The sequence below is a fragment of the Malaclemys terrapin genome, chromosome 21 (genome assembly GCF_027887155.1).
Source record: "Malaclemys terrapin pileata isolate rMalTer1 chromosome 21, rMalTer1.hap1, whole genome shotgun sequence".
Classification (NCBI taxonomy): domain Eukaryota; kingdom Metazoa; phylum Chordata; order Testudines; family Emydidae; genus Malaclemys; species Malaclemys terrapin.
This window is the reverse complement of record NC_071525.1, coordinates 7,795,009-7,904,406: the sequence shown is the minus strand read 5'-3', so window position 1 is coordinate 7,904,406 and position 109,398 is coordinate 7,795,009. Positions and strand designations below refer to the sequence as shown.

Below are 109,398 nucleotides of genomic sequence, written 5' to 3'. Positions count from 1 at the left end.
CCTCTGTGGACTTCAACAGAACTGACTCCTGAAGCACACATGCACAAGCACACACACACACACACACTCTGTCACACGTACGTGAGCACACGCATACACTCTCGCACACGCGTGCACAGGAGGCTGTTTGCCCAGTTCTCCAATGGTGTTTAGGCGCCTAGCTCTCTTTGAAGTGCTGGGCCGAAGTACCCAAGTCCCCTTCTGAAAATGGGACTTAGCTCCTAAGTCACTGAGAACCTTTTTTTTTTGACCAAGCTGTCCCCTCAGAGCGATGTCACGCAGCGTCTATGGGGCAATGGCCTGTGAAATCAACGGGGCCAACCATGGCCTTGAAGTTAGGCATGTGCCTGCATGATCTACTGGCTTGATCCAAGGCCGGCTGAGGTCTATGGACGGACTCCCGCCGCGGTGGCTGTACTTCCAAATCCCAGCTGTACAAACCCCCAGCTATTTTCAATCCGAATCCTTTTACTGGGTTACAAAGTTACGGGGGGAGGGATAGCTCAGTGGTTTGAGCATTGTTCTGCTAAACCCAGGGTTGTGAGTTCAATCCTTGAGGGGACCACTTAGGGATGTGGGGCAAAATCAGTACTTGGTCCTGCTAGTGAAAGCAGGGGGCTGGACTCGATGACCTTTCAAGGTCCCTTCCAGTTCTAGGAGATAGGATATCTCCAAAAGCTCTTTTAGAAAAAGGCGATTTTAAACATCACTCCCCTTGTAAACAACCATCAGCTCCCACTCAGTAAAAGCCCCGTACTTAAGAAAATTAGAATCTGTTGCTTTCCAAAAATAGCCTTAACATTAAAAACCAGCCTTTTATTATATTAACTTTATACAGTATCTATATCTATATATATTTTACTATGAGTAAAAACATATTGTTGGGTTTCAAACCCTGAGAATTTCATGGGGATGAGGATTCTTTCCAGCAGGGGGCAGCAGAGTGCAATGCAAACTTTCTGGTCAATTGCTGGATATTATTAATAAGAAATACAAGAGCTTGGGCAGGGGGGGCGGGGGGGGGGGCTGGTCCCCTGGCGCTGCAGAATAGACGTAAAGGCAAACGTTTAAAAATAGATCTCTATGTTATGTACAATTATTATTTTAAAACAGCTTGGTTAAAAAGTCTCCTGCCATAAATCTGTAAGGACACCAAAAAAAAATAAAAATAAAAATAAAAATTGAGGTATTTGAACTACCCGGGCCGGTCACTAGATTCTAGTCACTGGAGTAATATGGTGGGCAGTGTATTTTCCTTGGCCCTGAATATGTTACAGCAAAAGCTAGCGACCTCCTTGATCTCAGCCCCACTGGGGTCTCGGCTTGGGGCGTCTCCCCAGTAATACTTTGTGCCTCGGTAGCACCTGCCAGCTGAGACCCTCAAAGAGCTGCACAAGGTTATTTAAGCATCACCCCACCACCTCCATGGAGTGTGTGGGAGGGGATCTCCCTCCCCTCTGCATTGTAGAGAGAGGAACGAGGCGCAGAGAAAGGGGCAGTGACTTGCTCAGGTTGGTGGCAGAGGCGGGCATGGAACCCAGGAGTCCTGGCTCCCAGCTCTCTGCTCTGATCACTTGCCCGCACCCCCTCCTGCACCGCAGCCCTCTGCTGTGCTGTTTGGGAGGGGATGGGAGGGAGCAGGTTCTAATTTGGTCCACCCCCCTCTCCCCCGCAACCTCCCATCCCGGGGTGGCGGGGGTGACAGACCGGCGCGAGATGGGAGTCGGTCTCTGGGCACCGGCCTCCCGCGGGGATCATTCTGCCACCGCTCCCTGGAGCTCGCACTCGGAGCTGAAGAGCTCTTTGTAGAGCGGGGGGAACACGGCGTGGACGATGATGGGGTACATCTGCCGGAAGGACCGCAGCTTCTCCACGTGCTGGTAACACAGACTGCGCAGCTTCCCTTTGGGCGGCAGCTACAGGGGAGAGAGGCACGTGGTATAAACGCAGATCTCCAGGCCCCCGCCCCTCTGCTGTGCACTCACAGACCAACAAGGCAGTCCGTCGGCAATGGGGCCTCGGGGACCCAAAGCCGCTTGGTGGGATCAGGGCAGTAACTGGTCTGGCAACGCCTGGGGCTTCTGTGAGCTCTTGTGATGTTGCTGAACATGTCTGGGGTGCGTGTGCATGTGCGTGCGTGTGCATGCGAGAGTGTGTGCATGCATGTGTGAAAGTGTGTGTGTGCATGTGTGCATGTGAGTGTGCGAGAGTGTATGCGTGTGGCAATGTGAGCGCATGTGCATGCATGAGTGTGCGCGTGTCTGTGCGCGCATGTGCGTGCGTGCATGTGAAAGTGTGCGTGTGCGCATGCGTGCATGGGTGCATGTGAGTGTGTGAGAGTGCATGTGTGTGACAGTGTGAGCACATGTGCGTGCATGCGAGAGTGGGCGTGCATGTGTGCGTGCAAAGGTGTGTGTGCATTTGAGTGTGCGAGAGTGTGTGCGTGACAGTGTGAGAGCGTATGTGCATGCATGCGCGTGTGCATGTGTGCGCACATGTGTGCATGCATGTGGAAGTTTGTGTTTGTGCATGGTACATGTGAGTGTGCAAGAGCATGTGTGTGTGACAGAATGTGACAGAGTGTGCGTGCGCATGTGCACGTGTGTGCGAGAGTATGCGTGTGCTCACGTACGTGTGACAGAGTGTGTGTGTGTGCTTGTGCGTATGTGCTCTGCTGCTGGTCTGTGAGCATGATCCCATTTTTGGAACCCTCCACCTCTACCGAATATTTACATAATTACCCAGAATCCTCTAGTGAGAGTCCCTAATGTCCAACCTGAGCGTATCGTCTGCTCAGTGTAGACCTCTCCCCTCAGCCACCCAGCCCCCAATCCACATTGGACACGAGTAACCAGCTACAGCTCCAGCAGCCCAAGCCTCCCTCCCCCTCTGGCTCTGAGCGTCTCCTTCCGGCAAGGGAGCGCTGGGGGCCCATTCGCCCCAGAGACGGGGCACAGTAAAGGGACCCAGAAGCAGGCCCTCAAGTCCTTGCTCCTGGGCTTCACAACACCAGCAGCATTCGGCAGGGCGTGTGGCTTGCGACAGAGGACGCAGGTAAGGCCGTGGGGCCCGTGCACCTACCTTGGCCAGGATGCCTTCCCGGTGGGTTTTCCGTAACATGTGTTTAAAGGCCAGTTCCAGGTTATTCTGCAGCCTCTCCACCTTGCCCTTCTCCTGCAGCCACGGCCGATCTGCACGGAGACAGGAGAAGGCACTGAGCAGCATTTCCCATGCCCGACCGGGGCGCGGGGTCTCTCTCGGCCCACGCCCGCCTCTCTTAATGGGCCAATGCTACCTGAACGACGGAGGGAGAGCATTGCCTCCCCAGAGCCCGGTGTTCTGCTGCATGACAGTTTAAAGTGCAGGATGGATGGATCTCAGCCCCCTGTGGTCAGGCCAGGCTGGCTGAGTGCTTGGGGTTATCCATGCGACCGTACACTGGGGCTGAGGATTGCAACAGCGTCTGGCCAGCCACCAACACCCCACCGTGGCAGCACAGAGATTCCCGCAGAACTGTTCTGCAGTTTCAGCCCTGGGGTCCTGGCCAAATGCTAGTCAGTGGCCTCCTAATGGGATTGGAGTGACATCTCGCCCTCTATAATAACCCCGTCTAGCGCCCCTTCAGGATCTGAGCCCTGGTCCCTGAGGACGGTGGCTTGGGGTTGCGTGGCCTGCAGGATGTAGCAGGCTGAGAAGGGGTGACTCTAAAGCCCCATCAGTCTCTCTCTGGTTCCATTCGCATGACCAGATGGGGAAGAAGGGGTGGCATTCTCAGCGCTGACTTGGAAATGGGCACCTCAGGGTGAAACCCAGACGCTTGCCCATCTGTGCTGGCAGGAGAGCAGAGGGCACCGGATTCAGGAAGGAAAAGGTTTGGGGGCAGGGGCTGGTTGAAAATGTGCTGTCGTTTTTTGATGGAAAACGGGGGTTTTGATTGCAGGAATTTTGTCATTAAAATTGTGATATTTCATTGATTAAACCGACCGCTCGAAAACCAAACATTTTTTGGCCAAAAACTGAAATAATTCAATTTACAAGGGTGCCGCGGTTCCTCATGGGAGCGGTGGTTTCGGTGCCTCATCCGCCTCGTCTCCTCTATGGACCGGGTTCTCTGGCTGGACTACATTTCCCATGATGCCTCCCGTCACCAAATGAGGAGAGCGTGGTGCATCATGGGAGATGTAGTCCAGCCAGAGAGTGTAGAGAGGAGAATGGGAGCATGAGGCACTTGAACTACAAATCCCAGGAGGCACCTCAGTCCTAGGGATGTAAAAGGTTAACCAACCTTAACTGTTAACCCAAGCAGCCCTGCACTGGCAGGAGAAACCCCAGCCCTGGCCGCGCCAGCGGGACCCCAGACCTGGCCACACCATACCAGAGGGGCTGGTGGGACTCCAGAGCCGGAGTGAGCCCTAGCCCCAGACCCCACCGTGCCAGGCCCACCGGAGCTACCTCGGTTAATGGTTAACTGGTTAAACGATATAATTTTAATCGTTTCACTAGTGAACTTTTTAAACCGCTCTTTACATCCCTACTCAGTGCCATTATGAAGTGAAATATTTCCGGGGAGGTAAAATGGGGGAGGGGTCAAAAAGTCAACATTTCCCAGGGACCCCCGCCCCCTATTTTCTGACCAGCTCTACTTATGTGGCAGTTTGGCAATTAACATGCGGTATCCCCACTCCCACAATGGGGGCTGCGGCCCTAGGACTGAAGGCCAGCAGCAGCGGAAGACGCTCACTTGAGTTGATGAGCACCAGGGCGGTGAAGAGGGCGATCTCATTCTCGGAGAAGTGCAGCGAGCACAGGCTGTGAGCGAAGTCGAAGATGGAGTTGATGAGCTCGTTGCACCCTGGGAAACGGAGCAGAGCCGTCAGTCACCTGCGGCTTCCTCCCAGGCGGCCCCGCCCCCTCTCCAGCGCCACCCAGTGGCGGGATTAGCCTTCCTTTCTCACCAGCCTCCCACAGGGTCTACAGGCATCGCTGACTACGCATTGTCCCCCCTGGGATCACAGGGCAAGCCTCCACCCGCTGGGGCTGGGAGGGAAGTCTAGTCTCCAGGGCTCATATAATCCTCTGCTTCTCTTCTGAGATTGGCAACAACGGGGGTTTGCTGCGATGTGAACGCCTGGCCACCGGGAACTGGTCAGAGGCCCCCGAAGATATTATTTAATATTCCCAGAGGCTTCAGCCCAGTCAGACCCCATTTCGCTAGGCACTGCCCAGACACACAGTAACTGATGCCCATTGGCCCAAGGAGCCTAAGCGGCCATTGGTTGGGCCTTAGCGCCCCGAGCTAGATTTGAACCAGGGACCTAGAAAGGAAACGGTTCCACGGCTTGTTGCCAACCAGTCCCTCGGATATCGGCTGGGCAAAAATCAAAGCCACCGCTCCGGATCGAACACAGCAGAGCATCATACTGGACATGACCCAGTGCAGGTGTCTTTTGGGCCCATCAGCCCCCCCATCCCTAGATTATCTCTGCAGAGACATTAGTATTGGCTGCTGGCAGAGAGACACACGGGTTTGCCAAGCAGACACATGTACTGGTGGGGCGCTGGGCACGGCCTGCCGTATTTGAATTGCAGTTACTCCTTAGTGCAGCCTCTTTTCCTTGAGAGAAATTTCTCACCCAGGGTTCGAAGAGAAGCAGAACAGTGAAAATCCCTTTACAATGGAGAGGAGGCTTCCCAACAGCTGGGGTAATAGAGTGAGCGAGGGGTCCCACGAGCAAGAGAGCGAGGGCGGCCTTGTGGTTAAGGCACCGGACGGGCACTCAGGGGATGCGGGTTCGAGTCCTGGCTCGGCTGCTGACACCCTGGGCAAGGCGTTTTCAAATACGCTCAGCAACCCAACAAAGGGAGGAGCCGGGCACTGCTGAAAACCTGGCTGGTTCATTTCACTACCTAAATGGAAGCAAGTGCCATCTGAAAATCTTGGTCTGTCTCTCTGGGCCTCGGTTTCCCCATCTGTTAAAAGGAGGACGACCGTGTCGCGTTAGCCTGGGAGCTCTCTGGGGCAGAGACCGTCTCTTGTGCTGTATCTGCACAAAGTGGGGCCTCTGGGCTTTACCGTAATACCGCGGATATCATACCAAGCGATTTGAAGAGCTCGGGGCCTGCATATTTGCCCTCGAAGAAGACCGTCCTGTTCTCCGAATTAAAGGCACGGCACATTCGCACCAGAACCACTTCCATGGCGCCTGCAAAAACAGAGCCGGGGGGCGGGGAGTGAAGAAGTTGCAAATGTAAACGGACTTAGCGGAAGTCCCAACACCTCTGCCTTTATGCACGAGAGCAGGGAGGTCCAGGGAAGTAAGCTAGCCCCAGGCACGCGCCCGTTTGGGGGGCAGGGGCTGAGTGTCACAGCCTTTGAGGTTACATCTACACTGCTATCAAATGGGTGCCCGCTGCTCGGATGGGCATGGCTGAGCTAGCTTCACCCATGCTAGCATGGCTAAAAATTGCAGTGACATGACGTGGCGGCATGGGCCTGGCTGGCAATGGAAGCACATACCCAGGGACCTCTCCCACGCTGCCGTGGCTTCGCTGCTGTTTAGCCCTGCTAGCTAGGTTAAAGCTGGCGCCGGGGTGCAGTCACCCCGTCTCCCCCCGACTGCAGCGCAGATGTGGCCTGAGTCCCACTGTCCCGTCCAGAGCGGCTGGGAAATTCGCAGGGTACGGTCCGCCCCGGAGGCGCGATCGGAGACGGCGGCCGTGCAGGATGTGGGCCGAGCCCACGGCTCCCACCCAAGGACGCTCGTGGTTTGGAGCCCGGCACGGCAGCCCCGGTTGCACGACGGGGTCTTGCAGCCACACAGATCCAGGTGCAAACAGCCCCTGCAGGCCGGGCGCTGTGCCTCCGAATACAGAGCCTGTGGGGTCTGCTTCCCAGGGAGGCTGTTCTCACTGAGAGCTCAAGGGATGGCCTCTTTATTGACCCAGCCGGGGGAAGGGGGCATCCCTGCGGGGGCCTGGCTGCAGCAGTTCCAGCCGCGTACCTGCTTTCAGAAGCACGATCTGGTCATTTTGGCACAGCTCCATGAAGCCGCCCATCCGCTTGGCAAACTCCACCACGTACTGGATGGCTTCCGTGATGCGGCAGGCACAGCGTTCCCACATCTCCTCCATGGACTGGAAGAGAGAAGGCCATGGCTGCACCACAATGTACGGCTGTAGCCCCTTGGCTCCGTCACGCCCCGTAGAGCGCAGCTGCTCCTTACCCCACCCACCAGGCCTAGTGTGGCTGCCCCAAAACCCCACGTGCCCCATGCCACATGGCATGGCTGCCCCATAACCGTGTGCCATGCCTGGTGCGGCCACCCCATGTGCCCCACCCCATGTGGAACAAGCACCCCATAAGCCCACTTGTTGGCGAACAATCAAAGAAATGAATATTTCAATTTGGAAATACAGCCGCTGTGCCTCATGGGAGTTGTAGTCTGGGTGCCTCAGACACCCGTTCTCCTCGAGAGGCCGGACTCCCTGGTTAGACTACATCTCCCATGATGCACCACTGTCTCCCCTCTTGGCCAGGGGAGGTGGTGCATCATGGGTGTCCCTGGCCCTGGTGGAATGTGGGGGATGAAGTCTGGCCGGAGAGCCCAGACCAGAGAACAGAGGCATGAGTCGCCGCGGGGGCATTTCTCAACCAACATTTTCCATTTTGGGGGCATTCGTTTTTTTGACGAAAAACTGAAATTTCCCGTGAGAAGGGGGCATTTTCCTCGCAAAATGTCACTGAGTCGAAACCCCAAGTTTCTGCCCCAAACCATTTAAATGGAATATTTTCAACCAGCCCACCCCAGTTCTTTCTGGGTTTTCATTGCCCCTTTTACTGCACTTTGCACCTCTGACCCCAGGAGTCCTGCCAGGGCAGTTAACCCTTTAGTCTCCTCCACAGAGGACAGAAGCCCAGCGGTTGAGCATACATTATCCATTTTCCTTTCCTCTCCCCACCGGGCCCAAAGCTGGATCTCTATTGATCCCAATGTTCCTATGCCAGGGCCATTATGAATTGCTCCGAAACGACTTGGCCGCGTCTGGAAAGCTGATGAAGCATTTAGCGAACCAGACAGAAGTTCCCATTTAGTTAATGGATCTTAATTAGCTGCTGAATCAAACAAACTCATTTTCTTCCCTCTGACCCATCCCTTGATTTTATTGCAAAGTCCTCATCTGAACCCAACCGAGCGAGCAGTGACTCACCCAAAACCCTGTGCGCTGAATGAAGTCCCGATAAACAATAAAGGGGCAGCATCGGCTCTATGCGGCTGATGTTAAACCCCAAAGTGCCACAAAAGGTCAGAGACACCGCGCGCTGGGTCACTCAGTCGAGTCCCCTCTTGCAGCCAGTGCTGAGCAGACCCTGACCGCAAACTTGCTAGGGCTCCGTGCCAGCTAAGAACTCTTTGCGCTACGCTCTTCCACCGCAGTACAAGAGGAAACACCAGCAGAGGAACTGGTGTCATTTAGGAAGACAATTTACAGGCAGCCCCTATGGAAAAGTCCTCCAAAATTTAGTGAGGTCCCATAGACCTGAACAGAGGAGATTATCCATTTTTAAGCCAACCGTATAGAATTTAATATCCTTGCTAGAAAATCCTGGAGGCTGGTCTAGAACGTCTGGAGAAGAACCATCCCTCCCTTCTCTGTTTAAATCCCCCCGGGCTATTTCCAGGTGGACAGTCTGATTCTGCTCCTGGGAAAACTTGGAACAAGTTGGGCCATAAGGGACTTGCCCAAAAGCCAGAGAGTCAATCAGAGCCAAGAGTAGAACGTTGGTCGTTTCTCTCGGCCAATCCCCTAGAGACGCTGCCTCCTGCCCAGTTGCCGGCCCAGCCTTAACTGGGTCACGTAACGGATCTTGTGGTGGGGAAGCCTTCCTGCTGCTCTGCCTACATTCCCCACTGATCCCTTAGCGAACCCGAAGGGAGGTGTTTATCCTAGCCTCATACCCCGGCAGGCTGGCTTCCCAGGTTATCTGGCTACCAGCTTATCCCATGCCGGGCATCAGTCGAGCATAGAAGTCACTGCACTACTCGTGGCAGGCGTCTCCGCCAGCTCCCAGCCCTGCCCCCCACCTCACCTTCTTCTGGTAGCTCCTGACTTCCTCCCACGAGAACGTCTCCAGCCTCAAGAGCTGCAGGTCTTCCAGGCGCAGCTGGCAGGTCTCCCGGTAGGACTTGAGGACATTTTGGGTCAGGTGCTCTGCGGACGGCAGGCGGCGAGGCTCAGAGGGGGAGCGCGGGGAACAGCGGGGCCTGTCCCTGGGCCGCAGCCCTGATTCTCCCTTCAGTTTTTTCTGTGGTTTCCTGAATCTATCGCCCTGCACTGCCAGCCTTGGCACGCAGGCCCCTGTGTGTAACGATCTGCCCCCTCCCCCCAGCCCGGCACTTAGCAGGGTTTGACTCTGCTGTGTTAAAAGCATGGGGCCTCTCCTGCGTCAGTGGGGGAGTAACTCCACTAGCTGGTAGCTGCAGTAGGCTGTTATCCTCTGATATAGAGCAGGATGTTCCCAAGGACATCCCATGGACTGAAAGGGGGTTCCAAAGAGGATGGATCTAGACTGTTCTCAGTGGTAGCAGATGACAGAACAAGGAGTAATGGTCTCAAGTTGCAGTGGGGGAAGTTTAGGTTGGATATTAGGAAACACTTTTTCACTAGGAGGGTGGTGAAGCACTGGAAGGGGTTCCCTAGGGAGGTGGTGGAATCTCCATCCTGAGAGGTTTTTAAGGCCTGGCTTGACAAAGCCCTGGCTGGGATGATTTAGTTGGGAATTGGTCCTGCTCTGAGCAGGGGGTTGGACTAGATGACCTCCTGAGGTCCCTTCCAACCCGGATATTCTCTGATTCTCTGGAATGATGGGAGCTGAGTGTAAGAACCATCATCTGAGTTGTCACCGGGGCTCGAATCCAAGGCCAAGAGAACAAAGAGCAGCTGAAGCTAAGAGACTGGGCTTGCTGCTGACAGCTGGAGAAGACCTGTAATCCCTGCGTGGATGGTGAACCCCAGCCCCGCCCCCCAGGAATACGGCCTGAGTGGGGATCCCTAGAAGGCCGAGGCTGCCCAGCCGAGCGTTCCTGCCCCAGGAGACTCACCGATCTCAGTCACCGAGGAATTGGGCGACTCCAGGAGGCTGGTGAAGTTGGGACTCGTGTAGAAGTCGACGGTCTCCCCGACGTCGCCCCCGGCCTGGCCCCGCTTGCCCCCGCCGATGTCCAGCCGGGAGAGGTCCGGCGACGCCTGCATCTCCAGGGCGTAGAAGACGCTGGCCCTGCTCTCCATCTTGATCCGCTCGGGGCTGTAGTCCCTGGCGAAGGGGCCGCGCAGGTTGTCGCTCAGCCGGCTGTGGCCCTTGGCCAGTCCGTTGGGGTAGGCCAGAACCGCTGTCTCGTCCGGAGAGTGGCTCAGGCGCGCCTGTCCGTTCAGGAGGGCCGTGGAGCAGGCGGAGGACTCCAGCAGGTCCGGGGAGGAGGCCAGCTTGAGTTGCCCGTTAGCCAGGCCCAGGGAGTAGGCCGGGGCCACCACTTCGCCGCCTTGCTGCTGCTGCTGTTGTTGCTGCTGCAGCTGCTTCTGTACCTCGGCGTGGAGGCTGTCGCGCTGCTTCTTGGACATGCGGCCGAACTTGACGGCTGGAGAACGAAAGGGCAGGGCCGAGTCGAGTCGGGGCTCAGACTGACCCTGTGTTCACGGCCGGAGCCGTTGTGAGGGGCCCTGGGCTCCCTCCGTCGGGAAATCCAGGAGACATAACGGGGCAGCGGGTCCCATAAGGAGCCTGCAGCGAGTTGCCAGGGATGGAAAGGGCAGAAGGAGCTGCCCTCATTGACAGCGGTGGAGTCTGGCTCCTTGTGCCTATCAAGACCCACCGAGTTTGTCTTGTTAAGTGAGGGGCCCGGGCAGCACTTGGGGGGAATGGGGGGACACCAACCATGGTGCAGCAGGGGGGTGACTACTTAACAGGGGTGCTTTCCCCCGAACAAGTCAGTAACCAACCCCCATCACTCCCCTCCAGCAGCAAAGCACGCCAAGCGGACGGGATGAAACCTGGATCACAAACGAGCCCAGGGCGTTTTCCCTGGAGCAGGGCTGCTGGCCGTATCCCAATTCGGGTCACTTAAGCTCTGCCCCGCAGTTCCAATCCCTTTCACTTCTCGCCCTAGGACAACACTGCTCTGCGGCTGCTTGAACAGCTCCCACGGCCCACCCCAGAGGTGGCTGCATTTCAGAGGTAGCCGATCACCGGGGGCATAAAATGCTTTGGGATCCTTGAGGATGAAAGGCCCCAGAGCAGCGATTCGCAGACTTTCTGCCCCCAGAAGCTCCCACCTTGGCAGCTGCTCCCTCCCCTCCAGCAATCTGGGAAAGGCAGGGGGAGCGACTCCCAGCCTGAGATCCCTCACGCTAGAGAAGCGCCCAGGATCTAGGGCGGGGGGGGGACGGCTATCTCAGGATCTCGGCGCACTCACTTGGGAGCGGGGACAACGGTGCGTGCTCTGCGGGTGGTCATGTGGGTCTGTATGTGGTCGCGTGCCTGAGCAGAAGCCTCATCTACCCAGCTGCAGAGAGGAACCGCGGTCGCAGCGGGGAGGGTGATCGCATGTGCCACGTGGTCGGGCTCTTTGGCTCTCTCGAGCGACCTACATACTCACCACCGAGAGAAACCCAGCTAAAGGCTTGAGCTACTTTTTCCATCCTCTTTGGATTGGGTTGGTGGGGGGGGGTGTTTGTGTGACTTTCACTCTCCTCCTGGTTGGTTTAACCCCCCTGCCTCCCCCGCTGCCTGGCTCAGGGCTGTGCACTGACGGTGCTACCTAACCAGCCCGAACCCTCGCTATCTGCACTTCTCTTTCACTTCCTTCAGCCTCCGCTTGTAGCTTTTTTAGCACCTTTAATAATCCCCAGCCCGAGGACTCCTCCTCTGCTAAGAAGTCTGGTGTCGAACCTTTTTATGCCCAGGGGGCGGAAGAGAATGAAGGTTCGACCCCTCTCTGGGCTGGAAAGGGGGGTGGTTCCCCTGCTCTTGTCCCGGCTCCTGTACGCCGCTCTGCTGGCGTTCAGAGGCCTTTGCAGCCCGCAAAGGGCTGAGGGGGGGATTCTGCTGGCTCCGGCGCTGCGCTGGACTGCCATTGGCTGCCTTCCACAGACCCCGCCCCCACTTCAAGCCTTGGCATAGGGGGCATGCTGGAGGCGGGGCCAGAGCACATGCAGCTATGGCTAAGTTGCCCTGTGCCACAGGTAGCTCTGCAGAAGCTGCTATAACTTAGAGATAGTTTGGCCCACTGGTTCGGGTGCTAACCTCTGACTCATAACACCTGGGTTCAATGCCCTGCTTTTCTACAGACTGTGAGCAAGCTGTGTCTGTCCGAGCCTCGGTTTCCCCATCTGCACAACAGGGATAATAGCACAGACCTAGAGGCCAGCGAGGCTGCTCCAAGTTACACTGGGAGGTGCAGCACAGAAGGAAGAGGGTGGGCACCTGGGCTGCAGGTTCTCATCAGCACCTGCAGGGGGTGCAACTTAGACTCTCACCCACTGACCCTCTTAAACTGGAGGACGTGGGAACCAGTGGCTGCTGTTTGTCCATCATCATGGATTTTCGGTGATGAATGGCTTGTAGGCAAAGAGAAACATTGCTACAGAAAAAAAATCTTTTCCAATGCCATTTTTCAGTTTTTTCAACCAAAAACGGAACAATTTTTGGTCAAGAACTGAACATTTTTGGTTAAAATGTTTTACTTTCAACAAAAAATTGTGTTTTTTTTCTTTAACTGAAAACATTTAACCCCTGCCCCCCCCAAAAACAAACAAAACAGTTTTTAGGTTTTTGTTGAAAACCCCAAAAAGCAGTTGGTACCAGCCCCTGTCAGAGATGAGAGTAAAGGGCAGAAGCAAAATAAATCTCCATATTTTTACAGCCAGAGCCAGGTATTTTTAACATCAGGGCATAAGAAATGAGTCAAATGCAGGGACCTCTGGGGTGGGAGGCAGCAGCTGTTTTAAGAGATCCTTCACTCAGCACTGAAATGCAGCCACCTCTGGGTTGGAGCGTGGCAGCTGTTTAAACAGGGATCCTTCCCCCAGCACTGAAATGCAGCCACCTCTGGGTTGGAGCGTGGCAGCTGTTTAAACAGGGATCCCTCACCCAGCACTGAAATGCAGCCACCTCTGGGTTGGAGCGTGGCAGCTGTTTCAGACATCTTACCGTCTCGGGACATCCCCAGGCTGAGGCATTTCTGCAGCCGGCAGTGCTGGCAGCGGTTGCGGCTGGTCCGGTCGATCTGGCAGTTCTGCTGGCGGGTGCAAGAGTACGTCACGTTGCCCTGCTGGCTTCTGCGGAAAAAACCCTGAAACAACGGGTTGGGGAGAGAGAGACACACAAACTGACCAAGGCGGCTCAGCGGCTTGTGTGTGAAGCCAACTGGGGGTGCCAACGCCCGGGGGAGGGGCATCTGCGGCATAAAATCAACACAGTGGCTGGTGCTGACTGGTCCCAGGGCTGAACAAGCCACGATGGGCCGATCTCTGCTCCGATGTGGTGGTAAGGGCCCAGGGGCCAGGGCATGCTTGCTTAGCTGCTGGGCGGGTGCTAAGCAGGGCCAGGACTCCAATGGTCCCATAGCCCCGCTGGCAGACCCTGGGCAGCATCTGCTCCAGCGCTGGCCCACGGCCCCCTCGGGGGGGAGGGGAGGCGCTGTTCCAGGGCTCTGTGTATTTGGGAGCGCTAAGGGAATTGGAACGGAATCCCACACCCGGGGCGCCCCCTGGTGGCAGAGATCAGGCAAGCGGGGGCAGGACGGTGGAGTGGGAGTGGGGATTTGGGGTGTTGTTCACCTTGCAGCCTTCACAGGTGATGACCCCATAGTGAATCCCTGACGATTTGTCCCCGCAGATCTTACACGGGATCACTTCTATTTGTGCTAGGATGGAGAGAGAGAGAGAGAGAGAGAGAACATGAGCACTGGCCGGAGTGTGCTGCTCCCTGCATGCCCTTGCTTGGCTCTTTGGCACTGTCGTCTAATGCTTCTTAGAGCGAGCGGGGTGGGGGTGCTGAGAGTCAGGACTCCTGGGTTCCATTCCCAGCTTTGGGAGGGGAGCGGGGCCTAGTGGGTTAGAGCTGGGGAGGGAGGCTGGGAGCCAGGACTCCTGGGTTCTATTACACATACCATCTCAATGAACCCCGGGGGATGACCCCATTTAAGAGAGAGCAGAGCTGGGGTCCTTAAATGGCTAAATCAGGATTGCGCGTAGAGCCTTGATGTGAATAAACTAGCTTGGCTGGGAGCTGGTGCCAACAGAGAAGAAGAATTTATCTTGCCAACTCCCCAGGAAAGTGCTGCGTGTTACGCAGAGTTTGCCCACACTGGGGCACCCTCGTCTCACATTTCCTCCCATGCCCGGATTCCAGGCACTGGCCAGGGCGCAGGTGTGCTTGCCCGGCTGGATACCAATTTGCAAGCCAGCGTACCTCTGCTAATCCTGCCTCTGCCTTCCAGCCAGCTGCCAAACTCAGCAGGGAGAGAGGGGCAGATCCCAGCCACACTCCCAGTGGCCTCGGGAGGGAGGGGGAGAGGTCGATTTCACAAATGGGGAAACTGAGGCACGGGGAGCAGCAAGAACTCGCTCAAGCACAGAGCGAGGCAGGGGCAGAGCTGGGAATAGAACCCAGGAGTCCTGGCTCCCAGCCCGCTGAGCGTCAGCAACAGAAACCTGCCGGGATCCTGATATCCTAACACCCCACACCCCCCATCCCACTCCCTCCGAAGGCAGAGCACAGAACCCAGGAGTCCTGACACCCATCCCACTGCTCTAACCACTAGGCAGCATGGCTCCGTGGCACTCCTCTCTGCACGATGAAGCCTTCTCTGAGTCGGGCCGTGGTGCAGGGCTGGGGCTGGCTGATCTAGCCAAGGGCACAGGGTGGGGAAAGCTAGGGAGAAGGGGCGGGTCACAAGAGGGAGCCAGGGCAGGAAAGCGACCCCAGACACTCACCCAAGAGCCAACTAACTAGGGTCTCCATCCCCACCCTTCGGCGGGACCATGGAGAGAACAACACGCAGCTGGAGCTCTGGTATGGGCCAGGGCACCAGCTTCCTGAAGGGGAGGGAGGGCCGTGGGGCTGGGGGCCCATCCGGGAGGGCAGCAGTGTGTCCTGGGGTGCTGGGAAGAGCTGGCAAGTCGCAGACTGGCAATAGCCCCTTTGCTCCAGTCCGGAGGGTCACCCTGTGGGCATGCTCCCCTCTGCCAGGGCTGCCCCCTGGGCCTAAGCCACGCCCCATTGTGCAGCCCAGCAGCTCCTCTTTCCAGGGGTTATTTATCCAGCCGGAGCAAAGCTCTTCCGCACTGATAAGCGCCCTGCCCAACCCCCCGGCGATTATCGTCACATGATGGCCGGTTACATAACCTGGAGATCATCTCATAATCGGCCAGCCAGCCCGCGGGGGCCCCCTTAACCCCTTCGCAGGCAGCTGCTGCCTGGGCATTCTGCTCCCAGGGGGTTTTCCTTAGGGAGCTGGATTGGCAGCCCTGGCACTCCCCTATGAGTGCTGGGAACAGAACCCAGGAGTCCTGGCTCCCAGCCTCCCCGGCACACCCTGCTCTAACCACTGGGACAGAGACAAACTGTCTCAGAAGACATTGAGACACCTAGGATCTTGCAGTAATAAGCAGGGGTGTATTGTGGGGATCAAGACTGGATTAAGTCATAGACACCATTGACTGTCCTAATGCCCCAGCTGCTGGAGTTAGGGGATGAGCGCCGAAATTCAGCTTTGATTTAAAAAAGAAAAAAGTTACTCCTCAAGGACGCACAGAAAAGCTTGAAAACGGGCCCCGAGTGTAACCAATGCCTGCCTGAGTCTGCAGACAGCCTACACCAACAGCTCTGGAACCTCGTTCCCGGGGCTTCCAACCTCCTGCTGGCCCAAGGAGGGGCGGGGCTGCTGTTTGGGGCGGAGCGATGGCTGTGCATGTGTCAGGCCCTAGACTGCCGTTCATGGAATCCGGTGCAGGGTAAACTTTTTCCCAGAAGGGCAAGAAAATCTACCCCTGAACTAACTCCTGCAAAAACCCCAGGCCTGTCACTGCTAGGGACTGGGGGCTGGCGCACAATTTTAAAGGAGGGTTGGGACTATGAATAAACAGCCTGGAGCAAACCGGGGAATCATGCTCTGCTCGTGCGTACACATCCGGGGTCCGACCAGTGTCACTGGGGCTTAGAGTCTTTGGCACCAAGTCTGCTTGTATCCAAGGGTCGAGGCCTGTGGGTTGGGGGCTCTGCTGACAGCAAAGGGTTTGTGGGGACTGACATGCTGAGTTCCCTGCTGCTTTGTGGTGGGAATGGGATGCCAAAAATTAAGCTGGAAAGGGGGAGAGAGGGTATGTGAGGCAGAAGACTGGGAATCTGGGTCCTGGGTTCTATCCCCAGCTCTGAGAGGGGAGTGGGATCTAGTGGTTAGAGTAGGGGGGCTGGGAGCCAGGACTCCTGGGTTCTATCCTCAGCTCTGGGTGAGGAGTGGGATCTAGTGGTTAGAGCGGGGCGACAGGGCATCAGGACTCCTGGGCTACATGCCGAGTTCTGGGAGGGGCTGATCCAACAGGGATGAGAAGCAGGACAGCAGCTTCTGCGTCTTCCTGAACCCCCTGGGCCTCTGGCCACAGGGAGCTGTGAGCATCAAAGAGCTCCGAGTCCCTCAGATGAAAGCCCCTTGTGAAGGGGCGCGCGTAACCACATCCCGCACCTTCCAGGCCCAACGGCTGCTTTCCCGAGCGTCTCCTCCCTGCCCCCCGCAGGCAGCCGCCTGGCACCAGCCCAGCTCCTGCGCTGGTTTGCTCTGCGATACGCCAGGCGCCCATTTGGTTTGCTCTTCCTCTCTAGAGCTTCCCTTATCGATGTCCCCCTCCCCCCCGCTGTGTAATGAACCCAGGCGATCGGCGCCCTAAATAAGGACCGAGAACTCATCCCCCCATCGTCTTCGAAACCTCAGCAGGCAGCAGATCGCCTGACGCTAACCCACAACTGGGACACACCTCCCACCGCGCAGGAAGGCAGAAACTTCTCCAGGGCAGAGAAATCTCACAGCCTCCCCTCCACTGCTCACCACACACCAACAGGTGAAAACCCCTACCTGCTGCTCACAGGCAGGTACCAGTAAACAACTCTCCATCACCCCCCGGCAGGAGCGAGCTAATGGGGCCACGGGGCGGGGGAAGCACCACAATTTTCCATCGGCACAAACATGCTGATACAGGGCTTTAAAGGCCCCGTGAGGCTAAGGCAAAGGGGCTAGCAAATCGCAGGCTCCAGGGCTATTATACGGGCAGGGGTCAGGAAGGGAGTTGCTTCTCTCCTAGCCTCCAGCCAAAGCAGGACATGGGACTAGATGGAATCGGCGGGGCTGCAAGTGGGGCCAGATCCTGGCTTAGATGGGTCACAATGTTTGATCGGCCCTGTCTAGTCCGCTCCCCTCAGCCTTTCGAGGTGTGATTCAGCCGGGGGAAGGTTGGACGGTTGGATCACAGAAACCCCCTGGGGGCTGTCAACTGATGTGCCAAGACTACTTCTGCCCCTGCTTTCCCTGCCAGCTTGGGACTCCAGCACCCTGTCTTGCTGAGCCAGACACGCCAGTCTGCTCCAACACAGACCCAGGGTCTGAACCACGTGCCCCAAAGCTGCAGACTTAACTGAAAGCAGCTTAGGAAGTGTTCCTGTCTTTAACACTCAGATGCCCAACTCCCAGTGGGGTCCAAACCCCAAATAAAGCTTATACAGAGTAAACTCATAAATTGTTCGCCCTCTATAACACTGATAGAGAGATATGCACAGCTGTTTGCCCCCCCCAGGTATTAATACATACTCTGGGTTAATTAATAAGTAAAAAGTGATTTTATTAAATACAGAAAGTAAGATTTAAGTGGTTCCAAGTAGTAACAGACAGAACAAAGTGAACTACCAAGCGAAATAAAATAAAACATGCAAGTCTAAGCCTAGTACAGTAATAAAACTGAATACAGATAAAATCTCACCCTCAGAGATGTTTCTGCTTTGAGCAGGGGGTTGGACTAGATGACCTCCATATCCCTTCCCACCCAGATATTCTATGATTCTATGATTCTTTCACAGACTGGACGCCTTCCTAGTCTGGGCACAATCCTTTCCCCTGGTACAGCCCTTGTTCCAGCTCAGGTGGCAGCTAGGGGATTTCTCAGGATGGCCGCCCCCTTTGTTCTGTTTCACCCACTTATATATCTTTTGCATAAGGCAGGAATCCTTTATCCCTTTGGGTTCCCACCCCTCCATCTCAATGGAAAAACACCAGGTTAAAGATGGATTCTACTTCAGGTGACATGATCACATGTCACTGTAAGACCCCAAGCCTTCATTCCTCCCAGCCTGACTCACAGGAAGGCCTGCCTGCAAACAGAGCCATCAACAGTCAATTGTCCTGGTTGATGGGAGCCATCAAGATTCCAAACCACCATTAATGGCCCACACTTTGCATAATTACAATAGACCCTCAGAGTTATATTTCCTATTTCTAGTTTCAGCTACAAGAGTGGTACATTTATACAAATAGGATGATCACACTCAGTAGATTATAAGCGTTGTAATGATACCTTACAAGAGACCTTTTGCATGAAGCATATTTTAGTTACATTATATTCACACTCATCAGCATACTTCCATAAAATCATATTGAGTGCAACGTCCCAAGGGGGGCAGGGCAAGGTGGGTCCATGGTCTGATCTGCTGCGGTGGGGAGCTGGGAGAGCAGGCGGGATGGAGCACTGAGATGCCCTGGGGTGGCTGTGGCGAGATGGGCTGAACCTCAGGCCCTTCCCCTCGGCCTGGCACAAGCAGTAACACCAGAGCTCCTAGCCCGCTGCAACCACAGCTGCACAGACCTTTGTGACCATGTTCAGCCACTTGGGACTCGGAGGCACCCAGAAACCTTTTGCACCCTGCAGCTCCCACCCCGTTGCCGTTCTATAAGCCAAGTCCCCTGCTGGGCCGCGGCTCGTTAGACAGACAGCAGTATTCATAGGTTACCCCTTTCGGGATGGATTTATTAATTAAATTAGCAAGGAGAGAGCCCAGACTGCGGCTGCGAGGAGACGGACGCAAAAAGGAGCATGTTTGAGAGCATTTGCAGTTGGCCCTGACCCGAGACACTAAGGCCCTGATCCTTGAAGGGATTTAGGTGCCTGACTCCCATGGGTGGAGTGATAATGGAGACTGACTTCCCCTCGCCAGGTGGGCAGGGGGTATTGTGTATCTGACCCTCACCCTGCTGTGGACAAGCTGCGGGTGTCCTTCACCAGGCACAAGTACACTCAGACAATCCACGGCACCCCAGAGAAAACAACAGGGCTCTGCAGCCCATTAAAAAGGAGCAGAGAACTAGCCCAAAACCAGGGACTTCTGTGCCGTTACACCAGGGGTTCCTTTGGTCCCAGTACTGCTGCTTTGTGCTTACATCACACACTGCGCATGTACAATTGGTGCGCACACACCTGCACACTCTCAAGCCCCCTCGACCCACTTCTTCCCCCAGCACAGAATTAGCCTGCGGAACTCGCCGAGACAAGATCTCCCCGAAGCCAAGAGCTCCGCAGCACAGCAGAAGGGGCTGGACTCTTATGGGGCTAACGAGACTAGCCAGAGTTCTCTCCTGTCGACTCTCCTGCGTCAGGGCATCAGCTAAGCCTGGGGCCAGGAAGGGAATTCTTTCAGGTTGCCCTAACGCAGCAAGGGCTGGCTTTTGCGTGCTGATACATTCCTGTATTTCCTTAAACAACACGGGGGCTAGTAAGTTTGTCTGATAACAATCATCCTCTATCCTACGCATTCCATTTCCTCTCTGCAACCACCCACTACTCAGACCCAACGAGAAGAAAAAACCACAAGCTTCAATTGATTCGCCCCTAACCTCACAACAGAATGATTGTAATTTTTTTTTTTTTTGGGTCTTTTCAATCTATCTATAGCAAATCAAATCGGTGGGAATGGGCTTGGGGTTTGACTCAGAAACAGGAACCCAGTGCCTGAATTAGTCAAAAAACTCAAAAGCCAGAGAGCAAGCTGCCAGTAACTCTCATTTTCAGGTGATGGCTCATGCCAGTAAATTCAACCTGAGAAAGGTCAGCGAGGTCTCAGGCGAATTCCCCCACAGCAACCCCATAATCGACGTGTGATGCCCGCGGGTGGCTGAGTAAGAGGATGAAGCCAAGACTTCGGAGGGGAGGAAGCAACCCCCCTTTCCCCTCCAAAAAAAATCCTTTGATACCAAAAAAGTGCAGCGTAACCCAGCCGGGAACCAGCCCCGGCCAACGTTCCTGACTTTAACCACCGAGGGGCGTCAGCGGGCGGGTCCGTGTCACGCTTCCCGTGGCGTCACGGGAAGTTCCACGCGCCCGCGGTGGGGGTGGGGGAGGGCACATGGAACTTACTGAAATGGGGGTCACGTGGGAAAACATGCTAAGTCATGAGATGCGAGTACCGGAGCAGGGAAGCGGATACCGCATGGGACAGGAAAGCAGAATTCTCCCCTCCGCGGCCTTGTCCACACACACGGGCGACAGCGGTTTAATGCGGAGCGTGGTGTTCAACCCGCTCAGCTAAACCAGTGCAACAGGCCGGGAGGAGCTGCTCTCGGTCCCGTTTAAACCGGCCTACGTTGCGTCAATTAGGAGCAGGCTCAAGCCACCCATCGCCCGAAATCAGCGCGTTAATTAACCCTGCACGTGTGCGGGTGATAGGTGGCGGCTGCCCCCTGTCACCTCCAGGGACCTCCAAAACCAAAGGCAAAAGTCAGGGTAGCCCCAGCTAAAGAGCCAAACACCCCCCGCAAGGGGACCACGGACCATGCACGGACCGGCGGCTCCCATATAGACATCAGTCCCAACTGGGGCTCCCAGCTTTAGCGTGGCTGGCTAGCCGAGTCTCCAAGGCCCACGTCCTCAAAGGGACGCAGGCTCCTGCCAGTGGAAGTGAGGAGCCCACAGACCGTTGAGAATCTGGGCCCACATCCCCCCCATCTGCCATGTTGCTATTTAACCTGCTCCTGCCCCCCCCCCCCAGGCTTTGCTGGCCCATGGGGGACGGCACGGCCTACTTAAAGCCAGGTCGAGCCGCCCCGTGCACACTGCTCCTTATGCCGGTTTTGTCCGTCTGAGGGGCCTGCGCCGAGCCGGGGCCTGCCAGGACCTGGCCTGGGAGAAGGGAAAGCCAGGCACACTCAGCGCTGCTACGGAGCTGAGGGGCGTATGCCCTGCAGAGCGGGCGCACTGGAGAGGCACAGAGGTAGCGGGGCCAGCAATAGCCCAACCCCCGCCGCCCCAGCCCGCAGGAGAAGAAGGATGGCCCGGTGGTTAGGCAACTAGGCCAGGCATGGGCCTACCTTGACCACACGCGCCCTGGGTGACCTTCTCTACGGCTCAGCTCCCTGTCTGCGTGAGCCAATAGCCTGCTGCCCCGCAGTGTTGTGCAATGTGCCGTGTTGACACTCGAGAGGGGAGGGAGCCCAAGCCCAGATGCTATGGGGATGGGCCCAGGTGGAGGGACTTCTCTCTATTCTTCCTCCCCTCTTATAAGCTACTCAGGTGGTCCCGGCCCTTTCAGCACCCAGTCGCCTCTGCTCCACGGCTTGGAGAGTGACGGCACGCGTGAGGGCAGCCCCGGCCCCCGTCTCACGCTGGAGCCCCTGGGTGCTATTACAATACACCGACTAAACTCTGAGGATCCCTTGCAAAACTCTCAGAGCCTATGCAGGTGTTCACACTAACTGGGGAGCGGGGGAACTAATGGTTAGAGCAGGGGACTCCAGGGTTCGTCTCCCAGCTCTGGGGGGGCAGTGGGGTCTAGTGGTTAGATCAGGAGACTGGTAATCAGGATGCCTGGGTTCTTTTCTCAGCTCTGGGGGTTGAGCAGCTAGAGCAGGGGTGGGAGGGAGTCAGGACACCTGGGCTGCATTGCCTGCTAAATTACTGGGCAAGCCGCTCCCCGCTTCCCTGTGCTGCAGCTTCCCCACCTGTAAAATGGGGCTCGTGAGATCCCCAGCTGAAGGACACTCCTGGCCAGTATAATCCTGAGCAGGCACTGGTTTCCTTGCCCTGCTCCCAGTTAGCAGCGGAGCGTTTTAGATCAACCGCACAAGAACCTGGCGGATCCATACTTTAACTGGTGGTTTAACCCCCCAGCATGCACTCCCCCTGCCCCACTTTTCAAAACCATGTGGCTGTGGGGGTTGCAGTTCGAGCTGTGGGGCGCACAGGGCTGTTTAGCGGTGATCCCCGCCCTGAGTTCCAGGAAAGATCAGCATATTTACATATTAATAGAAAACAGAAAAACATCCGTGCAGCAGCCACCAGGGGAGGGGCTGATCAGATCACAGGTTGCTTTGAAGCTCGGTGTGTTTCCCTTCCCCACTGCTCCGGGCCGTGGTTCAGGTCTCGGGCAGAACCTACGGGGTTTTCGTGACCTACCAGCAAAGCCATGGCCAGCAAAATAATCCTAGCCCCCTGGCCCTTGGATCTCACTGCATTTTGCATAAGGAGGGAATGCCTCAGGTGGGGAAACTGAGGCACGGAGCATGGAAGAGACTTGCCCAAGGTCACACATTTGGATATAGAACCCATGAGTCTGGAGGCCCTGCCCCCTCCTGCTCTAACCACTAGGCACCGCTCCCCTCCCGGAGCTGGGAAGAGAACCCAGGAGTCCTGACTCCCAGCCCCCTGCCCCTCCTCTAGTCACTAGACCCTACTCCCCTCCCAGAGCAGGGAAGAGAACCCAGGAGTCCTGACTTCCAGCCGGCTGCTCTATTAACCCGCCCTGTGTATTTAATGTTGGTGTCGATTGCTTTAATTGCTGAAAACTAAGATTTACCTTCACACTCGAAGGCCGAAATTAAACTCCTAGACATCAGATTTTGGTGTCCAACATGACCTGTTTTGCCAAGGAGCCAAAAACCACACAGCTCAGTGCCTTTGCAAACCAGGCCCCTTGCACAGAGGTGGCTCGTTATGAAACGCGGGAGCCTCACTTGAGGGGTGGAAATGTCGACCTTGGCACCCGAGCAGAATCTGTCAGAAGGGGGCAGGGCCAGGACTCCTGGGTTCCTTCCACAGGTCTGGGAACGGAATCTTGTGATTAGAGAAGGGGACTGGGAATCAGGAGTCCTGGGTTCTACTGCCAGCGCTGGGAGAGAGGTCTCGTGGATACGGGAGTCAGGACTCCTGGGTCCCCTCCCTTGCGCCGCCGCTGACTTTGCCGTGTGACTTCGCACAAGTCACTGTGACGGCGTGTGCCTCGGTTTCCCCCACCTGAAACGGGGGGGACGATAACCTTCAGCGGCGCAGCCTTAGCCATGGTTGCAGGGAGGGTGTCTGGCTGCCAGGGGAGCGTGGGCATGGGGATGGGGGGTGTTACACGAGGCTCAGTTAATACCAGGTGACTGATGTGTCCTAACAAAATGTTACAGCACCAGGGCCAAGGCAGACTCGTAAAACAGAACTGAGCAACTCAGCAGCCCCGGAGGAAAACCAGGGGCAGGGCGGGGTGGAGGAGGGTTACCCTCCCCTCACTTGGCACCAACAGGAGCTGGCTTCCTTGCCAAGCTGAGTTGCAGGCTCTTCACAGGCAGGGGCATCCCTGCTGGTTTGTTGATAGAAAGCAGCCCCTGGCGCAGGGCCGGTGAAGTTTCGCGCCCTAGGCGAAACTTCCAGCTTGCGCCCCCCTTCCCAGCCCTGCGGCAGCTCCCCGCCCCCCCCTGCTCTGAGGTGCCCCCCGCGACAGCTCTCCCCCTGCCCTGAGGAGCCCCCCCCCCCATGGCAGCTTCCCCCCCCGGAGAGCTGTGAGGCAGCTCCCCATCCCAGCTCACCTCTGCTCTGCCTCCTCCCCGAGCACGCCACCCCTGCTCTAATTCTCCTCCCCTCCAAGGCTTGCGACGCCAAACAGCTGATTGGTGCTGCAAGCCTGGGAGGCGGGAGAAGTGGAGCGGTGACCGCGCGCTCAGGGAGGAACGCTGTAAAAAAAAATTGGGGGCACCGCTTTTTGGCGGCCTAGGCAACCGCCTAGTTCGCCTTAATGGTAGCACCGGCCCTGCCCTGGCGGAGTCAGGAATAGAACCCAGGAGTCCTGACCCTCCGCTCTCACCACCAGCCTGGACCAAACTTCCTTCCAGAGCCTGGAACCAAACCCAGCCCTCTTGCCTCTCTCTCCCAGCCCCCACCTCCAAAATCCTTTGCTCTACCCACTACACTCTCCTCTTTCCCAGCTACCCCCCAACAGGCCTGTCCAATCTGTGTCCCCCGTTCCCCACCCAGCGCTAAAGAGCTGCCAATCTGAGGGCTGAGGGACTCCAACGGGGTTGGCTGCCTACTCAAATGCAGGGCCCGGCCCGGTTCAGAGAGGGCAGGTGCCCGTCTGCTGTTGCGGCCAGCTCCCTGCTTGCTGCCCACGTGGCACGGAGCCAGGACAGGCCGGTAGCCTTGTCTCCCCGCTGCCCACGTCTGTGCACCTTCCGCCACCCCGTCTGCTCGCCACGGAGGGGCCCGAGTCGCACCTGCAAAGGGAGGCCGCGGCTGGAGCTTAGCCGCGGTGCTGGTACCGGCCGCGCGGCAGGAGGAGACGGCCTACCTGGAGCCAGGCGACACCGGGAGGGTCAGGCCTGGGACTCCCTACTGCCACGGGGAACTCACAGGCCTTCCTAGCCTCCCGACAGACCCCTCGGGGGAATTTAACTCTCAGAGGCCAGGGGCAGAGAATGGTAACGAAGCTAACGTGCGGTGACTTGAGTCCATTCTGTAGCGTGGACGCAGAGGCTGTAGCAGGAAGGCAGCATGGCCTAATGGATAGAGTCCTGGAACGGGGATCCACCTACCCTGCATACACAGCTGTGACCGCAGCATGCAGAGAAAACCCCTGGGTTAGCTTTGATCTCGGCAGCTCAAATACCGGCAGCAGCGAAGCCCTGGACGCATGGGCTCAGCGCTCGAGGACGTCCCCAGGATTCCCAGCACCCTCACACAGCCTGTGCTGCTTCCCTGCCATTGGCACTGGAGCCAGCTAGATCAAAGCTAGCAGGGGTATGCCTACACGGGCTGCAGTCACGCCTCTGACTGCAGCATAGACAGACGCTCAGACTCAAGAGATCTGGGGTCTATTCACAGCTCTACTGCTAGGTGACTTCGAGCAAGCGATTTCCCCTCCCCGTGCCCCAGTTTCCCCATCTGTAAAATGGGGCTAATGATCCTAACCTCCTCGGGAAAGGGCTTTGAGATGTACTAGTGAAGAGCTCTCTTATCTAGATAAGAGCATGGGGAGGGGTCTTTACCGTTTTCTCCCTGAAAGCAGCAAAGACGACAGGCCGTGACCTAACGAGGCACCGTTTGCAACTCTGCCACCTGGCCTGGCCTTAGAAAGCAGCCTGCGATACCCTCGGGCAGATCTCTCCAGTGGTGTAGCCGTCCCGCTGACACCCATGTGCTCTCAGTATCACCAGGCTGGAGAGACAGGCAAAATGTTCTCCCTTGCACACGTCGATGGGGACACTCGAGATGTGGTTTTTTTTTTACTTCTCTTGCTTGGCAAACAACTCGGTGCGTGGCCCGGGCCGGGTTGTTTGAGTAAAAGTGACTTATTGGACTGGGTTTGAGCACCCACAAGGGCAGGGTGACTTGTTAACACTTTCCCCACATTAATCAAACTGAAAACACCCGAGTATGAACTCCTGGCGATGTCAAGGCACATTCCACGCCCCCAACTAGTTACTCAGCTTTCTGGGTGTCTGCAGAACAAAGCAGCTCCCGAGATCTGGGGGCCCTGTGAGACCCACAGCTTCGAAAACAAGCCCACAGGGTCTAGACGTGGAGGCGGTGTCTCGGGCTGGGTTTCCCCCCCTACCCCCCAACTTAAAAAGAGTGGGGTTTTTTTTTAGTTTAGGTTTGGAGATTGAGACAGAGCCTCAGACAGGTGTTGTTCTGGGGGGGGCCAAACCGGTCAGGGCAGACAAGACGGGCTGCAGAAAAAAGTCAAATAGCCACACACACCCCCCCCCCCGTCTCCACTGGAGAGGGTAAGGAACCTCCCACGGGTCAGCTGTGCAAAAAAACCCACAAGTTTAGGGCTTGTGTTTACTGATAGGGGGGGAGGGATAGCTCAGTGGTTTGAGCATTGGCCTGCTAAACCCAGGGTTGTGAGTTCAATCCTTGAGGGGGCCACTTGGGAATCTGGGGCAAAATCAGTACTTGGTCCTGCTAGTGAAGGCAGGGGGCTGGACTTGATGACCTTTCAAGGTCCCTTCCAGTTCTAGGAGATGGGATATCTCCAGTATTTGTATTTGTATTTATAGCCCTGGCTACACGCAGCCTCTTTCACGGTCATACCCAGGGGCCCGGTCCTCCAAAAAGCACAGCTCCCATGCATCTGACGAAGTGGGTATTCACCCACGAAAGCTTCTGCTCCAATACATCTGTTAGTCTTAAAGGTGCCACAGGACCCTCTGTTGCTTTTTGCAGCTCCCATTCAGAGTCTCAAGTCCCCAGTTCCCACTGACCCGCTTACAGCCAGGTTTTCCAAGCAGCTGATTTTCCAACCCCAATATACTGAGCACGTATGAAAATCCAGCCTGTTATTTTGGTCTCTAAGTGGGCACTGAGCAGGTTTTAAATATCTGGCCCCCCAGGTGGGGGTCTCAACACCATTATTATTTCTTGAAAGTCTTTGTAACTGACAGTTTTGAAATAAAACTGCAGCGAAGCTAAAAGTTGAAATTTGAAAAAATAAATAAAAATCAACCCCCAAAACCGAGCCACAAGCAGGATGTTGACGACGAAAAATGGAGAAAGTCCATTGAGACCCAGTTATATGCTATTGGTGTTATGCAAAAGGCACCCGGATACCATGGCAATGGGGTATATTAAGATAAAACAGGTTAGACCGGCAGGCAGATCGACTGATAGATAAGGTAGATAAACTAGATTAGACAGCCAGAGTTTAAAATAAAAGTTAAAGGTATGTTGAATCCAGATACATTATGAATAAAGGGGAGATTGGGCATCATATTATAGTTGAAAAATGACACAACATTTATATTCACTCAGGAGTCGATTGCCTGGCTCTATAAACTGGGCTAGTGTTGAAAAAAATCAGGTCATTTGTTACCAAAAACAATCCTCATTCATCAACTAAATACGGTCTACAGGACTTTTGTTGTCTGTCTCAGTTTTGTCCCTGCTTAGGCAATGCAAGATTTAATATATATAAAATTAACAAACCAAGCGAAAGCTTTTTTTAAATTCACAACGAAAAACAGCTGAAATAAGAGGACAGCGTACAAACTTCCAAGAGAATTTTGCACATTAAAAAATGACGACACTTTACAGGTTTGTCCGCACTAGAAAGTTGTATCACTTTGGGGAAGAAGCTATCCCATAAGGTACCTTTATACCAGTATAACTGGACCCCCACTAGGGGTTATACTGATATAACTATATCTGCAAGCAAGCAAATCGCACTCCAAACCAACGTAAATTATACTGGGACAATTCTGAAGTGTAGACCTGGGCTAAGAGGAGCAGCATGCTAATTAGATTGCACATTTCTTAAGCTTCTGCTGTTAACAGAGGCAGCAAGATACTGCACTCAGCGGGGTCTACTTTCCATTGTGTATTTGACGCAGAGGTATTTTTATTTATCTAGGACGTGTGTCTGATCAATCCAGCATCTTGCTCTAAAGTTCAACCCTTCCTTTCTGTTCCTTTTACATGCAAAGGGAGCAGCACAGTTATTACTCTTTGACAAAAATCTCGGTTGTGCCTTTGCATCTGACGCTGTTTTACTGATTTCAAATAAAAACATTGTAGAATGATGCTGTTTCTCTTACGAAATTCAAGTTTCAACGCTGCAGGATCACGCATTTATTTTGGGGCAGATTCTCAAGTGGTCTGGCATCCGCAATAGGGGAGAGATTTCCCCAAAAGATCTCAGCCAGAGCCCAGAGCCAATAAAGCGAGGCTGACATTGCACCAGCTGAAGATCTGGCCCAAAGAATTTTTAAACACCCACTATACCCAAGAAAGATGTACATAGCTCAGAATAATTGACAGATCGTGTTGTTTTTCCATAGCCGTTGCTCAGAGGGTCTAAGAGTCGCTTCGGTTTGACTGTGAAACTTCATTATCAAACAGTTCATAATCTCTTATAATCAAAAAGCAATTGATGTTAAGCAAACCGATGTTTGAACACAATGGAGGATTCAAGAGCCGACAGATGTGTATCTTGCTAACCACCATAATGTGGTGTTTAATTAACACACGATAATTATTCTCTAAAGTCAAACTCATCTAAGCTAAAATGAAAGCAATTGCATAACTGCGCACAAGATATGGATATGTTTAATTCTTAAATAAAGTGTTTTAATAATCAACATATTCTAATTAATACAAACACTGCTTCACTACTGTTAAATTGACTGCATCTTTAGGAATCTTATTTTTCCTCTGAGTATTTCTTTTTATTTTGCATCTCAAACATTTTTTTTTAAATTTACATTAATCACTACACTAATTAGAACGATGTTTAGCATTGATACCAGCTGGATTTGAGTAGGACTTAATTAGTCTTTATAATTGAATTAAAAGGACCATTGGGACCCCCACTAACAGATCCTCAAATAGTCTGTGAAAATGAAATTTATTCACAACATAGCAAGTGGCTTTTATTAACAAAGTCAACTTTTTGCATTCTGCTGTGTTATTAAACAGCAACAGGCGGAGATATACATTCAGGATATTTTTGTACTGTCCAAAACCTAATTGTGTTGTCTCCAAGTTTCCGATTGATGCAGATTTGAAATACTTCTTGGAAAGAAGCGAAAAGATTTTAAGTCTTATTTGTTCCATCTTATTGATTTTGAACACATATAAACATCTTCAGTCAGTTAAGGCGAGAGATGAATTGACCGAGATCAGAGGTTTATTTCAGTAACAGATTGAATCAGACACTAAAAAAAGAAACCCAAAAAATTATGACATACAAAACCAGATTTTCATGGGCTCAGCTCCCGACGCTGAGACCTTGTTTGAAGATCTAGCCACTTAGTTTGGTGTCTAAATATTTTTGTGCCCAAAGTTTGTTTTATTTTGCTTCTGGATAGTAATCATTTGTGGCGGTGACTAATTAATTTTAGAGCCATTTTGCACGGGCATTTTTTTAAATTGTGGTTTAAATTGAAATAAATGATAATAATTAAATGGGTGCTGGGATCTTTTGGAAAATCCTGACCTTAGTCAATTTCAAAATAGGTAAGTTACCAATGGCCGGGCAAGACATACACACTAGGTCCCCTAGAGAGAGAATTCAGGTTGCTGAATTCAGCATCTCTAGGACCCGTCTCTAAAAAAGTTAATTTGTCTCTTTTGTTACTGACTGACTTGCCTCACTCTCTCTCTCTAGTGACTTGGAGTGATCAATCACTAAAGTATCTGAGCGCCTACCACTCTGAGATCAGGAAACTCAGCCCTCCACAGGATCAGGTCCCCAATTTGCTGAAAAGAATTCAGAACCATGCCAAAACATCAACAATCACTCTATGATTGACAGAACAAGGAGGAATGGTCTCAAGTTGCAGTGGGGGAAGTTTAGGTTGGATATTAAGAAAAACTTTTTCACTAGGAGGGTGGTGAAACACTGGAATGGGTTCCCTAGGGAGTGGTGGAATCTCCTGCCTTAGAGGTTTTTAAGGTCAGGCTTGACAAAGCCCTGGCTGGGATGATTTAGTTGGGGATTGGTCCTGCTTTGAGCAGGGATTGGACTAGATGACCTCCTGAGGTCCCTTCCAACCCTGATATTCTATGATTCTATTATTCTATGCTCAAACCCCTTACTGCAAATGCATTTTTCCCCCGCCCTCCCTGCCTCCACACTCACAGAAAACTATAATTGTGCCACAGATCCTAGCCAGGCTGACTTCCCCCAGTCACAGGATTGGGCTGTGGTAGCTAAAGTTTGCATAGAGTTCAGGTCAGAAAGGACCATTATGATCCTCTATTCTAGTTTGATCTTTTGCGTCACTTTCAGAAACAACGAGGAGTCCGGTGGCACCTTAAAGACTCAACCTTATCTTTTAGAAAGGCATCCAGTCTTGATCTGAGAATTTCCACAAGTCAGAGAATCCACCACAGCCCTGGGTAAACTGATCCAATGGTTAGTTACCCTCCCTGCTAAAAATATGCACTTATTTCTAGTCTGAATTTGTCTAGCTTCAGTTTCCAGACACTGGCTTTAATTCTGCTTTTTTCTGCTAGATTAACCAACCACCTACGATCAAAAATCTTTTCCCCAGGTTGTCCATAATCAAGATACCTCTTAACCTTCTCTTGGATAAATGAAATACCAGTGGATTGAGCTTCTTCAGTCTCTCTCTCTTTCTCTCAGGCACGTTTTCCAGAGTTCAACCCATTCTTGTAGATCTACTCCTTACTCTTAGGCTTGGTCTACACTACCCCCCCCCAATTCGAACTAAGGTACGCAACTTCAGCTACGTGAATAACGTAGCTGAAGTCGAAGTACCTTAGTTCGAACTTACCTTGGTCCACACGCGGCAGGCAGGCTCCCCCGTCGACTCCGCGGTACTCCTCTCGCCGAGCTGGAGTACCGCAGTCGACGGCGAGCACTTCCGGGTTCGACTTATCGCGTCCAGACTAGACGCGATAAGTCGAACCCAGAACTTCGATTTCCAGCCGTCGAACTACCTGGTAAGTGTAGCCAAGGCCTTACACTATAACCCTGCTATTTCATTTCCCCCTTCTCAATCAGCAGATCGAATCAATCCTCTAAATCATTTGGTCACCAGACCTTAAATCATTTCACTAGATCCCAGGGGACTCCGATTCTAGAAGTCACATCATCACGTCCTCTGTGTGTAATATAAAGAAATAATAATAACCCCTAGCTCTTACCTAGCACTTTTCATCCATAGACCTCAACACATTTTATATCGGAGGGGAGAATAGAATTATTTCCTGTTTGCAGAGGTAAAATCATGCATCAAAAATAAATTTGTCTGCAAGCACATTTGGATTCTGGTGGGGCTAGAGGTCTAGTCTGGTCTAGCCCAAATCGCTACCATTTCTAAGAAAGAAAGAAAGAACTGCTTGCAGAACTATTCCTTGTAAATCTTTTGTAGCCCATCTTCATCCAATTCCTACCGTGTCTGATTTGAATATGGCTTCTCCTGTAAGAGCTGTCGCCCTGGATCTTACTGGAAATATACATGCAGTTGGAGATGAAATTTGACAAAATATGCGCTCCCATTAAAGAGACAACCGTGAAATTTCACTTACTGCTACGAACCCCACTCCTCTTTGTCCCACCCTGACAACTGACAGGCTTTGGGAAAAAACATTGAGTATTTCTCTGAATACGGCATCACTAATTGAAATGTGGGAATGGAAAAGAGATGTATTTTAAAAGCAGTTTCAGGTTTAAGAACCCAACGCATCAATATAGTCTCTGAAACCTCAGCTCTTGCTACCACCCTTTATTTTTCTCTCTGTCTGTATCTGTTTATCACCTCCCTTCAAAGCAAAACTCTCCCCCGATGAATACACTTTCATTATATTCTCAGTGCCGCAGATAAGAGGCTTGAACATCACTGACAAGGAAACTACATTTTGCCCAAGAGTTAAATATATTTGCGTTAACTGATCACAGGAGATGAAATCACTTTCGCAAATCAGTTCAAACTACGTTATTACAACTGCTTTCACTACAGAACAACATTTCAAATACCCTGATTCGGGGCACGGCTAGACGGCTAGCTAGTTTAGTCACTTCTATATATTGCCTTTAGGAAACTACAATGGTTATTGGGATTCACAACATTAAGAGAAAACCACACAACAAAGAAGATGCAGTCTGGGAACCCGTTATCCTAAGAGCTTTGAATTCTTAGATCAGTGGAAATTCTACCAGAGCTGATACAGCTGAATTCTGCCTTTACTTCTTGGGTTACACACGCGCTAAACCACACCACAAACGCTACAATCCCCAGGCAGAAAACATGTGGCATGGCTTCACCATGATGGGTTCCTCAAAACTCAGATCATCTTTGTGTTCTGTCTCGGTACCCCACCTAGTACCATGGTGACTGGGCGCCTGGGTGCAACCACAATACACATAATTATAAAGATTGCAAAACGTCTTCAATGGAAGTTGAAGGCACTCAGCGCTATGCAGAATCAGGCCCTAACCTCAGAGTTCCAGTTCTACATGCCTCCCAGGCTGGATAAAAATCAATAACTTTAAAAAAAATCATATTTTTAAATTTAAATTAAAGACAGGTTCATTTTTTTTTTAAGTGAACTATTTAAAGATAAATTTGCACCTACGTTAAGACCTACGCTCATTATAATCTACTAAAATCATTTCAATGAAATGCAGAAAATAATATTAAGCAGTAAGCAGCTGCCAATTTTTAAAGAAAGTCAAACCACTGAACTCGTGTAAGTTACCGGCTAAGCGCCTGCAACCAGAGTTTGAAGTAGTTCTAAATCAGCTTTTGACAACAGCCACCTCTGGAGCACAGGCAGAGAGATCACTTCCATCATTTCAGTTTATTCAGCTAATTCAATGGCTAGTTCATTCAAAGTTAAAAAAACAACTGAGAGCTGACAAAGCAGGAAAGCTTGTTTTTCTCTTTTCCAATCTATGAATAAAAGCGAAGATGTGAGAGGACAAACTCTATTAGTTCTAAAATCTTCCAGGAAAATCAGTTAGTTTGAAATACAAAACATGTTTTGATTCACTTATTTTTGTTTCTTATGAATCCAGCACATGAAAGGTATTTTGATTTAACTAACTTAAAAAATGGAAAACGCTGCTTTTATGCAGTTTTGTTTGAATTGCAATTTCCATCCATATACAGCTTGATACAAATCATGAATAAAAAATTAAACACATACAGTAAATGAGAAAGGCATCATTCACCATTTTCTATCATCATAAAAAAGTAAAAATTTGAATAAAAGTAAGTTAAGTGCTATAAATAAATTGCTTAAATAAATGTGTGTAGACATAGTGTAGCCTCCTGGTTAGCTAAAACAGCACCAAATTTAGTGTGAAGGCTATATTCGGTTGCAAAGCAACATGCTTTAATGGTTACTAACCAATGAGAATCAATTTTTCTTTAGGAAGATAACTGAAAGGGACAAACACAAAGCACAATTAAACTTGATTATTTAAATTAAGGTTTCCTATTTGCTGATTTAAACCATGCTCAAATAAATTTGTTAGTCTCTAAGGTGCCACAAATACTCCTGTTCTTTTTGCGGATACAGACTAACACGGCTGCGACTCTGAAACCTATGATTAAAAGTGGTGATCTAAATCGTTTCTATTTAAACCAATCCATCCTGATGTCTCCCCATTTTCTACACACGCAACAAGCAAAACCTCAAAGCGATTCTATTGAAACTATACGAGTACCCGGGACACACGTAGAAACATTATTATGAGTCGCAATATTTTTCTTTCTGGTAACACAAAATATGAATCGAAAAAACCCCCAACACATCCTGAAGCAAAGGATTTGGGTCAGATCCTCAGAGTGTATAAAGCAGGTTGTTACCTTGATTTCAACGGAACAACACTGATCTACACCAGCTAAGGATTTGGCCTGTTGTTTCTCAAAAGGCTCTTGGAAAGAAAAAAGGGTCTGAAATTTCCTATTGCAAATTTACAGAGATCCTGTAAGTCGCTGTATCTAGGGCAAGCCAAGGTCAGGTCTGTGTCTGGGGGAGTGGGCTTTGAGGTTTTTTATTTTTAAATTCATCAACTCTAAAAACACACAAATTACTGGAGCAGACAATTATTAATTGGAATGGTTTTTAAGAGAAGAATGAAGTGGGCTGAGAGCCCAGCAGAGGTATTGGGTGAGTAATAGGGGATATTAAATGTAGGGGAGCAGAAACTGATAAGCTAATTTTTCTCATATACTATCTGTACTCAGGACCCCAGTTATAGATCTGGACCCAGTTGTGCTGGGTGCTGTACATTATTATTTATTAGGTGTATTACGTAGCACTAGGAGTCCCAGCCACAGACCGGGACCCTGCCGTGCAAGGCGCAGTACAGACACAGAATAAACATTTTAATCCCTTTGCTTGGTGGGTTGATTTTATGTCTGTGGTTCTGACAGTAGCACATTTGCTCTGCCCAGGTATATACAACACACACCAGAAGATTAGGGGGAAGAAAACAAGAACAAAACACTAAACCAGATTTTCTGAGGGGCCCCCTCTCCGCAGTGCAGTGATATTCTCCTGGGATGCTGCTGGGGGCTGAAGCGGAAGTTGGAAATTGCTGGGAACATCTAACAGCCCAGGAACCTGATGGAAGGCCTGGCCAAAGCCCTGGAGAGAGTGGACTGCAGGAGGCTCAGTGGGGTCTCCCTGCCTTTGGCCTCTAGGAATCTCTGGCTTCGGGCTGCTCATTGCCCTTGGAGTCCCACCCGACAGGTGATGGCTCAGGGGAGAGGTGTGTGAGAATCAGGGGAGGCAGCAGCTGTTTAAGAGCCCGGAGAGATGGAAGGGTATACGCTAAACTGGGGGCATCTGACCCTTTCCATCACCCACTTCCCCACGGGGAGCGGAATCCACAGGCTGGAATTTGGAGGCAAGGACAACAAACAATACTGGGCGATTCTCCACGGCTTTTCCCTGGGAAGCTGGGTGTCATCTGCATGGAGACATGGACGCATGCAGGGGCAACCTCCCCCAGGGCCCAGGAATAGAACCCAGGTGTCCTGGTCCCGGAACAGCAGGGTCTGAAAAGCAGCCCACAGTTGTTATTAGGGCCCTCTCTGCTTGGGGTTGCTGCTCCCACGCTCTCAGACGGCTTCAGGAAACCATCTCCTGCCACCCACAGACACACGCGGTGGAGTGGGGCGAGTTATGTCATCAAAGGAACGGCAACGGGCGAGGGTGGGCCTGGAACCAGTTTTGACGGCAAGTGGCAGAGGGACACAGGAGATTCCCACAACAGCCGGGCAGGCAGACGGGCAGGGAGGAAGACTGCATTGGTGAAAAGGGCTCTGATCCCACACTAGCGAAACCAGCCCAGGCCAGATCCTCAGCTGGCATAAACAGGGGCAGTTCAAACGAATTTAACCAAGCTATGGAGATGGGGGAATCTGGCCGTAGTTTTGCCGCTGTTTTCAGGGGGAGGAGGTTCAAATCCACAGGGCTCCACGGCCTTAGAAGACACTGCACCTCCCTGCAAAGGGGAATCTGGCTACTGACTGCTGAACATTGCTAGCCACAAACCAAGGAAGGAAGGAGCCCATTGGGCTGATAATCAGAGATTTCTGCAGCGCTTGCTTTGCCTTTCCTGGCCAGCGCAGTTAAAGGCACTGACACATCTGACTGCCCCAGCCTGGGAGCAGCGCATGAACTGAGCAAAGGGGAGGTGAACAGAAAGCCAGACCACAGAGTCCCTCAGCAGATCAAAAAAAACCTTAATCAGCAACTTTCCCTCCACCTCTTCAGCACTAACCTGTACGTGTGGCATCGAATGCAGAAAACCCACAACCTTCCCCTCCCGCCCCGCGGTTCCGTTTTGTCTGCTGCCAGGGCCCTCCACGGGCAGTGGGTGCAAGGGGGTGAGGGGCAAAGGGTCTCCAGCTCAGGTGGGCTGAGCCAAGTCAGAGCTGGGGTGTCTGGTTGAACCCGGAGCCGAGAGAAAGCCCAGCCCCATCTTGACTTCTACAAGGGGCCGGAAAGCTGTTGGTGGCTGGCTGGGGTGGGCTCTTTTGAAGGAACTGTTCAGAAAGTTGTTTAAACGAAACTCCCCGTGAGCTAGTCTGAGCCGAAGGCATTAACGCAAATTCTAAATCCAGCCGAATTTCCATGCCGGGAGCAAGCGCAGACCCAAGAGGACGTGTGTGTGTGTGTGTATGTGAGGTTTCATGATCTGGGCACAGCACTGGAAGCCAGGACTCCTGGGTTCTATTCCCTGCTATGCCCCCGACTTGCCATGCAACCTTGGGCGAATCACTTCCCCGAGCAGTGCCTCCGTTTCCCCTTCCACACTTTGCCTGTTTCGTCTATTTAAAATTATTCAAAAGTTTTTTCTCTTACTTAATTGGCCTCTCAGAGTTGGTAAGACAACTCCCACCTTTTCACGCTCTCTGTATGTGTATATATATATCTCCTCAATATTTGTTCCAGTCTATGCATCTGAAGAAGTGGGCTGTAGCCCACGAAAGCTTATGCTCAAATAAATGTGTCAGTCTCTAAGATACAGACTAACACGGCTGCTACTCTGAAACCTATTTAAAGACTGTGAGCTCTTCGGGCAGGGTCTGTCTCTCTCTGTGTTCATGGAGCACCTACCACAATGTGGCCCAGATCTTGACTGGGGCCGTGAGATGCTATTGAAATATAAATAAATCATAATCATAGGTGGGGAAGTGGGACAAGGTTACAGGTTTCCCAGGACCAATGCGCTCTACAGAGTATTTGCAGCCTGAAGAGAGGTCAGCGCTGTATACGTGGGGCAAAGAGGAACAAAGACATCCACCCTCTCCAAAGGAGTTAAATTGTTCCAAACACCTAAATTCGACTGCTTTTGTTGTTGTTGTTTTAAACCTTTAGAAACACAAACCAACATTTCCCTCTGTCATGCGCAAGAAACAGTTTTCAGGGCCGGGGCAAAGTGACAAATTGCCAAGCTAGCGAGATCACAAACATTGGTCAGATCCGCATGGGTGCAGGGGTCCCCCAGCACAGATCCGACTGCAGGATTGGGACTTCAAGTACCTGTGGGTTGAACTGCTCAAGGTCGCTGGCAGAGGATTGTCGTGTCGGGGCGTTTCTGAGCTCAGACGAGGGCTGAAGGAATAGGATTGCATTCTCAGTGGTGTCTACACTAGCTCGAGGTGGGCCATTCCTTTATCTATTTTAGCTCCGTTAATTTCTTTTTGGATATTTTTATTGTACCTTGTCAATTTTAGGGTCTGCTAAAAGCCTGTGAGAGGGGCGTGACATCGGACACTCCATAAAATTTCACTGGCGTTTTAAATTAGACCATTTGTCCCACTCGCACAGGGGCGAAAATGGAACAACGTGCTGGGCCAGAATCCCAGCTGGCATAAATGGACGCAGTTCCTTTGACGTCAACGGGCCACCTCCCCAGCTGGTTCCACTGACGTCAATGGAACAGATCCTCAACCTGAGTAAAATAGCACAGCTCCATTGACGTCAATGGGCCAGCCCCTTAACGGGTGGCAATCCGCATCGCCCCATTGACACGAACGGGGCAGAGCCCAGCTAATGGGACTTAGACGGAGCGACACCGATTCACATCAGCCCAGCATCTGGCCTAGTGAGACTAAAACGTCCCTGAAGAGTCAGTGACGTAAGAACAGGCTGGGAGCCTGGGTGGGAATTCAAAGGTTCTGTGGGTGAGGAGATCTTTGTTCCCCTGGGGCCAAAGGTCCGATTCTTTCGGGGCGGGTGGCGGGAGGGTGAGATCTCCAATCCTGGGCCTAGACTCAGCCTCAGGGCAGGAAGTGCCCCTCTGAACTATGGGGGGGGGGGTCCCGGTTCAAACAGGGTGGCGAGCCGAACCACAGAACGAAGGGAAGAGAAGCAGGATCCCCGGTAGCTGGGGGCTAGCATGCACAGCAGGGAAATGGATTCAGTGCCCTGATAGGGGCTTGCCATGTCTCTGTTATCTATGGGTTACTTCCTTCCGGGATGAGCTCACTGGAGTTACCAGGGTGAGAGGGAATTATCTGGCTCGAGGAGCCTAAGCTCAGGATTTGCATAAGGAGCTGCCTAAATCCCTGGGAAATTCAACGGAGAGGTTGGGGTGATTAGGGTCCTGCTCTGGAACTTGAGGGAGCTGGGCTCAATTCCTGGCTCTCCCAGAGTCTCCCTGGGCGACCGTGTGGACAGGTTGCTAGGCCGAGGTTTTCAAAGGCGGCTTCTGGTTTTCTGGGCCCCACTTGAGACACCGTAAAGGGGCTGATTTTCAGACAGTGCTGAGCCCCCACCTCCCTGGAAATCAGCGCCCTTTGAGGCCGGCAAAGTCAGGTACCCGAATGCTGGAAACGTTGGCCTCAGTCTCGTCCCCGCCCCCCAGGCTTTCCACCTCCCCCACACCATGTCCTTGTGTCTGTGCGCCCCCCCACCAGGTCCTCGCGTCTGCGCCCCCCCCCAGCTTCCTACACATTCCCCCACACACATCAGGTCCTCGCGTCTGCGCCCCCCCCCAGCTTCCTACACGCTCCCCCCACACATCAGGTCCTTGCGTCTGTGCCCCCCCACACCGCTTCTCACACACCCTCCCCCCCCCAGCCAGTTCCTCACATCTGCATCCCCCCCAGCTTCCCACATCCCCACCACACCAGGTCCTCGCATCTGTGCCTGCCCCACCCCCCCCGCTTTCCACACCGCTCCCCCCACACCGGGTCCTTGTGTCTATGCCCCCCCCAACTTCGCACATAGCCTGCCCCCCCCGCTTCCTATATGTTCCCCCCCCCCCCCAACACCAGGTCCCCGTGTCTGTGCCCGCCCCCCCAGCTTCCCACATGCCTCACTGAGACACTGATTCCTCGCAACTGCCCCCCCCCTTTCCAACTCCCCAATGCCAGGTGCCCCCCCTCTGACACTGGCTCCTCACACCCCTCCCTCAGGTTTCCCACCTCCCCAGGTGCCTGCACCCACCCTCTCAGCTTCCCACAGCCTTCGCCAGACCCAGCTCCTCACCTCCCCAGCTTCTGATCTCCCTGACACTGAGTCCTTGCACCTTTGTGCCCCCCCAGGCTACCCACCCCCTTTCCAGGTCCTCATGCCCTCATGCCTGTGCCCTCTCTACTTCCCACAAGCCCCCCATTTCCTCACGCCCCCCATTTCCTCACGCCCCCCTCAGATCCTCCCTCCATCACCCTGTTGGACACTGGGTCCTCATGCCTGCGTCCCCCCCAGCTCCCCGCACGGCTCCCCCCAGCCACACCAGCTCCTTGTGCCCCCTCATCCACCCCAGTCTCTCTAAAATCTAGCCCTGCTCCCAGCCATGGGTTGCTGGCTCAGCACCGGGCATCGGCTAGGAGCACAAGCAGGGCGGCAATCGCGCTGGTTCTGTCCTTGTCCACTTTCTCCGGGCCTTTCAGCCTGTTCGTTAGCCGACAAGGAGCTGTGCCACAGCGCACGGGGCCGGGGGGGCCAGGGGTGTCCGGGGATTCGTCCGTCACTGCTCGGAGCCGGGAGAAAGCTGCGAGGCCTGCAGAAGCCAGCTTAAGAGCTGGGCTCCCCGCCTCGCCCTCAATACTTCTGCGGGCTGATCTACACCCCCCTGTTCCACAGCCGGGGGTGACACGCATGTAATTGACACACATCCCTTTGAAGGGGGGGAAACGGGACCGGAAGCCAATCCGCATTGAAAAGGAAAAGGGAAAGGAGGGGTGTATCAACACAATAGAAACTCCGCTGTATGGGGCAGCTTTAGATAGGTTCAGCTGCTGCGATGCGCCCTGTCCCCCCCCCCACACACACACAAATACACACACGATAAATCCAGAGACACACACACACACACACACGAACAAAGACAGACACACACACAAAACCAAAGACATTATCTATCGCAACCTAGACACACACACACACACAATAGCAAAGATGTACAAACACACACACACACACATTCTGTATCAGGACACACACAGACAAGGTCCCCGCATATATTAAAAAAAGACGCAGACAGGCAGACAGACCCACACAGTCATATTATATATCAAAACACAGACAGGTACACACAAAAGCAAAGACATGCACAAACACACACACGATTAATCCAGACACACACACAAATACACACATTGTTAATCTAGACACACACACACACATGCACACACACACAAAAAGACGCATACATATAAAAAAGACAAAGACAGACACACACACACAAGACACATCTCACACCCCCGTGAAAAGCAGGCTCCCCTTGCTAACGTGCAGCTCCAAGCTCACAGACCAGCTGTTCCAACCCATCTGCAAACCCCAGGGAGGGTCCATAGCTCCCTGCCTTGGGAATTCCTCGGGAACCCACGTGGGCTGTGATGCTGGCATGGCTCTTTCGGAACCGAGAGGAGAGGACATCCCAGTTTGGGAAACCGTTTACATTCCGCCTTCCAAACGCCAGCTTCAGAACCCGACGGGCCGGCTCCTGTTCTCCGCATCAATGCGGAGTGACCCCACCGATGGCCAGAACATTTACACGGCGGGGGTGACTGAGATCAGCATCCGGTTTGTGGGGGGAAATCAGGCCATGGGGGACGTGGTCGCAATGACAGACAGGGGGCTTGTCAAACAGCCAGCTGGGCAGTGCGGAACGGCATAGAAGCGGTAGCCTCCAAGCCTGCCATCCGTGCCTCAGCCCTAGAGAGAGAGAGGGGAGCTCAATCTCCATGGTTCATTTGGATCTCGACCCCTCCGGGATGCTAATGACCCAGAAGCCCCTGGACATCTGGCCAGAGCCCTGCCACTCAGTCAGCGCACCATTCCCTAGCATGCACATCGGCAAACAGACTCAGCACCCACACGTATCCGACACCCTGAGCTGCTCTGAAAAGCTGCATTCAGATGGGTAGAAGCCGGACTTCAGCCCCCCAAGCCAGGCCTTCCCCACCTGAAGGAAGATTTTGGATGGGAATCGTACATAGCACCTTCCATCCGAGGGCAGGAAACGGCCTGCCAATGCAAATCGACCTCAGCCTCGCAATAACCCCCCAGCGAGCTGGGCGGACTTTTATCACCATTTTACAGATGGGGAAACTGAGGCGCGGACAGGGGTTGTGATTGTTCAAGGCCGCACAGTGAGCGAGCGGCGGAACCAGGGACAGAACCCAGGTGTCCTGACCCCCTGGCCCCACTCTGCTCCAACCACTAACTCCTACTCCTCTCCCAGAGCCAAGGACAGAACCCAGGTGTCCTAACTTCCAGACTCCACTGTCTAACTCACTAAATGCTAGACCGTACTTCCCTCCCAGAGCAAGGAACAAGGGGCCAAGATTTCCAAAAATAATTACTGATTCGGGGAGCCCCTTAAAGGAGCCTGATCTACATGGGGCAGCTGTCCTGAATGGTCTCCGTCTGGCCCCGTCACAGTGTCTCAAGTCAGGCTTCCAAAAATCACTAGCCCCCTTGGACAATCTTGGCCCAGGAGACTTGACTGCCACCCGTCTGCTACATACCAAACCCCACACCTTCCTAGAGGGGGGCAAGAGAAACCCAGAGTCCTGACTCTCACATCCCAGCTCTAACCACTAGACCCCGCTCCCCGCTAGAGCAGGGCATGAGAAGCCAGGAGTCCTGACCGCCAATCTCCCCTGCTCTAACCACTAGACCCCGCTCAAGCAGGGCACGAGAAGCCAGGAGTCCTGACCGCCAATCTCCCCTGCTCTAACCACTAGACCCCGCTCCCTGCTAGAGCAGGGCACGAGAACCCAGGCGTCCCGCCTGCCAGCCCTGTGCCGTAACCCCCCCTCGCTGCCACAGGCAGGCAGGCAGGGCTGCGTCCGTGCCACACACGTTCAGCTCAGAGCCCTCCAGCTCGCTGCTCCAGGTGGCCCTTTATCTCCCATCTCCCCCCAAAACCACCCACCTCTCATGGTGCCGGCGGCGCGAGCGGCTCTGCGGGGTGGCTTCGGCTGGGGAGGACACCGGCAGCACCTGCCTATGGCTGCCAGCTGGGGAACTCAGCGCGGGGCCCGGGGTGCCATGCTCTGCCCAGGGCTGCTTGCATTTGAAAGCAGACTCGCCAGCACAGGTGGCTTTGCAAGACCGGTTGACAGGCGTCCCCCCCGGCCAATCAGGGCCCCCGCCATGCACTGGGGCTAACCAATGGCAACTGACTGGAAAGTTCCAAAGCCACAAGCCACAAGAGGTCGAGTTTCCATTGCTGAGTGCGAAGGGCTGAGGGAGAGGGGGGCGGCATGGCTGGGGGTTCGAGCCCTGGGCCCGGCCAGCCCGTGCTTCTCTGGCAAGAGCCCGTGACTCTCTCCTGCATTAAAACCTGTGCCCCCTTCTCCAGCACAGGGCTCTTTCCGACACACTCACAGCGCCCCGGGCGGTGGGTCGGCACCAGCAGTGCTTGATTTGTAATGAAAGAGATGCCGGGGCTCTAGGGGGACCAGATTACATGAACAAAATATCGGGACACGTGGGGGGGGGGGGGGGGGGGGCAGGTCCGGAGCGCCGCCGCAGCAAAAAAAAAAAATAAATAAAATAAAAGCCCCGAGCCAGAATGTCGGGATAACTGGCATCCTGACCATACATCCGTTGGGATGCGGGACAGACGACTGAATATCGGGACGTCTGGTCACCCTACGGGGCTCAGGCAAATATTTTACCTTCATAACTGAACCGCCAGGCCCAGAGGCGCCGGGGCTCTGAACCGCCAGGCCCAGAGGCGCCGGGGCTCAGCCCTGGCAAACTCTGGCACAAATTAAGCACTGGGCACCAAGCTCCCCATTTCAAAACCAAGGAAACTGAGGCGCTGCACAAAGTGTGTGTGTGTGGGGGGGGGGGGAGTGACTTGCCCTGCAACAAGTTGGGTCAAGCTACGATCAGAGGCCAGGTATTCCGGGCTTCTTCCGGCTTTTCCCTCTCAAGCCTCTCTAGACTCCGTCCCTTGTACAGAGCAGGGAAAAGGGTGCAGGAGCCCTGACTCCACGCTGCTGGCGCTACCCACTAGCCCCCCACTCTCTGCCCAGAGCTGGCAAGAGACAAATCCAGGAGTTCTGGTTCCCAGCTGCCCTATTTTAATCACTTCCCTTCCAGGGCTGAGGAGAGAACCCAGGAGTGCTGGCTCCTGGCAGCGTGCTCTAACCACTAGGACGCACTCCCCTCCCAGAGTCAGGAGCAGAACCCAGGCGTCTCAATCCCTCAGTGAATTTAACTAAGTCTTTTTTATATCATAGAAGATTAGGGTTGGAAGGGACCTCAGGAGGTATCTAGTCCAACCCCCTGCTCAAAGCAAGACCAACCCCAACTAAATCGTGTGTGTATATAGATACACACATCTTCCTCCTCCTCCCCCCCCCCACTAACTTCTGGTGTCATTTTGTGACCTGCTTTCCCTCCAGTCACAACCCAGAGGGCAGAATCATCAACTTCGCTCCCAGGGCCCCAGCTTGGCCATGTGGTGAGTTGTTAGCTGCGTCAGGCTTGAAGCCGCTACACCGATCGGCAGGATGGGAGGACGTGGAGGCCGGCGGGGCCACAGTGAGCGGCCGTGCGGTTTGTGTGCCGTCTTGGTAACCCACGTGCGGATCGAGCCCAAGGCGTGAGACACAACAGCACTTCAGCTCTGCATCCCAGAGCCTCAGTGACACAGGGAAAACCAACCCCCCCGACGTGAACGGCAGCACTGCATCCGCCCTGTCTACAGCACCCTGCAGCCCAGCACACTTCAGCAACTCTGGGTGTGTGACGGTGCTGCAATGCGGCCACCTCTGGTGTGGAACGTGGCAGCCGTTCAACACAACAGGGTGGGACAAGGGAACAGACGAATTTTGTATGCAAGGGAATATTAGCGAGGCCGAATGGAACGAACTAGGGTTTTATAGATGGCGGGCGGGGGGGGGAGGAAGATGCCAGAGGTTAATGTGGGTTTTACTGGGTGCGAGGCAAATCTATACCGCTATTGGTCCAAATGGGGTAACCAAAAAAGTACTAAATACAATCCCAGTCCTTTAAAATCCCTCCAGTTCTCTCCTAGTGAATTACACTGAGTTCCGGGGCCACGGCTCTTTATATACCGATCCTCTCCGTGCTGCTCATGCTTCCCCAGCGTCGCCGTCTGGCATACACAGCGCACTGATCCTGGCCGGGCCGTGGCACGGTGCAGGTATCAAGTCAGCACATCTAACCCTGGAGCGCCGGCGACACAGGAAACGCCGCGCACTCACGTCAACAGACCCAGGCCCGGCCACTTCCCCGGCAAGCTCAGGGCGAGTGGAGACTCCGCGAGGCACCAGAGCCACCATCAGGGGGCGGCAGGGAGATGACAGACGGCAGACTAAGCAACGGCAACCGTCTCTGCTCTGCTCTAACAAGGTCCGTCCAAGGAGAAGCATTAGTGCCTTCAGCTGCTGGGAGGCCTACATCATCCTGTTTTACAGGTGGGGAGATGGCGCTTCAGTGACCAGGAAAGGGATTTGCCCAAGATAACACAGCAAGTCCCAGGCAGAGCTGGGAATAGAACCCAGGAGTCCTGATTCTCAGTACCCTCTGCTATAACCAGTAGACCGCACTCTCTTCCTACAACCAGGACTAGAACCCAGGAGTCCTGACTCATAGTACCCTCTGCTATAACCACTAGACCACACTCCCTTCCTACAACCGGCACTAGAACCCAGGAGTCCTGACTCATAGTACCCTCTGCTATAACCACTAGACCGCACTCCCTTCCTACAACCAGCACTAGAACCCAGGAGTCCTGCCGCCCAGCCCCTTCAGCTGACCGCTAGGCAGTGCTGCCTCCCTGATGGTGTGCATGGCGAAGCTCAGTGCACACCCACCATGCGCCTGGCTGCAGGGGAAGGGCTGGGCTGAGGGAGGGCGCTCGCACACCTGCAGTGGAAACCCTTGTGGTTTGCCCTGCACCTGCACAGAAAGGTTTCCGGCCAGTTCCCAACCCCAGCGTCAGGGGCCCGATGCATCGGCGGGCGCGCAGCTCCCAGGGGCACAGACGCCTGCTGTCTCTGAAGAGCAGCAAAGCAGGCCCCGGCCGACGGGCACCCCACAACGATACACGTCTCCTGAAATGCCTAGGCCCTGCAGGGGGTGAGATGGGCACCTATGGCTCACCAAGTCCTTTGGTCTCTCAGCTCAGGGTCCTCGTCCTGGGGGAGGTGCAGGGAGGGGTCCCCTAGGAGCCAGATGGGACCTGGCCCCCCTCAGCTCACGGAAGCAGGGCTCGAACTGGAGAGGCGGCAGGTTCTCCAGCCCCATGACAACCCCCTGCGCCAGCCAGGGCCCTGCTAACGCCCGCCCTCACTCACCCCCTCCCAGGCACAACGCAGACACCAACGGAGCCGCGCAGCCCGCTGGGAAGGGCTCAGCTAATACAACGCCCACTGCCTTGGCATGGTCCCCATCCCCCCAGCCAGATCCCCACCCCCCCGGACCCTCCTGAGGAAGTGGCCTGCACCTCCCCCCTCCAGCTCAACCCCGGGGGCAGCTGTGCTTTAGTTCTCTCCCTGTGGCAAGGTGGGGGGAGGGGGACCAGCCTCTGCAGCAGGTGGGCTGGGGAGAGAGCCCCCCCCTCCAGACTTCCTTCTCCCCCCCACCCCGGCCTCAGGAGCATTCACACCTCGGGACGAGTTAACCGCAGCGCTGTGAAAACCAAACCTGCCGCTCACCGCAGCGCCTGCCTTTGCCCTGCCTTTACCTTGCCCCCCCACCCTCCACCGTGCACGGCAGGGGCTCTGGCTGAGAGGGAGCCCCCAGGCAGAGCCAGGGAGAAACGGCCCCCCTCCCCTCCCGCTGCCAGGCACAACTAGGCCCAGCCAGCCCCAGCAGCAGGGGGTTAAACAGGGCAGCCCGCGGAGAAAAGGAAAGGCAGGGGCTGCAGACAGGCAGGCACCCAGACCTGGAGCTTGCCAAGGCAGGGCTGGCTCTGAGCACCTCAGGGCTGGCTAGCCACAGCTTGCCCCGAGCGCCCAGTCTAAGCCAGTGGCGAGGCCAGGAGTGGGTGCAGGACAGAGGCTTTAGTCTTCAGGGGCAAGTTGTTGCAGTCACCAGGGCCTGCCACTAGGGGGTGAAACAACCATTGGCACTAAGACCCCGTAGCTGGGTGTGCGTTAAGACCCCACAGCTGGTTGCGCCCTTAATCTCCCTCCTCGTGGGTTGAGACCCTCCATCTGCCACTCTGCCAGCTAACACCACAATACCCCTGAGCCGGCACCGAACCCACAGCCCCCTCGTTCCGAACACACGAGCCTCAGCTGCAGCTCATCTGGTAGCCCAGAGGCAGCGGCCGACGCAACCTCTTTGCATAATCCAGCCACCAGAGGGAGACAGAGCACACCAGACGATACTCTAACGATGGCAACTCCCATGCTTCAGGCCTTCAGGGTCAGGAAGGAATCGCTGGATGGCATCACAGGGCTGGACACGTGGCCTTTCTGTGCGGCACCAAGCGCTGGCTGCTGCTGCAGGGTTTGGCAGGCACAGATGCCAGAGAAATCTGGCATGCAAGAGACTTGTGAAGCCGATATTGCAAGGATGGTGTTTACCCAACCCTGTTTGGAAATATCCCCAGCGTTGTCCCCATTTTCGTCGGCCCAGCCAAAGAGACATTGGAACAGCAAATACAGGAGGAGCTGGGTGTAATACATGCAAGATCTATCCGCTCCTCTTGTGAGCGAGGGGGGGGGGGGGGGCGGTGTCTGGGTTCTTGGCCTCCATCCTGCTTCTCCCGACAGCTCCCGCCTGTGCCCCAACACACCGGCTCATCAAAGCTGGGACAAGACTGTTCCACCACCTGCTAACAATCTCGCCCCTCCCGCGTGGGGCAGTTCCTAAAGACCCACGCTCAACACTGGCACCCCCTGCGTGGGGAGGAACCTGGGGCACTCTGGACCAACGTCCCACTTCCGCTTTGATTAGTTTGTGTCGGCCGAGCTCATTGGACCGCTCCATTTTCACCACCCGCTCCCAAGGTGCCACCCTCCCCTCTATGTCAAACCCGCCCCCCTGCCCCCGCGAGGCCCAGCAGCAATCCAAGCCAGCAGGTGGGTTTTACAGCCCTGAGACAAAGCCGGCTGCTAAGTGGTAAGCGAGTTTCAGTGGTAACTCTACCCTGCTGTCCCAAAGGGTGAACAGACGGCAGGAGCCCATTTCAGGCGCGCGCTGGCTGCATCTACATTGCGAGAAGGGGCCACAGACTAATATCAACCAGCTATTGAGCTCCTGGGTATTACAAGACTCTATAATTAATTAACCAACCTCTCCCTTGCTTATTAGCCCTTTATTAACAGAACCGTAGTCATGAGCAAAGAACTGCCCAACTCCCAGGAGTCAGCCAGGTATCACTGTCTGCACTGTACAGGAGGGAAACTGAGGCACGGTGCGGGTGCCTGGCTTGATTTCAGCAATATCAGGAGTCCTAGTCCCCCTTGCTCAGCCCACTAGGCCACGCTGCCTCTGCTACAGCACATCCCCACGTGAGCCGAGAGGGTCTAGGCTGTGCTGGGCTGGGCTTTGCAGATCTCCCTTGTGCCCTAATTAGGGGCAGGGCCCGAGATCCCCATTGGGGCAGGACGCCTGGGACAGTGCAAAGGGGGAGAGGCCCGTTGGCGGGAACTGTACTTACATGTGTGCGTCTTCTTCATGGCGATCGGGCCTGCAACCAAGAGAGAGACGGGGTGAGACGGCAGCAGCAGCAGGACCCCTGCAGGCATCCCCCGCAAGAGCCTGCCACCTCTCCCAAATGGCTACTGAAGCTGCATGGGGAAATTGAGGCACCAAGAGGGCCCATCAGCACCTTAGAATAGAACCCAGGGGACTGATTACCAGTCCTCCCAGCCTCCATTTCCCCTCAACTAACCCACTAGCCCCCACTCCCCTCCCAGAGCTGGGAATAGAACCCAGGAGTCCTGGCTCTCAGCCCCCTGCTTTAACCACTAGCCCCTCCAGGAGAGATGCTCTACAACCCATTCCCCACCCCATTTTATCCAGCACCTCCTGCTTTGAGTGCAAATGCCCCAGGGGCCAGGCCTCACTGCAGACCTTACAGCAGAGACCAGTCAGAGCATTGGGGAACGACCCACACGCAGCGCTCGATGTGTCAAAACAATATTATCATCACTGTTTGCACTGGGGTAGCGCCGAGGTGTCTCATTCGTGAACCAAGTCCCCACGGTGCTAGGCTGTACATTATTGATTAGGTGTATTATGGTAGCACCCAGGAGCCCCAGTCACAAACCAGGCTCCCCTGGCGCCAGGCGCTGTACAAACCCAGAACAAAGATGGCCCCCGCCCCAACGAACTGACAATCTAAACGCAAGACCAGCCAGCTGGGGGAGCGCAGTGAGCACCCCCCGCTCAGGCTGGGGGGCCGGGCTCGCAGCATGGCCGCAGGCCAGAGCCGGCAGAGGAGTTCTGAAGGTGTAAGGAGGGCCGTGCGGGAGGAGATGAGCTCGTTTCGCGGACGTTCGCAGCGAGCTCCTCCCGGGCGCATGGGGCAGCACGGGAGAGAGCGCCAAGGGGCTGGCGTGAAAACGGACCAGGTGGGAGCTGGAGGCTGGGACCATGGGCTGAGCAGAGGGGGGAGCGAATGCGGGATGGCAGGGAGGGAGGGGACAGGCTGCCAAGGGCCTGGCAGGGCAGCCAAGCAGCTTGTGGTGGACGGGGCAGCCAGAGGAGGGAAGCAGAGAGGGGGGTGAGATGGGAAAGCCCCAGGCTCGGAGGATGAGGTTTGCAGCGGCCTGCATGCACCAAGGCCAGAGAGGAGGGGGGCACGGGGGTGCCACAAGACACCGAGGGCCAGGGCGAGCCAAGAGGAAAGACCGGAGCTTTTCTTTATTCAGTGGGAGCCATCGCTTATTGATTGATCTCTCCCCATAAGCACACACCCAATACCCTGATTAATAACTCAGTGACTGGGTACGCATTATCAGACTGATTAATAATTAACTCAGTAATAAACTATGCCGCACTGTTCCAGGCGGGACGGTAGCGGATCTCAGAAACCCCCTGTATTCAAACAGTCGTTAGGGGGCAAGCTTGGGAATCGGGAGACCCGGGTTCAAGTCCCTGCTCTTCCACAGACTTCCTGCGTGACTTTGGGCAACTCACTTAGCTTCTCTGTGCCTCAGTTTCCCCCTGGACAATGAGACTAACCGCACTGTCTTGCCTCCCAGGGGGGCTGTGAGGATGAAGCACTTGGTTACTAAGATGGGGGGGGCAGGTAAGTACCTTAGATAGATGGGGGTGCACAGGAGTGGATGGACAGACAGACAGATGATGGTGTGTGGAGATGGATGGACAGATAGATAGGGTTATAGGTATAGATGGGTAGACAGATGCGGTGCGCGGGGATGGACAGACAGATGGGGGTAGGCATATAGATGGAGAGACTGCATGGGGATGGATAGGTGAAGATGTATGGGTAGACAGTGAGACAGGGGGAGATGCATCATGATGGACAGAGGGGGTGTATGGGGATGGATGGCTCGTTTTCTCTTAGGGCAGGGCGGAGGGGGACGTAATCAGGCAGGGACAACCTGCTCGGTCAGCCAGCTTCCCCGGGGACTGGAGAGATGCTAAAGCCACACAGAAAGGCCTTGTGCTCCCAGCCAGCAGCGGACATCGAGGGCACTCTGTGGGGCAGAAATCCTGCTGCCTGCCTGCGTGGGACTGGACGGATTCTGGGGGCACCTGAGAGATGGTGACAGAGGCATCAGCATCGACACCCCTTGGTCTCGCACATCTCGCTGGAGGGGCTCCGAGGGCGCTACAAAACATGGGGCAGGATCAGCCCCCCCAACATGCCCACGGTCACAACAAGTCTGTGGCAAAGCTGGGAATGGAACCCAGGAGTCCTGACTCCCAGTCCCACTGCTCTAACCACTGGACCCCACTCCCTCCCGCTGCAGGACTTGCAGTGGGCACTCCCCGGGGCTTCTGGCTCCTGGCAGGGCCAGACCTGCGATGCTCTAGAACCCTGCGGGGTCAGGTCTACTAGGAATCATGTGGGGCAGAGCCTGCCTGCACCCCACAGCACCTGGACCCGGGCAGCACGAAACCTCGTGCCCCCTGGGACTGAGCCACAGAGACGCAGCACCCACCTCGTCAGCCTCCCCCAGCACCCACCCCCCTCCTCTCCCCTCCTCCATGCTTTGTAATTTACTTAGAGAGTTTCCACTTCCCCTCCCCCTCCAGGAACCAAGGTACATCCCAGAGCCGGGGGACGGGAGTAGGACTGGGATAGCAGGTGGGGGCTGGGATTGAGTGGGCATCAGCAGACCTAGGGAGCCCACAGCTGGGACAGTGGGAGAAACATCTCAATCCCGACCCGCAGCCCTCTCCTATTCCAGCCCTGCCCCCTCCCGCTCTGCCCATGCCCCTCAATCCCGACCCGCAGCCCCCTCCTAACCTAGCTCTGCCCCCCAGCTCTGCCCGTGCCCCTCAATCCCGACCCGCAGCCCCCTGCTAGCCCAGCCCTGCCCCCCGCAGCTCCTGTCAGTGCCCCTCAATCCCGACCTGCAGACAACAACAAAGGGTTAATTGTGCCTCCACCCCCATCCCCGAAAGGGAAAATCAATCTGATTAGCCTGCTGAGCATCAGGCCCGGAGAAAGCCGCACGTTCGCCACGCCACCCTCCTAAGCAGCTTTGCTATTTTCGCTCCTCGCCTTAACCCCCGTGGCTCCGGGGCCATCTCTGCGCACGGCTGAAGCCAGTTCCCCAGGACGGGGCTGGCCGTGCGGGCAGAGCTCCCCCTGGAGGGACTCACCCAGGGCGGGCAGTTGGGGCTGCAAGGGGCACTGGTCCTTTCTCCCCCAAACAGCTGGTGGTTTGGAGGGCTGGGGGTGGGGCTGTCCTACTAGGAGCTGAGACTGTCCTGGCTCACTTTGCTGAAGCTTGAAGTGGGGACCTCCCTCACCCCCGCCCCCCGATTCACGGCCCTCTCCCCATCTGGGACATGCTCCCCACTCAAGGGCAGAGACGCTTTGCAGCAGCCAGTGGGCCTGGGGGAGCAGGGAGCTCTGAGACGGAGCCCAGCATAGACCCTTGTTCCTGGGGACTATCAAGGGGTCTGATCCCCCTCGGGGGGTGGGTAACAGGGGGACCGATCCCCCTCAGGGCGGGTCAGCCGTGGCACCAGGTATCTGATGGGCAGAGAATCCCAGAGTCTACTCCTGCAGATTTTAGTTTTTTTTCCTTTTCCAAGCCCCCCTCCCACCCTCATAGGCTGGAGCGGAGCTGGCCCAGTTTAAGCCAGTGCCTGTGGGCCTTTCACAGTGTGTGTGTGTGTGGGGGGACAGTTTTTGAATTTGTGGCAGGCACCACGGTGCTCTCGTCCAATCAGGCAGCCCAGCCAGTGGCAGGCGGCCCCCGCCTCCAATCAGAAGGACTCACGTACCGGCCATATGCGGGGCCGAGAGGTAGCGGTACAAGATAGCAAAGAATTGGAGAAAAATCTCAGGCCGAAAGAGATAAGATTCCCACCACCACCACCACCACCCACGGCCCGGCCTTGTACCCCCTGGGCTAGGGGCTCTGCAGGACAGCAGCTGTCTCACTCTGGACCGTGGGGGCCAGATCTCAGTCTTGGGGCCTGTACAGCCCAGTCCTGGGTCCCGTATGGCCCCTGGCTCCCTGAACTCGGAACTGGAGCCCATACAACCCCTGGGTTCCCATGGGGAGCCTGATCTTGGTCTGGGTTTGGGGAGCACTTGACACAACAGGGACCCCACTCTAGGTCAAGGTGCAGCACGCTGCCCCAGGGTCTGACCCTCTGTGCCACCCCATGCCCACTCAGCTGCCTGCTGCCCCCTGCTGGGCGGGGTTTGACTAAGGGGAAGCAGGGCAGGGTGGGGGAGCGTGTCCCAACCCCCACACTGGCCTCGCCTGAACTCCCTGCTTACATAATCCGGCTCCTGGGCCTTGGCCGCCTGCCAGCCACACGTGTCTGAGTCACAGCGCAGGGAGGCACCTGAACAGACATGGGGCCTGGGACCCCTCGCAGCCATCGCCTGCACCCCCAGCAGCCACACTGCCTCCCTATAGCTTTTTATCCCAGTCTGGAGCCACACGCAGAGATGCAGCCACCTCTGGGGTGGGGTGCCAGGGCTGTTCATACAGGGATCCCCCAGCCAGCACTGAGATGCAGCCACTTCTGGGGTGGGGTGCCAGGACTATTCATATAGGGATCCCTCTCCCGGCACTGAGATGCAGCCACCTCTGGGGTGAGGAACAGGGGCTGCTCATACAGGGATCCCCTGCCTGGCGCTGAGATGCAGCCACCTCTGGGGTGAGGAACAGGGGCTGCTCATACAGGGATCCCCTGCCTGGCGCCGAGATGCAGCCACCTCTGGGGTGAGGAACAGGGGCTTTACAGCAGTCTCACAGCAACGCTGCACAGAAGTTCAGGGGGAAGAGGCAGCACTGGGCTCCCCTCCAGCTGAGCGACAGGGACGTCAACCCAACCTGCGCTGCAGGACCCCAGAGGGTGACGCTCTAAGGAGGCGGCCGGGCCCAGACAGCCCGCGCCGTGCCCCTTGACTCGCCAGCTCCCAGCCTGCCCCTGCCGGGTAGTCCCAGCTACTGGTTGGGGCAGATGCGTGGGCTGGTGCCCCACTTGCTTGCCGAGTGGCCCTGCCGTCCAGCCATCCTCCGGGAGCTGACTGGGGGCGCCGGCTCTTCCAAGAGAGCGCCAAAGAGGTTTTGCTCCTGATACGAGCGGCCTCACGTCAGCCGGCAGCGCTGCCGGGAGCTCCCGGGCCTGGGCCGGAGAGCCGTGCCACGGCTGCTGAAGGGGACTGGCCTGGATGCAATTCCTGCTCCACGGCCCTCTGCAGCCCCCTACCACATGCAGTGAGGGCTCTGCCGCCCTCTCCCCCCAGCCCTGGCCTGGCTTTTTACATGCTGGACTGGCAGCTCTGCAGACAAGAGGCGAGCTTCCTGCCACTCCCCTGCCGGTCTGGGTTTGTACAGTGCGTAGCGCCCTGAGTTCTGGTCCATGCCTGGAGCTCAGTGCAGTCAGTAATAATAACGCCTCGCTAGGGGAGTGTGGGGTTCTGTCCCCCTTCTAGTAGCTGGTCTGTCTAAGAGGATAAGAGTCTACTATAGCTACCAGCTAATGGTGTTGCTCCTTTAGCTCCGGGGTAGAAGATGGTGCTTGTAGCACAGAATGTTCCAGGTTCATACCCAGCCAGGCTCAGCTGGGATACTGCCAGTAGCTCACTGCTGGGAGCCCAAAGCCCTGCCCACATGGCGGAGGGGGGAAAACAGCCGAAATCCATGATCTGAGGCCCTTGCAAAAGCCCACAGAGAACCACATCCCAGGTCACTATAATTTATATTACGGCAGCGCTTAGAAGAGTCAATGGAGATTAGAGCCCTGTCGTAACAGGCGCTGCACAGACACGCGGCAAGAAACAGCGCCTGCCTCAGCTGAGATCAGGGCCCCATTGTGCCAGGCGCTGCACAGACACACAGCGAGAGACGGTCCCTGCGCCAGCTGGGATCAGTGCCCCATTGTGCCAGGCGCTGCACAGACACAAGTCAAGACAATCCCTGCCCCACAGAGCTCACAATCTACTACACAAAGGCAGGCGGATTTCTCCCCATTTTACAGACGGGGGAACTGATGCCAGTGAGAGGAAGGGACTTGCCAGGGCTCGTACAAGAAATCAGTGGCAGAGCCAGGATTCAAACCCATCTCTCTAGAACCCCAGGCCAGCGGCCGGCTACACTCTCTCCGCCCAGGAGAGCTGCTCCCACGGCGTAATGGACGGCACTCAGGACTCTGGCTCCCGCGAGCGGCACAGGGAGTATCCAGAACCCACAGCTCTTGTATAATCTCACACCTAGGCAAACAACACGCCCTCGGTAGGCAGCTATTACATAACGACCAACACACACACGCCCTGCTGGCTCCCAGGGCTTCGCTGGCACAGCGATCAGACTCTCCCAGGCAGGGGGAGGATCCCGTAGGAGTGGGGCAGTCGGGGATGTGCCAATTGTTGCTGTGCAAGGTGCTGTAGCAACTGACGGCTGGAAGGGGGTGGGTGCGATGCAGACCCCAGGGCTGGTTTGCTGGTCCCTCAGCTGGACAGCGACCAAGACGCTCCTCCATTCAGAGCCAGATGGGCTGTTTCGGCAGCTGGACTGTTACGGGTACTACCTGGCCACGCGATGGAAGCGTAGAAACAGCCCAGCCGAGATCAGGGCCGGAAAACGAGAATTCCATTTCGGCAAAACCTCAAAATAAGTCGCATTCGGTTTGATTCCACGCCGGGAGGGGCACAGAGAGCTCTGAGAATCTTCTACAGAACCCCAGAATACCCCATGCCCTCGTGGTTATGGGGCGCAGAAGGCCCTGGTTCAAATCCCTGCTCTGAATCAGGCAGAGAAGAGATGGGAATCGGTCTCTTGTACGCCCCGGTGAGGGCTCTACCCTCTAGGTCATTAGCTATTCTGGGGTCACCCCCTCCAGAAATTCCACCCCGGACCTGAGACACCTGCCTGGCAAAAGTTTCAGCAAACCTGGTACGTTTCAGACAACTTCACTTTAAACAAATTAGGGTTTTTCGCCAAAAAACCATTTTGTCAAAAGAATTCCCAAACAACTCCCATCGGCGCACCGTGGTGCTGGGCGCTGCACAGACACACAGCGAGAGACAGGCCCTGCCCCAGCTGAGATCAGGGCCCCATTCTGCCAGGCAGTGCACAGACACACAGCGAGAGACAGTCCCTGCCCAGCGGAGATCAGGTCCCCGTTGTGCCAGGCGCTGCACAGACACACAGCCAGAGACAGGCCCTGCCCAGCGGAGATCAGGGCCCCATTGTGCCAGGCGCTGCACAGACATACAGCCAGAGACAGGCCCTGCCCAGCGGAGATCAGGGCCTCATTGTGCCGGGCGCTGCACAGATGCACAGCGAGAGACAGTCTGCCTCACAGCCTAAACAGACAAGACGGGCAACAGAAAGATCACAGTTTTTACCCTTGGAGGCCTAAGCCCAGCTGTAGCGTTAGCTGCAACGCAGGAGGGTAAATTGGGATGGATGGCGGGGATTTCGCACTGCCAAGAAGTGCATGTCCACATCTCAGACGCCATCCATCGAACAGTCGTCATTTGCACCAGGGCGACCGCCAGTGAGCTGAGAAACCTGCCGGGAGGAATAACTGGGAGCTTTTCAAATGGGAACCTCACCCCACATCACAGCTGGGCAGAGAGAGGGAGTGACTTGCCCAGTATCGTGTATTTGTACGGAGTCAACGGCGGCGTGGGAACCCAGGAGTCCTGCCTCCAACCCCCCTCTGCTCTACCCACTAGTAGCTGCTTCCCTCCCATAGCACCGCAGGAGCCGAATTGAGATTAGGGCAGGAACAGCAGAGGAGATTGTGGTGCACGGGCAGGTCTGGGATAGCAGGGGCTGGGGGTCATGACTGAGGGGCACTGGCAGAGCAGGGGGTGGGGTCCCAGGGCTGGGGAGCAGGATTGAGGGACACCGGCAGAGCTGTGTGGGGAACCCTGGGCTGGGATCGTGGGCCGAGGGTCTTCAGGCTGAAGCCTGCTGTTCACCGTGCGCAGCGGGATGTAAACCGGACCCCTTACTGAGCCCACTGCACGGCTCTGCCAGGCCAGACGCAGCCTCCTCCCGCCCAACCCTTCCCTGGGCTCTGCTGCAAATTCCTGTCAACATCAAGGAGGGGAAAAAACCTAACTAACTAAAAGCCCTGTAGTGAAATTACTGGGGAGCTGCTAACACCATGTGCCAGTTGGCATGACAACACCCTGCCCCCCCCAAACACACTCCCCACCCCACTGCCGCAGGCTGGATTCTGGCTTCCTAGGGCTGGCTGCTGTGTCCTGGGCTGCCCAGGGAGGGGTGGGGCTGGGGTGGTGCGGTCCCACGGCCCAGATGTTTGCAATGACACAGCCCAGCTGTGCAGCAGCAACCTTGCTGAGGGCTTCTGGGAAGGCCAAGCGACAATACAAGGTCCCGGTCACCAGCTCGGGGGTATTAGGAGCAGGTGGTGAAATTACAGCCAGGGATAAATGACCACCCTAGGCCCTGCCTGGTTTGAGAAGGGGATGCTGGGATGGAGGCCCGGTTCCCCAGGGACCCAGGCATATTGCCGGCAGAAAGGGATATGGGGTGTTGGGGCTACAGCTCGGGGGCGATTCGGCTTCGATTCCTGGCTCTGCTGCCCACTCCCTTGGGCCAATCGCTTCATCCCCCCAAGCCTCAGTTTCCCCGTCTGTAACACGGGGATCGTGACCCTTCTGCTTGGATGGTGGGCTCTCCAAGGCAGGGCCTCCCATCTAGGCATGACCGTGTCCCCCGCGCCCTGGGGAGCAGCATGGGGCCCCTCCCCAAGCCCGTCTAGCAGCCAACGTCTCAGGCAATGGGGCTCTCCCGGGGAGATGACCCCACCGGATGCTCTCGGCATTAGCCTAAAGTCTCGTCCTTCGGCAGCCAGTTCTGCCGCCTCCGAGGATGTGAGCGCGGCTCCGACGCTCTTCGATCGGGGCTCCGGAGAGAGGCAGGCGACCTGGGAAAGGATACTGCTTAGCCATCACTAACCTCCTGCCTCCCTTACGTCAATGCAATAATCTCCCACCTGCAGGAGTGGATGGGGGACGGGGGGGCAGGGGGAGTGGAGAAAACTTATCCGCCCAGTAAACTCCTTTCCTTTCTCCGGGTTAATCCCCTGCTGCCAAGCGAGAGGGACGAAAGTAGAAAGGTTTTCGCCAGGCGTCACAAAGCGGCTCGTGGCAAAAGCCCTTTACAAACAGCTCCCCTTTCTCCCCAAGCCAGGCGGCTCAGGGCCGTGCAAGCCGGCGAGAGGGAAGGGGCTAAAGGCCTGGTTGCAAAAGGGGCAGGGGGAGACGTCTGGTTTGATTTACAATGCAAGGAAAGCGCAGGTTCCCAGCGCACCCAGCCAGGGCAGGAGACGCTCCCTGCTGAGGGCAAAGGGCTGGTCTCCGCAGGGAAACTGACGGGAATAATGCAGAGCAGTTCTGCAGCGGGGACACTCTGTTCCAAGCCCCCACTGTGAAATGCTCAAGCAACACGTGACGCCTTGAACCCCCGCATGGGATTGCACTCAGCACCGACCCCTTCCTGGGGTGAAATCTTCCACCCACAACGTCCCCTCTTGGAGCCCATCCCGCCCCCCAGACTCACCCGCGATGGGACAGGTCTGACGACGGCATTCTGCCTTCCTACCCCATCATTTGATGGAGGGGGAACTAGAGTTTGACAGACAGGAACACTGCAAATCTCCCAATCCCTCCCAGGAATATGGGAAAACAGCCCCTGTCTGGTCACCAATGGGGAAACTGAGGCACAGAATAATAGAGCGACTTGAGTGGCAGAGGCAGAACTAGAACACTTGCGCCTTGACGCCTGGCCCCTGTGCCTGAGACTGGGGTATGCTCCATCCCTGGACTGCAGACAGGACCCAGAGGGAGCCAGGACTTCCAGATCCCAGCTGTAGGAGGGACCAGGTGTCAGGACTTCTGGCTTCTCTTCTCAGATCTGGGTGGGGAGTGAGGCCTAGTGGTTACAGCTGGGGACTGGGAGCCAGGACTCCTGGGTTCTATTCTCAGCTCCACCCCCTCAACCCCCCCTCCCCGTTTCTTAGTTTCCTTTTCTGTGAAACGGGCATTCAAGTATGGACCCGTGAGGCCGCAATCCCTAACATTATCCAGCGCTGTATATTCCCAAGGGGGCAGGTGCCCAGGGGGGGTGGGGTGGAGCGCGGGGGCTGCCCTTTCCCCGAAACAGCCCCTGCTTTGCTTGCCACCCGTACGGCACCCGCCAGGAGCTCCTGCACTTGGCTCAGGAGCAAAGAGGCGCTATTAGGTGCTGCCACGGCCCGCCGGGGCTTTTACAGCCAACATTTCCATGGCAGCCTTCCCAGCATTCCACGGCGCTGACTCAGCTGCGCCTAGTTTGGAACATCACAGCCTCCCTGTTCCCCAAACGGCCGGCGCCCCGCCAGGACACCGCGCTGGGCGACTCTCCAAAGCCAGCACACCCTCATTCCCCAAGCCGCCCCTGCTGGTCTGACTGGATCTTTGCTTCCCTGGCCTGTTGCTGTGGGCTGTTAAAGAGCGACCGGGTCCCACCCCAGAGCTGGCTGTTATTTCAGCTGGATGAAGTGACAGCCCCCGGCACAAAGAGCCTCTCAGTGCAAAGCAAACAGGGCTGGAATGGCCCCGCATGGCAGGTTACGAGCTGGCAAGCAGGGGCCCCTCTCCCCACATGATCATACACACATTTATCTGCTCCCCAGGGGGAAATGCCCAGTAGTTACACAGCCAAGGGTTTAACAAGTCCTTTACAAAGAGAAATTAACCTGTCAGGGTCCCCTGGCTTTCGATGGAAACTGGCTGCTTTTCTAAAAGCTCTGCTCTAGTTCAAAGAGGAATTCATTCAGGGCAGGTCTCAGGCTGGTTATCATTCAGGAGGTCAGAGGAGATGGTCACAGCTCCAGGTCCCTGCTGGCCTTGGAATTTATGAATCTAAGCTAAACGCTGCTCTGTTCTACAGAAGGGGAGACAGACACAGACAGACATGATTTCCCCTGCATTACTCTGCAAATCAGTGGCAGAGCTGGGAATAGGACCCAGGAGTCCTGGCTCCGATTCCCTCTGCTCTAACCCCTAGACCATATATTCTCCGAGAGGTGAGAATGGGACCCAGGAGTTCTAAACCCCCCACAGCCCTCCCTCCTTTAACCCCTTAGACCCTAATCCCCTCCTAGTGCTGAGAATAGGACCCAGGAGTCCTGACTCCCAGGACCCCCATCCCCCTCTAACCACTAGACCACGCTCCCCTGCTTGCCAAACCTGACTCTGAGGCAATGCAATTGAAATCCCCAGGGAGGCGTTTGGCCCAGCACAGCTGGAGCTGAGGGTGGGGAGTGGACAAAGCCCCCAGGGCAGGGGACCCACGGAAGGTGGCTCAGGGGTGGCAAAGGGCATTGTGGGAGCAGGCGAGGGTGGGATGGGGGAAGCGGGGCAGAGCTGAGGGGTGGGGGCGGGGAGGGGCGGGCAGTGTCCGTGCAGCAGGGGAGGAGAGCATGCCCAGATGCTGATGGTACAGAACTCAGCTTCTGGAGTGCTAATCCCCAGCTGGCAGCCGCATTCCGCCCCGCTCCCCAGCGGCCTCCTGGCGACATAGCCCGGCCAGGGCAGCTTGGGCACCAGGCTCCTCCGGCGGGCCAGCGCCAATGGAGACGTGATCCCAGCCGGCAGCAGGAAGACCTGGACCCCAGCGGATCTCTGCGGGGTTCCCTGGCGCCGCGCGAGTCTCTCTGCTTGCCAGGACCACGCCCGTCACCAGTCCCTGCCCATCGGCCTGCACCACTCACCGCGCAGCGCTTGCCTTCCACACAGCGCCAGTGCAGCAAGTGAACTCACGCAGCGCCCACCTGCCAGCCCATCCCCCCCCCCAGCATGGCACCAAGGGAGAAGATATCATAACGCCACTATCCAAAGGCATGGTCTGCCCACACCTGCAATACTGCAGGCAGTTCTGGTCACCCCCACGCCCCCAAAAAAAAGATTTATTAGAATTGGAAAAGGTGCAGAGAAGGGCAACAAAAATGATTAGGGGGATGGAACAGCCTCCATAGGAGGAGAGATTAAAACGACTGGGGCTGTTTTGCTTGGGAAAAAGACGACTAAGGGGAGATACGACAGGTCTATAAAATCATGACCGGTGCGGAGAAAGTGACTAGGGAGGTGTTATTTCCCCTGTCACATAACACAAGAACCAGGGGTCAGACAATGAAATTAACAGGCAGCAGGTTTTAAACTAACATAAGGAAGCACTTCTTCACATAATGCACAGTCAACCTGTGGAACTCACCGCCAGGGGATGTTGTGAAGGCCAAAAGTGTAACGAGGTTCAAAAAGGAACTTGACAAGTTCCTGAAGGATAGGTCCATCAATGGCTATTAGCCAAGATGGTCAGGGAGGCAACTCCATGCTCCGGTTGTCCGTAAACCTCTGAATGGCAGAAGCTGGGACTGGACGACAGGAGATGGATCACCCAATAATCGCCCTGTTCTGTTCATTCCCTCTGAAGCACCTGGCATTGGCTATGGTCAGAAGACAGGACAGTGGCTAGATGGGCCATTACTCTGACCCAGTGTGGCCGTTCTTATGTTCACCAGCCCGCACCCCATACCGCAACTGTCCGCCAGCCCTCCACACAGCACCCGCCTGCCAGCCTGCACCCCACGCAGCAGCAAACCACACCCCATGCAGCAACTACACACCCTGCCCCCAAGCAGCACCCGTGCCATGCACAGCACCCATAGCTCCCACTTGCCAGCTCACATTCCTGCCAGCGTCTGTGCCCCAGCACAGCTCAGCACCTGCCTGCTGGCCTTTGCCCCACGTGGCATTCACCATGCCCCTATGCCGAGCCCATGCCATGCCCAGCATGTGCCCAGAAGCCCTCACCAAGGACAGCACCTGCCAACCCCTCCACGCTCCTGGGCCAAGCACAGCACCCACCCACCCGCTGCCCCCCCCCAGCATTGCAGGATCCAGCTCCCAAGCACCCTGCCAGTCTCTCCTCCCCACCCCCCACCCCAACGCCGGCCACTTTCGCCAGCCCGTCGCTGTGGGGCGTGAGAGCCTTCTCCTCCGCATCCAACTCCCCTCTCCAAAACCCCACGTCGCTCCGAGACTCGGCTGAAAGCTCCTCGGCCCTCGCTGGCCTGTGACTTGTGAATTCTCCCCCTTGGCTGCTATTCACTAGCCCTACAGGCAAGGGGCCAGATGTGGGGAGGAGACTGTATGGGCAGGACAGAGACTAGCCAGCACTGGAGGGGGCTCAAATCCACCTAATCCAGCCCCAACAAGAGCGACTCCCCTGGGAACGGATGGGAGGGCTCCCACTGGCTCGCATGGAGGCCTAGATCTGACGGAGGGACCCTTCATTCCTTGGGGCAGGGACCAGCCCTTTGTCCCAGGCTTGTACAGCCCCTAGCACCAGCAGAGTCCCAGATAACTGAGCAAGACGAGGCTAAAGGGAGCAAGAAGCAAAGCATCGGCATCCCATACTAGGGGGGGCCAAAGCAGCGTCTGCATAGAGGGTCAGATCACGGCCTGTCGTACCGGCGCGGTGAGATCTCTGGGCACGACCTCCTTCCATGCTGGGGCCCCCATTGCCATACTGGGACCCCAGGCCGGGTGGTGCCCTGCCACCTTTAGCAACCCCCTCCCCACGCAAAGAACCTCTTTGATTACACCAGATTCTTTATTTTAACTCGCTCCGATAGATTATGAGCCGCTATCCCACTGCTGCCACCTCTCCTAAACGCCCCCTGGAGTTCTCTACTGTGAACTGCACCCACGCATGCGAGGGGGTGCCATCTCTCCATCTCAGCCCCCAGTGATGCCAGGTTATTTGCGGCTCCCCTCTCTGTGAGACGAAGGCACCACGGGCTTCTTGGGCCTGAAGGATGGAAGGAGCTGGTCTCCGCCCTTTCCAGATGTCCTGAGTCTGATGCCGGGGCCCAGCCCGGGTGCTGGGCTAATGCAGAAGCCCCTTGCCCCTGCAGCTGGGGGGCTGGAAAGGCCGGAGGAGGATATCCCCCTCGCACGAAGGAAAACGAAGACCTCCATCTGCCACAGGCGCCCACACGCTGATTGCAACAGGCCGCCCAGTGGGTGTGGGCCGCCCTGGCCCAGTTTCACACCAATTAAAGAAGGCGCAAAGCCTAGAAAGGTGGAAGAGGCGCTCCGAAGGCAGCACGGGCCGTGCTGCAGCATCAGGCTGGGGACGCAGCTCACCCCACGTTTGCTAGCCCGGGGCGCCTCGGACAAGGCACCTGGCTGAGCAGGGCCGGCGTAGCCCCGGTGGGGCTGGTCATCCCTAGCGACGCTGGCCAAATCTGGATTGACTAGAAGGGACGGAGAGAGGGGTGCAGACACTCAGCAGCTGCCCGCAAGGCTGGAGCGGAGCAGGGGCCCATCTCGCCCGGTGGGCGGCTCTCTCCTGGCAAAGGGGGAGCCGTGCAGACGGGCCCAACCCTGCCAAATGCCTTCATCGACTGGGGGAGTGCCATACTTGGCAGGATCGAGTCCCTGGTGCTGCCTGGGTCTCCCACCTCAGCCAGGCCCTAGCTGCTGAAATGGGGGCGACCCTTGGGTGGGGATTACCTCGGGATTATGCAGCAGGCAGCGTCGAGCGCCATGAGCCGGCTTTGCCCCGCGCCACAGCCAGCGCATTAACATAATTAGCTTACATCCCTCTGGTTAAAAATAAAAGTGGGTGGGGGGCATGAGCACGTGCAGTTTGCAGGGGATGGTGCCGCTCCCACTGGCCCTGTTTGTGAAGCAAGCCATCAAAACCAGCCTCGAGCGGGGCTGGGGGTACCCCTCGGATTCCACCAGAGCATTATTAGGTTCATTACGGTAGCACCAGCACGGCCCACTGCGCCAGGTGCTGTACAGACACAGAACAAGAGACAGTCCCGAAGAGCTGACAGTCTAAACGGACAGAGGGTGGGAGGGGAAACTGAGGCACAGAGGGGAGTAACTTGCCTACGTGGGGAACAGAACCCAGGTCCCCCACGTCAGCGCCCCAGCCACTCGGTCGTGCTGGCATCAGCCACGTTGGCTCTTTCCTGGCTGCAAATTTTGTGGCCCAGCCCAAAGCCGGGTCCTCTGTCCCTCCCAGGGCGACGCTGGGAGCCGAGCTCCAGAGATGAGGGCACGGATCAGTCACCGGGGCTTAGGAAATGCTGAGGTCCCTGCTGAAATGAAGCCCTGGGAAAATGGCGATCCCAGGGGAGGGCAATGCCCAGCCTGCTGTGCTGGGCTGACCCCACCCTGAGTATTGCATGGGATGAAAAACACAGGCACCTCCCTAGCGGTATGTGCCACTGTGTATCCCAGAGATGGTTACAGACGCCCTCGCCAGTAACTGCACCTGGCACATGCTCTTGGCCAGCTGACCAGTCCTCGCTGCTACTCACAACATCAATTAGCTCTTGTATAACACGGCGTTATTAATACGTTGCTACAGCGCCTTTCATCCAGGCCGCGTTATGCTGCTTGTAAAGTATGCTTGGCCAGTATTGTTATGCCCTTCCTACAGATGGGGAAACTGAGGCACGGCCCCAGCGTCTCATAGCAAGCCAGCAGAAGAGCTGGGAAAAGAACCCAGGACTCCAGACTCCCAATCCCCACCCTGCTCTAACCACTAGACCCCGCTCCTCTCCCCGAGCCGAGAATATGACCTGACTCCCAATCCTCCCTGCTCTAACCCTTTGCCTCCTTCTGTGTAAATGAAATCAGCCTAGTATCCAAGCGCAGCTAACGCTAATCCCTCTCGCGCTGCAGACACTACCCTAGGAAAGGAACCAGGATCCTTTGAGACCTAGCGTAAGGGAGCCTCTTGCCATGGGTTTGGTTTTGTATTGCTGGACAGCCAGAAACTTAGTCCGCAGGTATCTGCTGGGATCCCCAAGGGCTCAGGGCATCCAGACGCCAAAGCCTCTGCCCTGAGGAGATCAGAGCGTCCAGGGCGTGCAGTTCTCCCAATGGGAAAGGGCACCCCGGCTTGAACCCAGGGTCTCTGACACAGCCTCCCAGGCCCTCTGTCACTGGGGCTGCAGGAGGAACTCCATCCCCCGGCAGCAGTAGGCTATTATGCATTAGCAGACCAGCCACCAGAGGGGGATGCGAGGCAGGCTTTTCCACTGCCCCCAGGAGAGGTCCGGGCCCTGCGGAGGGAGAGGACAAGGGAGGCGTTAGGCTCAGGGCTTCATGGTTACTTGAATCTCCCATCGGCTGGGAGCTATCCATGGTCACATACCTGTCTCCCATTACATAGTATTTGAGCACTGCACGATCTCAACGTATTTATCCTCAGTGCCCCCATGTGAGGCTGGAGTATTATCCTCATTGTACAGATGGGGAAACTGAGGCACAGAGCAACTAAGTGACGAGTCCCAGATCCCACAGGGAATCTTTGGAATCAAACCAAGTCCTAGGCTAGTGTGCTAACCACTGGGCCATCCTGCCCCTCCAGTAACATGTTCATGTCCCAGTTGGGGCTCGGCCCCCCGGCCGGGCACTGAACAGCTATGGCAATATTTCTCCACCCCAGTCCTCCCCAGTGTGCGGGCACCGATACTGCCAGCGCTGGCCCTTTCCAAGGAGACACACACCCCCAAAGGGAAAACAACAGCCTCATCTGCATGACAGCAACTCAGCCGGTGTTAGGCAACGCCAGCCACTGCCAGTAACCCCGGTGCCTCCCAGTGCATCCACCACTACCCACCTGCTCCTCCTGCATGGCGGCATTAGCCAATGCCCTGGCACCCTGGGGGCAAGCACATGTACCGAGATCCCTGGGCACTTCACCAGCATTCACTTAGCCTCATGACACACGCCTCTACCCTCCCGGACAGTGACAAAGGGAAGTAGTAAACTGAGGCACAGAGAGATAACTTGCTCAAGCCCCACAGAGAGTGGAAGAGTTGGGGAAAAGAACCCAGGAGTCCTGACCCCCCAGCTCCCCCTTTGCTCCATCCATAAGGTCGCCCTTTCTCACAGGGCCAGAGATAGAACCTAGGAGTCCTGACTTCCAGTCTCCGCCCCATTCTATCCACTGGAGCTCCCTCCTTCCCTCCCAGAACCAATGCAGAACCTAGAAGCCCTACCACCCAATCACCAGAACTCCCTCCCCATCCCAGTGCTCAGAACAGAACTGAGGATTCCTAAAACCCAGTCCACTGCTCCAACCACTAGACCGCGCTCCCTTCCCAGGCTGGGAAAGGAGCCCAGTGCCCAGGAGTCCCAACGCGCTGCCCTTTGACCACACTCCCCCGTCTCAGCTCCGGGAAGGGGGTCCCACAGCTGTATCTGGGATCGGGGCGGCGCCGTCTGTAAAACCTGCCTGGGACCTGTGGTCCCTCCTCACAGCTCCTTCGAAAGGCACCACAGAGTCAAGCAATAGGCCACCAAGGAAAACACCTCGCAGGGCCCTTGCCTATCCCAGGCCTGGCTCTGTCCTCTGCACGGGGGAAGCATCTGTTGTCACAGGTGCCAGGCAGCAGGGAGTTTGCAAGCATCAGGCAAAGTTCTGCAAGCCGTTCCCCCCCACCCGGCGTCCCTGGCCCCACAGCGTGCCGGCCCCTACACCCCCCGAGGACACCAGGTGGGGGGGCTAGTCACGCGGAAGGCGTTTAAGAAGTTTCCCTCCAAGAGGCAGAGGAGCCAGGAACAGTAACTTGGAAATCGGACAGGCCGCCACGAGATCTGTATTCACAGTGCAGAAAACAGCCTATGGTCAGACGCTCCCTGATTTAACGCCGCGCCGCAGCCACTGTGCAAATCACTTACTGAAGGTTCTGGACAGAAGCAACTGATTTTGTTTACAACTCAGGGAGAAAAGAAGAGGGAGGGAACCTCACAAACTAGAGAGACCTGAACTGTTAAAAAAAAAAATAACTTTATTAGCTGGATTATGGCAGCACCTAGGAGGGTCCCAGCTGGGATCAGGTCCCCTTTGAGAGACCATCCCTGTCCCAAAGAGATCACAGGTAAACAGGCCAGACAAAGGAAGAGTCGTTGTCCCCACTGTGCAGATGGGGAAACTGAGGCCCAGAGTGGGGAAGGAATGGAACTAAGCTCTCCTGCTATAGGAGAGTGTCTTATCCACTAGGCCATCCTCCCTCCCTAAGCAAGGGGGTAGGACACACAGCCCCGCTACCACCTGTCTAAAGGAGACTCTCCCTTCTGGCCGAGCAGTATAGGGCACATGACACACAGTTGCACAGTTCTGATCCCTGTTGGCAGAGGGCAATGTTGCATACGAACACGTACACTGCAGCGCCCAGGGAACGTTCCTGGCTGGCACAGCTCCACTGCCGATGCACCAGGCAGGAAAGCAGAGGGGGACGGCAACAAAGCAAAACCAAGCCCCGGCACGCAGAATAAACAACACTGGGCCAGAGACCAGGTTGCTAAGTCAACAAAATGGGACAGGACAAAGTGGGGCAAGAAGGTAAAAACTTCCCCCACCCATCTAGGTGCCCCCGGCAGAGGGGTCAGCCTGTCCCTGGGCATGCTGGGAAGCGCACGCAGGGCGATCCCTTCAAGCCATCCATCGCAGCCAGATTTGGTCCCAGTCTCCTTCCAGTGCCTCCTCTGCCCACTCCCATGCACCCACCAGCGTGACACCTGCAGCGCTGCTCGGCCCACCTCCCCTGACAGCTGCCACCGATGCCCACAGTGCCCTGCTGACACCTGCTGGGTGCCACAAGGCCCACGGGCCTCTGCCCTGCCAGGGACGCCCGCTGCTCTCCAGCTTCCCCTGCTGCCCTGCCAGCCACCATGATGCCCACTGGCCCCCTCTGCTCCCCCTTGCTAACTGCCCCCACCACTCATACCCCCTTACCACCACCGCCGCTTCCTCCGACAGCTGCCCCGATACCCCCCGCTCCCCCTCGCCAGCTGCCCCGATACCCCCCACTCCCCTCTCGCCAGTTGCCCCGATACCCCCCACTCCCCCTCGCCAGCTGTCCCGATACCCCCCACTCCCCCTCGCCAGCTGTCCCGATACCCCCCGCTCCCCCCTCGCCAGCTGTCCCGATACCCCCCGCTCCCCTCTCGCCAGCTGCCTCGATACCCCCCGCTCCCCCCTCGCCAGCTGCCCCGCTACCCCCGCTCCCCCCTCGCCAGCTGCCCCGCTACCCCCGCTCCCCCCTCGCCAGCTGCCCCGCTACCCCTCGCTCCCCCCTCGCCAGCTGCCCCGCTACCCCTCGCTCCCCCCTCGCCAGCTGCCCCGCTACCCCCGCTCCCCCCTCGCCAGCTGCCCCGTTACCCCCGCTCCCCCCTCGCCAGCTGCCTCGATACCCCCCGCTCCCCCCTCGCCAGCTGCCCCGCTACCCCCGCTCCCCCCTCGCCAGCTGCCTCGATACCCCCCGCTCCCCTCTCGCCAGCTGCCCCGATACCCCCCGCTCCCCCCTCGCCAGCTGCCCCGCTACCCCCGCTCCCCTCTCGCCAGCTGCCCCGCTACCCCCGCTCCCCCCTCGCCAGCTGCCTCGATACCCCCCGCTCCCCCCTCGCCAGCTGCCTCGATACCCCCCGCTCCCCCCTCGCCAGCTGCCCCGCTCCCCGCGTGCGCTCCCGGCCGCTGTGCCAAGCCCCCCCCAGCCCCACCTCTGCCTGCTCCGTCCCGCGGCCGCTTGCCGCCGCCGGGCTCCATGGGCTCCGCTGCGCGCTGGGGCCGGACCCTCGGCGCCTCTGCCCGGGCAGCCGAGTGCCGCCGCCGCCGCTGGGGAGGGAGAGACGCGCCGGGCAGGGGAGAGGAGTCGCTCCCCGAGGAGCAGCGGCTGCAATAGCGGCGGGCGGGCGGCAGAGGCGCCCCGCCCCGCCCTGCCCCCAACCACGCCCGCCCCGCCCCCTGCACCCCAACCCCGCCCCCTGCACCCTCCCATCCCAGCATCTCCCCAGCCCCGCCCTGTCCTCCCAGCCCTGCACCCCCACCCCAACTTCTCCCCCACTGCATCCCTGCACCCCCACAACTCCCTCCCACCCATCTCCCCAGCCCTGCCCTGTCCTCCCAGCCCTGCACCCCCACCCCAACTTCTCCCCCACTGCATCCCTGCCCCCCGCCCCGTACTCCCCAGCATCCCCCTGCATCCTCCCAGCCAGCATCCCCCCACTGCATCCCTGCCCCTCGCCCCGTACTCCCCAGCATCACCCTGCATCCTCCCAGCCAGCATCCCCCCACTGCATCCCTGCCCCCCGCCCCGTACTCCCCAGCATCCCCCTGCATCCTCCCAGCCAGCATCCCCCCACTGCATCCCTGCCCCCCGCCCCGTACTCCCCAGCATCCTCCTGCATCCTCCCAGCCAGCATCCCCCCACTGCATCCCTGCACCCCCACAACTCCCTCCCACCCCAGCATCCTCCCACCCATCTCCCCAGCCCCGCCCTGTCCTCCCAGCCCTGCACCGCCACCCCAACTTCTCCCCCACTGCATCCCTGCCCCCCCGCCCCGTACTCCCCAGCATCCCCCTGCATCCTCCCAGCCAGCATCCCCCCACTGCATCCCTGCCCCTCGCCCCGTACTCCCCAGCATCACCCTGCATCCTCCCAGCCAGCATCCCCCAACTGCGTCCCTGCACCCCCACAACTCCCTCCCACCCCAGCATCCTCCCACCCATCTCCCCAGCCCCGCCCTGTCCTCCCAGCCCTGCACCCCCACCCCAACTTCTCCCCCACTGCATCCCTGCCCCCCGCCCCATACTCCCCAGCATCACCCTGCATCCTCCCAGCCAGCATCCCCCCACTGCATCCCTGCCCCCCCGCCCCGTACTCCCCAGCACCCCCATCCCAGCATCTCCCCAGCCCCGCCCTGTCCTCCCAGCCCTGCACCCCCACCCCAACTTCTCCCCCACTGCATCCCTGCACCCCCACAACTCCCTCCCACCCATCTCCCCAGCCCCGCCCTGTCCTCCCAGCCCTGCACCCCCACCCCAACTTCTCCCCCACTGCATCCCTGCCCCCCCGCCCCATACTCCCCAGCATCACCCTGCATCCTCCCAGCCAGCATCCCCCCACTGTGTCCCTGCACCCCCACAACTCCCTCCCACCCCAGCATCCTCCCACCCATCTCCCCAGCCCCGCCCTGTCCTCCCAGCCCTGCACCGCCACCCCAACTTCTCCCCCACTGCATCCCTGCCCCCCGCCCCATACTCCCCAGCATCACCCTGCATCCTCCCAGCCAGCATCCCCCCACTGCGTCCCTGCCCCCCCCGCCCCATACTCCCCAGCACCCCCAGCCCAGCGTCTTCCCCAGCCCTGCACCCGCCAAGCCCAGCATCTCCCTAGCCCGGCCTCCCAGCTCAGCATTGCCCCATACCGCTCCCCACTGCATCCCTGCACCCCCACAGCATCCTCCCACCCATGTCCCCAGCCCTGCCCTGTCCCCCCGACCTCCCCATTCCAGCATTGTCCCCAGCTCTGCATCCTCCATCCCAGCGTCTCCTCGCTGCATCCCTTCCCCCCGTCCCAGCATCCCCAGCCCAGCCCTGCACCCACCACCCCAGCATCCCCCCACTGCATCCCTCCTCCCCATTCCAGCATCCCCAGCCCTGCCCTGCACCCACCACCCCAGCATCTCCCCACTGCATCCCTACACACACCCCAGCATCCCCAGCCCAGCCCTGCACCCACCACCCCAGCATCCCCCCACTGCATCCCTACACAAACTCCAGCATCCCCAGCCCAGCCCTGCGCCCACCACCCCAGCATCCCTCCTCCCCATTCCAGCATCCCCAGCCTAGCCCTGCGCCCACCACCCCAGCATCCCCCCACTGCATCCCTCCTCCCCGTTCCAGCATCCCCAGCCCAGCCCTGCACCCACCACCCCAGCATCCCCCACAGCATCCCTCCTCCCCGTTCCAGCATCCCCAGCCCAGCCCTGCACCCACCACCCCAGCATCCCCCACAGCATCCCTCCTCCCCGTTCCAGCATCCCCAGCCCAGCCCTGCACCCACCACCCCAGCATCCCCCCACTGCATCCCTCCTCCCCGTTCCAGCATCCCCAGTCCAGCCCTGCACCCACCATCCCAGCATCCCCCACTGCATCCCTCCTCCCCATTCCAGCATCCCCAGCCCAGCCCTGCACCCACCACCCCAGCATCCCCCACTGCATCCCTGCACACACCCCAGCATCTCCCCAGCCCTGCATGACCCTCGCAACCTCCTATCCCTCCTTTTGCCCCCTGCATCCCCCAGCCTGTTTCCTTCTAGCCCAGCCCTGCACCCTCCCATCGCATCCCCCGTAGTTGGTACCTGGGCACCCTGGGGCTGCGTCAGTGGGTCCAGCGCAGAACCTGGGGCTGAGGGGGAGCATGGCCCAAGAACCCCTCAGAGAAAGGCTCCTGCCTTCCCAGCTCAGATTTTTTGTACGGGAGGCCCCCATTCTCCCCCCCCCGCCCCCTCCAATTCTCTGCTCCCGGGATATAAAGCTGCAAGCGCTGCCCATGCTGGGAACGTGGTTTCCGTGAACTTCCTAAGGAAGCTGGGGATTCGTGGTCACCGAAGGGAGTGGGGGTCAGGACTCCTGGGTTTTAGTCCAAGCTCTGGAAGGGGAATAAAGTCTAATGGTTAAAGCGGGGAGGGAGGGCTGGCAGTCAGGACTCCCGGGTTCTATTTCTTGCTCTCCATGTGACCTTGGGGGAAATCCTGGTTCTGTGCCTCAGTTTCCCTCCTCTGTGCCATGGCGACACTGCTGCTTACAGCCTCTTGCGGAGGGGCTGGGGAATGGCAAAGCACTGACAGACATTGCTATCTTCCCGTGCCAGTCAGCCCCTGCCCCAGCTTCCAGGCCTGGGCATCTGTGCTGCCGAGCCCTGACTCATGGCCCTGAGAGGTGGGACAAAACTCGTGAAAAGCCCTCACCCCCCAGCCCAACCTGCCCCTCCCTGCAGAGGGGACAGGAGGGGAACTGCTGGAGTCCTCTGAGTGCAATGGGGGCTACGACTCAGTGTCTCCCATATGGCTGCCCCTGCCCTCTGTCATTTCCTCCTTTCCCCCTGCCGCTGTCCCTCCATAGCTCTCCCCTAGGGACACCCTCCCCACGGTGCTGGAGGGTGGGGTTCAGAGGTCACCCCCACCCTGTGCATGGCATCACCCAGCTCTGAACGTGGCAGGGAGAGACCCCAGGCCCCCTTAAAGAAGCGGATGGTCCTGGGACAAAAGAGCAAAAGCCCCCCTAACTAGGGGGAAGGGAGTGGCAAGGTTCATCAGGGCCTTGATAGACACCAGTGCACAGAGGAGGGCCCAGGGACTCTTCCTCTCCCCCCCCCCCCCCCAGTGCAACCTAGCAGGGGGCAGAGCTAAGGGAAGAGGCATAAAGGCCTACATCCCCAGGGGAATCCCCGTCCCCGCCCCACGGCCTCGCTGGGCTCCCACTCGTGGCCTGTCCACCGCAAACTCCCTATGCCACTGGGAGAGAGGGGCGCTGGAAGGACAGCTGGGCAGGACATCTGGGTTCCCTTCCCGGCCGCATGGCCTGGGGCAAGCCACTTTGCCTTGGCCATGCCTCAGTTTCCCAGATGTGAAGGGGGGGCAGTATCACCTGGCATGGGGGGAGGGGAAGCTAGTGGGTGTTTACAAAGTGCTTTGAGATCCTTGGGGGCGGCTAATGTCTCTGACTGCCCGGTCTCCTTCCCAGCCCCCATGACCCCAGGCGCCCGCAGCACCCTTGATTTCCAGAGGGGCTGAGCACCCACGGCCGCCCCTGCCCCCGCACCCCGGGATCCTCCCCAGGGACCAGGCCCCTTGATTGTTTTCCACGCGTGGCTCCCGGGAGCAGTGCTCGATTAGCCGGGCCTGGGCGCCCCTGTTACATAACCAGCGCCGGTGCAGGAGGCTAGACCGGCCCGCGAGCTGCCCGCTCCTCCCCCCGCGCGCCACGCCGCCGCCGCGTGACTGGCCCTGCCCAGCCGGGACCCGCCCCCGGGCGGCACGTGCGGGCAGCGTGGGCAAGGGCTACTCCGGATTTACACCGCCTCCCCCATTGCCTTGCATGGGCTACTCCGGATTTACACCGCCTCCCCCATTCACATTGCCTCCCCCATTGCCTTCCATGGGCTACTCCGGATTTACACTGCCTCCTCCCCCATTGCCTTCCATGGGCTACTCCGGATTTACAACGCTTCCCCCATTCACATTGCCTGCCATGGGCTACTCCGGATTTACACTGCCTCCTCCCCCATTGCCTTCCATGGGCTACTCCGGATTTACACTGCCTCCCCCATTCACATTGCCTGCCAATGGACTACTCCGGATTTACACCGCCTCCCCCATTCACATTGCCTCCCCCATTGCCTGCCAATGGGCTACTCCGGATTTACACCACATCCCCCATTTACATTGCCTCCCCCATTGCCTTCCATGGGCTACTCCGGATTTACACCACATTCCCCAATGTCTTCCATGGGCTACTCTGGAATTGCACTGCCTCCCCATTGCCTGCCATGAGCTATTCCAGATTTACACCACATCCCTCCACTGACTTCCATGGAGCTACCCATTCATTTTTCAGGGAGCGACTCCTGATTGACACCATGTCCCCCCCTTCACTTCCAGCGAGTTATACCCTGTTTACACTAGGGTAACTGAGAACAGGATTTGGACCCTAGAAAGTGACACAAAAGGCCACAGAAGTTACCCCATGTTAGCTCTGCTGTTTTGGTTTTAATTGTTTTTTCCTTGGGGTAAAATTTGGGTTGAAACAGCAGGGGAAAGGCCCCTGGATCCACCCTCCCAGACAGACATGTAACTTGAGCCGTTTGCCCCAGGTTGGGCAGGGCTGGGACTAGAACCCAGGAGTCCTGCACTGCCTCACCCCCTCCCAGACAGGGTGGCACCCAGCCCCAGGTAATTAGGGGGCCTAGTAAAGCGCACATGGTCCTTTGCCCTGTCTCAGCCCCAAAGAGCAACCAGTGTAACATGGGGCAGCACGTGAGTACTGGGGCAGGGGCAGGCCCTATTCCACCAGGCTGCTTGGAATAATCAGGATCACCTGTCTGTTCAGGAGATTCAATCCACCCCATCCTGTTTTCCTAGCCACCTGCAGCCTCCTGCTATCCCAGCCCTGGTCTCTCCCCCACAGAGCCCTGCCGGTATCCCTCAATCCCAACCTGCAGCACTCGCTCCCCCACTATTCCTCTGGTTGGCTTCTCTACCATTCTGTGATGCTCCTCGATCCCAATTTGCCTCCCTCAGCAGCGTGTAAACGTCCCTCACACAGTTGAACAGCCAGGGCAGGGCTGGATCCGAAGGGGGATTCTGGAGCGAGGCTGCTGGACTGCAGATGGACCCTGTGGTTCTCTCTGGCTCCCTGCTGCTGCTGGTCTCCGAGTCCAGGCTCAACCAAAGCACTGCTGTTTCCATCCGGAGCGGGAAAGGGGGTCTCCCAGGAACCTTCCTAAGGACGATGCCCCTTGCCCAGTCCCACACCCCTGCATGCCCCCATGGTTTGGCTAAGCAGGATCTGACTTGGACCCCTCCATACATCCTGCCCCGGGGTCAAGTCAGCCAGGGACAGGCCGGGCCAGCCAGGTGGCGTCGGGGCAAGTCTCCCAGTTCTTGGCAGGTGAGTCGCTCGCCGGAGCTACGCCCACTGAGAGACGCAGCTGGCACCCACCCGGGTGGTGCTGCGGGCTCCTGGCCCTGAGCCACCCAGCCAGGGAGAGAGGGCAGGGCAGGGCTGCGTAGAGCAGGAGGGAAAGGGCCTGGGCTGTGGGGGCTGCATGTGGGGGTCTCTCACTGGGAACTAGGGGGTGTCTGTGGGGTGGCCGCAAGCGCCAGGTTGCAGGACATGGGTTGGTTGTGTTGGGGGGACAAGGGGATATGGAGGTGTGGCAGAGGGGCTGTGTCTGGGCCTGGGGGTGTGTGGGTCCCCTTGTGGTGAGCCGTGTTGCACAGGGGTGTGTGGGTGTCACCCACACCCACTGGGAAGTGTGCATAACAGGTCCCCTTCTGGACCTTGGATCTCCATCTCGAGCTGTACTCAGGCTGTTCCCCAGGCATCGCCATGTGGATGTGTGTGGCCAGGTGGGTTTGTGCAGGATGTGATTGGTGGGTATTGCTGTGTGGCATGGGGTGGGGGTGTGATCGGCAGGTGTGGCCGAGGGTGGGTTTCTGAGGGATGTGATTGGTGGGTGTGGCTGTGGAGGGGGAAGGGGGGGAAGGATATGTTTGTGGGGGTGGGATAGGGAGGTGTGGTCGGGGTGAGTTTTTGAGGGATGTGATTGGTGGGTGTGGCTGGGGATGAGTTTGTGGGGGGGGGTGATTGGTAGGCATGGCCAGGGTGTGTGTGTGTGAGGGCTGTGATTGGTGGGTGTGGCTGGGGATGGGTTTGTGTGTGTGTGTGTGTGGGGGGTGATTGGTAGGCATGGCTGGGGTGTGTGTGGGCTGTGATTGGTAGGTGTGGCTGGTGTGTGTGTGTGTGTGTGTGAGGGCTGTGATGGGTGGGTATGGCTGGGGGTGGGTTTGTGGCATCTCCTTGTGGGGTGCTGTGTGGAGGTTCACGTCTCTGGTAATGTGCCGTCAGAGCAGTGGGTGAACTGGTTTGGCTGCTGGCCCGGAACAGCCCCAGGAAGTCAGGTGCTGGCTGTGCCACAGAGGGGGTAGCAGATGGGGCTGGGTCTGCAAGGGCGGTGGGGTATATCAGTGAAAAGACATCACCCCCTGCAGGGCCTTGGGGCCTCTGCCCAGCTCCAGCGCCCTGTCCTCTGTTACCCAGAATCCCCTGGGATCCCACACCCGGCACCCCACTCCTTGTTACTGGGGTGCTCTTGCAGGACCCCTGTCTCTACCCCTTGCCGGTGGCCCTGCCCTCAGCAACGAACTGGAGGGCTCAGCTCCTGCCCTGCCCCAGCCTGGTTCCAGCCCTGGCCGCTGTATCACAGGGGTGTTACCTGGCTGAGTGCAGCGATGGGCCTGTGGGCGTGGATCCTAGCAGCTCGCAAGCCCCTGGCCCTATGCAGCTGGCAGCTGGGCCCTGCCGCTCTCCTACTCTCCCATGCTGCAATGCAATGTGGGTTTGAACCAGCTGCCAGGCTCCCCCCAAGAAGTGGCTGCAATTCAGCACCGGGAGAGCTGTCCCTGTGCAGCGTTATGGGGTTGCTAACACTGGCAGTGATTGTCCGTGGCTGGTGCTGCCTGCAGAGAGGCTAAGGGCAGCATGACCCCCGGAGCCTGGCCTAGAAGGGGCAGGGAACAAGATGTGTCGGTAGGGCGGTGGGTGCTTGATTTACTCTTTACTCCAGTGCCCTCCCCACGGGCATTGCCGCTGTCAGGCTGGCTCAGGCACAGGGCTGAGTTTGGGGGCAGGCTGAGGGCAGCTTGCAAACAAGAAGGCCTGGGGCTGATTGACGGGGTGGGGGCTGTGGAGGAAGTCACGTGTTGACGGTTACGCTCCCAAGAGGGGCTGAGAACCCGTGGTCGGACGTGAATCAGAGATTCCAGCCCGCGGGGGCAGGGACGTGCTAACCCCCCTCCCCTCCTTGTTTACGCTTCAGTAACACGCAAACCAGCTCTGCTCTGGGGGGCAATGTACAGAGGGGTGTGTCCCTCAATCCTGACCCACAGCCCCCTGCTATCCCAGTCCTGGGTCCCCCCTCCCCCCTCATAGATCTCCTGACACCCCTTTCTCCCCACCTTCAGGGCCGGAATAGCAGGGGGGTGCGGGTGGGGATTGAGGGGCATTGCCACACCCCAGGGTCCAGACTGTAGCCACGCAGCGATCTCACGTGCATGCTTTGCACCACACTCTGGCACGTCATGGGAGGGCTGCAGTAAGGGTTGACGGTAAGTGCTGCCCACACGGTGCTAGGCACGCACGGGGTTACAGGAACAACCCTGGACCCTTATCTGCCCCGGCATCTCGGCCTGGCCACTCGACAAAGCTCCTGTCTGGCTCATGTGCCCTGCTTGCGGGAAACCACAGCCACCACTTGAAGTCAGATGCTGCCAAACGCCCCTTTCCCAAGTCCCTGGGGGGCTGGGTCCCCTGCTCCCTCTCTCTAGCTTAATGCAGTGGCACTGGGGGGAGTGGGAGCTGACCTCCCCCCGCCCAGGGAGAAAGGGTGGGTTTGTGAGTCAGGCCCTGAGCTGGCCTTCAGGAGCTCTGGGTTCCGTCCCAAGGTGGCCATAGGCTCCTGGTGTGACCCTGGGGGCATCGCCGAATGTCCCAGCTCCTGCCTGGCCCAGGGCAGCTCCTGCAGCCAGTCTCAAGGCATCTCTCCTTCTCTGTGGCACCAGGATTCCCTGCTCACCCACCAGGCGAGCCCTGGCCAGGCTCCAGGCTCCACCCCATGTGCCAGATGTGGCACGGGCATCCCAGCTGTGCCCAGAGGCCAGCAGTGCGTAGCCATGTGCGTTCCAGCTGTGGCCAGCATTCTAGAAATGGAGAGGCATGTGTGAGCCAGATGTGCACAGCTGTACTTGCTCAACAGATCTCTTCTGTTACCTCTGTGAGCCTCGGTGCCGGGTAGCAGTGGGCTGGGCAGACCTTCCTTTAGAAACCAGCTCCCATTTGTGTTTAAAGGCAATTGAATCCAGCAACCTGGCTTCCAGCCCTGCCAGAACTCCCACTCCCCTCTGTGCCCTGCACTCCTCACTGACATGATCTTAGGGGCCAGTGGCTAACCAGGTGCTGGCGTGGGTTCCGGGATCCCTCCCCCTCCCCCTGCCTAGGCAGCTTACCTGGCCCCAGAGCCCCAACTGCCATCCTAGTACCAGATATTACATGGCCAGTTGTAGTCAGACGGCAACCAGCCATGGGGCAACTAAACAAGAGAAGGTGAAATGGGTGGGTCAGATTTACAAGCCTGATCTGGGCCAGGGTCTGGGTAGCGCCCGGCGTCACGGGGAGCCCTGATCTCAGCCGGAGCTACCAGGTGCTGCCCGCTACACATAATAGCAATCTCTCTGGTCTGCACCTGGGTTCAGCGGGCTGCAGCCTTCCCTTGCCGGAGCGCAGGGCCTGTGTTAATGCGCCGCACTGTCGGTCGGCGTTTCTTGGAAACTGTCTCCTGACCTGATGCAACCTCTGGGGCTTGTGACCTCCAGGCTCTGCCATAGCGATGGGGAGATAGCAGGGCTCCCTGGGGCCATCCATCAGGGAGGAGCCTTCCCAATCCCTGCGTTGATGGATTTGGCCTGTCTGGGCAGCCCCATTTCCTTCCCATCACCCCCTTGGGTGTCTTCCCGATCCATGTCCCCGTGGGAACTCCCGAGAGCCTGGAGCCTCACCCAGCAGAACAGGCGGCAGAGCCGGGCGCTGCTCGTGCTGCAGGGCTGGGTGGACCCATATCCCCTGGCCTCCCGGGCACCACCGCAAGCAAGCAAGCACTTTTCAGCCAACTCTCCGTTGTTGTTCCTTTGTATTATGGTAGCGCTGAGACGCCCCAACTGAGATCAGGGACCCGCTTCTGACGGGCACTGCCCAGACACAGAGTAACTGAGATCAGGGCCCCGTCATGCCAGGCGCTGACCAGACACAGAGTCACCGAGATCAGGGCCTCGTCACGCCAGTCGTTGCCCACAGAGTAACCGAGATCAGGGCCCCGTTGTGCCGGGCGCTGCCCAGACACAGAGTAACTGAGATCAGGGCCCCGTCATGCCAGGCGCTGACCAGACACAGAGTAACCGAGATCAGGGCCCCGTCGTGCTGGGCGCTGCCCAGACACAGAGTAACTGAGATCAGGGCCTCATCACGCCAGTCGCTGCCCAGACACAGAGTAACCGAGATCAGGGCCCTGTCTGCCGCGCGCTGCACAGACAGACTGAGAGAGAGTCCCTGCCCCAAAGAGGTCACAGACAAGCTAAGACAAGATGCAACAAGTGGATATTAAAAATTCTTTCCCTTGATTTTGTCTTCCGTATTTGCACAATAGATCTAGCTCCGTCGTTAAGGAACATTCCCCGAGCTTTACCTGTGTTTATTCCAAGAATACCCTGGGCCCAGTTCCTTCCAGTTCGGCAGGTTTCGAAAGAGAATGTCTTTGTGAGTGTCTTCCACTGGAGGGTTTCATTCATTAATTCAGCCTCATCACCCCAATACGAGGATGCCTTTCTACAGATGGGGAAACCAAGGCACAGAGAAGGGAAGCAATTTGTCCAAGGTCACAGTGAGTCAGTGGGAATGGGAGTCTTGATTCCATGTCACCTCCACTAACCACTAGACCCCTCTTCCCACCCAGAACAAGGAATAGAAACCTGTCCTGGCTCCTAAAAGCCTATGAGGGGAAACTGAGGCACAGAGCGTCATCCTCCCTCCCCCCTGCCAGTAATACACAGCAAACCAGGGGCAGAGCTGGGAATGGAACCCAGGAGTCCTGACTCCCCGTGCCCCACTCTTCTAACCACCAGACACCCTTGCCCCCCAGATTAAGGAAGGGCCCCCACACCTGATTCCCCTTTGCTGGGTTGAGGCAGACTGTGGAGAACGGAGCCCGGGCCGATCCTTTGCCCAGCAGTGCCCTCTGCTGGGCATCCCACTGAAGGCCGCTTTTGCCATTGTTTCACTGGGGCTTGGCACACCAGACCCCCCGCCAGGCCTGCAGCCCTCCTGTGGCCAGGCCAGACCAGGCCCGTGGGCCGGCTTCTCCCATGCTGCATGTAGTCTGGGTTTTGAGCCACTCCATCCTGCCCAGCCTGTTGGCATCTTGCCCATTCAACGCCCTGCCCCACCGGGGGTGGATTTAGGGGCCTTGTCGATGTCGCTTGCCCCTATAGACCCACCCGAATGTCGCAGTCGCACCCTGCTTGGCGGCAGCACTAGGATTTCGCACCGGAAAGGATGGGACAAAACTGGCCATGCCTCCCCCGGCCCTGGCTCTGATCCCCTCCAGCCCAGCGCCAACCTGAGCCCCACACGCCATCCCCCACAGACCCGCTGATGGGAATAGAGGAGGGGGTGGCTCGGGGTGGCAGTGGTGACATCCTGCTGTTTGCAGAGCGGGGCCTTAGCAAACAAACCTTCCCCTGCCAGCTGCAAAGATCAACAGAGCTGAACGGCTGGGAGGGGAATCCAGGGAGGGTGGGGAGCACAAGGGACTGGGGGAGGGGCTGGGTCAGAGTGGGGAAGAGCCATGGGGCGCAACAGCGAGACCGGTGGGGGTGAGACAAGGAGGGGTCTGCTGACTGGGCTCCCTCCCTCCATGAGGCCTGAGTGCCTGCCATGAGCTAAGTCCCCCCCCCACACACAGCCTGGATGTGCCAGGGCCTGCCCCTGCTCTCTGCTGGCGCTGCAGCCCCCAGCCCTGTGCCAATGCCTCCTTCCGCACCCCAGTGCACTGCCCGCTGCAGGGTTTCCTGCCCTCTTGAGGTGGGGGTGGGGGTTGTCAGGCTCAAGATGTTGTGAGATGCTCAGGTCCAATGGCAGTGGGGGCTCTGTGCCAGCTCCCCCAGGGTCTCATTCCGATTGACAGGGGCGACTTCTCCAGGAACTTTCGCTCTTCCCCCCGTCCCGAGGAGCCGAGGCGCAGGCTGGCTTGTGCAGCGCCGGGCGCGCTCTGATTGCTGCAGTGCTGGGTGTCGTGCTCTCTCCTGAGAATAATGCCACAAAGTCCCCCCACCCCCGCGGTGCCCACCCCAGGATGGCAGAGGTGTTGAATGTCCTATTACCATCTGCCCCGCCTCTGGGGGGCATTACGGCCGCCCCATTGCAAGCCCGCCTGTCTCCCTCTGCGGGTCTGCCCCTCGTTTCAGGGCCCGGGGCCCACCCCATGCTGCCATCCCCCCTCCCCTGTGAGGAATTGGCCACGGGGCAGGGACTGCTGTGGGGCTCCCCCAGAATGGCCACCAGTGGGTTTCCCGTCCATGTCCTCAAGGGTCTGTGCCTGCCACGGAGCTGGATAGTTTCCCATCCATGCCACAGTGCCCATGCCAGCACCCCAGGGAGCCCTGAGCCAGTGAGGGGTGGGGGGGTCCCTGGCCCACCCCAGCTCTGGTGCAGGCCCCTCGGTGCCTGAGCCAAAGCCTGCTGGAGCCCTTCCATTTACCTCGCTCAGGCCCCATGCGAGGGTGAGGGGGGCTGGCCCTCTCATGCCAGCCGGGCCCATTGGGGTGCACATCCGCCCCCCAGGCACAGCGTTCCCTTTGGGCCCAGCGAGCGGGGGTAGGGCACACTGATGTCCGGTGGAGGCGAGGGGGGGTCATAAACGTGACATCATCCTGCGGCCGCCTCTTCCCTGCAGCCTGTCGGCCCTTTTCTTCCCTTGTCCCGCTCAGCCACGCGAGGGGGGAGGAGGCTGTTGCTTTCCACCCTTGTGGCACTGCAATGTGGGTCGTGTCGCCCTCATGTGGTTGATTCACAGAAGAGGGTAAGAACCTACTACTGCGAGCTGTTGCTAGAGTTCCACCTATAGTGCGAGCAGTAGGGGCCTCCTGCCGGGGTGGCTGTGCTCTCCCTCAGCTCAGAGCCCCGGGGCAGGAGGGGGCGGCTGGCTGGCTGGCAGCTTTCTCTTCTTCTATTTGCAAACTCAGCTGTCATGTCTCTTCTCCCCTTCCGCCCCCCTCCCTGCAGCAGGAACCGGATCCAGAGGTGGCGCATGTTGCGGGCAGAGCGAGACACCTCCCCCCATTGCCAGGTGGAGAGAAACTGCTGGAGTCAGGGAAGGGGAGGGGATAAGGGGCTGGGCAAAGGGTGGCTCACGCCACACACTCTCTCCATGAAGCCCTGGCCCTCTTTCTGCTGCAGCCTGCCCCTCCCCCGCCCCCCCACACGCAGCCACGGCCGGGATCCCATGCAGTACAGGCTCCTTTTTATTATCAAAAAATAAACAAACAGTTCGCTGGGCGCCAGGCAGCCAGCGCCCCCTGCACAGAGAGCCTGGGGGCCAGCGCTCAGCCCTGCCGAGCGCCCCCACACCTGGTGGGCCAGGGGCATGGGGACGCCGAGCCCTTGTCCATCCGGGGCTGGGGCAGCCCAGTCATTTTTGGGCGGGGCAGAGAGGAGGGACGGGTGGGCTGCTGGGTAGTAGCCATAGGTCTACTACCGAGGTCCCGCTGCCTGCCCTCCAGCCCCCCAAACCTTGGCTCTCTGACTCTCCCTCCTCCCAGGCCCCCGCTGGGAGCAAGCGCCACCGGGCCCTAGGGGGGCAGCAGGGCAGGCAGCGGGACCTCGGCCTCGCCCAGCACGGTGTCCCACCTCACGCCGCAGCCCTTGTTGAGCGCCTTGAGCCGGAGGCGGCGGCCGGGCAGCTCGTGGGGCACCAGGCCCTCGAAGAAGAAGTCCTCATTGAAGATGGGGCTCCAGCAACTCTTGACCACCGCGCTGCGCTGCTTCTGCGCCTTGCCCGGGCGCAACTGCAGGGCCACGCAGCAGCCGACGCGCCGGGGGTCGCAGGGCCGCGGGTAGAGCCCCTCGGCGCTGACCAGCCGGACGAGCAGGCGCCTGCTGGCCGGGACGTACTCGGAGGAGAGGCGCAGGCACCCGCCTCGGCTCAGCGCCACCGTGTTCTCCTGGGCCACCCGTGCAGGGCGGCAGATGAAGTCCAAGGGGTAGAAGGGTGGGGGGGCCAACCTGGCCGCTGCCCCCCAGCTGGGCTCGGCCTGTCGGCGCGGGACGCTGGGGCTGTCGTCCGTAGAGCTGGCTTCCTCGGCAGACAGCGAGCTGGCCCGGCCCGCCGCCGGGGCGCGGCTGCAGAGGGGCTGGCCCCGGTGGGCCTGGCAGGCCAGCGAGTGCCCCAGCACCGGAGAGCCGAAGGGCGAGGAACCTGCAGAGGAGGCCGTGTCGCTGTCCAAGGCGCCGGGCTGGGAGACGGGCCGCCAGGGCCGCAGCTCTGGGGGCAGGAGCCTGGCGCCGGGCTCTGGGGAGAGGTCAAGGGAGATGCGGTGGGGTGGGCACGTGGTGTGAAAGAGGGACTCCCTTCGGCGCGTGTGGGGGCTCTCAGGCAGGAGGGGGAAGCCCCCTGGGCTGACGAGGTGGGGCATGGAGCAGGCAGGGGGGAGCTGCTGGCCGGCCTCACCCTCTGCCCTGGCCGCGGGGTCCTGGTGCAGGCTCTGTGGGTGGATGACACACTGATCGGCGGCTCTGAGCAGGGTCCTGTGTGTCTCTGGGCTCCCGGTCCCTTGGGGGCTCTGCTGGGAACCGGGGCTCCCGCCTGGGGCTCTACCATAGAGGGTGGAGAGTTTGGGGGGGATGAAAAACTTGGGGATCCGGTCAGGGGTGAGGACGTTGGGGCAGGTGGGCAGCGGGCCCGGCTTCCTGTTCGTGGCCCTCTGTCTGGAGAGAAACATCTCGGTGGAGTCGGGGGCTGAGGCCCGGGCAGAGAGTCAGCCGGCGGGGAGCAGGTCGCTGGGCAGCTGCCCCCTCCCGAGGAACCCCGGTCCAGCGCCTGGAGTCAAACGCCTCCTAGGAAGAACCAGAAGCAGCAAGTTAAAGCCTTGGAGGGTGGAAGGGGCTGGATCGCCATCGTCCTCTCCTCACGCTAGAGAGCTGCTTCTGAAGTGGGCTGGGGGGGGGGGGGAGGAAGGACTCAGAGCAGTTGGGGGCAGGGGCTGGGCTCTATTGCGCATTACAGCCCTGGAGCCTTTGCCGAGGCAAATGCTAGCAGCGGTGCTCATCCTATGGACGGACTCACCTCACCTCACCTCATGGGAGCTACCCCCCAGCCAGCAGCCCCCTCAAACCCAGCCCCCTTGAGGCAAACGCCCCTGGGACCCCCTACCGCCAGAGCACGGCTCACGCCCGAGGGCAGCTGGGCCCTCCTGCCCTGCGCGCAAGGAGCCAGGGGAAAGGGGGCAGATGATGCCCTGGCCCAAAGGGTGGCGCTCACGCAGCGCAGCTGGAGAAAGGAGCCAGGCGCCATCTCATGGCAGAGCAGAAGCATCCTTGGGCGCAGCAAACATCTCCCATGGCCCCTCGCGAACGGGTGTTTTCCTCTGCTAGAAACCCATCCAGCTGCTTAGATTCCAGAGCCCCTGGGCTGGCAGTAATCTCCCGGGGCAGGGCGGAGCCGTGCTGGGGGCCTGGGCAGTGGAGCGAAGCGCTAGGGCCCTGATACGCAGCCTCATGTTTCAATAGCCAGAGAGGCTCAGAGTTCGGGTGGGATGGAAGAATCTGCCCCATCGCTCAAGTGGCAAAGAAGGACCAACCAACACATTGCACTTGTCTAGCCCTTGGGTTGGAGGGTCTCAAAACACACATATATCATTGTGCCCATTTCACAGATGAGATAACTGAGGCAGAGAGGAGAGGGGATTCTCACAAGGTGACCCAGTGGGACTAGAACCTAGGTTTGCAGGACTGTAGGTACTAGACAGCACTGCCTCCGTATCTCAGGAGTCTTGGCTCCCTCTCCACCTCACTGCACCCCACTCTTGTCTGAGAGCTGGGGATAGAACCCAGGAGTCCTGACTCCCAGCACCACCAGCTCTAATCTGCTAGCCCCATTCTCCTCCTAGAGCTAGGACTAGAAGCCAGGAGTCCTAACTCCCAGCCCCTCTCTGCTTTAATCAGCAGCGCCGATATTTTAAAATACTGGAGTCATTTTTGTCAGTAGCAATGAGAGATTTTTAAAAGACATTAAACCCCACATCCTGCTCCCTCCCCCACACCCACATCTGCAGAGCCAGGGGGTCACATCTGCAGAGCCAGCGGGCCCCGATTTACATTTCCCAATGCTACGGTGACCAGATGTCCCATTTTTATAGGGACAGTCCCAATTTTGAGGTTTTTTTCTTATACAGGCTCCTATTACCCTCCACCCCCTGTCCTGATTTTTCACACTTGCTGTCTGGTCACCCTACCCAACCCAAACCCACAGGGAGAGCCCTCCATCCTCTGCCCTACTGAGCCCTGCTCTGCTCCGAACAGCCCGCGTGTCTCCCCCAGACACCTGGGCCGGGGGAGCTGCCAACGCTGCCTCGCCAAAGGGTAATCAGCCAACATGTCACTAGGGCAAAAAAACATCTGCCATGCTTAGAAACTGCACCCCCCAACCCCATCTCTCCTGCTTGAATTACCTGCCATCAAAGCCCCTCGCTGCATCCTGGCCGGTTTTCATAGAAGCCAAGCTGGAAAAGGTCTCCGGTGTAAACAACTCCCTCTTCCAAGTGGGACCAAGGCTTGGCCCAGAACAACAGCCCCCGTCCTTACCTGCCTTCAGCGCTCGCCTCGGCTTCACGCTCTCTCTGCTCTGCCAGAGCAGCTGGGACCCGCCAGCCTTTGCCACGGGGTTTATAGCGCTCGGCTCCCAGCGTCACGCTCTGAGTCAGCCGGCTGCTGGGCAGGGAGACAGGGAGCCCAGTGCTCGCAGATTCACTTCCCGGCAGGGGGCTCCGTCATAAAGAGCAAGCGCCACCCCAGCGATGGATATTTATGATCACGGATGGATCGAGGAAGGAAGGAAGCAGGCCGGCTCAGCACAGACGCCACTCGCGGCAGGCGAGATGCCTTTGTTTCCAGTGCGTGGCTGGGCACTTTATCGAGTTTGTTTCTCCTGGGTCACCAGGGGAGGGTGCCTCGGGCAACGTGGCTGGGAGGAACGGTACAAAGGGCGTTTTCTTCCCCACGCTGGAGTCGCTTGCTGTGCTTGCCACGGCGCTGGGTTCAAATCTCCCGACTCCGATCCCTGAAATGCCGCTTCTCCGGCAAGGTGGCGGCCACCGGACAAGGCGGCGTTCCTGACCCTCCCCGCAGGGCAAGAGGAATCCGCTCCACGGCCCTTATGAATGGAGCGCACGGCTCAGTTATGTCACGCTCACCTAGAGGATAAGAGCCTACTATAGCCGCATGCTGATAGACTCGCTAGTCCCAGCTTGTGATGTTAGTGAATATCTCCCCCGCCCCCCCAAACATAATAGCCTAAATCCCTGTAATCTCTGGGGGAAGCCTGTATTTCGCTGAGGAGGCCCTGGGTTGAATCCCAGCTGGCAGTGGTTAGTTGCACTAATAGGATAATGCTCTGGGGAAGGAGCAAAGATCAGGTTCTCTGTTTACCTGAGGCTGACCCCACTGCTCCTTCTGGCTCCGCACCAAAGGGAGCCGCATCCTGCCTCGCTGAGGACGGCGCTGGACAAACAATAGCGCGCCGCAGGCCGGTGCAGCTCCTTGGCAGAACTTGTTGGCTTAGGAACGAGACACCGTGCCGAGCTGGGTTTGAATCCGGCCCCGGCTGGCAGCGAGGGGAAGTCTCTGCCGGCCGGCGGCTGCTCAGGGAAACAAGTTGCTGTCGGAAAACCTCCGTTGCGATCGTGTCCGTTGGCAGCTGAATGGGCCGTGACGACCGACCTCCCCTAAGAGCCGCCCCAAGGGGCCGCTTGCCCTTCCATTGCCCGTGCTAGCCCTTCCCTGGTCCAGGCCCATCTCACCAGCCCCTGCAGCGCCAGGAAATCCCTGGGACTTTGCATCTTCCCTCCCTCCCCTTAGCGAACGCTTGACAGGCTTTGACTAATTTGATGCCGCTCCTTCTTCGGGCTCTGTTCCCCTCGTGCTGCCCCAGGTTGCGCTGGGTCACGTCCAATAACACAGGACAAAGAGGGTTTTGTGGCTGGATTTTACTGCTGCTTTTGGGACATGCACAGAACCTTTGTGCCTTTTGGTAGATCCTAGCAGCACCTGCCCTGAGATTCTTGGCTGAGCTAGCCAGCACAGGAAGGCTACGAGAGCTTAGGGGGCTCACCTGCCTTGTGGGAAACCTAGGTTCAATTTCCCGCTCTGCCACAGACTCCCGGCATGACCCAAGGCAAATCCCGGAGTCGCTCTGTACCTCAGTTTCCCCATGTGTCCCATGAGGCTAGGAGCACTGCCCTGCTTTATTTTCTATGAAAATAACTACATTAAAGACTGGGAGGTGCTCCGACAGGAAGGCTGTATAAAAACCGTAGACCGGCCTGCTTAGGGTGGGCCTGAAGTTGGCCCAACATTGCAAGAGGCTGACAAAGAAAGGAGATTTTCAGGCAGTCCAGTGTTGACAGAGAGAGGGGCACTAACCGGTGGGAGCCGGTAGAGCAAGATCGATCGGCTTCTGGCTCAACCAGAAGTCCCAGGTTTGGAGCAGGAAACTTGGGCCTAGGCCAGGCAGGAGGTGAGAACAGCTGATCATGACGGTCCCGGCTGGCCTTAGATGAACTTGTTAAGCGTCTCATATGGACCGACACTTTCAGAATCTTCCCCCGGGGTCTGATTGGCAAGGACCAGGCGTGGGGAGGGGGGGAGGAAATTCACCTTCCCTGCCAGCATGTGGTACAGGTCACAGGGCATATCTCACCTCATCACCCCCTGCCATGGCAGGGACCTCGGGCTCTGCCTCCTGCAGCCCACATGTGCCTAGTCTCTGGAGAGCTGCGAGGCTTCCATCTAATCCAGGGTGCTGGGCTCCATACCAGGGTGATGGGGTGGGGTTTGGTGGCCCGTAATGCGCAGGTCAGACGCAATGTTGGGGTGGTCCCTGCTGATTTTAGACTCTGACTCTAACTTCCTTTGCAGACACCCTCTCAGAATCTGGACTCAGAAATGGAGGCCCTCCCCCCGCCCCCACCCCAAGCCTCCTTGTCAAAATCTTGGCCCGGGGTGGAAGGGAGTGAGCATGGTCATCCCTCGGCTTTGCTGCAGCAACGTGGCAGACCTGGGCACAAAGACGTCAGCACCCCGGAAACTGCCCCTCGCTCGGCGCATTGCCACGCATCTCCTCAGCAACACAGGCTGTGGCGAGCTCATCGCACCTGTCCTCTGCTTGCTGCACCGGCTCCCCACCGACTACTAAATCCAAGGCAAGGTCTCGCTCCTCCTCTACAAGGCGCTCCACGGCCTGCGGCCAGGGAGGGTGACCGAGCCTGACTCCGCAGGACGAAGATCGTGGGCAATGTCTCTCCCCTGACACACAGGGTGCCGTACAGATGACGTACTCGTCTGAGTGGGAGCAGAACTTTCTCCGGGGGCCAATCCCAGATTGTGGAACGACTCCCCCAGGAACTAAGGCCCATCCAAGGGCAAGGGACAATTCTCTGACCTGCCTTCCCTACCACAGAGCCACGTGTGTGCTACCAAAACCAGACACTTCACTGCACACACGTCTCCCGCGGGGGAGAGGATGAGCAACCAAGCCACACGAGACAGATATTAGTCACGCTGCTCGCTCAGATACTGCGGTGATGAGTGCGGTATAAGAACCTCCATAGAATAGAAACAAAATAGTTCATCTTGCATCTCCCTCCCCTCCGAGCCCCCAGCGTTCTGCAGACATCACTGAGATAATAAGACAGACAATATCATATTGTCTCTCTATAAATCCATGGTACGCCCACATCTTGAATACAGCGTGCAAATGTGGTCGCCCCATCTCAAAAAAGATCTAGAAAGGTTTAGAAAAGAGCAACATACATGATTAGGGGAGTGCAACAGCTTCCGTATGAGGAGAGATGAATAAGACTGGGACTTTTCAGCTTGGAAAAGAGATGGCTAAGGGGGGGATATGATAGAGGTCTATAAAATCATGACTGGTGAGGAGAAAGTAAATAAGGAAGTGTTATTTACTCCTCCTCAGAACACAAGAACTAGGGGTCATGAAATGAAATTAATAGGCAGCACGTTTGAAATGAACAAAAGGAAGTATTTCTTCACACAACACGCAGTCAACCTGTGGAACTCCTTGCCAGAGGATGTTGTGAAGGCCAAGACTATAACAGGGTTAAATAAAAAACTAGGTAAGTTCATGGAGGAGAGGTCCTTCAATGGCTATTAGCCAGGATGGGCAGGGATGGTGTCCTTAGCTCTGTTTGCCAGAAGCTGGGAATGGGTGACAGGGGATGGATCACTTGATGATTACGTGTTCTGTTCATTCCCTCTGGGCATCTGGCACTAGCCACTGTTGGAAGACAGGATACTGGACTAGGTGGACCATTGGTCTGACCCAGTAGGGCCATTCTTATATTCTTATGCTACGTCCTACCAATGCAGGGTGCAAGGGAGACCAGAGGAAAATGTCTTCTTCCCAGCAGGCCCTGGAGTTTTCCGGGTAGCAGCCAAGGTCCTTGGAAGAGCTGGGATGGAAGAGGCACGTTCTGTGCTTCAAGCTATGCTGTAGGCCGATGTCCATGTCATTTCCATAAACACACACATAGGCCCTGGGGCTTGGCGGCCATCGAAGTCAAGCCGAGGAGCTGCTCAGCGCAGATATTGCGTGGGCACTTTTGTCCATTGCAAGAGATGGCAGCAGCATCAAGTGGCATCATACCGACTCCGTACAATGGGGGTCTGCTCGGCCGCTGCCCCAAACGATATTCTGAGGCAGTGCCAACTGGGACACGCTAACGGGTTCCCGCCGATGAGTAAGAGGAACGCAGCAGGTGAAACCCAACACACCGAGTGCTTGGTGGACAAAACCGGACCAGATCCACCGCCGGTGTGATGCCAGCGCAGGAAGCAACGATTGGGCTTGGCTTCTCTGCTCTCTTTGCCAAGCAATTGGCATCTGCTTTCCAGCTGCCAACCAGCTCACGGGCTCACCTGGAGGCGACATCCTCTGAGCCTTTAACGGCAGCAGGGAACGCCGTAGGCTTCTCTTTGCAGCAGCTGAACTTGATAGTAACAATGTGCCTTGACCCGGCTTCACTGCCCTAACAGTGGCCCTTTCAACACACCCCCATGCTGGTAGTCTGGATCTTGGGCTATGGCAGGGAGAGAAGACTGCCTGCAGAGCCCGATATGTTAGGAGACCCCTGAACTCCCTGGCCAAAGGAGGACCGGCTCTAGAGATCAGCCGGGTACCACAGGCACAGTAGCTGGAGATTCCAGCGTAGGCTCCCATCTGGCCTAGCCCGAGCCAGATCGGCACACGCTTACTTCTTTGACCGCACGAGTTTCTGAGCAAAGTTACTGCTGGGCTCCAGTCTCCCGCGCCGCTGTGAGGTGACTCCGCTTCGTACCTCCCATTCAGGAGGCTGCACCCTGGCCCCGGCTGGGCGGGAAGATGTTTCTGAAACAGGAGGGAGGTTAAGACAAGGCCAGACAAGTGACCTTTTGTACAAGATTTCAACCTGGTCAGTGAAAGAGGCTAAATAAGCCGCCCCCGGGGTCCCTTTTAGTCCTGAAGCAAGGATTGCAAACGCACTCCAGCAGCACCATGCGGTGGGCAGGGGCTCAGAAAATCATGACTTTAGGAGGAGGAAAAATGCCGAAATTGTGGCTTTGGGCCATTTTTAAGTCACCACCTCGCGAATATAGGTCAAATTCTTCCCAACATCGCTGACGCTGGGTGCGTTGGGAACAGGCTGGTGGCAGGGAACGGAGCCGGTTTGGTTAAAGAAACCCTGGAAATGCTGCCCCACTGAACTCCCCTTCTCCTATTGCACAGACAGGCAAACAAGGGCACAGATCAGTGGGAATTGGAGTGCTAATATCCTTTGGAAACTCCCAGCCCCAGAAGTCAGTCTCTAAGCTGCACTCTTCAGAGCAGCAGCAGCTGGCTTTGTTGTTAACGCAGCCCTTAATCCCTTCTCCGAGGGACGTGTTTGCGCTACGTGTAACAGGAAAGGCGCACGAGCCAAACGGCACACGCAGCAAGGGAGACGGGGTGGGCGGGGGTTCTGAGCTCAGTTTGAGACCCAAACAAGGAATCTCTGCAGCACCTGCTGGGCCGAATGCTCCAGTGATCATTCAGCACAGGCCTCTCAGGGTTTGCCTTGTTAAGACGGTGCACGACCCGGGTAACTCCATGGCAAATGCACAAGGGAGGCAGATGATAGAGCCGGATCTTCCACTGACACAGCACCACTGATCTCAACGTAGCGACACCGATTTCCCATAGTGCTTATGTGGAGTGCTGGAGTGAGAGCACTCGCGCTCGCCCTGTTCATCCCTGTGCAGGGCAAGTTGACCCCATGCTCCCCGAATCTAGCCCCCGCCGCGGCACACGGAGTGGATGGGGAGGGGGCGGTTAACTCATTCAATCCGAGGCGTGTCTCCTGCAGCAACCAACGAAGGGATCAGCCACTGGGTGAAGTTTTGGGAGGGGGCTCAAGAGAACGGGCACATTTCACCTCTGAACAGCTGCCTGCTGTCGGGGTCAACAATGTGATGCAGGTGTAAAAAAGGCTAATAACATCCTGGGGTGTATTAACAGGAGTGTCGCACGTAAGACACGGGAGGTCCTTGTCCCAGTCTACTCAGCACTGGTGAGGCCTCAGCCGGAGTCCTGTGTCCAGGTCTGGGTGCCACCCTTGAGGAAGGATGTGGGCAAACTGGAGAGAGTCCAGAAGAAAGAAACAAAAATGATCAAAGGTTTAGAAACCCTGACTTGTGAGGGAAGGTTTAAAAAAAAAAAAATGGGCAAGTTTAGACTCGAGAAAAGAAGACGGATGGGGGGACCTAATATGTGAAGAGGAGACAGCCATCCATTGTTCTCCAGGTCGACTGGAGGTAGGACAAGAAATAACGGGCTTAATTTGCAGCAAGGGAGATTTAGGTTAGACTGAGATTAGGACCATTTCTAACGCTAAGGTTAGTTCGGCTTTGGAACAGGCGTCCAAGGGAGGTTGTGGGATCCCCGTCACTGGAGGTTTTTAAGAACAGCCTGGACAAACCCGTCAGGGATGCTCTAGGTTTACTTGGTCCTGGCTCAGTGCAGGGGGCTGGACTAGCCGGCCTCTCGACACTGCTACGCTTCTAATCTTCAATTGCTACATTTGTATCACACCTGCGCCCCACGGCCAGGTTACAAAGGTATTTACGGTGCCTAAAGATGCAGAGAGGCACCTAATGGGATTTCCCAAAGCACCAAACCTCTGCCCTCCTCCGAAACACGCCCAGGATAAGCTCGAACCTGCTCTGTTTCGGCTTCACCTGCCCTGTCCATTGGCCCAAGCGCACTTAGACTGCTGCCAGGTACACAGCAAAGCTGCCCCAGTGAAACAGGTCATCTGTGGGCAAACGCTAAGGGCTATGAATTCCATGGGAGCTGGGCCCCCTTTGAAAACCCACCAGGCACTGCTTTCTAACCATGCGGTTCCCCCCAATGGTAGACCAGGGTGCCCCAGCGCTAGGTGCTGTACAAGCCCAGAACAGAGCCAGCCCCTGCTCCACAAGGCTTACACTCGAAGTGTAGGACAGCAGGTGAATAAAGTCAGGCAGATGGGGGAGCACTGGGAGATTTTCCAGAGGTGCCCCACTCCCCTTGGATATTCGATAATGAGACAATATTAGCCTGCATAGAAAACAGCACACCCAGCAGCTGCCTAGCCACCGGCGAGGGGTTTATTTAAATAGGCAGCGTGGTAGAAGGGAGTTTAATGAGAGTCCATACGCACCTGAGCCGGCTTTGAACTCGCCCTCTACAGCCAATAGCCTCTAATTCCCAACCTCCGGCTTCCGCCACGATCAGCTTCACGCCCACGCAGCTTTCCATCCGCTGGTCTGCTCCAGAAAGGGATCCGCTGTTCCCAGCAGCCCCTTGACTCAAGTCCCAGAGGTTTAAAGGCAAACCCAATGCCCAGCTTGGTCAAAACAAGACCACCGCTCCCCTGGGAGACCATGGAGCCGTACCAGAAAGCACGGGACAAGGAGAGAACGTTTTTTCCATGCTGAGGGCCATCCGACCCGTTTACCACCCTCTCCCCATTCAGCTCTGGCCTACAAAACACATTTTCGGGGCTTAATACATTAAAATAAAATTCTTCCAGCATTCTGTTTTCCTGCTTCCCCCTTGCACCCTCCGTTCTCTGGCTCTCGAGCAGGAAGTGTCTTTAGTTGGGTGTATTAAACAGCACCAACAACGCTGCCGGCACCAACAACAGTGCGTCTTCACTGCAGGATTGGTACCTAGCTTAGCCTACCCTGGGTGACAGCAGCCATGGGGCAAAGCCCTGCCTAGGTTACCACGTTCTCAATGGCGCCGCGCTCCCCTGCGTGTGTCGCTGGGACTTCTGGAGGTGCAGCCACACCAGCTGGAGTCACCTCTTCATGGCTCTAATTCTGGCTATTGTGTTCCAGCGTCCATAGGGATGGTCCCTTCTCGGGGCCATTGTTTAACCTTTCCTGCTTGGCTTTCCTAACGGCCGCTTTTGATCTAAGGCCATAGCAAGTAACCCGTCCTACCCCTCCTCCCTCCCGCACACAGACCTGCAAATAATACAGAAATTTCCTCATTCTCCCCAAAATCCTAGCACCGCCCGGGCGGTTGGCATTCTGACACACGTTAGCTGGTCGAGAATAAACCCCAGGGCCCCCCAGTTGTGTTTATCATGACCTGCTAACGCGAGTGAAAACTACAAGCAGCCTTGTCTTCGCTAGGGTTTAGCGTGTTAACATGTGGTAAAGGAAGCATCCTTTTTCCTAGTGTGGACGCATGCTTATACAGAAGGCTCAACCCTGCTCTACATTACATTGGGAAGGGCTCTGCTATTGTACCACCATAGCTATACTGATAAAAGCCTCCACATGAACACAGTAATACCGTTATAGGGCACTTTAGAGCAGCATGCAGGGGCGGCTCCAGGCACCAGCGTACCAAGCGCGTGCCTGGGGCAGCAAGCCGCGAGGGGCGGTCTGCCGGTCGCCGTGAGGGCGGCAGTCAGGCAACCTTCAGCGGCATGCCTGCGGGAGGTCCGCCGGTCCTACGGTTTTGGCGGCAGGTACACTGAAGGCGCGGCACCGGCGGACCTCCCGCAGGCATGCCACCGAAGGCTGCCTGACCGCTGTGCTTGGGGCAGCAAAATACATAGAGCCACCCCTGGCAGCATGGCTTACCTCACGTCACCAAATCGGATTAAACTATAGCAGCATAGGCCCTTTTAGACAGACGTCCTAGTGTCTACACAAGGCAGGGCTGCTGCTTTAATTCTACCAGCACAGTTGACGCGGCAAAACTTGTAAGTGTAGACAAGGCCTTTATTGCATGTAATAACAACGTAGTAATAATAATCCCCAGTACTTTTTGTCACACGTGGGTGCTCTATCCCCTAGATCCTGCCTCGGGGTGCTGTGTGCGGGAAACAATTGGGCAGGGGCTTGTTTTCACTCTACTTCCTTTTCACCTTGAGTTAAGAGAGACCCAATTAACTCAAAGTAATTCAACACCAGTGGAAAGGCCGGTGCAGACCCGACCCTCCCCTGTGTTTGATCAAGGCTACATGTTTGTTCTTTCCCCTCAGGATCAGCCTCTGAGAAAGAAGAAAAGAACAAAGGTGGGGGTGTGCTCACTCCGGTTTTTACAACTGTGTGAAGTGCCTCCAGTTCTTGGTAGCGAGGGAGCTCCAGGTACAGCACAGACAACGCCGTGGGTCAGTAAGGCCAGGTCTAGTCTGCATCGCCCAGGCCAGAGGTCACGTAGATTCTAAGAGGGACACTGACATGGCTCACGGGACTGGCCAAAGCTAGCACAGTTTATAGGAACAAACACTTTAGGAGGGAGGTTAAGCCTTGTGCTTCAGAGTTCACAAATCTCTTTGTTAGGGATCAGGCTGAGAGTCGATGCGGGAGGCAGATTATCCCACATCTGCTACGGGGGAGTTCGGATGCCTTCCTTGGAAGATGTCATGCTGGCCACTGTCATAAATAGGATACTGGGCTAGATGGAGCTCACGTCTGCTCCAGCCTGGCAGTCCCTAGGGGTGTCCTAGGGTTTTGATGTATTACCTAGAGAATCCCGGAGTGGTTGGCAGGAGGGAGGCACTGCTGGCAGTACACAAAGCCAGGTAGCTACCGCTCTCTCTCGTCTTATACTTCACGCCCGTTCGTTAGGTCAGGGACCATCTTCATGTGTGTCTGTGCAGCACCTAGCACTGGGGGGGGCGGGGCCTGATCCCTGACTGGGACCTCCAGGTGCTTCTGCAACAACAACAGAGAGCAGCAGAGACCAGGAAACTCCTAATTATTATTAAGAACCAACCCACCCCTCTCCGGGTGGCTTACTGCAGCCCAGCACAACCCGAGAGCAATGCTGTCCAGGGGGTTCACCCGGCCACAGTTCCATGTGGGGAGTGGGGGGGGGGAATTAAAAAGGACCAGCACGTATCTGTTCTAAAATAAACATCTTTAATCCTTGCTGGGCATGCCCCTTTTAGATTGCAGAAACCCTCCCCTTCAGATGGAGATGCTCCAAACAGTGACAAACAAGATAACAATCCAACTCAAAACCAAGACCAACTCCCGCCCCAGGCACCGGGATATTTGAGAGAGATGATTTCAAGTTTTTAAACCCTGCGCACTGGGTGAAGAACAAAGAGTCAATTCACATCACAGCCCCCTGTTTGAGGCTCTAACAGAAGGACTCAAGCCGTTGAGAGATTCCCTTACCAGCATTCTTGGCACTGGCTGAGAGCCTAACAATTATTCCAGTTTCATGACCTGATCCGATTTGCCGCATTGCTGCCCTGTGTTTATTTTTGTTCTTCAAGCAGTTCTGAAGGTGGAACTAGCCTGGTCAGTTTCATGCTCTGCTTCTCCTATGGAGCACTTTGCACTAGACTGTCTATGGTGAGAATTTTTCGAAGCATTCTCCAACCATCAGTGTAGTAATTGCAGGAGCGTGGACACAGCTCGGGTGCAGGCAGTGTTAAACCAGGCTGGTGTCTAGACTGAGCAGGGATAGACAGCACCATGGCAGAGACGCCAGAGCCCAATCTACACGAATACTTCCCTGGTGCCAGCTGTGGGTAGTTCTCCCGCTGTTGGTTCACACTGTGACGTCACAGAGCATGTTAGTTACTGGCAATGAATGCTCATTTATAGATTCATTTACATAACTTAAAATACATAGGCCCCATCCCAGCATATGGGAATTCTTTGATCTACTTGGACCGAGGAACAGAAATTGCTCCCTCACTCGGTTCCGGGATGAGACCCTACCGCCGATTAGCTCTGTCTAGTTGCAGAAGCGGAGCAGCTGCAGGATGGGAGAAGCGACGCTACCAGGACAATACTGGTGAGGTTAGATTTCGCACGAGGTGAGATGTTTAAAAGACAAACAAACCCTTTCCACTGAGGATTTAAAGTGGTCCTGAAAGCCTGCCCCTTCATGGCAAGGTGTGTAAATCCCTGGATCCCAGGAACACAAACTTTCTGTGGCGGCCACTGGCACTGCTACTCTTTAGTAAGCAAATTCAAATCCCAGTCAAGATTAGCTTTGAGGGTAGCTACAGGCAAACTCCTCAGGGGGCTTCTGCAAAACCTGCTATTCTCGCTAATGTAGCAAGACTGCAGTGAGTTAACTACAAAAATAAATAAACAAGTGTATATATTACTTCCTTTGCCTCCATTAACATTTTCTTTGCCTGATATCCCAGACTCAACTAGAGATCTACTATAAATAATTAGCCCTTCTAGTGCTTGACAAAGCTGAATTAACCCTGACTCTTCCCCTCCCAGGACAGGCAAGTTTCATCGACCCTTATTTTATAGGTGGGGAAACCAAGGCACACAGAGGGTAAGTGACTTTCCCATGACCGCTTGAGGCGGTGGCAGAGTTCGGAAGGGAAGCCAAGAGTTCGCCCCCACCCCTTTCTCCTCTCCCTCCCCGGGACAGCTCACTCTCAAAGGAAAGAAGGCCGCGCGCTGGCTATTGATAGTTAAGGTCACAAATCAGCAGCAAACTTGGTGCTCTGAGATCTGCTCCCTGCAGGATCGGGGCCCTGGAGAACGAAGTGGTTGTAGAGGAAAGAGGGTTAGTCTGACTAAAATCTGTTGCTACCCAAATAGCGTGATTGTGAAATGCTGCTGTGGTGCCTCCTGGTGAGGCAGGCCCCACTTCAGGACAGCTGCCTGGCTGTGCTGCATTATGGAAGACATAACCTGGCCAGGGATCCCGGCCCACACAGAACAGGAGCGAGAGGAACTTGAACCACAGCAGCATTTCGGAATCAAAATCATTTCCAGTCCCGTGTTCATTTTCTGATGGAAAACACGCACGTCTGCCGTGGAAAGCAGAGGCATTTTGCCGACGTTTCATTTGATCAAAGGCCCGATTTTCCACGAAAAAGAAAAAGGTTTTGACCGAAAATTTTCAACCAGCCCTAAAAATGTCTCTGCAAAGCTTGGCGGTGACTCTTGCATGACGGTGCCTTCCAATTCCATAGATCTATCCCATAATCCGACTCGGATCTACTTTTTCGTTCCTGCGTTGGCTCTGCAGAGCTTACGAGAGCAGGAGCTGGTTTCTCTTCTGGCTCGCGTGTCACTAACAGATCTGTTCACTAAGTTCCAATGACCGGGACAAATTATGTCCCATGTTTCCTTCTTCTAGGCATGGAAGCCAAATTTTCCCCTCTCCCCGACTTCTCCATGTTAAAGGAGAATGGGTCACAGCGAGGAGGAGAAGATACAACCTGGGTCTGGATCACCCGGTCTGGTAGAACTAGACCTGAACTGGTGAACTAGCGTGTAAGGTTTTAAAACCCATTACCCATCCCGAGGCATGTAAATCGCGTACGCTGTGAAGGATAGACAGCATGCTGGATCACAAGATAGCACGCAATTTCCTCAGCAGACAAGAGGGCTGGCAGACAAAATGGAAACAGCAGTAAGAGATATCCGAAGGAGAGGAGAGAATCTACAGGCTTGTAGTGCAGTAAGTGGCTGGCCAAGGGTTAATCGCATTTGTCCTTTGATAAAACATCTGAAGTTGTAACACACAATAACATGCAGAGCTCACTGCCTCTGAAGTCCATAGACGGCACCAACTCCCAGCAGCAGTTCCCTGTACAGCAAAGGCAACGAATGGGATCTTCATGTTCGGAGGTTAATCAGAAACTGACCGGACAGCTGAAGGTGGGATGACACAACAGCTGTAGTAGAGCCCAATGGGCAGAGGTGGCCTCCAGAGAGTCGATGAATGCAGAAGAATCTGCACCACGGCACTGTTACTCAGGAGAAGTCCGGGGCAGAGCTCTCTCTTCAGAGCAGGAGAGATCAGAGCAGGGAATTAGCGACCGGAGAGAAGCAGAGGCCGTAGTGGGCTCGGCTGCAGCCTGGTTGTCTGACAGGCCAAGACGACTCACTGGGAGCTCATCTGCTGCTGCAGGGACTTTGTGGAATCCAGCCGGATAAACAGGGCTAAACCGGGATGGAAGAAAGGATGGAAGTGTCAGCTCAGAACAGCCACGGCAACCAGAGAGCCGCATGGCACTTCCCAGGGAGAGGAAGTGTCTGTCCTGTGCTCTGCAATCTATGGCACAGGGCTGTTCGCAGACAGGCAGAGCACCACTGCTCTTCTGGAGAAATGCGACTCGCTCTGCTTTGCCAAGTGGTTTGTCCTTTGCCAGCTCTCTAGTAGGGGGACCCTGCAGCTTCCCCCCACGTTGTGAAAGGGACAGAGGCTTGGAGCTGCAGGCTGTCTCTGCAAAGCAAGCAGCAAGGGCCAGTGCTGGGTATTTCCTCACTGCTTCAGCCAGCTTGTACCTTACGCAGTGAAGAGACCAGGTCAAGGCCTCGATCCTACAGCAGGATCCGCTAGCGAGGAGCCCCTGACTTCAATGGGACAGGGCTGGCTGGCAGATTGCACTGTGCGCCGCGCTTTAATAGAATAGGGCTTTGCTGCCCTCTAGTGGCTGGTTCGCAGACTTTTGAGCCTGCTGCGGCGGAGGCCGGTGCTTTTTGAGTTAACCAGGCCCCGCGGGGGTTAGCCCTCACTGATGACCCATCTAGACTGGGTCACCTAGAGACAGACGGTTCTTGGAGATGGGGAAGGGGGGGGAGCACCCAGGACTCCATGTCACCAGGGGTTCATTCATTGTGGTCATGTCCGGGTACCAGCATGGGAAGGCACACGCTGGGCCAGACACCGTTTCTGTTCCCCATGCAAAGCTATTTCCACTGGGACAGAAAGTCTGAGGCCCCACAGCCCTATCTGACCGCCCAGGGGCCAAGTGCCCACAGCTTCTGCTTCATCTATTAAAGCCAGCCGCATGAGCCTTACCGGTCGCCTCTGCATGAAGCGTTTGGCCATCGATGCTCCTGACTTGGCAGGACAGAAACACTTTCCTTCCCTCGACTTGGTCCACTCTGCTGTCCACCAAGACCACCGAGCCCAGCGGAATGGGGCTGCGAGAAGAAAACAGCTGATTGTTAGTGAGATTCCACTTCCTGTCCTATGCCGTTGAGCGTACCTGCGAGCTGTTAAACAGCCACCGCGTTCCACCCCAGAGGTGGCAGCACGTTAGTGGCGGGTGAAGCAATCTAAAGTTTCCTAGAAGAGAATTTCATTAAGCTCGGGTTAAAGTTGAGAACACAACCTTAACCAGTAAGCTGTATCACCCAGAGAGGACAGAAAGTCTAAGCAGTGGCTCCCAACATCAGCTTGTACTCCGACATCACATCCTCACCCACAGTCACTCCAGTGCTTGCAGAGCCATCCTAGATAGCCCACTGCTCTACTGCCTATAGACGTTAACCAGCTTTTGTTCTGAGGAGTACTTAGGAGGATGTGACTATCCTCACAACACCCCAGTGAGGTAGAAAGGTGATGTCCCCATTTTACAGAGGCACAGAGAGATCTAGTGGCTTCCCAGGGTCTTAAAGGGAGTCTGAACCCAGATTCCAATCCAGTGCCTTAACTGGAAGCTCACTGTTCCTTAGAAAGGCTTGTCTGGATGTTGGAGAGGGGCGAGTGATTCCTTAGTGCCCGGTCAATAGTACATTGATTGAGTTGGAAGCATACTTAGATCTTTCTGGATGAACAGGGCTACAAACCTAAGGGCACCAAGTTGTCAAACCATTCCAGAGCAGGACGCAATTGAAGTTATTATCTGACCCCTAGTCATGGACCCATGGCGCTAGGTGCTGCACAAACACAGACCCAGGAGCTGGGCTCTGCCCCGAAGTGCTTACAATCTCTTTGCACTGTTGCAGGCCCCCTGATTTTACCGGTAAGCCCTGAGGCTACACAGAAGCCTTAATTCACTTACTTCCTGTAGTTTATACTGAGGTTAGCCGTCATCACCCTGCCAGCGACAAATATAGCACAGCCCCCAATCGTGCTGTCAATGATCGTTGCAGTGGAGCCCCCGTGGGCAAACCTGAAAGGCAGATTGGGAAGGTGACGTAAGAAAGGGTTGAACATGATCTCCCGAGACATGAGCTCTCCCACCCCAGTCAATGGCAGTTAAGATCACAACTCTGGGGGAGGACAATTAACGGGACCTCCTCACCCCGGAGGCCCTTCCAGATAGGGGCCCGGCTGGAACAGACACACCATCCTTTTCTCAGACTGGTTAAGGAACATGGCATATTCGAAGCCCACTCCTTCCGTATCCATGTTTCTGGGGAAGAGGCGGGTTTCCTTCCGCTCCTTCTCAGACGTCGGCTTCAGCGATTCTAGTCGGGTGGAAGAAAAGTGACAACAAATGAGCGGCAAGGTGCAAAGCAGCTAGGAGTTAAAGGCACAGCGCCAGGCTAAAAACGAAGACCCAGATGCACAAAGATTTCCACGGACGTCATAGGCGCCGACTTCTTCTGGAGCCAGTGGGTGCTCGACCCCCATCTGTCCCTGGTCCCGCCCCCTTCCCCAAAGTCCCCGCCCCAACCCCACCCCTCCCGCCCCCATTCCAACCCCTTCCCCAAAGTCCCCGCCCCAACCCCACCCCCTCCCTGCCCCTATTCAACTCCTTCCCCAAATCCCTGGCCCCGCCTCTTCCCCCCTCCCTCCCAGAGCTTGCTACAGCTGTTTGGTGGCGGCAAGCGCTGGGAGGGAGGGAGGAGCAGAGACACGGCACGCTGGGAGGAGGCGGAGGGGTGGGGGGGAGCTTGGCTGCCGGTGGGTGCAGAGCACTCACTAATTTTTCCCAGCCCCGGAGCACCCACGGAGTCGGCACCTATGGCGGACATTAGGAGCCTGAATACCTTTGTGGATCTGGGCCTAAATCCCTTACTTGTATGGCTAACGATCCCTTGGATTGTTAGGATTCAAAATATTACAAGGCTAAGGTGATTTTTCCGCTACGGATGCTTTTCAGATTTAATTGGGTTGACCTGTAAAGCCAGGCTAGTCAGTTTCGCTTTCTAGTTCTCCTGCACTAGAACACAGGTGAAATGTTGGTATTTGCTGTTTGATAAGCTGGGACAATGTGCTTACCGAGGGTGACCAGATGTCCCGATTTTATAGGGACAGTCCCGATTTTTGGGTCTTTTTCTTATATAGGCTCCTATTACCCCCCACCCACTGTCCCGATTTTTCACATTTGCTGTCTGGTCACCCTATGCTTACCACTGAGCCAGCCACAGAACACAGACAGGCACAGAGTTCACAGGATGCAACGGGAAGCTCAGAGGAAGGGAGACAAGGAAGAGAGGGGTTTTTTTTGTTTCTAATGTTCGTTACTGACTCGCTTCCTATGGGCGCCTCCAAGGACATGAGTCTGCAGGAGGGGAGAGTGGTTTGGCAGACTGGAAGCATATTTCATGCCTAAAGGGCGGCATGGAAAGAAACACAGAGATGGTTGCAGGAGAAACAGCTGACCACAACATTTGCAGTTTGGACTGCACAGGGGGAAGGGGAATGTTTAGATCCAAACCAAAATACACACAAGGAAATGTAACGGGAAGTAACATCAATAGAATTCTCATTTGGTAACTGACTTCTAAGAAATGCTGGACACAAGATATTATAGAGGCAGGATTCAAAAAGATTAGTCATTGATAGAAATAAAGAAACTATTCTCCAGAGTTACCCTGGCTGGATAGAGGGGTAAATAAGGCATATCAACCCTCAAGGTTCAAGATCTAAACCGAGCCGTCAGCTGCTTGGGGTTGGGATGAAACTACCATCTTTGCATAGTTATTCGCTATGGGGGAAAGGGGGTGTATTACTAGCCACTATCAGAGACAGGATGGCTCATTGGTCTGATCCAGAACAGGCACTTACAAATAGGAGAGTGAACAGACATTGTTTGCCAGAGCTGGGGTTGATTTTACCCTTTACCCAGGAGGTGGCAACAGGAATGTGAGATGGTTAGTGGTAACGCACACACACAAAAAGTATCTCAGGGTAAAGATAGGGGGTCTGATTTTCCCCTCAGTTACACCAGTCCCCACTAGCACTATTCTGAATTTACACCAGCGTTGGTGGAGGAAAACTCAAGCCCGTGAACCAGTGCATGTCTTCAAGGCTTTCGTGGCAACCCCAACACATACCGGAAAGGTAAAGGAAGTAGGGTGAATACTTGATCCAGAATTCCAGAGGAAGAGAGAGAGAGACAGACAGACAGACAGACACACACACACACCAGAAAGACTTGCCTGGTAAATGATCAACACTATTGCTGTAGGAAGGAATCCTTTTCCATGTCCCATCTTTACACATCTCCAGGAACCTGCTATACAAATCCATCATGCCCTGGCTCCAGCTGGAGTTGGGGAGGGCATAATCCTTCAACTCTCTGGCCTGAGAGAGCCAGGTCTGAAAAGAAATTGTTGAGACACCGTAAAGCTGGTGACCATCTCCTAATAATCCTGATAAGCATTCATCTAGCACTTTGAGCCTTCAAAGCACCATGAAAGCTTTAATCCACCCCATTTGACAAGGCAGAGATCCAGACAGTCGTATATGCAATCTGCCTGCTTTGTCTTGGGTTTCCTTTTTGCATAGAGTCTAACAGGACAATTTTGAAAGGTGCACTGACTGCATCGCCTTTTGGAAAACATCATTCTCCTTTTACTTCCTGTGAGAAGGTTTCCATGCAAGGATGCAATGGGATGCTGTTATTTATCTAGTGAACACTGAACAGGTTTTCAGAAGCAGTCACAAGACAGAATAAACCACCACACAAATCCAGAGTCACTTAAGTGCACCTTATCATAGAGATCTAGGGTTCAAAGGGACCTTGAGAGGTCCTCTAGTCCAGTCCCCCACACTGAGGCACCACTAAGTAAACCTAAACCATCCCTGACAGGTGTTTCATAGAATCGTAGGACTGGAAGGGACCTCAAGAGGTCATCTAGTCCAGCCCCCTGCACTCCTGGCAGGACGAAGTATTAGTTTGTCCAACCTGTTCTTAAAAACCTCCAATGATAAGGATTCCCAAACCTCCCCTGGTAACTTATTCCAACGCTTAGCAATCCTTATAGTCAGCAGGTTTTTCTAACATCTAACTTCAGTCTCCTTTGCTGCAGATTAAGCCAATTACTTCTTATCCTACCTTCAGGGGACATGGAGAACAACTGGTCATTGTCCTCTTTCTAACGGTCTTTCACATATTTGAAGACTGGTGTGGTCCATACTCAGTCTTCAGCCCCCCACCTTGTCCAGCTGTTATGTTAGCTAGTGAGATTCTTTCCAGGGTCGAAATGCAGTAGTCCCTCCTTCACTGGATGCAATTAGCCAATGGCATCAAGTCAGCAGTATATCATTTTTTCCCCAAGTAAGCAGGGTATACTTTAATGGGGTAGCAAAATATCGCTCTATCAACACAGACTCACGGTTAAGTGGCTTTTTTTTTTTTTTTTTAAAACTCAACTTACTTACAAGTTTCCAAATCCAATTTACAGTCATTATGGATGCTTTGTTGACTGAATGCATCTCAGATCGATAAAGTCACTTTTGCTTTCGATTACAATCCCTTTCAGTTTTAGCACCTCTGCTGCCATGTTACAAACCATAGCAGATCAAAGTTTGGTTTTAAAAAATAACACTTCATTTGAAGAACAACAATCAAAGCCTGTGAAAACTTTTCTATTGCTCTTTGGTCTTCAAACCTCAAGTTTTGGCCCATATACTATAGTGTGTTATTATTCAGGAGACTGCTGCCTATAAGAAAGGTAGCCCTAATGTGTTAATCACGTTGTCTGCTAGAAATATTTCCAAGCTAGGAATTGGGATTAAAAATGCCTTCATGTGATTTTATTGGCATAAAGTCTTCTATGACTGTTTTAAGGAACAGAAATGAAGGTGGTGCATAATTCAATCACACAGAGCAACCCATGAGATACTCAAGAAAAAGTTTAATATAGCAAATAAAATTCCAATGGTATTTATTTGTTATATTTAAGAAAGGCAAAAACATCTTTGTTATAACATGGTGTTGTTCATAACTCTTCATATTCCAGACACAAGAATTCTTCCTCTGATTATTTTCAGAGAATTACAATTGCTAGCCATCTGTCTGCAGATTCGTATCCCTTCCTCACAGTAGCCTGGCAAAGAGGGCCACGCATTCATTCTCTCAGCACAGAACACATTTTTAAACAAACATACAGCTTTCACCAAGGTAATAAGGGAATAATTAAAAGACATTTCTCTCTGTTTTGTCTTCTGTTTCATCAGAAGTGTTTTCAGCCAACTGAACTATTAGATGGGTAGGCAGGAGAAGATTCACCTTAAAAGCATATATCTGAACTGCAGTTCTGTGCTAGAATACTAAATCATTTTGTATAGATAGGAGGAAGCTGAACTGTCTTTAACTCAATGTTTTTTTTACAACCACTAATACTACCTGGTGATTGTAGAATGCCTTTCACCATAGGGTAGGAAAGCTCCCCCCGCCCTCCCAAGACATTTCTCTCTTTCTTCAAATTATGGGGAACTGGGAGGCAGACAGGTTGAGAAATTAAGCCTAGCCACTGTTTTTAGGTGCCTCAACATCTGTGAGTTCAAGCTGACACACGGTGGTCTAATATTCATAAATCCTGAGTGCCTACAACTGCAGAGACACTGGGAGATGTTCAGTACCCCTGAAAAGCAGACCCCAAGTTGGGCACCCAGAAATTGAATGATCACAGATGAGTGGCCACTTTTGACCCGGTTTAAGAGATATGTCCAAGGCCAGCAACAGAATCAGGGTCAGAGTTAAGATTAAAAACCTCTTGGCTTCCGGCTCCCTGTGCCCTGCTCAGTTCATGCATCTCTCAAACTGGGAAGCGATACTCACCACTGAGTTCCAGAGCGGACTGCATGGGGCAGCTGGGCTTAACCCTCGAACGACACCGCAGCGTGACACCTTTGGATCCGGACGGAGGAATGCACCGCAACCAAGCCCCCTTGCCAACCTAACACAATTCCTCCACATGGCTTCTAGTGCAGAGATAGCAAACGTTGAGACTTGCTCTGTCAACGCAGCCCACAAATGTTGTCTCTGTTGTTGTAATGCAAGCTGGTGATGCAACCGGGTGCAACGAGCAGGAATCACTCACCTACCCACCAGATGCTAATTTCACAACTGCTTGCTAGCAGCATCTTGGGAAATTTCATGGAGCTCGGTGGAGGCAGGATGAGGATTCGGGGGCAATCCCATCCCTTCTACTCGGGGCAGCAAGGACTGGACTAGACTAGCCCCAGCCAGGCTCTAACACACCAGCGCGGGCTCTATGGCTTAGAGCTGCACCACTGGCTTGAATGGGGGGCTGAGGGAGGGGGGAACCACTGGCCTGAATGGGGGGCTGCGGGGAGGGGCCCTGCCTTGTGGCTCAGCCCCCCGCCCCCCAGAGGCCAGGCTGCAGCAGCAACAAGTGAGGAAGGGGAAGCCCACAACTGGGGGGTGCCCTAAGGAACTGGGGGTGGGAAGGGATCACCCCTGAGTGACCTCTGACCTTGGAATGACCTCCTGGCCCCAGTAGGGGTGGAGGGCTCCCTCCCTGAACTTTGACCTAGGATGGGTCTAGGATGACCTCTGACCCCAGTGGGGGGGGGGCTTTCCACTGACCTCTGACCCCAGCGCAGGTGGCAGCTCCCGCCTCCCCGCAGCGAGCTTCACCGGCGACCCAACATCAGGTGTGGAGCTGGGACCGGCTTAGACGTTACCACAGCGTGACGTCACGTGCCCCACCACGTGACAGGGATGGCGCGCCGCCGCCGCCGCTCCGCCCCTTCCGGCGCCTTCTCCCCTGTTGCCATGGGAACTGGGGGAGACGGGCCGGAGAGCGGCAGCCTCGTTCCCTCCCCACGGGGCCGTTACACCTTTCCCGGGCCCATGGAGTCCCCGCCCCCCCCCCCGGGCTTACACAGACCCTCCAGTCCCTATAGCCCCCCCCAGGCTAGAACCCCATAGAATTATCCCCGAGTCCCATATAGCTCCCGAGCGCCCATCGATCCCTCCCTCCCCAGGTCCCATATAGCTCCCTAGCGCCCATAGAGCCCTCCCTCCCCAGGTCCCATATAGCTCCCTAGCGCCCATAGAGCCCTCCCCAGGTCCCATATAGCTCCCGAGCGCCCATCGATCCCTCCCTCCCCAGGTCCCATATAGCTCCCGAGCGCCCATCGATCCCTCCCTCCCCAGGTCCCATATAGCTCCCGAGCGCCCATCGAGCCCTCCCTCCCCAGGTCCCATATAGCTCCCGAGCGCCCATCGAGCCCTCCCTCCCCAGGTCCCATATAGCTCCCTAGCACCCATAGAGCCCTCCCCAGGTCCCATATAGCTCCCTAGCGCCCATAGAGCCCTCCTCCGGTCCCATATAGCTCCATAGCGCCCATAGAGCCCTCCCTCCCCAGGTCCCATATAGCTCCCGAGCACCCATCGAGCCCTCCCCAGGTCCCATATAGCTCCCGAGCGCCCATCGATCCCTCCCTCCCCAGGTCCCATATAGCTCCCTAGCACCCATAGAGCCCTCCCCAGGTCCCATATAGCTCCCGAGCGCCCATCGATCCCTCCCTCCCCAGGTCCCATATAGCTCCCGAGCGCCCATCGATCCCTCCCTCCCCAGGTCCCATATAGCTCCCGAGCGCCCATCGAGCCCTCCCTCCCCAGGTCCCATATAGCTCCCGAGCGCCCATCGAGCCCTCCCTCCCCAGGTCCCATATAGCTCCCTAGCACCCATAGAGCCCTCCCCAGGTCCCATATAGCTCCCTAGCGCCCATAGAGCCCTCCTCCGGTCCCATATAGCTCCATAGCGCCCATCGAGCCCTCCCTCCCCAGGTCCCATATAGCTCCCGAGCACCCATCGAGCCCTCCCCAGGTCCTATATAGCTCCCGAGCGCCCATCGAGCCCTCCCCAGGTCCCATATAGCTCCCTAGCGCCCATGGAGCCCCCCCCCAGGTCCCATATAGCTCCCTAGCGCCCATGGAGCCCTCCCCAGGTCCATATAGCTCCCTAGCGCCCATAAAGCCCTCCCCAGGTCCCATATAGCTCCCTAGCGCCCATCGAGCCCTCCCCAGGTCCCATATAGCTCCCTAGTGCCCATCGATCCCTCCCTCCCCAGGTCCCATATAGCTCCCGAGCGCCCATCGATCCCTCCCTCCCCAGGTCCCATATAGCTCCCGAGCGCCCATCGAGCCCTCCCTCCCCAGGTCCCATATAGCTCCCGAGCGCCCATCGAGCCCTCCCTCCCCAGGTCCCATATAGCTCCCTAGCACCCATAGAGCCCTCCCCAGGTCCCATATAGCTCCCTAGCGCCCATAGAGCCCTCCTCCGGTCCCATATAGCTCCATAGCGCCCATCGAGCCCTCCCTCCCCAGGTCCCATATAGCTCCCGAGCACCCATCGAGCCCTCCCCAGGTCCTATATAGCTCCCGAGCGCCCATCGAGCCCTCCCCAGGTCCCATATAGCTCCCTAGCGCCCATGGAGCCCCCCCCCAGGTCCCATATAGCTCCCTAGCGCCCATGGAGCCCTCCCCAGGTCCATATAGCTCCCTAGCGCCCATAAAGCCCTCCCCAGGTCCCATATAGCTCCCTAGCGCCCATCGAGCCCTCCCCAGGTCCCATATAGCTCCCTAGTGCCCATTGAGCCCTTCCCAGGTCCCATATAGCTCCCTAGCGCCCATTGAGCCCTCCCTTCCCAGGTCCCATATAGCTCCCTAGCGCCCATCGAGCCTTCCCGCCCCAGGTCCATATAGCTCCCTAGCGCCCATAGAGCCCTCCTTCCCTCTCTCCCCAGGTCCTGTATAGCTCCCTAGCACCCATTGAGCCCTCCCTCCCCAGGTCCCACATAGCTCCATAGCGCCCTCCCTTCCCAGGTCTCGTATAGCTTCCTAGCGCCTATAGAACCCTTCCCACTCCCATGGGGTCTTCAAGTCCCATCTATATCTAAAACTATATCTATGTCTCTGCTCAAGGAGCATGGAGCCCCCCCAAATCCCTTATAGCCCCTCCCAGAGTCTATACAGCCCCATATAATTATCCTCAACTCCCATATAGCCCCCTCAGGCCCATTAAGCCTGTATAGTTCTCTAGGTCCCATATAGACCCTATAGAACCCTACATATCCAGGGTCCATATAGTCCTTATATAGTCCCTTGGCCTGTCTATTGTCCCATATAGTCCCCAGCAGCCACATAGCCCCATACACCTCTATGCCATATAGCTCTCATTGATAAGGTGACCATACGTCCCGTTTTGGCCCAGACACAGTCCCTTTTTTAAGCCCTGTGCTGGCCATCCTTACTTTTTTTTCCCAAAAGGAGGCATTTGTCCTCTTTGTTCTTGCTGACTTGATCAGTGGCCAAGAGCGAACGGGACAAATGCCCACTTTTGTTTAAAAAAAAAAAAGTGCAGTGTAGAGGGGGTGAGTGGAGATGCCAACCCCCCATAGGGGGGAGGCAGGGCTGGGGAAAGGAGCAGGTTCCAGTGATCGGGCAACAACCTCGCTGTGAGGGGGGGTTCCAGCCAGCAACAGCATGGGGGGGGGCTTTGGGCAAACAGCTGGGGGTGTCCTGTTTTCTCTTCGGGAAATATGGTCACGCTACTCATTGACATATAGCCTATGAGGCCGTATATTCTGTATACAGGAAACCTGATATCATGTAAAAGTGGCCATAGGGTGGGCAGTGAAGTATATGAGACCCTATTAAGTGCCCATTGCCAAAGCTTGCTTTATGTGTAGGACTTGCATTTTCATTGAATTCCCTTGAGGGGCGAGGATTTATTTGAAAGCCACGTTTTGGCCATACAGCCAATATTTCCCAGCAGAAGATTCAGCTTTATGAATGTCTGGGGGAAAGTGGGCTCTGGTAATTACTCTGACTAATTTAAATGGACAAGATAAAAAGAAAATAGAAGGATGAGGTTTTAAAATTGTACACGACTGCCCTGGCTTCTTACCCAGTGCCACATCACAGAAGACTGCTTGGCAGGACGATATTACCATCCCGTAACTACTGTGAAATGGCCTCCCCATGACTTCGTGCAAAATAGATTCTGAAAGGTAAGAAACCCCCTTGAAATGTACACTATCAATATCCTCTTTCACAAGAGTCAGGGATTTTTAAAACTGCCTTAAAATCAGTGCAAAAAAAGTTTGGGGGGGGGGGAACTTGGACTAAATATAACATCTGGGTCTCTGAATTTGACTGACATTGAGTCCAATTTAAGATTTCCACATCAGGCAAATTGATGGGCCTGAAGTGCAGCCACCTCTAGGGTGGAACTCGGCAGCTATTTAACAGCTCAAAATGATGCTCCGCGATATACAGCTCTTTTTTGGTACATTATTGTGATATTGCTTTGTGCTGTTGGACAGCTGGCATGTTCTGCTCTAGAAGCACCTCAGTAATAAGGCAAAATGTTCCCTGTGTCTTATCTCACAGCAATCTAACTTTATAAAGTACTTCAGGAGGAGAATTGCTATAGAAATACAGAGGAGCTGGGAGCATCTTTGGTTATTAAGCCTTTTTAACACAAGAGGGAGTCCCAGGACAAAACACGTCTTGGTTTCTGAAAAGACTGCAGCATTCCAGTAAACGGAGACAGTTTGACTGGACATTCTGCATGCCCAGATTCTGGCAGGAGGTCTGTTAACATTACCTCTGCTGATGGCAAGAATATACTCTGTCCGTTGCTTAAAAATATGACTGAACACTGCAGACATATACAAGTATTGCAGCAATGATGAATAATTAAAAACCCTGCTATTGGCATTTACTTGCAGTTCTGTTTACAGATCTGTGAACAAGAAAAAAGTCGTCAATTCCAGCGAACCTTGCAGTGAATTTATTTCAGTGCCTTCCTAGCTGGCCATTACCCTGTATATTATCAGTTTCCGCTGCAGCCTGTACATGTTGTGGCCTCCCCACTGTGCACTCATTGTCTCTAAACCTCTTTTCCCCCATATGCTGCTCTCCCTGAAAGACCTTTAAGTGAACCCAAAGCAAAGCGAAGGATAGTTTTACTGATTGCCACATAAAAAGATAATTCCCCTATCACAAGGAGCTGCAGAGTCAGAAATAGATGCCAGTTCTTCTGACTGCCTGTTCTGTGCCTTAATCACTAGGGCTAGGCCATGCTCCCTCAGGACAGGGAAGTGAAATTGGAAGCAATGCATTTAGTGAACATGGATGCTCATTGCATTTGTTGCTTTAATACCACCTTGGATGGATGGACTGCTAATAAAATTTGTTATGCTAACTGCATTTGCAGCTAATGCTACCCAGGACAAGGGCCTGATAAATCTCCCTTGGACGTCAAATGCAAAACTCCCATTGGCTTCCACGGCAGCAAGGTCAGGGCCTAAATTATTGAATATAATCCTATGCTGCAGAGAACTACAAACTGATCTCTGTCTGGAGAGGGTAGGAAAGAAATTTCCCGTCAGAGATAATACTGTATAATTAATCACAAAGACCCTGAGGGGTATGCGGGGGGAGGGTAGCCTTCTTCAGTAGCATCAGGGATTGGCCATTTGCAGAGATGGGCTACCAAAATAGAGGGTATGATTCCCTAGCAAATCCTCTGGCGTGTTGCCTGTTTCATCTAGGAATGTGCTTGGAATTTTCAATGTACACCTTGTTTAATCTGCCAGCGTGGCACTGGGCTACAGTAAAATGGGTGGGGTAGAATGGGAGTAGGGCCAGACTGGATTCTCTGGAGAGGTGGTGGAAAGGGAGTTTGCTCCAAAGGTTGAACATGAAGCTACTTGAGTGGAACATGCCTGCTGGATCATTTGTTTTCAGTGTACACACCCTACTCAGGGCTGGAATTCAACTCCCAGAGCTAGGGAGGCCCATCTTGGCCTTGGTCCATGAGAGGTATCTTCTCAGGATCCACCTTTGGACTCCCCTGCTTGGCCCCAGCCTAACCACCCTTTAAGAGGAAGAGAAGGCAGAGGCTGTAGAATTATTTCAACCACAGCCAAAGGCTTTTCTCTGGATCAGATTAATCACTGACGCAACTCCACAGCACTGGTTTACCCTAGGGATGGATTTGGCCCACCATGTCAAAGTCCATCTGGCCACATTTCCTGCATGCTAACAACGCTGGTGGGGATCAGAGAGAGAACCCTGTTCTGCAG

The 109,398-nt window shown here is 56.2% G+C and overlaps 3 protein-coding genes across 8 annotated transcripts; all 3 read right to left on the bottom strand.

The window, feature by feature from the left end:
* Positions 1 to 1,030: 1,030 nt before the first annotated feature.
* Positions 1,031 to 67,041, bottom strand: RORC (RAR related orphan receptor C). Of its 3 annotated transcripts, XM_054010319.1 has the most exons (11): positions 66,947 to 67,041; positions 47,384 to 47,413; positions 13,834 to 13,919; positions 13,205 to 13,346; positions 10,101 to 10,634; positions 9,089 to 9,210; positions 7,002 to 7,134; positions 6,096 to 6,203; positions 4,742 to 4,852; positions 3,082 to 3,191; positions 1,031 to 1,916 (listed from the first exon to the last, which is right to left on the bottom strand). In XM_054010319.1, the coding sequence occupies exons 1-11, from the start codon at positions 66,990 to 66,992 to the stop codon at positions 1,755 to 1,757; spliced, it is 1,584 nt and encodes a 527-aa protein (XP_053866294.1). In that variant the 5' UTR covers positions 66,993 to 67,041; the 3' UTR covers positions 1,031 to 1,754. The 3 variants fall into 3 exon arrangements, with proteins under 3 accessions (XP_053866294.1, XP_053866293.1, XP_053866295.1); XM_054010318.1 differs by lacking the exon at positions 66,947 to 67,041 and having other exon boundaries at positions 47,384 to 47,471; XM_054010320.1 differs by lacking the exons at positions 47,384 to 47,413; positions 66,947 to 67,041 and adding an exon at positions 41,666 to 41,757.
* A 13,021-nt stretch (positions 67,042 to 80,062) lies between these two features.
* On the bottom strand, positions 80,063 to 84,589 carry C2CD4D (C2 calcium dependent domain containing 4D). 2 transcript variants are annotated; one of them, XM_054010902.1, is made up of 2 exons: positions 83,285 to 84,589; positions 80,063 to 81,671 (listed from the first exon to the last, which is right to left on the bottom strand). In XM_054010902.1, exon 2 carries the CDS (start codon positions 81,554 to 81,556, stop codon positions 80,408 to 80,410), a length of 1,149 nt encoding a protein of 382 aa, XP_053866877.1. In that variant the 5' UTR covers positions 81,557 to 81,671; positions 83,285 to 84,589; the 3' UTR covers positions 80,063 to 80,407. The 2 variants fall into 2 exon arrangements, with proteins under 2 accessions (XP_053866877.1, XP_053866878.1); XM_054010903.1 differs by having other exon boundaries at positions 83,418 to 84,589.
* An 8,682-nt stretch (positions 84,590 to 93,271) lies between these two features.
* On the bottom strand, positions 93,272 to 103,985 carry LOC128827280 (acyl-coenzyme A thioesterase THEM4-like). Of its 3 annotated transcripts, none has more exons than XM_054011133.1 (7): positions 103,883 to 103,985; positions 103,112 to 103,315; positions 100,485 to 100,644; positions 98,399 to 98,564; positions 98,156 to 98,266; positions 97,168 to 97,292; positions 93,272 to 96,305 (listed from the first exon to the last, which is right to left on the bottom strand). In XM_054011133.1, the coding sequence occupies exons 2-7, from the start codon at positions 103,247 to 103,249 to the stop codon at positions 96,247 to 96,249; spliced, it is 759 nt and encodes a 252-aa protein (XP_053867108.1). In that variant the 5' UTR covers positions 103,250 to 103,315; positions 103,883 to 103,985; the 3' UTR covers positions 93,272 to 96,246. The 3 variants fall into 3 exon arrangements, with proteins under 3 accessions (XP_053867108.1, XP_053867107.1, XP_053867109.1); XM_054011132.1 differs by having other exon boundaries at positions 103,112 to 103,254; XM_054011134.1 differs by having other exon boundaries at positions 103,112 to 103,251; positions 103,883 to 103,982.
* Positions 103,986 to 109,398: the final 5,413 nt, after the last annotated feature.

What these genes read in the sequence shown, in the direction of transcription:
- LOC128827280 (XM_054011133.1), bottom strand. Translation starts at nt 103,249, where the DNA reads ATGTGGAGGAATTGTGTTAGGTTGGCAAGGGGGCTTGGTTGCGGTGCA. An exon ending in CTCAGTATAAACTACAGGAA is followed by an intron (nt 97,293 to 98,155) that starts GTAAGTGAATTA and finishes TTCTTCTCGCAG; the next exon opens with CCCCATTCCGCTGGGCTCGG. An exon ending in GCTTCATGCAGAGGCGACCG is followed by an intron (nt 96,306 to 97,167) that starts GTAAGGCTCATG and finishes ATCCCGGTTTAG; the next exon opens with CCCTGTTTATCCGGCTGGAT.
- RORC (XM_054010318.1), bottom strand. Translation starts at nt 47,471, where the DNA reads ATGCCTGCAGGGGTCCTGCTGCTGCTGCCGTCTCACCCCGTCTCTCTC. An exon ending in CCTGGGGATGTCCCGAGACG is followed by an intron (nt 10,635 to 13,204) that starts GTAAGATGTCTG and finishes TTCGTTCTCCAG; the next exon opens with CCGTCAAGTTCGGCCGCATG. An exon ending in TCAGGAGCTACCAGAAGAAG is followed by an intron (nt 7,135 to 9,088) that starts GTGAGGTGGGGG and finishes TCTCTCTTCCAG; the next exon opens with TCCATGGAGGAGATGTGGGA.
- C2CD4D (XM_054010902.1), bottom strand. Translation starts at nt 81,556, where the DNA reads ATGTTTCTCTCCAGACAGAGGGCCACGAACAGGAAGCCGGGCCCGCTG.